The sequence below is a fragment of the Melanerpes formicivorus genome, unplaced genomic scaffold, assembly GCF_026170545.1.
Source record: "Melanerpes formicivorus ecotype bairdi unplaced genomic scaffold, bMelFor1.0.p_v2 SCAF_23, whole genome shotgun sequence".
Lineage (NCBI taxonomy): Eukaryota > Metazoa > Chordata > Aves > Piciformes > Picidae > Melanerpes > Melanerpes formicivorus.
In genome coordinates this window covers 10285349-10425532 of record NW_027142375.1, presented here as the reverse complement: position 1 = coordinate 10425532, position 140184 = coordinate 10285349, and the positions used below count along the sequence as shown (strand labels likewise).

At 41.3% G+C, this 140184-nt stretch overlaps 1 protein-coding gene and 1 non-coding gene across 4 annotated transcripts; one reads left to right on the top strand and one right to left on the bottom strand.

Annotated features, from left to right (window-relative positions):
• Window positions 1-26407: 26407 nt before the first annotated feature.
• CRPPA (CDP-L-ribitol pyrophosphorylase A) lies at window positions 26408-138279 on the bottom strand. 3 transcript variants are annotated; one of them, XM_068152493.1, is made up of 10 exons: window positions 137787-138276; window positions 130464-130743; window positions 112582-112731; window positions 93936-94040; window positions 90505-90550; window positions 79198-79295; window positions 77344-77433; window positions 76580-76672; window positions 73524-73652; window positions 26408-29067 (listed from the first exon to the last, which is right to left on the bottom strand). In XM_068152493.1, the coding sequence occupies exons 1-10, from the start codon at window positions 137948-137950 to the stop codon at window positions 28963-28965; spliced, it is 1260 nt and encodes a 419-aa protein (XP_068008594.1). In that variant the 5' UTR covers window positions 137951-138276; the 3' UTR covers window positions 26408-28962. The 3 variants fall into 3 exon arrangements, with proteins under 3 accessions (XP_068008594.1, XP_068008597.1, XP_068008596.1); XM_068152496.1 differs by having other exon boundaries at window positions 138031-138272; XM_068152495.1 differs by lacking the exon at window positions 112582-112731 and having other exon boundaries at window positions 137787-138279.
• Window positions 90806-90933, top strand: LOC137448256 (U6atac minor spliceosomal RNA). The gene has a single exon (XR_010989024.1). It is a non-coding gene; the product is annotated as a U6atac minor spliceosomal RNA (small nuclear RNA).
• Window positions 138280-140184: the final 1905 nt, after the last annotated feature.

The window sequence follows — 140184 nt, the reverse complement described above, 5'->3', positions numbered from 1 at the left end:
CAAGGCAACCTGAACCAAACATGGACATAAGCAGCCTCAACCCCCAGTGGAGATTCACATCAAGGTCATCTGTCAAAAAAGCAACAGTGAAGTACATGTGCAAACTGTTTCTTGTGACATATGCCCTTTTCTGGCACTAAAAGTAAGGAGTCTTCATCAGACTGTGGGACAATTTGGTTTAAATTGAAGCTAAAATAGATACATTGAATTTAAAGTGATAGGTCAAAACCAGAAAGAAACGTTTTAAGATTTGTAGGTTTAGCACAGTGAAGGATAAAAACAAAGACTCAACCAGCATGTGGAATCACTCACTGAAAGAGACTCAGTAGTTTGTTTGAAATGGTAAGGACTATCTCTCAGCTTCCTGAATTCTAAAGGCGATTCTGTTGCTCTACTCCTCACTGGTGAGGCCTCACCTGGAATACCATGTCGAGCTCTGGAGTCCTCAGCACAAGAAAGACACAGACCTGTTGGAGCAGCTTCAGAGGAGGGCCATGAAGATGATCAGAGGACTAGTACACTGAGAGTTTGAGTTATTCAGTCTGGAGAAGAGAAGGCTTGGGAGAGACTGCTGCAGCATCTTGATATATATAGGGGCCTGTAAGAAAGATGGAGACAGTCTTTTTAGCAGAGCCTGCAGCAAGAAACAATGGGTGATGACTTTAAACTAAAAGAGGGGAGACTTAGACTAGATAGAGGGATGACATTTTTTACACTAAGGGTGATGAAATACTAGAACAGGTTGCCTACAGAGGTGGTAGAAGCCCCATTCCTGGAAACATTAGAAGTCAGGCCGGATGGGGATTCTGAGCAACCTGATCTAGTTAAAGATGGCCCTGCTCACTGCATGACCATCAAAGATTCTTTCTAAGCCAGAGCACTCTATGATTTTCTGATTTTATGCTTCTATCTCACGCTGCTACCAGAAACACAACTTTCCCAGCCCTATAAGAGACACTAAGAAAAAAAAATCTAGCTTTTGTTGTGTTTTGGGTTGGGCTTTGTGTGTTTGTTGGGTTTTTTTCTGTAAAATTGCAATGATACAAACATTAATATTAATATTGACATTTCACAGCTCCTCCTAAATATCCCATTATGAGAAACAGATCCCCAGGACTCTAACCAAGGAAGACTGAGGGAGTTTTTACTTCCTCTAGGAAAAAGTTTGAATAATGAAATATTTTATTATGTCTGTAGAGACATCCTTTTTATAATGCTCTCTCTTAAGACTCTTCCTCCACAAAGAATCCAGGATTTCAAACTAATTAAACATCATTAAACTGATCTTTCAGTTTGTAGCTCACTGGGTTCAGGCTGTGCTGTACAAAACCTTTTAGTAGCTCTCCAAATAAAACAATTACCTCTGTCAGTCAGAGCTATTCAACACTGAAGAAAAAAGTCTGATTACTAAAAATAGGTGTCTACTGACAGCTTAAGCCTAAGTTATCAAAAACATCTGCAGTGCAACAGCCTAGGTAGCTGACATGACATTACCTGAATTGCTCCATATATGCCCAAGATTTCATCCCTACTGGAGATCCTTGAAGGAGACAATTATCCACAATGTATCTGCAACTGATAGTGTACCCAAGACTGTGCAGCCAGCCTTTCTGGGAAGGGTTTGGTTTGTCAACTAAAAATACCTCCAGAAGGCTTGAGGTTCTCCATTGTGAAGCTGCTGGGCCTACATCAGAAAACACTGTAGGAGAAATACTTGGTGTCCTCCAGCACATCCTAACAGTAATGGCCAATGCTGATGGTTTGAAGTAGCCCAGATGACCTTACGCTAGCTATACCCAGAAGCACAAGTAAAGCCTTGCAGAGCTGTATGGACAAGGGTCTTCAGTGACATGCTGGCAACAAACAGCTGGACATAGTACCATCTTACACTAACACAGCTGTCTGCAAACTAAACATCTGCCCACAGGCTAAGTATTCAGCTACACAATAAATGGAACAAAATAGATATGCTTTGGATAATTTCTGTTACCTGTGCAAATCTTAGCAAAGGATGAGAAGTGTGTACCTACCAAACTTTTAATAGACAATAAGCACACAGAAATGCACAAAACCCCAATGATTTAGCCAAATAACAACAGCTGCATTCTTTGTTGAATATTTTAAGACTGTCTTTGAACATGAAATGTTCTCTAGATGGATTTAATAATAAATAATTCTAAAGTGCATTTTTAAAGTAATTTTTAAGCAATTACTCATTAATAATAGCACTTGTTAATAAGATTTCTGTCATCAGAGCAATCTGTACACATCAGCCCTCATGACATCATTGTGAAATGGTTGTTTATGGCAGACTTGGACAAAACTTCCTCCTGGAATACAGGAGATGCCTGGGTTTGTGCTGCTGTGCAGAAGCAGTCACTTCACGTGGCAAAAGGGCATCCTTCTCCCACCACTGTGACTATTCCTATGATGTAAAGGTGCCTTTTCTTTTCTCTCCTGTGATGGCAACAGGACCACAGCTAGAAAGCCTCTGTCCTTCAGGCTCTTACACACCAAATGCAGAATAGTTAAAGCATCCTCAGCCTTTCTGATGAAATCATACCTCCACTAAAAGACTATAAAAGGCATCAGATGTGCTGACTGTATAAATATAATCAATTGCCAGCTCTGTGTTAAATACAATGTTTAATCTTCCTGCCACTGGCAAAATACAGAAAAGCTAACCATATATTAAAGGTGGGAACTAAGCATCAAGACAGATAGTGACATACCTGCAAACCATTCAGAAAAGCAGTGGTGAAGCAAAAGATGACACCAGGATGCCCTGTGTGCTCATCCATTTTCATGTGCATCAAGCTATCCCAGACCAGAAGGCAGAAGGGGGTTTAAGTCCAAAAGCCCAAATTCACAGGACTAGATGGTGCTCCCTGGAGGAAATATACTGATTCCATGATTCTGACTCTCCTTTCCCACTGAGTACAAGGAGCACTTTTTTTACACATTTTTCACCCAGGATAGTATGACAGTGAGGGTGCTACATAGCAGCCATTGTTATGATCATGGCCTGTGCGAGGCTGTTTGTGGACTCCAGGTAGTCTTTCTCAAGAAAGTCTGTTAAGCTCTGATGCAGAACAAGTTCTGTGAATTTTGTCAGGATGTCCCAGTTTTATGCCCCTCACTGGCTCTGTCCCACTGACTCAAGCTGGCAGCAGATCTTTCAGTTGCACCTTCAGCTTGCAGCCTCTTATCACCAACATGGCAGAGCCTTCTGCTTTTCTGGGAAAGGAGCTGCTCAAAACTGCCATTTGGGGTCTATGGAAAATTAGCTCAACTCAATCAGAGAAAGCTGCTGTCAGTGCTCTGCTGTCATCTTCTCCTTTCATTGCTGCCCCTCAGAATGGAGTGCTGTGCTTTGGGAGCTTCTCTGGCTACAAGCTTCCTCCAGAAATATTCAGCTTTTCTCAAAAAATATTCAGTCATCTCCTTCAGTGTTACAGCTGTTTGGTTTTGATTCAAATTACTCCCTGAGTATCCAGAAGGCTGAGACCACCACACAGTTGCTTGTGCAGTTCTGGAAGAAAAAGCTTGCAGTGCGTAGTTTCTCCACTTTGAGTTCCTGTCAAGCTTGACAGGCAGGTATGGGAATAGACCTGAAATCTGAGAGCTCTAGTGGAATTTGCCTTTCTAACCCTGTGAGCATCCACCGAATGTTCAGGCAGCCACTCCACGAAACTTTAATTAAACCATGCAGCAGGTGCCTCCTGCAACAAAATTGCAGCTTTAGCAGTTGGAATCTGCATCCTTAGCTGACCTCCAAGGACAGCCTGGCATGATGGTCAGAATTAGTCCACAAGGTGAAGAGAGAGGAATTACGCTGGACAGTAAAGCAGGATTGGAAGATTTATGTTTGCCAAAACAGTTCTTGGAGACAAGTAACTTTGCTTTCTATGTGAAAAGTAAGGAGAATAATTCCTTTCCCCACAAAATACTGTCACAGGAATACATCATCACGAGTAAGCTTTGTGAGGCACAGCAGGATAGTGATTGGCGATTTCCTATGATAAACGCTGTAAGATTTATTTTTATTAACTATGGCATGAGTGTATATTAAAATGCAAGGTCTATGTCCCCCTTTACTTCTAGTATTATACAATATAGGTATAATAATTTATAACATATAATACATACCTAAGCTGGTCCATTTTCCCTCCCATCCTACTCCTACCTTACCCATGCAGCATAACTGCCTCCAACCCAGAGGCTTCCTACTGCTCATCTTTTTTTCCCTGTTCTGAAAACAGAATGGATAATCAACCTCTTTTAGCATTTCAGAAGACACAAAACCAAAACAAAACAAAATGAAACACCACAAAAATCTCTACAAGTCCCTCTGGAAATATAAGGGACAGAGTAAGGAGGAAGACAGAAGTTAGCTCAAGTTACGCTGTCATCCAGTGCTTCAGGAATTTTACTTTAAATATGATAGACTGACTGACTGGAATGTTAGTAGATAGAGATCAAAAAGTTCAGCTGACGGAGAACAAGTTTCTTTTAAGAAACACACAAATATGGTGGCTCAGCATGTCACACTTTTGCCTTGTTCTGAATTTAGCTCTTGAGAAAAACCAGCAAATTAAGCATTTTTATCACCAGAAAACAATGTTTGTTCCTCAACAACTTTAACCATTGCCTAAGCTTGTTTCCCTCTTTCGCACTTGGATATTATTGATTAACCACAGGAACAGGAGAATCTTTGAGGACCAGCCCAAATTGTCTGAAAGAATTTCTTGGTTCCCCAAGCATGAATTCCACAGCACTTACTATAAATAAAAATATTTACAAGCTGGGTGGTAAGAGACACCTGGGTGGAGTGAAATTGATGGGGGGAATAGAACTCTGACTCAACTGTAGCTAGAGTGAAAAGCTTACCCAGAAAATACAAATGATAACCATTAATAGAAACCATGCTCTTGAGATTCATTCCACAAGTATGATAATACAGCAAGGAAATAGCATCAGCAATGCCAACTGGCAGCAAAATAGAAAAACAAATATCAGCAGGGTACTGGAAACTGATGTGGGAGAAAAAAAATGCCATTTACAGGTAAGATATATTAGGTGAGATTTGTCCTGTGACTGCAGCTCTGTTATACAGGTAAAAGGCCTCAGTAGCAAAAAGAGCCTCTGAAAGCTCCAGATGCAACTAAAGGGGGATTTCCTCTGGCAGCTATGAAGAAGGCTTTTGGCTGTCCCTCTAAAAGTCACCAGTGACCCCAAGCATCAAATAGGCCACCAGTGCAGTTGGGGGCTGCAGAGCCAAACACTACGAGTTTCAGTCACATTGAGCAACGCTGCCACCAGCAGAGCACACAAGACCTCAGGGCTGTGTATATTCTGCAAAACATCTGAAGGCTGCCCCAATGCTTTCAGCAGCCTGGGCTGGAGAATGTGCAGAAGTGGGCTCAAATTACCTTTACTTCTCCCTCCCGTAGGAGTCAGAGGCCTGTGCTCTTGGACAGGTGACCCAGACTGTGACTGCTTATCTTTTCTCACTGACACTGACTCCCACATAGAGTTTTGCCTTTAAAGACAGGCATGTTTTAAGACAAGATGTGAGAATAATACAGCCAGAAGTTGCACCTGGGAAAATGCCTGTGCATATATGTTCTGCTATCCCACAGGAATATCACAGAGCCCACCATGCCTCTCCTTGCATGCCCATAAGAAGCCAAGCACAAGGAACTGCTCCTGTTGGGCCAGGCCTCATCGCACACCTTCTTCCATGTGTGGGGTGCTTCAGCCATCATTGGGACTGTCCAGCCTCACGTGTCTCAGAAAGAAGAGCAACAATTTATACACTACCTTAAAATCTCATGTTTTAAGACTTTATGTCAAGCCACTTCTTGTGACTGTAAAACAAAATGTAAATGGAACAAGGAGAAGGAGAAATAGAGGGATGTTCTTATCTTAGAATCATAGAATTGTTTGGGTTGGAAGGAATCTCCAAAGGTCATCTAGTCCAATCACCCCACAGTCAGCAGGGACATCCTCCATTAGCTCAGGATGCTCAGAGCCCTGTTGAGCCTGGCCTTGAATATCTCCAAGGATGGGGCATCAACTACCTCCCTGGGCAACCTGTTCCAGTGTTCCACTGCCCTCATCTGCTCTTCTCTTATTTGAAACCACTGTCCCTCATCCGATCAGTATAGGCCTTCATAAACAGCCCCTCTCTGGCCTCCTCATAGGCCCTGTTCAGGTAGTAGGCCACAACATGATCTCCCCAGAGCCTTCTCTTCCCCTGAACACCCCCAGCTGCCTCAGCCTGTCCTTGTAGGAGACATGTTCTAGTCCCCTGATCATCTTCATGGCCCTCCTCTGGACCTGCTCCATCAGGTCCATTTCCTTCCTGTGTTGAGAGTTCCAGAGCTGGACACAGTACTCCAGGTGGGGTCTTACCAGAGTAAAGTGGCAGAATCAACTGCTTTGATCTGCTGGACATGCTTCTTTTGATGGCCTTCTTATTCAAATGAAAAAATTAGTAGCACATAAGCCTAAAGGGGCACACAGGGAGAAGCTGTAAGCATTTCTTTGTGGCGACAAGCTGCTTTAGCAGTGAGAGCATCCAGGAGGAGGCTGTCGGTGGCTAAAAAGGAAAAATCCCCAAAGCTGCCACAGTATTCAAGGAAGTGTTCAGGCCTGAGTCAGCTGTTAATTAGGTAGCTTCAAATGGCAGAAACCATTTATAGAAAGCCCTGCTTCTTAAAAAAAGAATCCCATGCACTCCATCTGGCATTATGACAGGCCAGTGAAAGACAGAAGAGAGAGAATGAAATAATGGAGGCCAGGAAAAGTCTTTAACTCTTTATCAGCTTCTCATTAACATCTGTCCTCTCCATCAGTTTGCAGCTTATCTATCTGCTTTTGGCTGGTGGGATGACTCACTTACTGAGATGAATAAACTCTTTTGCAAAAAAAACCCCGAAGATGACAAATAAAATTATTACCTTCATGACCATGAAAATCAATCCCCCAGTATCACAGGGACAGGGCAGAGAATCAGACGCCACAATGGGCAGCTTGGTGGTGTTAACATAATTTTAAACAAAAGTAAGTAGGGACAACAAATTTGCACCTTTTGATTTCAAATGTAATGCTTCTGGTGTGATCTTGTAATTTCAAATTACTTGGTTAGGTAAACAAACTCCCCTAAAATACAGCTGCTTTGACGGGTCTTTGAATTCTGTTGGCTTCTATCTAATTTATTTCATTCTCGTTCAATTTGCAGAGCAGACTCTTTGCAAGAACTTCCCAGTAACTCTTAAATTTCTACAATTGCTGAGATAGTGTCTCAGACAAAGACCTATAGGGATGAAATAAAAATAGTGAAGGGTTCAAGATGACATCATATTTTATGAACACAAGACGTGACCACAAATACCCTACAATAACCTTCAAAATTAGTTTTTTCCTGACTTCATAAAACAATATTTTATTTGGCAGGCCCTTATTGGCAAGCACTTTGAACAGTTCTATTTGTTTTCTGTAACCAGGAAGACACAACCAGTGTTTTCACATAGGTTTCCTCAGTACTGTGGTTTTGCCATTTTCTGCCTCTTTATTACTGCCTGCTGCTGTTGAATATTTTTCTTTGGGATGTTTATTAAGAACAAGGATATGAATTTTAAAAAACCCAAACTTTGATTACAGCAGCACTGCTGAGTTTCTCCCACTGTAATACTACTGTATCAAAAACACAGAAATAGATCATGGTATCTAAAATGATCTTATTGCTTTAAGTCTGAAGTTATGTAATAACATACAGCTGGCTACATGTATATTATGAGAAACTAAAGGAAATCAGCCCATATGTCTTTTGGTGCATTAACCAAGACCAAGGTTTAGAAATCCACCATAACTTGTAACACCATATGAAAAGGAGGAGGAGGCTTATCCAGTCACTGAACAAAATAACAAAATAAAATCCTAGTGCTCCAGTTAAAGTAAATGAGAAATTAACATCATAGAGTGCAATAAATGCTCCTGTTTTTTTCAGTAGACATTACCTGTGATGAGTTGCTGTTTCATTTCACCATCACCAGTTGTCCTGGTTGTGCGAACCACAGCTTGAGAGGTCTATTTTTTGGAGTATCACCTGTAACTAAACAGGATTGCTTTCAGTACATGACGCTGCTCACCTTTTTCGGTGTTTTGAGTTGTGCTGTTGAGGGAAAAAGGACCATTTTCCCATCACATCTATAGGAGTAGTTAAGCTGTTCCCAATGCCTAAAAGACATAATTTGGGGGTTTAAAAAATATTCTTAAAGAAAAATATGTATAAGATTTTCATTTGGTATATTCTAAACTAAGAAACAAATTTAATCTGCAGTCCAAATTGCACCGTTCAGCAAATCCCATCCCCCTCAAACTGTTTGGTTTTTTTGTGTTTGAGCAGCGGCCACGCAATTAAGATGAGCTTTTCGGCTTCTGTACACAGTTTGGACTTCCTAATACTCCCTCCTTCTTCTGTACAGTACGAAGCTTGAGTGAATAAGGAAAGTTCCAATAATTAAACTTGCTCTATTGACCTAACCAAAATTAACTGGCTAAGCAACAATGTAGCTGTCCATGTAAAAACAGGAAGTCAGATTTCCCTAAGTAACCCTTATTCACCATGAGAAAAACAGCTGGTGCTCTCCCTTTACATGCAAGTGTGTGGGGCATGGATAATAGATGTATACTTCTGATATCCTCTCCTTTAAAAGGGTGTGTTTTTTTTTCCAGTGGAAGTTTTCCAACACTCAGTTCCTGAGAGGTAGGGCCCCAAGACAGTCTGGTCAAAATAGTTAGAATCATATCTTTGAAAGGAGAAGTCTGTGAAAATGAACAAAGAAGCCACATTAGTATAACATGAATAATCCTCCCTGACCTCCAAAGAGAAAAATAATAAAGGATTTATTACATGCTTTTTTTCCCCCCTCCCTAAGAAAGAGTAATAAGAAAAGTCCTCCTTACAACAACAATAACCACTGTTTCAGAATCAGAGCTTTTGTGTCCCTGTTTTTCAGTAGTTACGCTACATTTCTCCCAGCGCACTGCTGGGATTTTTGATTTTTTATTTTGCTCCGCATGCTCGCACATCTGCTCCACATGTGTGATCAGCAACTGGATTTTCTGAGCTGAACGTCCTGTTAAATGGACAGAGTGGGCAGATCATTCCTTAGAGAGCAGGGAATCTGCCTCTGGTGGATTGCCGCCAAATGCAGTGGTGTAATAAAGAAAAGAAAGCTGCTCATTCGGATTGCTCTGAAATGAACTGTGTCCTCTCCTAAAATACCATCTGGTTAGGATCCCTGGAGGCACAGCCCAACACACCTAGGTCTGGCAGGCTGTATGTTTGATGGTTGTAAATGTCTCTGCGTAGGTCGGCTGGGGGAAGGCAGGATCATGAAGAATTAGAAGAGATGAAACAATTGTACTCTCATTCCCTTTCACACACCTAGCCAAAATTACACACGAGGGTTGCAGAGGTGACTGTCTTTGGCCGAAGCTGACAGGTAATCTTTACGACAGCTGTCTTAGGCTTGGACTTGTTATCTATTCTCTAAAAGCATTGTTTGTACCTGGTGTAAAACAGCAGCAGTCTGGACTGATGTTCTCTCTTCAGATTTGGCCCTCAGTACATTAATCAAGGCATTTGTAGTAAACAGTATAAAAGAGACTGAACTGAGGCTTGTGGTGTGTGTGCAAGGAAATCCAGCTTCCAAAAATCAAATCACACCAGGGACTGATAACAGATGTACAAAGTACGAGGAGAAATTAACAGATGCTTCCCAGTCTGAGCCATTATCACCAATGAAACCTAACTCATATGGTCTATAGGTCACATTAGGATGCTGCAGATGAATTTTGTTCTTTCCTGATGTGGGCAAAATTAGGATTGCAACTGCACAGTGCTAGAACTGTCCTGAATGCAAGTTGATTTTATGAGGTACTGTGAGTGCTGCTAAAAGTATCCCTCTGTGAGTTTAGCAGTTAGTTCTGCAACCAAACAAATAGTATCACATTGGTTCAATCCATCTCTGTAATGGATGTCCTGTAAAGTAGGAAACATGACAGTTGCATTATGAACAAAACCAATATTTCATTTTAATTTTCTTCTCAGTCTGCATCTCTCCTGGTGAATTGAACAGGGCCTGGGAACATTCCTGGGCACTGGATTATGATCTTCTATGGTGCTAAACAGTTAGCCAAGTCTCTAGAACAGTCAAGGCTGCTGCCAACTACCCTTCAAAACACTCCCAGGCACAAATCAGAAGCAGGGGATTTCCAGAACCATTCCCAATAAGCAATTTCCAAGCAACCACCCAGTTTTGAAGGTTAAGCATTTACTAAAACTGAGCTGCCTGCTCTGTGCTAGTTGGCTTTGGTTCCTGGGAACACTTTGGGATGTCTCAGTGGCCCATCCATAGCCCTGGTCAACTCTCAGCAACAAGACGTTATTTTAAGCAGGGGCAGAGCCTACCATTTTTTGAGGCAAAAGGGTTTTTTTAATGCCTGGGGAGACCATTTTCTTTGTAAACAAGCCCAAATTATAAAACTGGAGTTATTTTCAGGGCTTCCCCCTGCAGCAGCCACTAGGCAGGGTTTTTATTTTGTGATTGGCCTGAAAGCTGTTGGAGCCTCTGCAGCAGCATTAACAGCCTCTAGCTTATGCAATCACACTGCCCCACTGAAACCACCCTAAAAATGCTTTGGTTTGTTTTGTCTTTTTCCAGAGGTGTTTTAAAATAACTAGCTGTTGGTTATATTGTGAGTTCCTATTGTTCTTGTTTATCCATCTGCTTGCAGTTGTGCTGCATTCAGTTCAAGATGATTTTTAACTAACTTGAAATCTTTAATTTGATTATTGCTTACCAACCAGCAAAGAAAGAGCCAAAAAAATAGGATTCTGCCTTTGCAGGACTTTTCAGGAACTCAGATTCAGCTCAGATAGAAATAAATTATTACTTTTCAAATTTCTCTTGAGTTAGATGTTACCAAAAGTATATATTAGAAACAGCATCAGAGAATGTATCTTAAATAAATTACTCCTTTGGCTCAAGCTGATGTTTTAAAAACCATGAAACTGAGAAAAAAACATCACCTCCACTAACAGCTGTGCGGGCTTATTGGGCCTCTGAGCAGGTATTCCATGGAAAGACCCTTGTTTAACTGATACTTTCTGGACTTCCCTGCATGAAGCTGCAACCTGGCAGGAATTTCTGAACTGACCAGCTTCCAGACCCATGGAGGTCTTGGCCTGAGCCCAGTGCTTCCAGGTGCCAAGTAGAAGCGCCTGGGATGCTGGGTGCAAAGAGCAGGACTAAGGACCAGGATTCAAAGGGCTTCCAGACAGTTGGGAGTAAGGCCCAATGCACAAACATGTGAAGTCAGTGGCTTTCCACCCTGACTTTCCACTGCTCAGAGTTTGAAAAATGCCTTTGGTGTTCAGTGTTCTAGAGTCAGTGAACCACCTTTCTTCAACTAGCAGTTTCTGATAGACTGTCCCAGTAGATAATTTCCTGATAGAAATGAGTGTAAAAGACACAGAGTAGAAAACAAAGCAGTGAATGGAGATATTTATTAACTAATCACTATAATTAATGAGTGGCACTTTAAAATGCTGAACTCTAAACCCAGGTGAAGGCTTTTCAGTTTAGCAGTTGGAGATGGCTAAGGAGAGTTAAATGTTTTCAGCCAGAACTTAAATTAGGTTCAGAATAAGGCAGGATGCACCTAAGGAAATCATACTTGCAAAATAACACCATTTAAGTTATATAAATAGTTCTCCCATTGTTTCAAACGCAGATCCTATCATGATCAATGATAGTGTACAAAAAGATGATTTAGCAAGTAGGTAATTAAAATGGGACAGAAGCATTAAGACAAATGCTGAAAAAAATAATAATTAATTATCTAAATCATGATGGCAGGGTAACAACTAATGATGGGGTAAAGCCCTTTAGGTGATGAACTAGATGACTCAGAACCCATCATTTGAAATGAACCCCTTTTGAAGTTTGGTTACGTTAATGAAAAGGTTTTCAGTATTTCTGCTTTTCTTTCTGCCTTTCTGGGTCTCCATTGATGCTCAGCCTTCTCCTCTGCTCCCCACAAGCTCAAATCTCTCTGGCATGCAGTTCCCTTCTTAGTGACCACTCATGTTAGCAGCCTGGCTCTTGCCAGAGCCCAGCTGGGCAAATCCACTCACATGGCCTGCACAAGCAGGGGTCTGCAGTACCTTCTGCAAACTACACTTGTGGATGGTGGCAAGGAATGATTTGGAAGTGTACATGAGAAATACAGAGTTGGTTTGAACAGAAAGGATTCCTTCTTTGAAATTTCCCTTATCAGCTGAGTAAGGCACTTTGTCTTGCATGACAATTATTTTCCTCTCTCTAAGACAAGAGAACTGAAAACCACTGATTGTCTGAACAAACCCACTAAATTTGAGGCTGACCATCTCACCCACCTTGGGAACTTACCTGCTGCCCTTTGAAGACCTGAAAAGTCTTCCTGCTAACTCGGGTGGGGTTTTGGATTGGGTCCCCTTCATAGGTACAGTACAAAGCACATAACCAAGCAAATAAAGCTTCATGGAACCAAGCTATTCCATACTTTTATACTTCCATGTTATTATGTTGCATAAAATAATAATTCAAATCCTAGCCATTTTATATGGTCACATGAATAAATGGAAAGGGATATAGAGGAGGACACAGCGTGGGACACAGAGTCCTGCACAATAAACAGGCTGTTTTAACACACGTGGTGGTACAAAGGCAGAGCTTTTCAGACCTATGCTGTAAGCCATGGCAGCTACCATCTCCCCTTCCTGGCATATGGCCTGTTAGATCTCACAAAGCTTAAGCAAAGGACTCAGTGATACAGTACTGTGCTAAACCACACACCTCATTTCATAAATACTACGACAGCATTATGGACTGGGGAGAGAAAAACAAAATCCTACTGAGGAAAAAATGTTTGCCAACTTTGTCTGTTCAGTGTTGTCAATACAGTTCTTTATTGCCCCAGCAAGTTGTCCTTAGGTGAAAGATAACAGTCTGCCAAGTCTAGAGAGTAAACATTTTGTGTTGGTCCACCCACAAAGCATTTAAATCCGAAACTGGAGCCTATGCAGCATAGCTCAGGTATAACTCTTCAATATTTCAACACAGTTTACTCATCATGGACTTTCCAATCCTGACCTCTTCATGTTTGTTCTCAGCTTTCTGAACCTTCCTGCTTGTTCTTTCATGTTTGACATCTGGCTTAATCAGAATTAGGTTATCATTAAAGTTGTGAACATGTCTGATGAAGGTGCCTCTTTTATTACTCACCTGCAGTCTGGTTTTAAATGTTAACATCTTAAATTTTGATAGGTTTTATTCCAAACAGCATATTGTTTACATGTGTTTCTCCTAGGCACATAACATAGACACTAAAATGCAAACAAAAAGATGTATTTGCATCCATACAACACCCATTTTAAGTAAGTGCATACTATATGTAATGTATGTGATCTCTGAGCATATTTTTTTACTAGGATTTGGCTCTAAATTCAACTATTCAATTATAACAGCACTTATTGGTAGAGCTGTAGGTTTACTTAAAGTTCAGAATGGAATTGTGTCAACATTAAAGCAGTCCAGCAGTTCAGAGCTCCATGTAATTCAGGACCCCTTCCACATGCAGTTGGTAAGTAAGCTGTACTAGGTGAAAGAGAACTATATACAAATAGGAAGAAAATGTTTGTCTCTGACATTATAAGAAAGGAAGGAAGAAAATAAGGGTGCAGATAGTATTATTCTAGGAAATAGAGGAGGGAATTTCCAGAGGAGATTTCTGGTCTCCTGTGGAAATCTGGGTCATTAGATTGTTTTATTTCAAATAACAGAAACAGGTAATAAGAGGTAGGAAAGAGTCCTGTCATGGGAAAAGCACATGTGATGCTCATCAAGGTCTGGGGTTGGAGAGGATAGATTTGAGGCTGACAATAGCTGCTTGCAAAGGAAAGAGGCACTTTACAGCCTGTGTACCAGAAGGGAGTTTGGCCAGCTAGGACACACAACTTGAGGCTGAGAGACCACCTGGAAAGGAAAGCAGCTGACCAGGAGTTGCCAGAACGCTTGCACCATTCTGAGAAGTGTGTGCAGTGATAACTGCTGGCAGAGGGCTCCCCATTTTCTCTCCACCTGATACGTATCCCTGAAGCTATTGTTACATTTTATCCCTGAGCTGTGCACAAATCTCTGGAGTATCAGTCTCCACACTGTGGTAAATCAACCAAAACAATCCATAAGCCTTTATCTTATGACTTCGGGTCTTATAGTAACCTGCTTGGAAACTACTGTAGCTTGTAGATGAGACTTCAGACTTGTTATACATCAGAAGACAAGAGGACAATGTTTTTACTAGCTGCTACTGAGCTATATAGTTTCTTGGTCTTTGTCCCTATTTCTCAAAACTTCTGCTCTTGTTATTCTTTTTCACTTGAGAATCTGACTAAAATTTAAGGGATTTGGACTGTTCCAAAGAGGAGAAACTGGTTCAGAAGTGAATTCTTCTCTCAGATAATTTTGTACATTTACAAGGAATTGACTGACTCTCTTTCCTGGAGAGAAAAGCAAGTTATTCACCACATCAATGTCCTTCTAAGTTACCTCCCCATGAGGAATCTCTCCAGAATTTTTAGGTTTGTGCAACCAGCTTTTTTTTTTTCACATTCTGTTCTTTTTCCTTCTATACCATGCAAAGAAACATTTTGCAGGGGGATCACAACAGAAGCCAGGCTAATAGTAGACCACAGTCATATCAGACCTGTGTTGCACATGAGCTAATAAGATTTGCAGGAGGTAGTGCTTGTAAGTGCAATCCCAGTACAATATGCAAGCTGATAAGGAAGTTCATTTGCTTGGGAGATATTGCTTACAATCTCCAGAAGACAACACCTTGTAGAGTATGTCTGTTCCACTGAGTTACATATGTCTTCTTTTTGCTTCCATTTGTTTCTGTCATATATGCCACCATTAATTTGAACAACACCCATTCCGGTCCTCCACCCAGAGAGCTGAGATGCCTCAGTTAATTTCAATATATCCTTGTGTTAGTGTGGAGACTGGTGGCACTCCATAGCACTACACGTGGTCAAAACCACCAACTTCAGGGGAGCTTCACTGGACTGTCAGTGACTGAAAGTACTGGAAGAAGTCACAACTTCAGCAGCTGTTTTTCTGTGAATAGTGTGTAAAAAGAGATAGCTATACTGTGCAGTGCTTTACTAGCTCTTTCTGGAATAACCTTCTGATCTTTCATGTGGGCATGATGGATTTTAGTTGGAGTACCTAGGATTCAAACTTAGTCATGTTTCTTTTTCAAATGCAACACCTAGCCAAATAATTTTAAATGTCTGGACTGTCAGTCAGTCCTTAGTAGAAAACAGCCAATGAGCTGTTACGGAATGGGGGGGCCACAGGAGCAAATGATTGTGAGGAAAGGTGGTGGCAGAGGCAGTAGCAATTTCAGTGTGTGCTTCTGTCCTGCAGGAGACCTGTAATCGCATTAGCTCACTGCTGAGGCTGTGGATAAATGGAAGCTAAGAAATTATGTCTCTCAGCAAAATAGGAACAGCTCTCCCTAGCTATTACACATTACACATGCTTACTGTCACCTTTAATGAATGTTTATGAAGTACTTGGGGATCTTCCCATGCAAAGTGTTACACATGAACTACTGATAATTAAATGTTTTATTATGGACTTGTTTAAGCCAATGTTAACAGTAACCAGTGGAAAACTTCAGTCTCTATGTCCCAAGAAGGTCAGAATAATTGGAAAGAGCTGACTGTCTGGGTAAAAGGTGTGAAATCTGAAAAAAGCCTGTCTGAAGAGAGTGATGTGTTCTCACAAACAGGTGGAGAAAGCACTTGTAATTAATCTGAGAGACCAAGTAAGCTGACACAGCCAGAGCATTTTTTGTGTAGGTTGCACTGATAGCAGTCAGCCTTTAAACTGACTAAAGTATCTAAATTAATCTGGTATCTAGATGATATTTAAGCATATTCCTTGTAAGCAGTCATTAGACAACTTGAACATTCAGCAAAGGAGTCCAATCAACTTATTAAGAGCTACAAATTTTCCCTGAACTGGGGTGAGGCACTTGTTATCCATGCCTCTAGTACTACTGCTTCAAACAAGTGGATGCAACAAACAGTGCAGAAGAATGAAGAGGTTGGTGACAGCTGAGAATAACACTGACTGGTCCTGTCTTAAACACAGGACCTATGGATTAACATGTGTGCAGGTGCAGCTCTGAATGTGCCTTTGTGCATGTGCACACACATTCAATGTCTGCCAGACAAGAGATCACAGGGAGCTATTGCAGCTCCTTCAATATCTGCCTGGCCCTGGCAGCCGTTGAGGAGCTGGTAATTGTTTCCCTAAAATATGCACCAGGTGCAGCTCTCCTGGCTCTAAACTGTCATTCACAACACTACACAGCACTCAGTTGGGAAGTGCCCACACCTGCAAACACCATTCTAAAAATGAAGAGGAGAACCAGAGAATAAGTACTTTAGTACTCAGTGACCCTTGTTGGCTCTATCTCTAGCCATTAATGTGCAATTGTATGACTTTACTTTTAGAATAATAAATTATCATGACTGTCATTTACCAAAGAATTCTTTGTAGGATTGACTGAACAATGCACTCACTTGTTTCACCACACTTTAAGCTTCATGCAGCTACCTGTGAGCCTGGGACTGACTGATGACATCAGGCAGGGATTTTGGGCTCACATTCCTCAGCTGGAAGTCCACATCCTGAATCTTAGTATGTGCTAGGAAGTTGCCTTTTCTTCCCCCTTCAATGCATTCACTTCATAATATCATAAACGACTTTACATTAGCTAAAGCCATTAACGAACTTTATCATATACAGCATATATATCATACCTAAATAGGGTTAAGTTGCTAAATAGTTCAATAGATGGAAACGTGTGCTTTACAAATGGCACTACTGACTAACGGGTCACACGCGGCGGAGCACCGCAGGAGCCGCTGCGAGCCGCCCTCCGCCCGTCATTTATGGTGTTCTACTCCCTCTGCAGGGAGAGCCGCCCGCGGCAGCCGCCCCGCTCGGCCCCTCTGCTTCTTGCCCGCTTCCCGGCGGCTCTGCTCTCCGTCCCCTGCACTTACCCGCTATTCATCGACATGTTAACCAGAAGAGTGTCCCGCTGAAAAGGCTGTTAAGGAGTAATACTGTATATTTGTCACAGGAACAAGCTCAGTCCCGCCATCGCTTACCTTCTCTCCTGTTGCTCAGACTTCCAGAGCTTCATTTCTCTACGTCTCTCAGGTTCTTCCAGGAGTCCTGTTTTCTCCATTTCTCCCTTTCAACTCCTTGGGGCCCCTCCTTCTGCACCGCTGCCCCCGAGCACACCACTCCATCATGCCCTCTCGCTTCTGTTCTGCAGGACATGTTCTTTCAGTCTCAGGAGGCTCTTTTTGGTGATGTCCACTGACAGGACAAGTGCAAGGTGGAGAATATGAGGTTCCAACTAAACATAAGGAAAAACTTTTCACTGTGAGGGTGAAAGAGCACTGGCTGCCCAGAAAGGTTGTGGAGTCTCCTTCGCCAAAGACATTCAAAACCTGCCTGGATGCCTTCCTGTTGACCTACTCTAGGCATTTCTGCTCTGGCAGGGGTTTGGACTCAATGACAATTCAAGGTCCATTTCAACCCCTAACATTCTGTGACTCTGTGTGAATTCTGACATTTGAATATATTCAAGGGAAATCAAAGCAGAAAAGTGGCATTTGCATGTATTATAGCTATGAATAGAGAAAAAAGGAGAAATTTGGAAACATCTATCGATGCATTTTCAATCAAAGTACAACATAGTTCAGCATGCTCTGTACTGCATTCAGTAAATGCAGCTGGTTTCAAATGCTTTGTTACATTTCCCTGTAAGAGCTTGCTGACTTGTGGAATGAACATTTGGTCACTTAATGATGTGTCTTGCCTATGGAGTGGTCTTTCTGGCCAAACGTCTTTTACAAAGGCACCAGCTGCTTGACGTCCACCCTTCACTTGCACCTTGCTTGAAGAAAGTTTGCACTGTGTTGTGGAAGTTTGCCTCCCTGAGGAACCTGGCCATAGGACAGCTGTGGGAATAGGGATGAGGGCCTGAGCCACTCTCATCTGAAGTCAGCATAGCAATAAAGAAATGCAAGACAGTGGCTTTGGTGAACTGATTTAAACCCACCTGTTTTAAGTCAGCTAAAAACCCCAAAATGTTGATATTTGATTCCATGGATCATTTCAATTTTGTAGACACTGTTTTCTCCCTCAAACTTAATCCAGCTGGAAGATTCCCAAGAGTTTTCCCCTTGTCATCCTACCAAACATTGGCCTTATCCCTGGACAGAGAGCAGGCAGCAGTGAATTGAGATAAGGGAACTGTTCCCTCTGAGGGTCCCTCAGGGGAGCATGGTCCTGAGCTCAGTTGCCATGGCAGCCAGCATTTCATGAGGCCAGGATGTGGCACCTGCCTTGGGATGGGCTGAGCCAGGATCAGGATCAAGCTGTAGGTATAATGTATCTGCAGCACAGCTCATGTGAGGATCAAGAAGAAAGCTTGGCCTGGAAATGGCTGCCAGACAGACACCCAATAGTGATTTATTTCTATTTTTCTACTTTTCTGCTCAAAATCTGTAATTAAATTTTAAAGGCATAGCCTAAAACCACCACAACTATTCCTTCAACTTTCAGGCAGGGAGAGAGCTGGCCCCCAGCATGCCCAATCTTTCATTTAGGCAGTCACAGTGGAGGCCTGCCAAGGTTACCCACCCTCTGAACAGCCTTGCCCCCTAGCACTGAACGTGGAAGGTAGAAGTCCAGTTTCCTCTACAAAATGCTTTCAAAACCTCACAGTGTAGTCATCAGTATAAGTGACAATCTCAGGTTTGTCAAAGAGGGATTTCAGCTCAATTCACATTGCTGATGCAAAACATAAACAGGGATGAGCAATCATAAGTCTATTGTGCAAAATCAAATGAGCCAAGTGAGAAACATGGCTGGATAATTTTAATACACTGATAAATTCTGCAGTCTGAGGTCCTTGCCTGTATTTCAGGTACATGAGTAATACCACCTATTATCTCTAGAGCCACTGAAAAATGAATGCAGGCAAAGAGAGATTTCCATGGTTCAGCTGGTTAATCAAGGCTTCCCTGATACACAGAGTTGTTTTCAGCACTGAAGTATCATCTCAGCAGTAATAAATTTTACAAGACAGCATTTTTAAGCTTTTATGGTTTTCAATTTACAGAGGACTTCATAAATATGAATACAAGCACTGTAACAAATACTGCTGTGAAATAGCCATTATTCATATTACACACCAAGAGACACTAAAGCATAGTGATGTTTACTAACTTGCCAGCATTCATCTTTCCCTGAGCAGGACTACTGCCCATCTCTCCTGACTCTTAAGGAGAGCATGTGTACCATATGCACCTTGCTCTTCAATGGAGATAAAAAAGAGCAGAGAGAGATACAGTGAGGGCCTGAGTGGTCTCTGTGTTCTAGCCTCACAATCCTGGGACCTTGCCTTTCCTCAAGGATTTACTGGGTTCTGGGCTTTCTCCAGTTTTTTTCCAGCATCTGCATCCTGTCTTACTCCCAAGTGTTCTTTATTTAGCTTATGAAGCACTTTGGAGAAAAGCAGTTTCAAAACTGGCTGGCACATATAGAATGGAATGGAATGGAATGGAATGGAATGGAATGGAATGGAATGGAATGGAATGGAATGGAATGGAATGGAATGGACCAGGTTGGAAGAGACCTTCAAGATCATCGCGTGCAACCCATCAACCAATCCAACCCACCTAAACAACTAAACCATGGCACCAAGCACCCCATCAAGTCTCCTCCTGAACACCTCCAATGATGGTGATGCCACTGTCTCAGTAAAGATCAGAAACTCAAAGTAATGCATTGAATTTGTAGTGACACATTAGTTTTATCAGAAATACTTTCGGTAGGCCAGCATCTGAGTCCAAGTGTTGAATCTACCAATGGACATACATGACAGTGACAGCCATAGATCAGAGAGTTTACAGAAGATGTTATTATGATTTTAAGGGTATCTGTATATCTCAAGAGCACATCTCTTGCTATAAACAATACCCTGTGAAAGCACAGGAACATTTTCTCCACTGAAATGCTTGCTAGATGTAAGTAATAAAGGCGACAACCAGCTAAAAAAAGAGTCTCCTGTTGGCAACTCCAAAAAACTGTCAAACAGTACTTACTGCTTTAAAGTTTTCCATTAACCTTCAGTACTATATTCCATAACCAGGAAAACCACAATTCGACTGCACAGGCACCAAGCAGCATTTTGACTGCAGAGGGCGTGAAAGAGCTACTGAACAGCAGCACAGTGTTTTACTCACAAGGCATTTTACTTTCTTCCAGGCTGAGTATTTGCAATACCACATTTTAGTCCTGAAGGATCATCTGAGGATCCATCTGATTGCTTTCATGGGGAAAAATACAAATCTAAAGAACATAAATTACCAGATTCATTCCAGAGGCTATTTCATTACAACAACTATGGAGTAAAAATCACCCTGTTATCCTCACTGAATCTAATGGCTGCCACTTCTTACTGAGATTTTATTTCTAATGTTACTTCATACTCGAAATAAATTCAACAGCTTGTGTGGCATGAGCTGCACTTCATAGTATCATAGTATCATTCAGGGTTGGAAGGGACCACAAGGATCATCTAGTTCCAACCCCCCTGCCATGGGCAGGGACACCCCACACTAGATCAGGCTGGACAGAGCCTCATCCAGCCTGGTCTTAAACACCTCCAGGGACGGGGCCTCAACCACCTCCCTGGACAACCCATTCCAGGGCTTCATCACTCTCATGGTGAAGAACCTCCTCCTCACGTCTAGCCTGAATCTCCCCACCTCCAGCTTCATTCCATTCCCCCTAGTCCTATCACTACCTGACATCCTGAGAAGTCCCTCCCCAGCCTTCTTGTAGGCCCCCTTCAGAAGGCCACAATTAGGTCACCTTGGAGCCTTCTCTTCTGCAGACTGAACAGCCCCAACTCCTTCAGTCTGTCCACTTACCTGTTTCCTATTTAATGCCACCTTGAAACACCTCCCCAGCCATTCATTAATGCTCAGTGAAGTCACTGACCACATCCATCACAGTGCAGTGCAGCTACTTCTAAAACTACTCCGATGCTCATAAAGATTTCAGTACATTTGGCTTAGTATTTTAAAAAATAAATAAAAAAGAAGAGTTGAGATTTTCACTGAAGTATAAATTGTCATTCACAAGAGCAGCTGAAGATTCATAATCTGAATACATTGAACAAGCCTGTTTGTGTTGTATTTAGCATTCTCTGGAAATCTGAACCAAATCTTTCTCAGGGGTGTTTTCAGAGGAATGAAAGAGTTCTGCAGAAACCACTTCCAAGAATCCAGCCTGAGGCAGGTACGTGTTGGCAGGAGCAGTCCCAGCTGATTACAAACGCTTTGCCATCCTCCACCTACACAACCTGATTAGCATGAATTCCCATTTTTCCACTAACTCACATGCTAAGCTGTTTTCCAGCCTCCTCTTCAAGCTAGTCACATCTTTGTTATTCACTTTGTAGGCATGGGGGCTGATGGCTGTAGACTCCACTGTGTTCCATGTTTTTTATCCCACCTCAGTATCTCAGGTTATCACTGCTGGGAATCAGCAAAGAGGGAGAGAAAAATACTGTCCCTTTCTCTACTACCAGCAGTGCTTGGTTAAGTTTGTTTGATAAGTATTAATGGGCACCACCAGAGGGTGCATTGCTGCCACTGTAATGCTCGTTCTCACACTGTAAGGACCCCTAAATAACCATGCTGTGGTGTAACAAAGATTTGGACAAATCCTACACCTTCCATTTCTGTAGAGCTGCCTTCACAAACAAAGCAGGATTAAATACCAAAGTCACTGAAGCCAGTTCCTCTAAAGAAGAAGAGTGGGAAAAAAAAAGGGAAAAAACCACCAGGAGAATTAACATGCCTTCTAAGCTGTGTACTCAAGGCATTCTACAGCTTTGCTTCAAATACCCATGCTAAGAGTACTCCTTTGATCTGTTGCAAGCACTGACTCCCAGAAGAGGTGAGAGACACCTCACTTCCTTTCCTTCCTTCCCTCCGTTTTCAGAGAAGCTTGCATGTCACAACACAAAACTAAAGCTGTACATGACATGAAAGGAGCTGCATACTGCATCTGACCCTCCTGTGCTTCACCTATGTACACACCCTTCCCTGCAGAAGAGGCATAACAGCCTTAGAATAAGAAATACCCATCTTGCCCTCGAGACAGGCAGTACCTGAGACTGCAGAGTTAAGGACTAGTGCCCCATGGTACAGCTGAACAGCAGCTGAGGCTGATCTATGCCTGTATTGCTGCAGCCCTATGTGTCTTCTGCACATCCTTTTCCAACAGAATCATGACACACCTTCTCTCCCAGAGTCATCCCACCTGCTGGCCCTGGTGAAAGCTAAACATTTCTTTCACACTTTGGTTACAGTCAGATTACAGTTTTTTAGTTTTCTCAACTGATTTGCCACACAGGAGCACAACCCTCAATGCTAGCCTACAGGAAAGGACAAAATAGTGCCCAGAAGAGGTCGAGACTTTTTCTAGCCCTACAGTTCAGCTTAAGCCAAGCACAAAATCATTCTTTCAGGTTTATTGTGCTGCTACTGAATCTAGAGTTAGCCTTCAAAGAGAGATCTGAAACTGAACTGCCTTTTAGAAGTGCCCCTATAGCTCCACACATACCACAGGCCTGTGGGTACTTAAGCTGGAGTCACAGCTAAACTCCAAAACATAGCTGGCAATAATCAAGACCATAATGGTGCCCCATCAAATGGCAAGGGAGTTGAGTGCAGCATAAATACACACAGCACAAATAATAATAATAATAATAATAATGGTAATAAAATCCCAGCATAATGAGCATGGTTATGTGTGAGCTAGCTGAAAACCGCTGGAGGGAGGAGATGCCACACATTCTTTAGTGCACTGCAAGGAGCTTTCAGTCCCATTGACTTCAGTGGGACTTCAGTCAGAGGCTGTGTCTCTGCAGTGGAAAGGAACTGCTTAACACAGCATCGTGGGGTTCCTCGGGTTTTGTCTCTGAGCAGCTCCTGGCAACGCCACTGCTTAGTAAGTGAAAACACACTTTTTCCAGTCACCAGGACAGCAAGCCATACCTGGAATTGGCTTCTTTTCTTTCCCTTTTTTTGTTGCTGGGATTCTGATAGATTTGCAAATCTGGCTCCCTGACTAGGCGCTGACTTTACATACCCACGTTCGGCTACTTAAGTGGGGGAAGTGGGGGGCCTGACCTTGGAATGGATTCTTTCCCCTTCAGCGGGACAGCTTGGCTTGCAGCTTGACTCCAGCTAACAAGCGGCATTCAGTGTCAGCCCAGCAGCTGCCATGCAGGAGGTCTGTCCCTTCGGGCAGCTGCTGCTCATCTGCCTGCAGCTGGCAGCGGAAGTGACATCTGTTCTCAGTCCCAGCTGTGAGCGGCGCAGAGGTGCCAAAGCTCAAACGCCTCAGTTCTCGATCCAGGAGTGAGGAAGGGTTTCTGATGCCAGACCACGGCCTGGCTTGCAGGGGAAGGGAGGGGGAGGATCGTCTCCTTCAACCATGGTGGGCTTGGAGGAATGGAAAGAGATGACAAATAGGGAGAGAAAGAACAAGTTACCAAAGTAGGCGAAAGGACAGGAGAAGAGTGCAGGAGAAGGCAGGAATGGCTGAAATGGAAACATGAAATCTGAAGTGACAGAGCCAGTCTGAGGCAAAGAAAAGCAGAGCAATGAAAGAGCTGCAGAAGTAGCAACAAATAACTGTCCAAAGGAGTTATTATCTAAAATGGCTGCTGAACAGAGAAATGCTTTATTGAGCTGCCATCTCAAGGGCTTCTGAGCCTGGAAGGCTTTTCTGCCTATAGCCCTTACTTTATCATGCTACTGAAGGGGTCTTCCCCGTGGATTTTGCCATCTGGAGAAGCTCTGGTATATTGTCTCTTGCCTCCTTGCTTCTCCATCTTATTTAAATTCTCATCACTGTTTCCTTGTCCAAGTCTCTTACTCCATCATTTATCTTTGTAACTGTGTTATAATTCAGTGTTGTGGCATTTTAACCAAATTACAATGTCAGTTTCCGAGACAGGTATATGTCAGGATGAAGGACGAGACCCTTTCCAATCTGAAGATTGAGATGCTTACTTACATTAACCTGGCAAGAACTACATTAAGAAATGCTACTTTGCTCCCTGGGTGGGTGTATGCAAGCCGAGTATGTTCTATCATAAGCATATTTTCACAGTTGGGGCTGTTTCCTCAGCTCAAGCACTGAGATCATGTTTTTTAGATCTCAAAATTTATTTGAGTATTCCTGGAAGAAATAACCAAGAAAAATGTATATTTGACAAGTGCTTTCCAAGCCTGCCAATCAAAATCAGCTTACACTGGGAAAAATGCAGTGTCAGTGACTGCTGCTTTCTCTTGGTGCTTGCCAAAAGCACAAGACAAACTTAATTGTGGTAAACAACTGGGCTGAGCAATGAGCTGATGGAGATAGGCGGCACAAAACCTTTCCACTCTGAAGTTGAAAGTGCAGGCATTAGGGGCACAAAGATTTGAATTCATCTTAATACTCTGCCTCGGTATCTCACCGTAGGGCATTAGTCATCGAACTCGGTGCTGTTACAAATTACCCAAAAGCCATCTTTTGATTGGATTGATTGAGGTGGGCGGAAATAATGAAAGCAGCTGCTTAGTTTCTCAGAATTCAGCTCTTCAAGATCAGCTTTAAATAGTGTAGTTATAGCTGAACCTCTTTTTCCACCACAATTATGTATTTCTATGAGATAAAGATAAGATACATATTTATGGTTTAATATTTCATAATGGATTTCAGCAATGGGAACCCTTAAAGATATTATTCTTTTTACAAGTCTCAGCAGCTCTCCGTTTCAGTGAGAATTACTTGTGGTTTTAATAAGTGATCTTTGAAATAAACAAGAGGAAATTCCTCTGAATACCATTCTTTCACTACCTACACAAAGAGGAAAGTTGACCATCTACTAAACTATGCATCTGGATTAATCTAATCAACTAAACACTTTTTTTTTCTCTTTTGTTTTTTTCTTTCAAGACTAGCACTCTGTCACATGGATGAGAGAGAATAACCAGAAATGTTGAAAATCCTAGGGTTGAGGCACTGCAAATACTCTGAAGGGCTAAATTCATCCATAACACAGCTTTTATACCGCTCAGCCATTTATAGATCCCGATCACCAGACCAGTCACACTGGGACAGGTCAAAGTAGCTCTCACCTAGGATTCTGGCTCCTGCAGGAACTGTGTTAACATGAGGCTATTCCTGAACCTCAAAGCCTTCTTTTACAGGAGCAAAGAAGCATGCATTGTCTGAACATCTTGGTGGATGCTTTATGAGATGAACTAGCAGTTCTCAAATCAAAGTTACAGCTGAAAAGGAAGGAGAAAAGTGATCAAAAAGTGTTTGCCTTCTTCAGGATGTGCTCCTCTTCAGAAATAAAACCTGTACAAAAAGCAGTGACTAGTAGCAAGTGTTCAAACAGGGAGAACAGAGCAAGCAAAATGTGACCCTTCTCTGGTAGGGTGACCTACAGGCAGGAAAAGTTGCTGTATCATCAGAAAGTGATAAGCAGCAATTGAGAACTTTGTGGTTTTGCACACTTCTGTTTGGATGGCACCTAAAACAGCATTATGGAGATGATGAGGCTCTGCTTCAAAACTCCCAGACAGTTTCTGTTCTGCAGCCTACATCAGTTATCAAAATGAACTAAAAGCTTATTTGTGAAGTGGGTTGGTTTCAGTGTACAAATCTAGCTACTCAACTTTGCAGTTACAAAATCCATTTCATAATATCATAGTAGTATCATAGTATCAGTCAGGGTTGGAAGGGACCACAAGGATCATCTAGGTCCAACTCCCCTGCCATAGGCAGGGACATCCCACACTAGATCAGGCTGGCCAGAGCCCCGTCCAGTCTGGGCCTCATCCAGCCATTCACCATTTCTAGGGCCATACCCTCTGGCCTCTTTTCTACCAACACTACCCAAGGAATACTCATTAGAGCACTTGAGGAATAAGGTAAGCAAGGCTGGCAGAGTCTGAGCTTTTATTTACTCTGTGTTATCTCTGTCCAAATGTTCAAAGCAATATGGGTGGCGACTGATTCACTAGTTAAATTCAAAACAGCATGTGTGTACCAAAGGCTGCCAAGTTTCTCATGTATATTGCTGTTTGTGAGAAGCTATGCACAGACAAAAAAACAATCAGCCAGTTTCTTAATTTCATTTTATATCTTTATTCCCATTGTAAGTGTTAACAATAATGCAGAAGACCATTGCAATTTGGTTTGGATACACAATAGCATTAATCACAGTCCAGTTCCCCCCCCTTGTTTTTTTTTCACTGCAGTTCTAATATTTCATGATCTGTTTTAGTAGTTCTGTTGGCCTGTTTGCTTCCAGCAAAAGAGAGATTCCAGTGTTTGTAGATTATTTTAAAAGATTTCTAAGGATAAAAACCATAATGAAATTATTATCAGTACATGAATACAGCTTATTATCTTCTACTTAAGATTAGTACTAAGTATGTCTGATGACCTGAAACTCACTTTTCATCATGCCTTCTCTGTTGGCGCTTCAAAATAATGCTATAAATAACCATAACACAACTTTTCATGACAGCAGTTCACCGCAGTATCATTTTTAATTGGATTTCAATCCATTTAAGAGAATGAGGTAAGTAAAAGAACCCTACCAAGTACAAGGTTCTGTTTAAGAAAATGTTCAGTTAGCAATGCTAAGGCAGTGTCAGAGTGTATGCATTAGAGGCCATTGAAAACAGGAAGGATTTTCTAAATTCACTTGCTTATGATTTGGGGAAAACACATCACACTGTATGGCAGTCTTCAAGTGAAGAAGAATCACTAAATACAACCAAAGAGACATCTTTCATGAGGTCGTCTAAAAGCCTGCGAGACAAATTCCTTCATCAAATTTATTAATGTAAAAGCTAATTCAGAAAACTTCTTTGTGAAAGCTGTCCTGTTACATTATGAACACCAGTAAGAAATTCTTTACTTCCTCATGTATTTGTGTGCTTCGCATATGAACAGGCATGAATATAGATATGAATCAAATATGCTCATTGCAGAGCCAAACACAGAGCTAATATGAATGCTTATGTTGTAAGATGACAAGAAAGGACAATTTAGTAACCTAAGGAGAGAGGAGAAAGAAGCAATGAAGAAAGCAGATGGTACATGAGAACTTTGTTAGTTGTCTTAGGAAGACTTCTGTGTGGAAGAAAATGTGTGCTTTGGATATAGAACAGCCAACTAACAGCTCCCTACTGTATCATGCAATGAAAGGAAGTTTAATCAACAGCAGCCTCTGAAAGGGATTTCAAAAAGGGATATAGATAGTCAGATGAAGGGAAGGAGGAAGGGGAAGGGGACCAAGCACAGATCATGGTATCCTAAGTTTTGAGTGAGTAACAGAGGGAGGGAATGTGGTGGGAATATGGAGAGGAATACTGGTTTCAGAGGTAAACTTGCTGAACTGACAGTGCTCTTGCTGTGACTGACTGGACACTTCTGATGGGCTTACTCCTCTAAGACCTTATTCTAGTTATGGCAGGTAAGATATTAACCCAGCCCCTTCACAAACTGCAGGAGAACTGGAGTTCCTGAGTCTGATATGTAGGGAGGGACAAGTGTTCTTAGGGATTAGCCCACTTCTTGCATTGCTTCTAGTGGTTGTGATAGCTGGAGATACTCTACGCAACAGCCATTCACCATTTCACTTTCCTGTCCCAACTTTCCCCATCTGAGTATCAGTGTAGCACACATTTGAACTCACAACACTCAGTTCTCTTCCTTATTCATTAACATGCACATATCCCAAACAGAGAGAGGTGAAAGTTGTATTCTCATAGACGAGCTAACACAACATTCCTCTTTCTCCATTACCAACAGCTTGGGTTGCAAAACATGTTTTTTGGTGTTAACCCTTTTCCTTTAAGCATGGATAGGCACATGCATACATACACATATATATACACATATACATACACATATACATACACATGCAAACACAGAGTATGTGTAATACAGCACTCACTGGAGCTAGTTCTGAATGATGGCACTAAGGAGAGCTACAGCCAGAGCACATTGCATCTGGAAAACTGGAGTTTAGCACCTTGTTGTCCCTGTGGTTTTTGATTTGAGGTTCCCTCCATTCCGTAAAGGATGGAGACCTGTCCCTTCAAACAGTTCTTGCAGTGTGCATTTCTGTTGATGTCAGGAAGGCTACACTGTATCATGAACTCTGTATTTACTACTAGGTATAGCAACTTTAAACTAATTTCATATAAAGATGAAATGTGGTTTAGGATTATTTAATCTTAAAATTTAATTCATGAAGTCCTAAGGTACAACATAGTTACATGACTTACACACAATTCTGCATGAAAGATAAACTTTCTGGCTTGAAGGGATTTTAAAAGTCATCTAGTCTAACTAGCCTGCAGTGAGCAGGCACAATGCTTTTGTGTCCTCTCTGTACCTCTTCAAATGATCAGTACCTCACAAAAAAGTTCCAGCATCATTCCTTGCAGTGTGTACCCAGTGTATCTCAGAATTATTTGTATTTCATTTTACACTTTCTACATAGTATTGGACTTGCATTTTAAGTATCAAAAATACATTGTTAAAAGATCTTCTCATAAATCTAAAGTTTTCATCAAAGGGTAAAGTGACTCAAGACCTTTGGTGAATGGGATGATGAAAAAGAAACATTTCCAAAGGCTACACATGATTTATGGTCTTATGCTACCAACAGCTGGCCTATCAGTGCCGGATTTCTGTCCTTTATTAATGCCATGATAAGAGCAGCAGCAGAATTTACTGTCTCCTGAAGCAGCAAATGGTCCTGGGGAATTAAAACAAAAATAAGAGAGTGAGAGAAATGAGAGAATGGGGAAAACAATATGTAAACAAAAGCAGGAAAAGGAAGTATTTCAAGTCAATTTTCAAGCATGCAAAACCACCACCCCACCCCCAACATTTATTTGTACTTACTAGAAGAACTTCCAAAACTTGTATTTTTGAGGAGACAATTTCATAGTAATATCTATTTTCCAACCTCCATGATAATTTAAAAAGTAACTTTTTTTATTAATGCCATCTATCCAAAAACCACCAAACCAGAAGATTGATTCTGTCACTTGCCTCCTAATTGATTTTTAGAACCTAAAAAGTAGTCAAACTTTGGGGTTTAAAAACATTGGAATGAAACAGAGGATTTTCACTGACTGCCATTCTGAAAGGCCTGTAACATAAAGCATCCAACAAAGCCCATCTGTAGTCCACAAACTATATAAACTCACAAAGGCATTTAGGCACTGGGAGTTGAGTAGTGTAGGCTGATCTTTGTTACAAATAACTGTAAAAAATAGTCTGGTTTTGATAGGCAAGTATAGAAACCAACACAGAAAGAAGTAATAAAACAAGACTTTGATTCCATGCTTCCAAGTGAGCACTCCAGCTCACATCTGAAAGAGTCCTTTGTCTAATTGCCAAGATTTCTTAATTGTATTGACTATAAAAGGTTGGCCTCTTGCTACCAGTAACATTTTCATTTGCACAGTGGGAAAATATCAATAGATGTATCCAGGCACGGATACATCCCTGTGAGAGGAAACAGGAGGGCTCGATTTCTGTGAAGCGGCAGAGAAAAGTAAAGGTCTAACTCTAGGGAGAATCTAGAAGAGTTTCAAATACAGAAGGGGAGCTACAAAGAGAAAGCAAGAGCTGTTCCCCATATTGAAAGCAACAGGCTTAAGGGAACTTAAACTGGGATATAAGAAGCTAGGAAATTTGTTTTAACAATAAGGACTGGCATACAATGAAACAGATTACTGGACAGCTCAAGCAAACATATCATCAGGGTTCTGTAACACCAGAACCACATACAGGCTGCAAGTACAGTTTTCTGCCTGGGGCAGGAGGGTGGAACAGTTTGGTTTTGTATCTTTTTGAAACTATATTCTTAAGATGCTGCATCAAGGAAGAATTTGTAAAGGATGTTTAAGAAACTTGGGTTAAGGGAAAAAGAATAAACTATCAATGACTTATATAAAACCGTGACCTTAAACCCTGTTTTTCAAGGAGTAAGGCTACTGCTGAAAGGACCTACCTGATTAGATAACACACAGGGGAGCTCAAGACGATCAAGTTTTGCATGAAATTGAAACTAGAAAGGGAAAGGTGTTCCTGGAACACTTTCAATGTTGATGTGGGTCCAGAGGAGGGCCACTAAAATGATCAGAGGGCTGGAACACCTCTCCTATGAGGAAAGGCTGGGAAAGTGTTCAGGGTGTTCAGTCTGGACAGGAAAAGACTCCAGGGAAATCTTATTAAGGCCTTTCAATACTTAAAAGTGGCTCATAAAGAAAGATGAGAACAGACCTTTTAGCAGGGCCTGTATAGATTAGACAAGGGGTGATGGTTTTAAACTAAAAGAAAGTAGACTTAAACCAGATATAAGGAAGAAATGTTTTGCAATGAGAGTGGTGAAACGCTGGTACAGGTTGCCCAGAGAGATGATAGAAGCCACCCCCACCCCCCCCCGGTAACACTTGAGATCAGGCTGTGTGGGGCTCTGAGCAACCTCACCCTGTTAAAGATGTCCTTGCTCACAGCAGGGCAATTTCACTAGGTGAGCATTAAAGGCCCTTTCAACCTGAACTGTTCTGTGAGAACGCTCTTATTAATTTTGTTCTTTATGTAAATGGCGGAAAAGATGCCAGAGAGGTAACTGGATAGAATTAGAAAGAGTTCATTTACACCTGACTCTTTTATCATTCTTCAAAAAAATGTGTTAGTATTTGGCTAGAATTTGTCTTAAAAAATCATCAAGTAAGCAAGCTGTTACAATCTGTAACAACCCAGAAGTTTACACTTCTCACAAACTCATGTTATATACTCTAATATGCAGTAAAATTATTTATTAGTGTCCTAAAAAACTGTAGTAAAAATGTTGACATTTTACAGTTGGTTCTTACTGAGTGACACCTCCCGTTCAGTTGAGTAAGGAGTGCTGAAGCGTACTCAGATTCTGCTCCTCCAGTACCTTTTTGTCACGGACTGAGGATCCAAAGCGGAATCCACTGATTTGGTAGGGGTTCCACTCCCTCATTTCCCATGGGTATAAATTGCTGTCTAATGCAGAAGGACATTGGAAGTCATGTGCATGCAGCCCGCAGCCAGCAAACACCGCAAGCGCTTTCAAGATGCATGAAGCCATTTCTTGCTATTCAGCAATGCCAGCCTCTGTGTGTCCCCCACTGCTTTTTGTTTAATTTGTCTCCAGAAGCACTTCACAGCTACAGATGCAGTTCTCCAAATGGGCTTCCACCCATATCTGAAGCTGGCTGGAGGTCTGCACTTTTTTCCCCATTCCACAAAAAAAAAAGAAAAAGAAATAAAGTACACCTGGCCAGGAATGCTCTTAATGTTTCTCCCAATAAATCTTTCCACATCCTCTGTTGGTTACTGGATTCGGTACACATTCCTTTGCAGCAATAAATCATTTACATTTTTGAACATAAAAGGAAGCAAGAGAAAGAAATTCAACTTTCACAGGAGAGATTGAAAGTGACACCACAAGATTCCTTCAGACTGAAAAAGCTTTTTCTAAAGCTAAGCCTAAAGCTTTAGTTTCCATGTTCTTAAGGAAAGACATGCAAAAAATTGTGTGTAGTATTTTTAACACAGGCAATGGGGCTCAGTAATATGCACAGAAACGTGGTCTGTGAACCACACTGAAGACAACTGGGGAACTGCAGTTTGTTCAAAAAGAGAAACACTAATAAGCAACACAAATTAAAACACATCTGCAAGTTTTACAATTACTTCACTTCCAATAATCTGATTATTAATATTATTATTATCACTCTTCAGGAAAACTTATTGGCTCCTGTGTTTCTTAGAATCAGTCAATGCTGCTGCAGGAATAAGGAACAGTCAGAGCGGCTTGGCCCCTGTCACCCTGCTTTTTAGAAATAGCCAGAAGTGTATCCCTCAAGTGAATTTACATTGCCTTAAGTAAGATGACATACTTGATAGAAAAGATACTCCTCATTTTATACAGCTACAGCTGATGGCTAAATGATATCATGAAGCACATGCTGAAGCTTTCTGCAGGGCTATCTTTTCAAGTATGTATCACAGGGGTTACTGATTATTTAGATTTATGCTGCTGCTCCTTCCAGGTAACACTGTCCCAGTCTGATCTCAGGGTCACCTCTTCCCTGAAAAGCATCCAGCACCTGAGCCCACGAGCCAGATTCCGAGTGCAGGAGAAGTCAGTGCCACAGAGGTCAAGTATGTGCCAGTTTTAACTTGCTTTATTCTCACAGCCACAGTTTTACTGGAAAGAGGTAGCGAATAACACAAAGAAGTGGACTCTTCCAGGAATTTCAAAATCATTGTATATCCTGGATCTTTCTGAGAATCAAAACTGACTCTTATGCTAGGAATTATCGTTGTAGACTCTGACAGTCATCGCCTTTGCACAGTTTATAGCTATTGTTGATCACTTCTAGTCTTTATTATCAGAAAAAAAAAAAGGAGAACAGAAAAAGTGCTTCTAGCAAGTGAAAGAGAACACACTGTTCAAAGTGTAGGTGCAATGATTAAGTTGTATCTTAAGTATTCTTTCCTCTCCTCTGAATCCTGCTGGGAATTTAGTTCACTGTAGGCCATTCCTACACTTGTAAGCAGTTATTTTTAACACACCACAAGGACACTTACTTAGCTTCTTCCAAAGTAGTTCTATGTAGTTTGGATGCCAGCAGCAGTGTTTAGGAAGAGTATTTCAAAGAATTAAAATGACAACATTCTACAGCAAAGAAAAAGAATCTTATGGGTCTTTATGGAAGTTAAACAAGCAAGCACTAAAAGTCCCCTGGCTATACCCTTAAAACACCCATGTTTTTGACACTGGGATGTTATTTCTGGCACCCGTGCTGATTACAGCTGATTGTGCCTACAGGGAGGCTTCAATAAGGATGCCAGGACAAATTTAACCTACCACACCTAACTCCATTGCACATACAGGCCTCCAATCCCCTTTTATATTCTACAGCATAGCACTAAATCTTTCAAAAATCTCATTATTAGTTACAGGAAGTCAAATAATCAAGCAGAACCAGGTCTTCACATGTCTAATTGCCTGACGTGTTTGGGTATATTGTAACCATGATAAAAAACAGGATGCAAGAAGAGAACAATCAATAGAAATCCTGGTGTAGCCCACAAGACCTCTCGCACGTTACTTACTGCCCACCCACTGCTCAGCACTGCACATTCCAAGCAGAGGACAAACTTCAGCACACCAGCCAGGGAGTGCACAGCAGTGCACGAGCTGCGTGGATCAAACACCAACAGCTCCTCTCCTCATCCACAAAACCCTTAAAAAAGACTGTGACCTTTAAATAAGACTGGGAGGCAGTAAGGACTTTAATGGATTAATGACTGAAGTTCCACATGATCAGCTGGTGTGCCATGATCCCCCCCCTAATCCATTGTGATATTCACTGTCTATTCATTTCAGCCAGTTGACTTAAATGAGTCTCTTGTAAAAAAGAAAAACCCCAACCCCCTAACATTTCTTGGCCATTAGTAAATAGAATTTTTTATTGTTTGAACAGATGATTAACTACATTTATAAGCTAAAACCAAAACTTTTACCACTTTATATTTATGTACTTTGGAAAAGAAAGTACTTAGAAACACTGCCAACCTTATAAACCATAAATCCACATAACAGCACTTTGATTCCAAAATAAAATATCCACTTTGTCTGTTATTAAATAGTAAAAATATTCCAACCTAACCATATTGTGTAATAGTTGTAACTCATACTCAGAATTTATTTGATGTAGAGTTACTGACTGTAGGGGTTTTCTGGTCTGGAGAATAAGACTGGGAATGGCTACAGGGACAAAGTTAAAGATGTGTTTGGAATAAGCAATCTGATACTTTACAAATGTGCATTTATTTAAGAAACTGTGAGGCTATCTGAATATTTACTGACATTCCCCTAACAATTCATTTCCTTGCTTCAGTCTGGTTAGGATTTAATTCTCTTCCCCAGCTAGAACTTCACATACATGCATTTCAATTTATATATGTACTAGTTCCGTTTAAGCATAGCCTGAGAAAAACACACACTACCATTTTTTAGCTCCAAAAAAATTCCCTGCCTCTGCAGGTATTACCTCTGCCTTTTACTGCATCCCTCCAAAAGAATAAGGCAGCTGTATTCCATTATTTGCTCTCTGATTTGCTGTAATATAATTTGACTTTCCAGTTGATGCACTTTTAAAAAATGAATAGAATTGTAATGCCATCCCTGATTATGTGGCTGAAGGGGAAACCTGAAAACATGATTTAAAGATGCTGCTAAACTTAGGGAACATCATTATTAATTTGGAATGGAAAGAGGGCCAGGGCATGTGCTGGCATGCCCCTGCCCTTGCTGTTCCATTGTAAGCCCGCTCCCTGGCACAGTTTTGGCTTCTGCCAGCTAACATGTTCTCAGACAATGGCTGGGACAGGCTGAATGAGGCCACCCTCTTTTGGGAAAGGAGATCTTAGCCCCATGCAGCATGCTGTGTCTTTTAGCCCCAGGACAAGAGAACCATCCCTGGTCTGGTTTACTTCTCAGTACAGAAGTAGCCTAAGTATTGCTGGGAAATGACAGCTGTACCTTTCTCTCCTTACCCAAGTGCACCAAGAGTACACAAAACAATGATCAAATAATCCACCCTCCTCCCTGAATGAAGCACAAATCACATGTAGCTACCACTTAAACACAGACATTTAAAAAGGCCTTAATGCTCCATCAACACTTTTCCCACCAAAACAGAGGAGAAAGGAATGAACCTCACTGCATGCCAGCACTTGTGCTGTACTGCACATTCCTGCCACCTTACAGGAAAAGCCTGGAGCCAGCTGAAGGACCTTGTCATGGAGAATGCCCATGGCTCCCTTTCACAGGGTGGGCTTGGATGCATACCAGGCACACCACAAGGCATGAGCGGCAGAGAAAAGGGCTGAAATAACTTGTGTTCTGGCCAGTATCTTGCAAAATGCTACACTGGCAGTACCAGAGGAGCTGCTATTAACTCCACAGGATGCTGCAATTTGCAATAAGGGTATACCACGTGCCTCCGAAACTTGCCTGGTGTCACACATTGATAGTGTTTTATTTGCACTCAGAGAAACTGAGTGAAGAAACTAGCCACAAACCCCTCAATAGTTGAAATTTTCTTCTTCAATTACTATTTTTCATTTCAAATGATGATCTGAAGATGGACTACGACTCAATAGTGTAGCATGGTCTAGTGTTTAATCTTATTCTGAGGAATTCTCTAGTAGATTCCTGAAGAAGCATTTTTTTCCTGCTCAAGATATGTAGTGGCATGCATCTACATATTAAAGTAAACTCCATTTCTGGAACAGTACAAATTATTCCTTTCTTCTTAAAATGCTTCCGTACCACATTTTTAATCCATGTGCCAAAGAATCTATTGATAAGTGACATCTCATACATAATATCACTGAAGCAATTTACCTCAATAAGAAGATATGCAGATCATTCTAAAAGATTAGAAAACTATTTCTCTGAATACTTTCAGCTTTTCTTACAAGTAATACACAATAAAGGCAGCATTTGAGATCAGTTAGGTAGCTGGGTGCAAAATGACTCCAGCAGGTTCACAGCCTTGCCTTCTTTCTCAACAAAGAGAATGCAATCAGTTCTTCAGTACAGGCTGCTCCTCAGGACAGAAATAATTCAGAAATCAGGATACTCTGGATGCAGTGAGGACTGAGAAAACAGATGAGTGGCACTGGAAGAACCAACATTCACTCTGCTAATGTAGCCTAGCAGACCACTTAATTCACATAGCTAGGAGTTACTCCCTGCAGTTAAATGGTTCTATATCCATGCCACAAGCAACCCAAACCCAGATAAATTGTGCACAAACACATGCTACTGAACTAGTCATGGGGTCTGTGTTGATAGGTTGGACTCGATGATCCTCGAGGTCCTTTCCAACCTAAGTGATACTGTGATACTGTCTCTCTCCAGTACCACTGATCAACCATTTCTCTTATAATTTGTCATAAGAAAGCGGAGATCCACCAACATTTAAAACAACTGTGTGAATACACTGAGGAGAGAAGTATTTCTAAATCTTCTGGAGTCCATAATGGTTATGGCCCAAACAGGAATGAATGTTTTGATCTAAGAGCTACAGATTTAAAACTGCTCTTTTGCTAAAACAAAACAAACCCCCCACCACCCTTATCCCCCCAAAAAAAAACAAAACCAAAAAACAATACCACCAAAAAACCCCAAACAGAACTAATTTCTTTCTCTACTATGAATGGTATAGGAAGAATTCTCCTAAACAAGCAGTTTTAAACCAGCTCTGTTGCCTCTATGTCCTGCAGCATGTAGGTGACCAGCAGAACTCAGTTTCTTTCTTTGTGTGAGATGGCTAAGGCGCCCTTCAGCTCACACATTTTTTTGGAATGGGGTATAAAATTCTTGTGGAAGATCACTCATTGTACACAGAGTCACTGTATCACAACAGAAAGATGAGGAGATTCCAGCACAGACACAAGCCCAAATGCCTGGGTAGAAAGTGAAAAGTCTATTCTATCTTTAGCTCCAAAAGGTTGTCCTTTTGCTGTAAAGCAGACAAATGGTGTTTGGAATAGACATGAGCTCAATGCCAGTGCCTCTGTCACCTGCAGACCTAGGCTTTCCCTTGGTTTTTGTCTTCTCCAAGCCCTTTTTTTCTTCTTCTTCTTCTGCTTTCCTCCATTAGAAGAATTGTTAGCATGATCATACGGAACAGTCAATAAAAATTCCTGGACCAAAACACTGCTTGAAGAGTATGTTATAAAGAGCTTTTTCAGCACATTCAGTCTCTGCAGCTTAAGCAAGAGTTTTCATTCAGCACTTCCCACTATCTGATCTAACCTCTTGGCAAGAGTGAGTCTGCCAGTAGTGACAGCACAACTGTCTATCAACTATCTTTGCCTTTAGGTTGTTCAAAAAGCTACCTAATGCTGGTGCTAGCAGCCAATTCTGCCACCTGTATGGGACTGGTACAAAAATATTGGCAGAAATAAGCCACTGAACAGATGTGGTTGCCTGCAAAGGTATATCACATGTCTGAGGTTTCTTAGAGGTGGTCTTTTAATACAGCAAGTTACCAAGTAAGAGTATAATATTAGCATGAATAGATTTCAAATATGTTACTTGAGGTATCAGTCTGGTAACCTTGTAAAACATGACATAAGGGGTTTTAGGGGAAAGGAAAAAATATTTCTTACTCTCCATAAAGGAAAAGTGAAATGCTCCTGCGGTACAGCAGACTTGTTTTCTGACAACCAGCACTGCAAGCACAGCCTAAGACTGGGCTGAACTCAGGGGAAGGTGTGGCCAGTCTTTCCTCTGGTTTCAGAGAGCTCTGAGTCAATCTGATAGCACTAACAAATTCACCTGGGAGTAGGATTTAAGCCTCCCATGCAGCAGTGCATATGTGTGGTGGATCCTCTGCTGCCTGCTCTACACAGAGTCTATAAATACTTTGATGGGCTGCAGCGTTAAGTTTTGCAGGCAGCCAGGAATACATAGCAGACCCACCACACACACACAGAGAGAAAAAAAGGGGTTACGTAGTGCTGGCCTCCTGCAAAACATAACACTGCAATCATGCAAATCATTTCCAGACTGCTGCAGTGCACCAGGCACCAAGTGAGCAGGGCACAGCCATGAATCACAGTTGAATGCATCTGTGACGTGGGGCTAGCAGCAAAGCAAAAGCAGCTCATCACAGTTTAGCTGGTTTTCTCCTATTACAAGCTGAGAAACACAGCACCTTCAGGCTCAGTTGCCCTAGTCAGCAGTAAGTAGAAAGCCAAACATGCATGGAGAGAAGATGGAGAGAAGTGGTGAGAGAACAAACTAGGAGAAAGCATGTTAGGAACAAGTTCTATTCCATGAGGGTAGTGGAACACTGGAACAGGTTGCCCAGGGAGGTGGTTGAAGCCCCATCCCTGGAGGTATTCAAGGTGAGGCTCAACAGGGCTCTGGGTAACCTGATCTAGTTAAGCATGTCCCTGCTTACTGCAGAGGGGACTGGACTGAATGAACTTTGGAGGTCCCTTCTAACCCAGAGCAAAGGGGGAAAGAAAAAATGACAGTGTGTAAAAGATTAAGCACAAAACTATCTAAGTCCTCCAAATAGAAAAAGACATGTCACTGCTAAAGATCAAGAGCAATTATAACCATGCCAAAAGCCCTATCTGATAGGGAAACTGTCATATACTGCTGGGGGGGTGAGGAAGCAGGAACCTTCAAAGAAGAGAGCAGGACCGAATTAGACAGTAGAACTGAGTTAGAGGGTACAACTAACTTAGAGGGTTAGACTGACTTCAAGGATTAGACTGAGTTTCTAGTCAGAGAGATCTGAGGTCATCAGTGCACTTGTAAAATTATAACTCAGTACATATTACATACCTGAACGTTTCTCTTTCCTTTTAGAGCACTATGCCAACCTTACCTAGGATATGACAAAACCTACCTAAAAGGGCCAGAGAAAACAATCCAGCACTCCTTCGTATCAACTTCCAGCAGGAGCAAAAAGGCAGGTATTTGATGGTAAATTTAACAGCCTGTATTTTGCTACTATGGATTTTTCCTTTCTGTCCCAGGATATACTGGTCACATAAATTGGCAGTTGCACTAAAAGATGGAACACAGCAGATCGCAAAGAACTAAGTTGCTCACATGCAGTGCAAGGCATAAAAGCTTTAGCTACCACAGGTTACAGGATTTTGCACAGAAATGTCCAGGAGCTGCTTCATATAATTTCTGATTGAATTTATCAGTGTTCTATTGAGAGACTAGGCAACTTTGAGTCAGTGACTGTAATGAAGTAGGGAAGGTCTTTGGAAAAAAGGAGTGATGCGTTTGAATCTCCTGGGGGTTGCCAAAAATGAGTGCAGAGGAAGTATGAGCATTTTCCCCATTATTTCAGGATAAAGCACACTCCTCTCCCCTCCTACAGGTGCTTCATAGGGAATATTATGCATAATAGACATGCAGCTCTCCAAAATAAGAATAGGCATGCTTCCATCCATTGCAATATAATCATTCTATTCAGTCATTACAACCTTTTACAACTCCTACAGACTGAATACTCTTAAATACATGCACAGGGCTGCAGTAACTAATTAGTGGGAAACATTCCCCTTGATTGCAGATAATTTACTTGAGATGATTCAGAGAAAAAAAAACCCCTGTATAACTCACTAAAAAACATATTTAAAGCTTCTCCTTTGGGGGAGGAAATAAAACCCAACAGATTCTGAGGGGCAAAGTATGTGTATGCATGTTGTGGGCTATTGTTCACATCCCAGTCTTGTGGCTTCCAAGCTTTTAGGATGATAAAATCAGTTCAGTGGGGTAAAGGGCACATTCCAATCTTGGTTAAAGAAATAAAACCCCAAGTAACTACAGTATTATGAGGCCACTTACTTTGCTGTTGCAGAGACTGAAATCCAACGGTAAAACTCTGTATTCTGCTACAGAGTTACAGAGAGGAGATCCAATACCTAACTGATTTTAAACTGTTCTCTCAAAAGCAGTGTCAAAGTAACACAGGTGTCAGTGTTCTGGGCAGTGTGACACAGTGAGAGGGAATGGTTGCCCACAAGCTCATGAAGCATCTGATACCACAGATTTCTCTCACTCTGTACTCTTAATTGAATGTAGCCAGTTGCTTGCAAGTGGCTCTCAAGTTGCATCATTTCATTTTTCTGTGAGAGACTGACTGCAGAATAAATCATAAAATCTAAGTTACACACTGAAATTTGAAAACATTCTTGAATCACACGTTAAGCATTTAAAAACTTATCCATCCTACATCTTCCATCTCATCTCTCAGTTTCTATTTTTCTGGCCACATCTGTGTGATGTTTAGGCAACAATGTATGTCCTATCTCTGACTTACTTTCCAGTCTGGAAAACAAAAACTAGAGAGTCTTTACAATTCCAAGATTTTTATGTAAGGCCAAGCCAGCTTACTTTCTCCCCTAACAAAAAATAAAAGAATACCAGACTGATAAGGAAGCATCCAGAAAAGAAGAGAAAAAGTTACAAGGACGCAAGGTCACATCTCTCCTTGGAGAGTAAGAGGAGAAGATTCAGGAGGGGAAAACCACGTTACCACAGAAGTTATTAATAAAGATTCATTCTCTTTGTCTCTCACACCAATAGGATATTTTAATATATTAATTTTGAGGTAATTCTGATTGTTCTCAACAGCCCTTTACATGGAACATGGATTCATTTGCTACTGCAAAGCAGTTTTCATATGAATGTAGTAAGGAGGATAGGAACAAGCATTTCTTGCAATCAGGAATAGATCTGCAAGCAAAGGAGCTCTAAACATAACTGCACTCAAACGCACTCAAACCACTGCAAACTGTGAATGAAGAAAGTGTATTTGCCTCTGTCTACTGTTTGCTTTCAGGTATGCTGCCTAGACAGTTTTTTAAGCTTAAAACTGGACAGCCTATCTGTGCAGCATCCTAGGACATGAACTGGATGAATCCTTATCCAGCATGCATGAGGAAACAATTTCTAAGAATGCTGATCCAAACTGTCAGTTTTTCTATTCTCTATTTCTTTGTCCTCCTTAGCTCATAGCCTAAAGCCAGTGCAGCTAGAGCATTTCCCCTCATTAAAGTTTTCAGCTAAGCAATGGAGGGAGCATATAAATTCTGAAAAATTAATCCTAGAGGAAATATAGTTCTGGAAATCTGGTATGAAAAGAGGGGCTGGGTTCAGAAAGCAGCAGTAAACAGTCTGTATCCAGTCCAGCAGATGGGGCAGACAAGAATCACAAAAACACATGAAAATCACTGTGGCAGAGTTCTACTCTGGTACCCCTGAATGGCTGAGAGGAATGGCGAGCAGCAGGCACACCATACCTTCCCATGCAAGCATAGATGGCACTAGTGGATGGACAGGGCTGAGGACTAGAGTGCAATTTTTAAAGATGCAGTAGGAACATGGACTACTCACACGTGTACTCAGCTGGTTTTTTTGCATCCCCGTGGTAGCACACGCTGTGATGGCTGTTCTGAGTCTCAGCCCTCACCTGATCATCCCTCAATAGCATCAATCACACGGAGGACATTCTGCCACTAGCTACTGACTAAATCATCACATATGTAGTGGGTTGAGAGAGAAGGCCTAGCCTTCCCTCCCCCACTAAGAAGGAAGAAAACAAAAACCACAGCTAACTCAGCTGGAGAAGCAAAGGGATGTAGCTATATTTACAAGCAATGGGAAAATGCAAGATATGTACACAATATATACAGTATTTACAATATATATACAGAAATATACAGCAAAGACAGATACAGGAACAAGACCCCCACCTCCAGACAGAGGAGGGTTCCCCCCTGTACCCCCTTCTCTCCCCCTACCTCCCTTTTTTCCCAAAGAGGGTTAGAGAGAGAAAAAGGTAGTTATTAAGAAAGAAGAATTTTAGTAGGCCTGTTAGTGCAGGATTAGTGCTTATCTTTATCCAAGGTCAAAACTCTGGCTGCTCAGAAGCAGACAGGCTGGAAAAGCAGGACAGAGAGAAACTGAGAAAAATCCCAACTGAACTCAAAACTTACAGTTGCATTCTACCAATCTACCAATGAAATTAATTTAGAATATCTGATTGTTTTCGTTATTATTCCAAAACATACAGTCAGAGTGTCCCAGCACTGTCCCTTTCTTAAAGGCACAGCCTCAAACGGTCACAACATAGCAGGGGGCAAACAGCCAGTTTAAAAAAAACAGCAAAAAAAAAGTCAACAAAACTAAACCAAACAAAACCCCCAATCAAACAACCCACACAAAACCAAACAAAAACATAACAGAAAAAGCCTTCAAGTATAAGCCCAGTGATAGGAAGGCAGAAGAGGGCCTATCTCTGGCCTTGGAGCTTAAACAAAGCAAAGAAATGAAGCAGTTAGTACCATTCCTAAGGGCTCACCAGTAGACCCTTATCCTTAATCTCCAAATGTATAACCAATACAATTGCAAAGTGCCAGATGTGCTTGCTTTTACATTCTAGTTTCCTTTTATGCTACGGAAGTCCAGATACACCACAAAGACAGAGCTCACAGATGTTCTCTTACATAAAAATCGGGGTTTGCCAAAAGGCTTCTCTTTCTTTTGCCAGTTAATATCAGCCCAAACCATGTAACACAATAGCCTGTCTATATACAAAGGCATCCAAACCAAAAATACATCTCAGTGATATAACTCTTGTAAAACAACCCCCAAAAGTGATTTCTTCTTTTAGAGAAATGGGGATTTGAAAACATTTTCAAAAGACACAGAAAGAAATGGAATAAAAAGGATAAAGAAATACAGGAATGTCTTGCTTTAGCAGATGGACTAATTGTACTCCATAATCAAGATGTTTTATTAAAAATAAAACAGCTGAAATATTTTGCCAGCTATAAACATATCTCTTGTTATGAGATCAGCATTCAGTGTTAAACTTACTCTTCAGGTATGTTGTCGCTTGAGTTGCATAACAGAGGAGTCTGTTTTACAGCCTTTAACACCTTCAATAAAATTGTTACCAAAGCTGCCTTTCAAAGCATACAAAACCCATCTTGTGTCTACTTGCAACTTTAAATATGACTAGGACGATCTGCAAAGAGAAGTTCAGCTTTTCCTAGTATCTTCTTGTAATAGGCATTTGATTAAGAAAGTATTTGTGGCAGTTTCCAAAGGCATGACTAAACATGATGTGCAAGAGTTGGCTACATCACTTACTCCTCGCTTGGAAATTTGGGTCATCCAAAGCAAAATGAAATCACTGGGCTGAGAACAAGTGACCAGGGCTACTTTCACAGTAATGGGCACCAGTCCTTTTCATAAGAAAGGGGATTCCCATTCTTCCAAGACAGTAAGAAAAATGAGGTGATACTAGTGTCTTGTAGATTGCCTGCATGGGGAGTGCTTTTTTTTTCAGCTTTCCCTATAAAAGCTGGATATTTAGCTAAATACTACCATTGCAAGTATTTGGAAGTGATGCAAGAATCATTAGTCTGACTATTGAGTAAATACAAATATCATTCACTTCCACATTTTAAAATATGTTAAGTGGTAATAATACTTAGAAGAAACTCAAGAATCATTTAGAGGACATTAAAATGGTTGGATTATTCCCTGAATATAAGCATCACCGAAAAGCAAGCAGAACATTAAGTAGTTTCCAATTTGATAGTAATTTTGACAGCAATTAATCATTACAGATCATGGCCACAAACTAGATGTGAATTTTTAAATTGAGTGTTAATTTCCTTTTTTGTACAAACTGTAATAGCAACATTTGTGTCTAAGGGAAAGAGTAGCTTAATTTTGCTAGGTTCTGGTCTTGACATCCACAGTTACTAAGGCAATAGCTCCCATGTATAGTTACTCAAGTGAGAACACTGCATGGCACAGATAGGAATCTGAGCACCCACTGTGTGAGCCCAGCTCCTACAGCTTGCAGAGCTGTTCTGCCACAGATTGGTTTGGTTTAAAAGAAAAGAAGCACGGCTCTATTTAAGCCTTCAAAACTAGTGTAGCTTTTGAAAGAAGTCAGGTGTTACTTAAGAGTGAATCTCCTGGAGCTTCAACTAGAAAGCACAACTTTCACTCTTCTTCTTTAACTCACTTCCCCCCACACACACTTCTAGTCTCAGTGTTTGCTTCCAAGTCCACAGCTGCATTTAGAACTGCATGTATCTTTTTACATGGGCAATGATTTCACATTGTTCATCTCCTCAGCCTGTACTGATTAGATGAATGTGTGGTTTGGCTTTTCATGGACATGCTTTAAAAGTTTCTTCCGGACAAAAGAAGTAATCTCAAACTTCCATTTCCACTAATTCCTCTTTTGACTCAGTATCTCTTTTGTCTTCAACAAATGTTATTCCCTTGTGCCTGCTCTTGGCCTCAGCTTTTACCCTGCATGCTCTGCTTCCATAAATCTACTGTCTATGCAGTAAGCAGAACCATGTCTGCAGCAGTCTGTATGTGCCACAGCCTCATCTTTCAACACTCCTAGATGTCCTCAGTCACAATGTCTCCTTCACAGCAACCAGTGAGATTAGCTGTCTATTATTTACTTGAAGCTTACTGTTAGGAACTTTTGCATTGACTTTTGCTGTTGAATACCCTTTTTCATATGCTCAAAGTGAGATTCCATTCTCCCAGTCAAACAAACCTACTCTCAAACAGAGCTGCACATTCCCTTCAAGGTCCATTAACAAAACACAGGCTGTCCTGTGCTCAAGACCGACTGTGGACTTGCTACAGTCCAAAGATGTAACTTAAAAGTCCTTATGCTCTCAGTTACAGCTTTCTGATTGTTTCCCACTGATCTGATTACTTCCACAGATCCTTTCCTTTAACCAGATCTGACATTAGCAGAAAGGATTTCCTGAACTGTTTAGCCTAAACTTCACCTGAAATAATATTCTTGTCTTCATGCCTCAGTTACTCCACTCTTCTTAAAGCGCTGGTGTTGTCAATTATTTTTACATGAAATGTATAGAATAACAAAAATATGCATCAGAAAAAAAGCTTCCTGCCTTCCACTTGCCTGACATTTCTGAAATGGCTTACAATTCTTTGCTTTCTTTACCAATATCCTGGACAAGATAAGCAACAAGTTCAGCTTTGTCCAAGAACCCAAAAGCTATGTTTTCAAGACACTGACCTTGCTTTGATACTGACACTTATTAGGTTCAAACCCACTAATGAAACATTCCATATCAGTAATGAATGTACATAGAATACATAGAATAAACCAGGTTGGAAGAGACCTTCAAGATCATCGCGTCCAACCCATCAACCAATCCAACCCACCTAAACAACTAACCCATGGCACCAAGCACCCCATCAAGTCTCCTGAAAACCTCCAATGAATATACTACATATGACCTCCCAGTACCTGAAGGGGGCCTACAAGGAGGATGGGGAGAAACTGTTTACCGTAGTGATAGGACAAAGGGCAATGGTTTCAAAATAGAGAAGAATAGATTTGGATGTCAGGAACAAGTTCTATACCATGAAGGTGGTGGAGCGCTGGAAGAGGTTACCCAGGGAGGTGGTTGAGAGCCCATCCCTGTTGATACTCGAGGTGAGGCTTGACAGGGCTCTGGGCAACCTGATCTAGTTGACGATGTCCCTACTTACCGCAGAGGAAGCTGGACCAGATAACCTTTGGTGGTCCCTTCCAACCCTAACCAGTCTATAGTTGTATTATTCTTATCGATACTAGAACATCTGGCTTTTATTTCCATCGTTTTCAAATGTTTTCAATGCACTTTATATGATTCTATTAGAAGGATGGAAATTTGAAGTGTCAATGCTACTTTTTCTATATTGTGACCAATCTCAAAGCTTTATAAATAGACACTGGAATTAATTTGTTTAAAAAAACAAACTGAAAAAATAAAGTGGCTGCACAAGATGGTCATAAATATTACTTAGCAGGATTATTAATTGTGCAGTGATGTTTAAGATGGCAAATTGGGAAGGTTTTTCTCTCTAAAATGCAACTAAAATATCAGAAAGAAGATATTTTAAAATGCAGAGTTATTTATAAAATAAAATGTAATTAAGGCAAAATCAACTTTCCCAAAACATTTCTGTGTTCACCCCAGGTCATTAGGATGTATTTAGGGAAGTAATGAATTTAAGCAGCCCTGCAGAGAAATCCTTGTTTCTGCAGCTATCATCATATGGACATTATTGACGCGACAATTAAATTCATATTGGAGTGGGCTGCCCAGGGAGGAGGTGGAGTCACCATCATTGGAAGTGTTTAAGAAGAGACTGGATGAGGCACTTGGTGCCATTGATTAGATGGCGTTGGGCGATAGGTTGGACTTGATGATCTCTATGGTCTTTTCCAACCTGGTTAAATCTATTCTATTCTATTCATATTCTGCATTCAATAAATACCAGGAGCTCTAAAGTCAAATCCCCCAGTAGAAGCAATCTTTCAATATCCTTAATTGACAATGTTCTGAGAAAGGTACCATGGACACTACAATTTTCTAAGCCATAGCATTGGCACTGCGATGTTACTTTCTGCTGTGACTTCAGTATGTGTTTAAAGGAACCAATATTGTATTTACACAATAGATAATACATAAGCTGTAATAAGTCATGACAGGCATTGTATTTCAGGACAATTATAACTTGCCTCTAGTAGCTTTATAAGGCATGAGACTAAATACCTATTGAGTTTTACCACCCAAGAAGTGCTGTTTTGGACTGAAAAGCCTGGATTATATTACTGATAGAAAATAGAAAATAAACCTCAAAATAAGGCTACATACTGATTTGTGAATGATCTCACCACACACCAGCTCCAGAAGATTAATATTATCAAGCACCCTGAGGCTATTTATAATGGCAATTGCTAGCAGTTAATTTTCCATTTCTTAACCTGCTAAGCAAAGAAAAATAGTTCTTATGAACAGTGTTATAAAGCTGAAGCACTGCATGAGTGAGGTTCTACCAGCACCCACTGTTTATAGATCATGCCTGACCAACCTGGTGGCCTTCTATGAGCAGGTGACAAAATGAATAGATGAGGGGCGAGCAACTGATGTCATTTACCTGGACCTGAGCAAAGCCTTCGACACTGTCCCGCACCACATCCTGGTCTCCAAACTGGTGACACATGGGTTTGATGGGTGGACCACTAGATGGATAAGGAACTGGCTTGATGGCCGCACCCAAAGAGTGGCTGTCAATGGCTCCATGTCCCAGTGGAGGCCAGTGACAAGCGGAGTCCCTCAGGGATCAGTCCTGGGACCTGTCTTATTCAACATCTTTGTGGGGGACATGGACAGTGGCATTGAGTGCACCCTCAGCAAGTTTGCTGATGACACCAAGCTGTGTGGTGCAGCAGACACGCTGGAGGGAAGGGAGGCCATCCAGAGGGACCTTGACAGGCTGGAGAGGTGGGCACAAGCCAACCTCATGAAGTTCAATAAGAGGAAGTGCAGGGTCCTGCATCTGGGTCAAGGCAATCCCAGGCACAAATCCAGGCTGGGCAGTGACTGGCTGGAAAGTAGCCCTGAGGAGAGAGACTTGGGGGTGCTGGTGGACAAAAAGCTCAACATGAGCTCTCAATGTGCTCTTGCAGCCCGCAAAGACAATCAGCTCCTGGGCTGCATCAGGAGAAGTGTGGCTAGCAGGTCGAGGGAGGTGATCCTCCCCCTCTACTCAGCCCTGGTGAGACCCCACCTGGAGTACTGTGTCCAGTTCTGGAGCCCCTATTACAAGAGGGATGTGGAGGTGCTGGAACGTGTCCAGAGAAGGGCCACAAGGATGATCAGAGGGCTGGAGCACCTCTCCTATGAGGACAGACTGAAGGAGTTGGGGCTGTTCAGTCTGGAGAAGAGAAGGCTCCGAAGTGACCTAATTGTGGCCTTCCAGTATCTGAAGGGGGCCTACAGGAAGGCTGGGGAAGGACTTCTCAGGATCTCAGGTAGTGACAGGACTAGGGGGAATGGAATGAAGCTGGAGGTGGGGAGATTCAGGCTGGATGTGAGGAGGAGGTTCTTCACCATGAGAGTGGTGAAACTGTGGAATGGGTTGTCCAGGGAGGTGGTCGAGGCCCCGTCCCTGGGGGTGTTTAAGAGCAGGCTGGATGAGGCTCTGTCCAGCCTGATCTAGTGTGGGGTGTCCCTGCCCATGGCAGGGGGGTTGGAACTAGATGATCCTTGTGGTCCCTTCCAACCCTGAATGAAACTATGAAACTATGAAACGATGCACTACTACCTGGTTTGTTACCTTAAAATCTGAAAATAATATTTTTTAGAGTTCAGGTTTACAGAGCTGTGGGATTTCATGGTCAAACTCTCAAAATTTCAAGATTCATTGAAGAAAAACAAACAAAAAACCCCAAGCAAACAAATCCACAACAAAACAGTCCATGAATTCTTCTATCTAACTAATAATCAAATTTCATAAATACAAGTAGGGATCAGATTCCACAACATTAAAAAGTGATAAATCTGTCTCGTATACCAGTCAGGGGAGGGAAAGCACTCCAGCCTCCTGAGGTGCATGTATGAACAGTGATTGCATGACAGCTGAATTTATGGTGAAATATATCAGGTGTATGTGCTTATATATTAAACAGGTTAAGAGATTAATTATAGTAAGAATAAAGTCAACTTTTCACAATTCTCCCCCTCTGCTCCACTCTGGTGAGACCTCACCTGGAGTACTGTGTCCAGTTGTGGAGACCCTATTACAGGAAGGATCTGGAGGTGCTGGAACGTGTTCAGAGAAGGGCCATGAGGATGATTAGAGGGCTGGAGCACCTCTCCTATGAGGACAGACTGGGGGAGTTGGGGATGTTCAGTCTGGAGAAGAGAAGGCTCTGAGGAGACCTAATTGTAGCCTTCCAGTATCTGAAGGGGGCCTACATCAAAGCAGGTGAGGGACATTTTAGGGTGTCAGACAGTGATAGGACTAGGGGGAGTGGGGGAAAAAGTAGAAAAGGGTAGATTCAGATTGGATGTTAGGAATAAATTCTTCACCATGAGTGTGGTGAGACACTGGAACAGGCTGCACAGGGAGGTGGTGGAAGCCACATCCCTGGAGGTTTTTAAGGCCAGGATGGATGTGGCTCTGAGCAACCTGATCTAGTGTGAGGTGTGAGGAGTCCCTGCCCATGGCAGTGGGGTTGGAACTAGATGACCCTTGAGGTCCCTTTCAACCATAACAATTCTATGATTCTATGATTATTTCACAAGGATTCCTTCATTAATATTCATTCCTTATCCGAAACCAGAATTGTTTGCAATAGGAGAGAAGGCAAAAAACTAGACAGTTACATACAAAGGATAAACACTGAGGTGATACAATTTCACAAATTATTCCTAACAAACCCCACATAAGAATTTGACCTGACATACATGTTTAAAATAAAGGGGGTTTAAGTATCCTTTTGTACAACATAAGGAGCTCTCAGCATTTATTGTAATGGGGTTGTTCAGTCTGGAGAAGAGAAGACTGAGGGAGACCTCATTGGTTTCTACAATCACCTAAAGGGAGGTTAGAGCAAGGAAGGGGCCAAACTCTTCTCCTTCGTGGCAAGTGACAGAACCAGAGGAAATGGTTTCAAGCTGTACCAGGGGAGGTTCAGGCTGAACATTGGCAAATATTTCTTCACTGAAAAGGGTTGTCAAACATTGCAATGGCCTGCCCAGGCCAGTGGTGAGGTCACCATCCCTGGAGGTGTTTAAGCAGTGAATAGACCTGGTGCACAGGGACATGATTTAGTGTTGACCCTTCAGTGCTGGGTTGAGGGTTGGGCTGGATAATCTTTGTGGTCTCTTCCAAGCAGATGTTTTCTGTGATTCTGTGCTGAGTAACAGAGTACCAGATTGGCACAATCTACAAGAAACTTAAAATAGTTGCTAAAATTCACCACTACTACATCAGATGAGAGGATCCCAAAATGTATCACATACAGAAATAGACTCACGGAAGGGCTTTATGGGGCTCCAGTATATTTTGATCAGGAAATGGCTGCTCAAATTCAGAAAGGTAACTTTCAAAATCCAGGGACACCCATAAGCCAAATAGTTCATACGTTTCTGACACTATACTCTGCAAACATAAGGAAATTTGAATGCCAGGCTACTTGGTTCCAAAGATGTTTTGGTGTAGCAAAGAAAGTTCTACAACAGGTAGTGATAAATTCAGACACACAGTGGCTTAGTTTATTAAAAATGAGAATTCTTAAGGGGAATGATTATTCTATTGCTTTGTTGTTAGAACTTCCACAGACTACTAATATGTAGAAAATATCATTGAAAGCACTGAACTGACTTCTAACTCAGCAGAATTTGAAATACCTCAATAACAGGATAGAGATAAAACAAATAAAGAACCATGGAACATGCAAAAGTTCCCTTTCCATTCTTCCTTGTGGTCACTGACAGGGATAGCACTGCACATTGCAAGTCTCTGTGTTATTTGCTACACCTCAAGATAGAGAAAATCAATTAAACATCCATATTTAAGAGTCTTAATAACTGATGAAGCATAAGTGAGATGAAAAGAGAAGTTCTGTAAACTGCAGTGACAGTCAACATAAGATTAATCTCATTTGCATTTTAAATGACCAGATTTAACAAGTGGAGGACAGAGCACATTAGAAAAATTAAATAGGTCTGCCAGATCCTGTTGCTTAGTCCATTGGAAGGTATAGAATGAAGGAACAGATGGATGACACACACTGTACATGGCTCACAGATACTGCCAGTTCACTTAAAAGTTAAGAGCTCTAAATGTCAGCTGTGACTGAATGAGTTTATTGAGTCTATTCCCAAGCTGTACCTATCATACTCACTCTCTTAGGCAAATACAATTGTTAATGAAGAAATATTTTCTAGTTCAATCTTCTGAACCCCTGCTACAAATGTGTATTCAGCAGAGTGCTTCAAAGTTGCCTGAAGTAAAGTTTTCAAATTGCATGTATACATGCTGGAGGAAGGAAACTCCACTCCTCCTGTGGCATAGTTTGGCTCCTCATACTTCAAAGTTTGAACCATTTGTCATTTTTGAGTGCATTAAATATACTGCATAAATATTTAAGACAAACCACATTTGAATATTGACTATAAAGTGGAGTAAACCCCAAGTATCAGATTCTTGATTTCTCAGATATAAAACCATACACAGTGTTAATAACTATTTTGATCACAGTTTTGTAAATGCACTCTTTTATAAAAAGGGATGCTTTAAGCAAATTTCTTCAACTAATACATTTTTTTTATCTTTCACTAAAAACCCTACCAAGTGTAAGACTAAAAACTGTATAGAATTCTCCTCTTTGTTTTGTAGCATCTCTGTTTTCCAGCAATTCAAATGTATTTAATGTAGCAACAAACTTTTAGATGCAAGTAACTGTGTGAAGAAGCCCATCACCAATCAGGGAACAGGTTTTACCACCATTTCTTTCTTGGTAATAATTATGGAGGGAACTCATCTATTGATGTTTCTGTGAATTCATATTCTGTTTCCAATTGCAAACCTTCATGCTCTAACATGTTCAGATAGGTGGGACAAGAACAGACACATCCGTCTTTTACCATCCCCAAGAGTTTCTAGTCGGGTTCTGCTCTCTGGTTTGGAATGTGTTAGGATGGAGAATTGACGGAAGAGGACTATCACAAAGTTCACTTCAGGGAGAAATGCAAAGTCCTGCCAGCCCCATCCAGCAGCACAGACTGGGAACTGACTGGAAAGTAGCTTTGTAAATAAGGACTTTCAGGTCCTTGTGGACAAGATGTTGAACAGGAGTCAGCAACATGCCCTCCGAGTAAAGAAGGATGTACAGACCCCTCAGATGAATTAGGCAAAGCATCCCCACAGAGGAGATCCACCCCTGCTGCACAGCACTAGTGAGGCAGTGCTCTCAACAGCAGAATATGTGGGTTCAACTTCAATGATAAAGTTTATGTAGAGATTGACACACTTCTATTACAGCCTTGACCCAAGGAGTGCAATCCCCACCATCATGAGGTTGCAGCAGAACTTTCAACATGATAGAGAGAAATAAAGTTTAAAAGGCACTTATAGAGAAGGTACTTCACAAATGCCTGACAGAATACATTATTCACAGATGAGGCTTATAATTGTTCATCAAATCAGGAAGTCACCAATCATTTGCCTTGTATGCAGTCAGACAGATACTTAAACAAGAAAAAGCTTTAAAAGAAAAGCACATGTTATAAGATGTGAGCATCTCAGCATTACAGTCCACGAACAGACTGCATAAAACTGTACAAAACTGCTAAGCTAACACCCCTTGGCTTTAGCTTTCACTGGATACTGAGATAAGTTTTTCTTTTTTCGCTAAGTGCATTCCCATCACTTCTGGTTTTAAAACATTATCTATTTAATAAGGAAAAATGCTACTTGACAGTAACAATGCCTATTGTCTCCACATCATTTTCATCTTCAGTGAATGAAAAGATTTTTCCATGATAAAATCAGATGACAAAGTCTTATCCTACCAAGAGAAGATCCTTAACTATGTAATTTTTTAATGAAGACTTGAACTTTGTGAATCATTCCCCAACACAATTTGCTTTGTACTCAACTTTAGGCACAGAATACCTTTACTACCTGCAGAGCTGTCCTCCTTGTTACTAAATGTGCAAGCACAACCCCAGATATCTAATCAACTTGGGTCTGTGTAGGCTGCTTGTCTCACTGTATAAGTATGTGAACAGCCCTGAAACAGAGCCATCAGCTCCACTTTGGATCATGCTGCTCTTGGGTTAGCAGAATGGCTCAAATTACCACACATGGTTAGTGGAGAGTGCTTACCGCTGTTTGGGATATGTCAGGAAGTCCTTCTAATTATCAGTACTTAAGCAATACTACCTGTTCGGGCCAGCCTGCTCAGGATATTTTTCTTTTGACAAGGGACATGAACAAAATAACATCTGGAGATCTTTTACAATCTCCACCCTTTTTTTTTTTTCCCTTTTTTTTCTTTTTTAGTTGAAAAAGAAAAAAAGGGAAAGCAAAAAACTACAGAAAAACGATTGTCTGACTTGATGATTTGCTGTTGTAATTCTTCTAGTAACTGGCAACTTTCTGTTGCCAATTATTGCCTGAAGCAATAAAAAGCAATAAAAGAGTCGGCAGTAATTAGTTGTATGACAAAAATCTTGATGCAAAGAGTTCGTCCAATTAGCAAAAGGCTAAATGAGCTAAAAGGTACACTATGCAAAGTGTTTAATGCTGTCTTCATTTAGATTATATTCGTGTTCAAGTCCAATAACAAGTGGTGAGAGTGATCCATTTCGCAGATCCTTCCATCTGGCACAGAATTCCTTGGAAGAGGCACAGGACAGCTCTTCAAGCACCAGATGCTATTGAGGGAGACAGACTACTTCTGTGAGGGGCATGGAGTGCACTGTGTTTTTGATGAGGGCAGTTGAAGAAGCTGAAAGGCTCCAACTGAACCATAGAATCAGCAAGGTTGGAAAAGACCTTCAAGATCATCAAGTCCAACCTATTACCTAACACCATCTAATCAACTAAACCATAGCTTCAAGTGCTACATCCAATCCCCTCTTGAACACCTCCAGGGACGGTGACTCCACCACCTCCCTGGGCAGCACATTCCAATGGCCAATCAGTCTTTCTGTGAAGAACTTTCTCCTAACCTCAAGACTAAACCTCCCCTGGTGCAGCTTGAGACTGTGTCCTCTTGTTCTGGTGCTGGTTCCCTGGGAGAAGAGACCAACCCCTTCCCGGAGGGTTGAGAGAGCAATAAGGTCTCCCCTGAGCCTCCTCTTCTTGAGGCTAAATAACCCCAGCTCCCTCAGCCTCTCCTCACAGGGCCTGTGCTTGAGGCCTTTCACCAGCCTTGTTGCCCTTCTCTGGACACATTCAAGTGTCTCGATGTCCTTCTTAAATTGAAAGGCCCAGAACTGGACACAGTACTCAAGGTGTGGCCTAACCAGTGCTGAGTACAGGGCAGAAAGACTTCCCTGCTCCTGCTGGCCACACTATTCCTGATACAGGCCAGGATGCCGTTGGCCTTCTTGGCCACCTGGGCACACTGCTGGCTCATGTTCGGCCTACTATCAACCAGTACCCCCAGGTCCCTCTCTGCCTGGCTGCTTGCCAGCCACTCTGACCCCAGCCTGTAGCACTGCATGGGGTTGTTGTGGCCAATGTGTAGAACCTGGCACATCTCATGCCCTTGGACTCTGCCCATCTGTCCAGCCTGTCGAGGTCCCTCTACAGAGCTCTCCTACCCTCTAACAGATCAACAACTTCCCCCAGCTTGGCATCATCTGCAAATTTACTGATGATGGACTCAATCCCCTCATCCAGATCATCAATAAATACATTGAACAGGCTGGGGCCCAGCACTGATCCCTGGGGGATACCACTAGTGACTGGCTGCCAGCTGGATGTGGCACCATTCACCACCACTCTCTGGGCTCAGTGCTCCAGCCAGTTCCCCAGTTCCTAACCTAGCACAGAGTGCTGCAGTCCAAGCCACGGGCTCACAGCTTGGCCAGGAGTTTGCTGTGGGGGACAGTGTCAATGGCCTTGCTGAAGTCCAGGTAGACTACATCCACAGCCTTCCCCACATCCACCAGGCGGTCACCTGATCATAGAAGGAGACCAGGTTGGTGTGGCAGCACCTGTCCTTCCTAAATCCATGCTGGCTGGGCCTGATCCCTTGGCCATCCCGCAGGGGTGTTGTGATTGCCCCCATGATGATCTGCTCTATAAGCTTGCCTGGCACTGAGGTCAGGCTAACAGGCCTGGAGTTTGCAGGTTCCTCCATCCAGCCCTTCTTGTGGATGGCCATCACATCGGCCAGCTTCCAGTCATCTGGGACCTCTCCAGTGAGCCAGGACTGGTGGTAAATGACAGAGAGTGGCTTGGCCAGCTCATCTGCCAGCTCTGTCAGTACCCTAGGATAGATCCCATCTGGTTCCCTGGACTTGTAGGGATTCAAGTGGCTCATCAAGTCCCTAATTACTTCCTCATGGATTTCAGAGTGATTATACTGCTCCCTGACTCCATCTACTAGTTCAGGAGGACAGTTATCCTGAAGTCCTCCTGCCTTACTGCTGAAAATGGAGGCAAAGAAAGTATTCAGTACCTCAGCCTTTTCTTCATCTTTAGTTACAATATTCCCCTCCCAGCCCAATAAAGAGTGGAGGCTCTTCTTGCTTTTTATTGTCTTCCACAGAAGTGGCCAGTTTAAGTCCTAACTTGGCTTTTGCCTTTCTAATTTTTCTCCTACATGATCTAACAACATCCTTAAATGTATCACGAGTTGCTTCCCCCCCTTTCCAAAGGTGATACACCCTCTTTTTCCCCCTTATTTCCTTCAAGAGCTGCTTGCCCATCGAGGCCAGTCACCTTCCCCACTGGCTCATCTTTTGGCACATGGGCAGAGCCTGTTCCTGTGCCTTCAAGAGCTTCTGTTTGAAGTAGGTCCAACAGTGCTGGACCCCTTTGTTCTTAAGGGCTGCTACCCAGGGTACTCTCTGAAGTAATTGCTTAAATAAGCTGAAGCTTGCAACTGAAGCCACTAAGTATTTGCTAACTGGATACTGATGTCAGTTCCATGGTGGAGAAAAGCCCAGATCATGCTAGGCTAATTTCAGAAGAATTTTGAAGAGAATATTATATTCTTTCTGAGCTTTAAAATTCCTTTCTAATACTTGAATTCTTACCAGAGCCTGTGACAGTTTTAGGCTATGCCTTTAAAGTTAGATGCAGATCTATGCCTTTAAAGTTAGCTGCAGATTTTCAAGCAGAAGGGCTTTTTTCTCTCTTTGCTTATACTAAAAGTATTGTATCCTAACTTCCTTTCTGCTGTAAGATGCTGACAATCTCTGGTGAGTGGGAAAGATGGAGTAACCAGAGCATAGTCTGCAACACTGGTACTTTTATTTATGTCTGACAGTATGAGCTAAAAAAAGACAGTTTTGCAGTTGCTCCCACTTTACTTCAGTATGCCACAATGAACAGATACCATTAACAATAATAAAATATTTTGTCTGTCTAGGAAGTAGCTGTAATCCACTCAATCCATTTGAAAAACTACACAAACACACCACACTTCTTTGATATAGTGTGCACTTGTAGCTCCTGGTAGGCCATGAGCGTTCCTGCACGCATGAGCATGCGTAGGAATGCCTTGTTTCAAAATAAACAGTAGAATCTTGGGTAATAAATATATAATTATCATCTGGATAAAATCAGATGCCTAAAATCCTATTGCCTCTGAGTATAATTATAGTAATAAAAGTATTGCTGACTGATGAAGAAATGTGCTATTTATGCTGCAGGGATTGCAAATCAACACTTATTTATACTCAGCCAATTAGCAAATCAAGTCTGCATGAAAAGAAATTCATTGGTATATAAAATAATTCACCTCTGGACTGTAGCAATTCTTCTGGCTTTCTCCTCCAGTGTTATCTCTTTCCTATATTATTGTCATGATAACAAATTCATTGAATCAAGATAATATCTTGTCTTTACTGGATGAAACATGTTTATAGAAAATGTGTGTTCATTGTCCTAAATCACATCTTTAAGATATCTTTCATATGTAATAAAACTGTCTCAGTAGATTAGAGCACATGCTTCCAACTATGTCTACAAAGCACAATCCTCAGGAACCTCCTATCTTATTTTAAAATCATGTCTTTAATCTTAGTTTGCTCACTATATCCCTGGAGTGACTATTAAACAGAAGGCCTATTTTACACTCGGCAAGTGGGGATACATCCTTGGAACCGCAGATTTAAATTTAAATGCTTTGGATCTTGTAGAAAAATTAGAAGTGTGAGGAGTGTTTTCATCTATATTTATTAAGTACTTACTGAGAGAGTCTCCAAATTCTGTCAGTAGGGGTAGGACAGCCTTGTTTCACCCAGAGATGATGTGGATAGTGCAATGCCTGTCCTGTTCTCAGTGGAAGAGTTGTGGGCAGTGGTCTACCTTGAACTGAGCCAGCACATAATTTTACAGCAGATTACTTAGAGACAATAGAGGAAAGACACTGTTCACTACATCCATTTTCTATTTTAACTCAGATGTCAGAAGTCAGCTATTTTATCTATGCAGCCTGCTTCAGGATACTTTTGCATAAAGCATTTTAATACTATAGGATTATTGAAATTTTCACCCCACAAGACCTGTAGGGAACAGCCCTGACAAGTGCTGCAAACTACCAGGACTTGTAAAGTGATGGTGGACCCAACTGTGCCACAAAAAGCTTAGTTCATTGCTGCTGCCATGCTCCCAGCCCTTTTCCTTCCCATCTCCTGCAATGTTCATTCCTGTCTTGCCTTAAAATGCCTGTTTACCCCTTACCCTCTCTTCCTGACACCAAGTACCCAGGCTGAGGGGGTCTGTCAACACACAAAATCATTCTACCTCACCTTCACTATTACACGTCATACAGCAGCACCAAATGGGTGCAATGAACTGCAAGGTGTTCCCTGGGCAAAAAATGCTTGTGTAGGATCTATTAAAAGGCTTTGTGGAAGTGACAGCCCTAGGGAAAGCTGGAACCCAGTAACCATGACAGATGAACATCTGCAAAGATCAGTGCTGCAGCTTTCACTGTCATCAGTAGTGTGCCTGCATTACAAGAGAGAATGTTTTTATAGCAGCATCTCTTGGCTAAGCACAGAAGAGGAAAATGTATTCCTGGTATTATGTTGACCCTTCCTATCAAGATGGGATTATCTTCCTCATCAAAGAAAAGTGGGAAAGAACAATTTTGAATATAATGTAATTTACCATATCCTCCAACCCCTGCTTAGCTCACAGCTCAGACTAGTAGGAGTCTCCATCAGCACAGCCTATTAAAGATCCCCAGGAAGTCACAGAAGCTAGGAATCTAGGGCACTTCATAGAAGGTGGTGATAGCCTGATACATAAGAAATCATGCCTAACAAAAAACAAAGGATTTTCTTCACTTTGTTGCAAAGCACAATGTCAGGACAGGCTACAAGCATTTGCCAAGTGAACAAACCACACAGCTCAAATCACACTGCATACAGTAAATCTGCTTTCTGCTAACAGAACTATACAAATAAGAACATTCCCTTCTTAATTGGACAATCATCCTTCTGTAGAGCCAAGAGAGTTATCCCTGATCTTACCCAACAAAAGCATCCTAAGTTTCAGTGAGAAAGCTTTCGGTGAGTTTTACATTCGTCTTTTATTTGCTTTAGTTACCAAATACAATCAAATCCTTGATGTAACATAAATTTAGACTAAACACAATGTGTAAGGGTATCAGCTTGCTTATAGCACTTAATAAAGTTTGTAGAAATAACAATGATGTTGCTGCCAATGATAAAATCATAGGAACAGAAAGAGATCATTGGACCAACACGATAGAGGTGTACTGGCCAAGACTAATTAATACCAAAGAATCCAGTGATAAAGCTATAAATTAGCACTCTTGAGTGTTAAACTATTCTGCCTAATCTTTCTGCTCCAAGTTAATCTGATCTTTCATATCTCTAATTATCCTGGCACGTACTATCTTAAACATAGCTACATTACTTTTAGAAAACACTTCTTACTTACACCTCTTGCCTATGTGGGTAACCACCCCTCATCTTCAGTTTGACAGGCACTCCTACAAGCCATCTTGATAATTTCTTACACATTTTCCAGTATCCACATCAAATATAGAATATTGATAGAGAAGCTCTGGAGGGGGAAACACCACACCACAACCCTGCACTTTGATGGTTCCACCAGTGCTAATGTATTTTTTTGGTATGAAATCTTTATTAAAATACATTTCCTATTTCATTTTCCCTGTGAAGCAGCAGCTTTCTTAGGTCTGCCCTGCTGCTGCACTTTAGTCTGTGATAGCTTTTCATCTGAAGAAAGGGCAAACACCATTTTCAAAAGGCAACATGAAGAAAGATCTTGAGTTAGAAGATACAATATAACTGAATGTTATTGTGATTCTGGTGGACAACTGAAGAGGGAAAATGGTTCCTTTAATAATAACAGTACTGGACATTTCTGTGCTTGAAAAGACATTCCTCATGTCCCACTTAACCAAGAATATGTAGGCGGTAATTAGGCACTGAGCCAGTAGAGCCTCTAAGCAGTTTCTCTTTATGCTGTAAATATTAATTAGTACAAAATATGTCCTTGCTGAATAGAAGGGGAGACTGGCCTAATTAACACCAGAAAAAATTAGAAGACAAAAAATATCCAGAGTTAATTACATAACAGTTTTTGCCAAGCAGTGAAAAGCTGAAATAGATGAGTATACAAAACAAATGCATTTCAGATGGGCTCTGTCAAGGCACCTATGCAAGATGGATAAAGCCAACACAGAACAGAGACAAAGACGAATATTTGCTTAAAACAATAATCTTGCATGTAGAGTGGAGGATGCTGGATGATCTGTCTCTGATTTCTAGCTTTCTATGTACGAAGAAGAAACACTATTAGTCCTTGAGCATTCAAATCCATTTGTTTTAGAAATATACCAGTTCCAAGCTCTTACAGATTTACAAGGAACTGCTGGCACATGAAACTGTACTTTCACTAGCCACAGAAAGGTAGGGAAGAGAGAAAGGTAGGCAGGTAGGCAAGAGAGAAATGTAGAAAGTGGGATGGCAAAGAATCTTGCAGCAGAATTCCAAAGAATGCAGTAAATCACCTCCAAACATTCTGAAGCTTTCTAACTTTTTCTCTTCTAGAGAAATCCTAGTTCAAATTATTTTCATAGGAAGAGTGTAGATGGCATAGGAGCAGTATTGCCATTTCCAGTGTAACTTCTAAACAAGGATTTGGTGTGGCTTTATGAGAATGGGCCTAAAACTTACTCTTGACCTAGGCTGTGTTGTGAGACACATTAGGACAAACTATGTAAGGCACTGGCAAATTTCTCACTTAAATCAGGCATATAACTTCTACCAAGCAGAGATGGCTGTTCAGAAGCAGTAAACTGAGTCACAATTTAGCAGTCAAGTTCTGTTGCAGAAATGTTAGTTTTAAAGTACTTTAAAGCTGCTGAAGGTTTACTCTCAGCAGAAAATGATACTGAGCAGGTATCAGTTACAGCCTGCAACACACTGAGGAAGTACACTAGTTAAAAAGAGGTTACTGTTACTGAAATTTCAGGTTTGCCCATTAACAGCTGAATTGCACACCTATCACAGTGGCAGGGTAACTCTAACTGACCATGTACTTGTATGCACACAGAATATGGCATGGTTTTTAATCACACCAACACTGCCTGGCCAGAGAGGGAACCTGGAACCTGAGTGAGACACAACCTTATGCAGGTTTCCCATGATGACTGACCTAAAACGGCTCCGTTTAGAGCTGCATTTACTTCACACTGTCCTGTGATGAAGATCTCCTCTACCCTCTCCTATGATCTCTTAGGACCACTAGTATACAAATTTACTATGTTACCAATAAAGCATTATTAAGCTGCCTTCCCCACCTTAGGTGTTCCTGAAAACGTGCATGTGATAAAGGCTGGTACCCCAAGCCTCTCCTAAAGATGCGTTTGCAGGACAACACAACAAAATGAACAAGTAGTTGGGAGAAAACACGTCACAAAATCCTTTCCTACCCTAAACCCAGGAAAATACGTGCATGACCAGGAGCCTGCACAAGAAATAGAGCTTCATTCCGACCCAGAAAGGGTGGTCATCGAAAGAAGTAATTTACCCTGTGCAGAAGGAATTAACACCCTCCCTTCCTTCTTATAACAGCAGAATGAAAAGAGGGAAGAAGGCTACTCTTGACTTTAGGGGAAAAGACACATACTGTCCTTCTTGATAACACCAAGAATATTGGTTCACAAACTCCATGAGCTCATAGTTACACCACAATTCCACAGACTACTCTGTGCCTTTGAATACTGCAAGAGGAGAGTATACTTCGCCTATTTAAAAAACTTGTCTGCAAAGTCCCCTGGGTACCAGCCCTCATGAACCAAGGGGTTCAGGAGGGTTGGACCTACTTCAAACAGGAGCTCTTGAAGGCACAGGAATTGGCGGTTCCCATGTGCCGGAAGGCAAGCCGGCGGGGAAGGCGACCAGCCTGGATGAGCAAGCAGCTCCTGGAGGATTTAAGGGGGAAGAGGAGGCTGTATCACCTTTGGAAGGAGGGGAAGGCTTCTCGAGGTATGTTCAAGGAAGCTGTTAGATTATGTAGGAATAAAATTAGGGAGGCTAAGGCCCAGCTGGAACTGAAGCTGGCCACCTCAGTCAAAGATAATAAAAAGCATTTTTATAAATATATTAACAATAAGAAGAAGGGCAGGAAGAACCTGAACTCCCTAGTGGACCTGGAGGGGAACACAGTTACTGAGGATGAGGATAAAGCTGAGGTCCTGAACACCTTCTTTACCTCAATGTTTAACAGCAAGGCAGGAGTTCAGGACGAGTGGTCTCCGGAGCTGGGCGTTGGGGTCGGGGAGCAGAGTAATACCCTGGAAATCCATGAGGAGTTAGTTTGGGACCTGCTGAGCCACTTGGATATCCACAAGTCCATGGGACCAGATGGGATCCATCCTAGGGTGCTGAGAGAGCTGGCGGATGTGCTAGCTAGGCCACTCTCCATCATTTTCCTCCAGTCCTGGCTCACTGGTGAGGTCCCAGATGACTGGAAACTGGCCAACGTGGTCCCCATCCACAAGAAGGGTCGGATGGAGGAACCTGGAAACTACAGGCCAGTCAGCCTGACCTCAGTGCCAGGGAAAGTGATGGAGCAGATTATCCTGGCAGCAATAACTGCGCACCTGAAGGATGGCCAAGGGCTCAGGTCCAGCCAACATGGATTCAGGAAGGGCAGATCCTGCCTCTCCAACCTGATCTCTTTCTATGATCAGGTGACCCGCCTGGTGGATGTGGGGAGGCCTGTGGATGTGGTCTACCTAGACTTCAGCAAGGCCTTTGACACCGTCCCCCACAGCAAACTGCTGACTAAGCTGTCAGCCTGTGGATTGGACCACTACACTCTGTGCTGGGTTAGGAACTGGCTGGAGGGCCGGGCCCAGAGAGTGGTCGTGAACGGTGCCGCATCCAGCTGGAGGCCAGTCACCAGTGGTGTCCCCCAGGGATCAGTGCTGGGCCCTGTCCTCTTCAACATATTCGTTGATGATCTGGATGAAGGGGTAGAGTCAGTCATCAGCAAGTTTGCAGATGACACAAAGTTAGGGGCAGATGTTAGTCAATTAGAGGGGAGAAAGGCTCTGCAGAGGGACCTCGACCGACTGGAAAGATGGGCAGAGTCCAATGGGATGGCTTTCAACAAGTCCAAGTGCCGAGTGCTGCACTTTGGCTATGGCAATCCCATGCAGAGGTATAGGCTGGGGTCGGAGTGGCTGGAGAGCTCCCAGACAGAGAGGGACCTGGGTGTGCTGATCGACAGCCACCTGAATATGAGCCAGCAGTGTGCTCAGGTGGCCAGGAGGGCCAATAGCATTCTGGCCTGCATTAGGAATAGTGTGGCCAGCAGGAGCAGGGAGGTCATAGTGCCCCTGTACTCTGCTCTGGTTAGGCCGCACCTTGAGTACTGTGTCCAGTTCTGGGCTCCTCAGTTTAAGAAGGACATTGAGACACTTGAGCGTGTCCAGAGAAGGGCAACAAGGCTGGTGAGAGGCCTTGAACACAAGCCCTATGAGGAGAGGCTGAGGGAGCTGGGATTGTTTAGCCTGGAGAAGAGGAGGCTCAGGGGTGACCTTATTGCCCTCTACAACTACCTGAAGGGTGGTTGTAGCCAGGAGGGAGTTGGCCTCTTCTCCCAGGCAACCAGCACCAGAACAAGGGGACACAGTCTCAAGCTGCGCCAGGGGAGGTTCAGACTCGAGGTGAGGAGGAAGTTCTTCACCGAGCGAGTCATTCGGCATTGGAATGGGTTGCCCAGGGAGGTGGTTGAGTCATCGACCCTGGAGGCGTTCAAGGGGAGATTGGACGTGGCACTTGGTGCCATGGTCTAGTCATGGGGTCTGCGGTGTCAGGTTGGACTCGATGATCCTCGAGGTCCTTTCCAACCTAAGTGATACTGTGATACTGTGATACTGTGATACTTTGAGGACAAAACTCATCAGCTGAACTATGGACCTGGTATCTAATCTAGTCAAAGAAAAGCTCTGCAGCCATTTTACCTAGTTTTGGATACTGAAAGACCTCACAAGACAGGGAGAAGCTTCTACAACTGCACAGCTCAGGGAATAAGTGGACACAAAAGTTTGTGTGTGGTTAGCCCTAGAGTGTACTTCATTCTACTGCTGTCATTTAAGCAGAGATCATGCATTACCTCTGTCTCTTGCATGTTTTGCTAAAAAATATGCCTACAAAATTCAACCCCCACTTTAGCATATTTAAACACAGAACAGTACAATTAAATACGTAAGTAAGAGATATTTAAGGATGGATCTGCATAAGAATGGAAAAACTGAGTGAGGGAGAAAATGCTGAAGGCAGAGGCTCTGCCAAAAATGAGCATTTCTGCTGCTGCCAGTACCACACAGGTTGAATCAAACTCAAATGTAAACAATCCCATTTTTTAAAAGGTTCTGCTTGGTGGAAACTTCAGAGATCAAAACAGCTGTAAATCAAGAAGATTTATTTAAGCACTCTCTGAAGTAATGGGCTCTGCCTCTCAATAGAAAGTCTGACTCTCCTGCTCGGGTGGGGAATTACACTATAGTGCTCAGAATAGAGTGAAAATATTCTTTAGGTGGATAAATAAAAATAGGTTCAGGAAAACAACTGCTCAATGTTTTAAAATCTAATATAATTAGTTCAAAGTGTGAGTGCTGGGAATTCTAGAATGGTGACATTTACCACCTTTTTTTAATTCAAGCATACAATAGGATAAAAAAAACTTTCTGGAAAGGCTTCACAACAAAATTCAGTTGAAAATCACTATTCATGGAGATTTCCTATGATCTACATGGGTTTTTTTCCAGTACTTACTTAATAAAATATATAAAAATACCTCATTCCACCCCAGTTAATCCTGAATTCATGCATTTTCACGCCTTACAATTTTCACAACACAGTTTAATCTCACTTCAAATGCTGTGCATCTCACAATCTTGAGATATGAACATATCTAAATATGTTTTGGAAGATCTGGGTGTGAAGATGAAAGACAGCAGAAACGTTTAAAGACTTAGCATTACCAGGATGAAGTTGCCAAAAGATTTGTTCCTGTTATCTTTAAATGCTAAAATGATTAAATAGCTCTCAGCAACCAGAAGCAAGAAGCAGGATGCATTCATGAGATTGTTCTGACCTCATCCTTAGTGAAGAGAAACAGCATGTATTTATTGACTGTAAATTCGTTTGCTTGTCTCTTTCTTCGTGGTTGGCTGGGTTAGATTCTGCTTGCAGCAAGGTCTGTGAGCTGCTGCTGTGAATACAGGTAAGCAATGTTGAAGAAGCCAGGGTATATTTGCACCTTTGAACACAGTAACTAAACAGATAGCATCAGGCAAGGTGAGAAACCGTGCTTGACAAAGACATGGAGCGCATCAGTGTATATAACACAAGGTTATGTCAGCGTTGTTAGCTGTATTGAAAGTAATATTCTCAACTAATTGCAGAAATAATGTGTGAAAAGGAAAGCTCTCATTCATCTTACTATCTAAGGATGCAGCATCTTTCATTTAAACCAAAATCTTATTGCAGTCATTTCCGAAAATCCTAAATCAAAAAGACTAGTTGTCATTTGAAGGTAACAGAAAATAGAGTGGAAAAGACTTAAGAGTAGAGGAAGTGGGTTTCTAATTCCCAGCTGTTCTATCAATCATGCAGAGAAAGCAATCTTTCTTTTGAATAAACTACCTAAGTTATTGATTCTCTGAAAATTGTCTGTTATGCTTTATTTCTATCTTCCCAAGGAAATGTTACATTTCTTTGGAACCTAAAGGCTGTGCACAGGCAGAGGAGTAAAGGGCATTTTTAATTTTTCACGTTAGAGGGCTCTTGCCATCCAGAGCAGTATCATGTATTATTTTTACATACTTCAGCAGTGAGTGTGTCTCACGATGGATAACTTTCATACAAACAATCTGATTGAAGCAACAAATTAGATTTAGTGCTTAGTCTCTCAAACGCACAGACTCTCAAGCATTGCTTCCAACCCTGTAAAGAAGTCCCCTGAAAGTCAGCCTGGGGGCTGTATTACTTGACTTTTACTTGTAAACAGCAGGAGGGTGAAAGCAGAAATCAACACTCCCAACAGATTTGAAGACCGTTGCCTCTGCTGCACAATTCTAGGGCCTACTATACCCTGTAGACTGAAGCAAAAAGCACCAAATGGTTTCACTAGCAATGCATAGCTTGACAGGGATTTCTTCTTGTGTTTAAATGGCTGAAGAACTGCTAAAGTTTTCCTGGTCAAAGTGACAAAAATGTGCTACATACAGAGAAAGTTATATGGTTGAAGGAGGAAGGTACATGGCACAAGGCAAAAAACTATTATAGCATAACAAATATCTTTGTCATTGGAAACAAGTGACCTTTGTTAATTTCTTGCTTCAAATGGCAACTAGAAAAAATGGAGCAAAAATTACTGATCTTTGCCTGTAGAAACCCTAAATTCCACAGAAATGTTACATATATTTACTATATGATTAAACACAAAACTTCACAGGCAAAGGCAACAAAGAACACAACTTCCAGAAAAAGAACAAACCCAACACAACTCTACAGTAAAATATTGATCAATATCTGCATTGCCACCTAAGCCAGCATTGACTCTATAAAACCCTAATTTCAGAGTCATTTAATATTCCAACACTAAACTTTGGATTGAGACTGGAAAAGGTTATTTGAACAATTTCAGCCATAATTTTGTCTCAAGCAGTGCATGCAAAACACAAAGGATCATTAGGAAACTAACAGCAACCTGGTAATAGTTTCAAAATGCCTCTTAGGCACACATAATAATTTTAATAGGCTTCTTTTTTTATTGTTGTTTTATGTATTCAGAGCTAAGGCAGAACAAAACAAATGGACACTTCTCCAGAGGGGAGTATTTTGGTTACCTGCTAAGTGATGCTTCTGAGAGATAGCATGGAAGCAAGATGAACAGGCTAATTTTTGATGCCCAGCTCAGACAGTAAAAGACTACAAACATTGCTTTAAGTCAAGAATCGCAGCTATAACAATTCCAAACTGTCCATAAACAGACAAAATGGACTTCACAGGTTTCTGTTAGGCAAGCTATCAATAGAAGAAAAAAAAAAAAAGAGTAAGTTAAAAGCAGTTTGTTTGCAAACAAAATTTTGTGTGAAAATCCTTTCATCTTAGATGTTTGTTTCCACTAAGAGATAGCAGGTCAACATCAAAGCTTTCATAAGATGGAAATAAAAGTCAGAATAACTCATACTGACAGATTTGAAGATGAAACTCAGATCTGATGCTCATGGCATTTGTTTTCACAAATCAGTCCAACTCAATGTTTATTTCTTATCACATTAAATATCTGGCATAATTAATACACACACACTTATCTTAGTCGCTATACGGTTACAACGCATTTTCCTTTCCTCTAGAGAGCTTGGCATTTCACCTGTTTAATCCATGTGTTCCCCAAAATTCCACTTCATACTAGTAAGATATTTTAGAACCACATACTTAATACAATTAAAATATTGACAACATACAACTGGCAACCTTTATTAACATTGCCAGAATGACAAGAACAGGGATATAAATGCAAGCGTAAAGGCCATGGTATGAAGACATGACCTTTAAGGTAAGTCTACATGCCTTAAGCATTTTGGCTGACAAAGTGATGGGAGAACTAAGATTTCTCCAATTATAAGTTCAACAGCTGAAATAAGTCTAAAAAGGTCATGTGTAAAAGGCATAGAACACTAATCGCACCATTTTCTGTGTGCCTTGTTAAGTTCCTAGTAGCTGTAATAGCAAAGACAAATTGAGCAGCTTACAATCTCTCCCTCCTAAAAACCTGTAAGGTTATTTAATGAAACCCCAAAAGGCTACCAATTATCTTTCTAAAAAGCCCATCTTCCTCAGACTGAGAATCTGATACTGCACTGTGAAGTTACCTCGTGGAAATGCTACATTGGAGTGCCTTTACAGCCCGGTTGCAATACATCCATTAATTTATTACCTGTTTTGGTCATGGGAGGAAAGAGGCTTGAGGGAAACAAGGAAAAGCAAGGGAGAAAGAACAACAGAGAGGGAAAGATAAGAAAATGAGCAAATAGAAGAGCATGCATTCAGGCTTCAGGTTATCTACTAACATCAGCAACAGTACAGGCAAGCAGCTCCACTTTCCACAGTGCTGCAAGAGATTTCCAGGCTTTGAGTTAAATAATTTAACACTCAAATGTTTCTGCCCTTTCCTGACTCTAAGCCTCAAGTATAGCCATTATTTCAGTAAACTTGGAGTTACTGTATTTCTTAACTGATGCTACAGAGAAGTGACCTTTGTTAATTTCTTGCTTCAAATGGCAACCAAAAAAACCCAGGGAAGGTGAGTTTGGTCAAACAGATTTCACCTGAAAAAAACCAAACACTTAAGTGTTTTATTATTTCAGTCTGTATTACATGGCAGAAAAAAAAACCCACCCAAAACATTCACATAGAAGTATTTCCTTGGAACTACTCATCTTTCTGTCTTTCATAGAGTAAATTTGGAACTGATGTTCTGCAGTTAAGTAATTGAAGCCTTCTGTCATGGAAATATTTATGAGAATTTCCATGAATTTTGATACCAGTATGTAAAAATTATAGAAATATATTGTGTTAATGGGCAGTCTGCTACAAACAGCATGACTAAGTCTCTACTTAAAATCTGTGCTATTTCCAGAAGTTCCTGTAAGTGTGATTTCATGTGAGCAAGTGACACAACACAATCCCACTGATCAAATTACCCAGATTTTGGGTTCGAACATTTTGAGCAAAGCCTGTTAAGATTTCCACACATTCACACAGTAAAACAAATGAATTAATGATGAGCTATTGGAGGTTTAAAACCACAAAGACAAAAGTGTCAAGGCTAGTCAGAGAATTATCTATAGTTGTTTATGTGTGTGAAAGTTCTGGTGGAGCACAAGCGTTTTTCTCTTGCACGAGTAGAGTCTTTTTCATCAAAGCAAATAAACTTGATACAAGTAATCTTCACCCAACTGCCAAATTCAGATAAGCTACATATGACTGAAATTACAGCAGATCTGAAAACTAATACATGCAAAACATATCAGCTATAAACTTTGTATTCTATTACTATCTTTTGGGAGCAGTAAAACGTGATACGGCCCATTCAGACTATTTTTCCTTTATGAGACAACTCACTATATTTTTATGAGCCATTCCCAATGGGGTACTTCCATGAGTATTGAGTTAACACAGTCCCTAATTCTGCATCTTATTTTCTAAAATCTCCATCAAGATTTACATGTCATTTTAATTTGAAGTCAGCACTGTAAATCTTTTCCATCACTACCTAGTGCAAAATATGCAGTCATGACTGATTACAGACAGTAGTAACTGATTATAAAGATGAAATAATGTGCAGCTCCATAAGTATCAATTTCTAGTTCTACTGATTAATAACTTTCTAGGCCTTTGTATTAACAACCTTAGAGATGCTGATTTCTGTGCCGTTATTCATGTAGAAAGTTTTAAGCTAGATTTGGTTTCCCCCTCTCTCTCACACTGTGCAAGCACCATCACTCATTTGCCCCACAGTATGCAGGACTCAAGCTCATCAGAATTGCAGTTTCTGGCTTTTGAAAGCACTAAACAGGATTTACTTGGCCTTAAATATTCTCTGAATAATGGAAGCTTCCATATTCATTATAATCTCTTAAATCATTGCACCTGACGTAAGAAGTGTAATCTTGAGACGAGAGAAGACTCCTGGCAGCATCCCAATCATTCTAATCAGATTGCAATCAATTGACCAATTCTATGCTGATTATTAAATTAAGAAGCATGTAGGGATCATGTAGAGCATGACTCACTTGTTTTCAACAAGTTGTCATGTCTCTATGTTTTTACTTCATTTGCTCTTTGGGCTCATTATCTCACTGCTGGTTCACAATTGCATTGGGTTGGAATGGATCCTCAAAGGACATTTTGTCCAACCCCCCTGCAGCAAGCAGGGACAACTCCAACTAGACCAGGCTGCCCAGGGCCACATCAAGTCTGATCTTGGATATCTCCAGAGATGGGGCCTCAACCACATCTCTGGCCAGCCTGTTCCAGTATTTTACCACTTTCATTCTAAAGAACTTCTTCCTTATGTCCAACTTAAATCTGCACTGCTCCAGTTTCAAACCATTGCTCCTTGTCTTATCGTAAACAAGTCCTTCTACACAGTCTTTCCCCAGCCTTCCTGTAGACCCCCTTCAGATACTGAAACATAACTATAAAGTCTCCTCAGAGTCTTCTCTTCTGCAGACTGAACAGCCCAAATTCTTTTAGCCTGTCTTGACAGGATAGGTGCTCCAGCCCTCTGATCATGTTTACGGCTGTCCTCTGGACCCACTCCAGCAGGTCCATGTCTCTCTTGTGTTGGGGGCCCCAGACACAGGACACAGTACCCCAGTTGAGGTCTCACCAGAGCAGAGTGGCAGAATCACCTCTCCCAACCTGCTGGCCACACTTCTTTTGATGCAGTCCAGTATCCAATCAGCCTTCTGGGCTGCAAATGCACATTGTTGGCACATGTCCAGCTTCTTGTCAACCAGCATCCCCAAATAATCTTCTGCTTTGTCACTTGGATGATCCCCTGTGGGGCTATAATTCCTGTTCTAAGAGCCACTGCCTTGACATCTACGTACAATACTATTTGTAAAGGATCTGATGGAACAGAAACCATCAATGTTTACCTTTTTGATTGACCAAGCCAGACAGCAAACATATTTGTAGAGCCATCAAGCATACTATAGATGGGCCTCTTCTCTTCAAAAAGTCTTAAAAGACTACAATAAATGTCCAGTATGTTTGCCTAAGAAATCACTCACACTTCAGTTTCCTTTGAGTTTCAAGCAGCTTCATAACAATTATTCTATTGCAACACTTGTCTCTTTTTTGTATGGTCTGTGATTTTTATGGCTGCCAGTGAATAGTTTCATTTCTTACTCAAATAGCAATTTCAGAGGCAAAAGTATTTGGGGTCACCTTTCCCCAGGCACACCTTAGCACATACTTGCTGTTCTGACCCAATATTCTGTCAGTGCTTCCCTGAAGCAGAATTAATTAAAATTAATATAGTTCTGTAACAAAGCTATATTAATATTATGTCAATATTTAAAAGCTTTTTGTGGCTTCCTATATCCATCCATGATGCTTTATTTTGGATAACTGTCCCTTTTATTCTCTGGGAAAAGTACAAGTTCTTTCTCTGAGACCTTCATATCTCCTTCAACACTTTCAAAAAAGTGCTCCTAGGCTTCAAGAGCATTTAGCTTTCAGTTCTAAAACATAACATGCAATTACACATCTCAAAAAACCCTAATCTATATCAAACATTTACTTTTCCAATGCAGAATCTTAAAGAGTGCCCCCATATTATTTTATATCAACATGTCATCACACTCATTTAATCTTTAACCCTACCAAACATAAAAGACTTGCACATATTATCGTGGTCATACATCTCACTCACTGATCTGTCCCTTACAATTTATCCCTGTTTTGGAATTAGTAAAAATGTGTGTATCAACTGTGCATGTCTAGTAGTGATGATATAACCTGTCAGCCAGAGGAAGGCTTCGTGAAGGAATCTGTCATCACTTTTCCTGAAATAAAACTACAGCTTTCAGGGACTTCTCGGAAGCAGATACTGACAGAAGTTATTGCAACAACAGGCTGAGCATCCTGCATTACAACAGCAAGTGCTCTTTGTGTTTTTACTACCTCTGGACCCTCCACCATGTCAGTGTGAAACTCACCGTTCCATCCGCATATACAGAATTCACCTATCAGCTAATGTGTTGTACTGAAGTACCCAGGTGACTCAAATCCTGCCTTGACATTTTAAAAATTAAACAAAAAAAAAAGAATAATAAATGGTTTTAAATGTGTCTTTTCACTTAAAGTGCCTCTCTTGCTCTCCCCAGGGTCAGCAATGAAGTTTGGGTTATGTCACATCTACATACATGTCAAGTCTTTCCATAGGTCCTCACTTGAAACCAATTCTGTTCCTTGTAGATCTGCAGCCACTAGAAAACTTGATGCATATGATCATAAACATACTTTTGATGTGGTGTGGGGTTTGGAACACAAGCCCTATGAGGACAGGCTGAGGGAGCTGGGATTGCTTAGCCTGGAGGAGACTCAGTATCACAGTATCATTTAGGTTGGAAAGGACCTCGACTCAGGAGTGACCTTATTACTCTCTACAACTACCTGAAGGGAGGTTGTAGACAGGCAGATGTTGGTCTCTTCTCCCAGGCAGCCAGTACCAGAACACGAGGACACAGTCTCAGGCTGCACCAGGGGAGGTTTAGGTTGGATGTTAGGAAGAAGTTCTATACAGAGAGAGCGATTGCCCATTGGAATGGGCTGCCCAGGGAGGTGGTGGAGTCACCGTCATTGGAGGTGTTCAGGAGGAGACTTGATGGGGTGCTTGGTGCCATGGGTTAGTTGTTTAGGTGGGTTGGATTGGTTGAAGGGTTGGATGCGATGATCTTGAAGGTCTCTTCCAACCTGGTCTGGTCTATTCTATTCTATTCTAACCTCTTAGTCATCCATGAAAAGACTAACAAGCAGGAACTCAAGACTATATGTCCCATCCTTGTGACTAGGACATGTTTTAAAGCCATTTTAAGCCACAATAGGTAGAAGTAGTTTGCTTTGCAAAGTGTTTTAGTCTATGTAATACCTTTTCCAAGCTAATAAATTACAAGCTAGCCTGCAGTGATCTTACACAACCCTTCTAGCTTTTTATTAGAAAATAAAATAAAAATGGAGGCAGTGTTCTGCTGCAATTCTCTTGCACTAAGAATCAAGAATTTCCTTTCAGATCTCATACTGTTATACATGCTTGTTATTGATAAATGTAACTAATGACATTTAAAAGGAAAATACTGCACCTACAGTAAAATAAGGGAAGTCATTGTGCCTCTGTACTCTGCATTGGTTAGGCCACACCTTGAGTACTGTGTCCAGTTTTGGGCACCTCAGTTTAGGAAGGACACCGAGACACTTGAACATGTCCAGAGAAGGGCAACAAGGCTGGGGAGAGGCCTTGAGCACAAGCCCTAGGAGGAGAGGCTGAGGGAGCTGGGATTGTTTAGCCTGGAGAAGAGGAGGCTCAGGGGTGACCTCATTGCCCTCTACAACTACCTGAAAGGTGGTTGTAGCCAGGAAGGGGTTGGTCTCTTCTCTCTAGCAATCAGCACCAGAACAAGGGGACACAGTCTCAAGCTGCACCAGGGGAAGTTTAGGCTCGAGGTGAGGAGAAAGTTCTTCACTGAGCAAGTCGTTTGTCATTGGAATGGGCTGCCCAGGGAGGTGGTGGAGTCACCATGCCTGGAGGTGTTCAAGAGGGGACTGGACGTTGCACTTGGTGCCATGGTCTAGTCATGAGGTCTGTGGTGACAGGTTGGACTCGATGATCCTTGAGGTCTCTTCCAACCTTAGTGATACTGTGATAATATTTGCAATGCTGCTTTTTACCATGGCAAGGCACTCGCATCACCTTTTAGAGATATGTTTCAACAGTTACTCCAATGACTTTTACCAAAGAAAGCCAGAAAATAGTTGCATACTTTTGTATGAACAAGTGACAAACTAACATTTTATAGGAACATTTTTCATATTCTGTGGGCATCAGAATTTTGTAAAAGCATAAACTGATAGGCACTGATACTGATAGCTCTCAATACAGCTAACAGAACTCAGAGGGAAAAATCAAGGCTTTGGTACATGAGAAAAGGGTGTAACTATAGCCATGTTTAATCAATTAGATACAAACCCAAACACCTAAATTAGCCAAAATTTAAAAAGCAAACAAAAATAAATCAGCTGAGGTTACCTTCATTTTTCTCTATTAACATTTTCACTGAACACCTAACTTGTTTCTTCCTTCACTGTTGTCTAAGAAAGTTAAGCTGCAAAACTGTTATCTGCACTGAAGGCAAGGCACTGTTCAGGTTGGCAGAACATTATTTCCCAGGTAAAAAGGTTTCTTTTAAATAGCTGTTGTGAGTACAAATGAGCCTGGAGTACTAAGTAACCCTTTTTGCCCTCCAGCTGAGGCAATTTGCTGCTATTGCTGACACAGACACTGTTTGTTTCACCACCGGTATGCCATTTCTGCCACCTGAGCACCAAGTACTGTTTTGATGAGGAACACAAAATTATGCAGAACTGCTCAAATGGACTTTTACTATTTTTTACTTTTTTAATGCTGCAAAGAGCAATTTTCAAAGCAGAAAAGCCAAAATAAAAAAGGTCCTGACATTTTCACATGCTTCTAAAAACTGTTTACCATCCGTTTCTCTTTAATCAGAATGCCTACATTTTTGCCTATAACTACAGGCTCTTCTAACTTTTGAGCAAGAAGAGGCAAGAATCTTCCCCCCAAAAAATCTTTTTTTGTCTCATATTTCACTTTGATTTTGTTTTAGATGAAGATTCTCTCATGAATCATATAAATCACAAAGGATAATTTGCACGTAAAGAATGACATACCTTATATTGCATAAGGAGCCCATAAACCAAAATATTCTTCTTTTTCACTTCCCTTGCAAATTTCTTGATCCTAGTTAGTTCTTCCATGCCAATGTTGGAAGAAGCTTCTTCTGAAACATCCAAGTGTACCTGCAAAGGAGCACATAAGAAAAATGCCATCTTTTCCATACTGTGCTATTTTAGTCCATTAGTTTTTACCATCTCATTTTTATGTGTCAATCACACATAAACATCATGGACTAGCTGGAGCTGGAAGGACTTTTAAGAGTCCAACATCCCTACAGTGAGCAGACACATCTTTAACTAGATCAGGCTGCTCAAGAGCCCTGTCCAGCCTGACTTGGAATGTTACCTGGGATGGGGATTTACATCAAAACAACGTGTCCTACAGAAGTTTTCACTAGCAAAGTATTCAGGTTTTATATTTAAGTATATAGTGAAGAATAAATCAGAGGAGAATCCCACTCACGAGCCCTAGTGAAGACGATACCCAACGCTGAATTTATTTAAAGGCTGGTGAAGGAAATTTCCATCTGCCAGTCATACCATCTGTAATGAGTTGTAGGGATCATAAGTTTAAAGGACTGAAATAGTTCCCAGAGATTAATGTAAGACAAGGAATTGTTTAGCTCATTTCATAATACAAGAGATCCTTTCCCATCCTCTTAATTTTCCCTCTTGTACTTCTAAGAGATAGTGTGGTAACTCCACAAAATTTGCAAGTGTAGCACAAAACACCACTGCAGAGCTAGAGTATTTAAATTTTAGGGATGCTTTTAACAAATGTAAATGGGAAAAAGAAGGTCTGTCATTGATTTGATTACCAAAGGCAGAAAGAATGTATCTTTGAAAAGTCAGTGAGATTAAAGCTCTACCCTGAACTTCCTCAGAAACAGGGCCAAGAAACAAAGGTAGTCTAGAAATGAAGTGCTAAATATTGATGTTCACAGAACCAGACTAGCTCATTCCAGGATACCAGATTACAGCAGGTAAGGATGTAACTTCTTTCAATTGTGACAGCAATCAATCTCCATAATACCTCAATTTTTGTTAGATAGATAATGAAATATCACTTCGCTTTCAGATGAAGCCTAAAAATTGAGAAGTAAATGCTCAGTTTTACCTCCAGATCACTATCCTATGCCTTTCAGAAACTATTCAGGGCCCTGTAAAATGTTTATTCTTTTTTCAAGAACTTCATATATGAAGTTATATTTGAAATCACAACATAACTTGTGTTATTGCTGTATAATAAAGGTAGTCCAGAGGCAGACTTCTTGTGGCATTACTGACACTCATTCCACCCAATACTTCCCATCCCCACCTATTAAACCATCAAACATAAGGACAGAATTAATTGGATGTGGTTACAGAGCAAGGAGACTTTCCTGTATCTGGGTCAAAGAATAGAATAGAAAAATAGAATAAACCAGGTTGGAAGAGACCTTCAAGATCATCGCGTCCAACCTATCATCCAACACCACCTAATCAACTAAACCATGCAACCAAGCACCCTGTCAAGTCTCCTCCTGAACACCTCCAGTGATGGCGATTCCACCACCTCCCTGGGCAGCCCATTCCAATGGGCAATCACTCTCTGTGTAAAACTTCCTCCTGACCTCTAGCCTGAACCTCCCCTGGCGCAGCCTAAAACTGTGTCCTCTTGTTCTGGTGCTGGGTCGAGGCAATCCCAGGCACAAATACAGGCTGGGCAGTGACTGGCTGGAAAGCAGCCCTGAGGAGAGAGACTTGGGGGTGCTGGTGGACAAGAAGCTCAACATGAGCTCTCAGTGTGCACTTGCAGCCCGCAAAGCCAATCAGATCCTGGGCTGCATCAGGAAAAGTGTGGCCAGCAGGTCGAGGGAGGTGATTCTCCCCCTCTACTCAGCTCTGGTGAGACCCCACCTGGAGTACTGCATCCACTTCTGGAGCCCCTATTACAAGAGGGATCTGGACGTGCTGGAACGTGTCCAGAGAAGGGCCACAAGGATGAGCAGAGGGCTGGAGCACCTCTCCTGTGAGGACAGACTGAGGGAGTTGGGGCTGTTCAGTCTGCAAAAGAGAAGGCTCCCAGGTGACCTAATTGTGGCCTTCCAGTATCTGAAGGGGGCCTACAGGAAGGCTGGGGAGGGACTTCTCAGGATATCACGTAGCGATAGGACTAGGGGGAATGGAATGAAGCTGGAGGTGGGGAGATTCAGGCTAGATGTGAGGAGGAAGTTCTTCACCATGAGAGTGGTGAAGCCCTGGAATGGGTTGTCCAGGGAGGTGGTTGAGGCCCCATCCCCGGAGGTGTTTAAGACCAGGCAGGACAAGGCTCTGGCCAGCCTGATCTAGTGTGGGGTGTCCCTGCCCATGGCAGGGGGGCTTGGAACTAGATGATCCTTGTGATCCCTTCCAACCCTGACTGATACTATGAAATCTACTCACATTTTCTCCTTTTTAACTGAGTGAAACAGAAGTGGGGTACACTTTCAGGTGCCATCTACAGCTAAATTGTTCTGGCAGCAATATTCAAATAATGAGAATTTCAGCCAAAAATACACTTCAAAACTTATGCCACATACCAGAACAGATTTTTCACTCCTAGACTACCTCAGTAATTAAAGTATGTATTCAAGTTCTATTGCAAAGTACTTCAAAGTGAAATTTAAATACCTGAACCACAAAAGCAACAACAATTTGAAAACTTTGAATAAACCATACAGCAAAGAAAAAAAAATTAAGTCACTTGATTCTGTTCCAGGTGGACATTCAAGCAGAGTGAATCACCTGCTGCATCCCCAACAGAGACGAGCACAAACAGCAGAGGCATTAACAGTTCTACAGGACTGGCCACAATGAGTCTTCCACAGCAATATATGGCTAATAAGTTGTCATTTGCTAGTGTTGGTTTATTTTCTGACAGCATGCAGTACACTTGCTGCAATGCAAATGATGTTTTTCACAGGACAATTTAGAGTTTACATTTACAATTTTGTTCAGTTTCAAACTAGTCTAACATTTTAAAATATTCCATGAGGTGCTTTCTACAGGAACTGTCAGGAGTTACCTACCACAATGAGGACAACTGGATATAAGAGAGGAATATTTCCCTTTTCCAACATATCCACTAGGTGCTGGGCTTCTTCAATGGCATGCTTTTTATCCTAAATGAAAATAAAGTTTTGTAGTTACTGAAAACATCACATTATGATTGCACAGGAAATGAATGCAAAAGACCTGCTATTTATCAAAATAACCAACATATCATTTTAGGGGGTGGGGGTTGAAAGTTTTTGTTTGGTGGGTTAGTTGGTTGGTTTTAATAGACCAAACTCCCTGAAATAATAACATCACCCTTAAGAAGTAAATATGCAATGAACTTAAGGGTCTTGACTGCTCTCAGATAGGGTTCACCTTAAACTTTCTTGGTGTCATACAATGACCCAAATACAGATGCATGTATGTGTCTGCATGCATCCAAAATGAAAACCACTAATTCAGACCACAGTAGCAAGGCACAGTTAGGTGACTACACAGAAGACATATGTGGGACAATTCCCTTCCATACAGCATCTACAAAATGAGATGTTGAACTACTTTCAGTTGCACCCCTCCATCAAGAACTCATGGCTGGTTTAGCAACATAGTGACCGAAGTGCAGAACCAGGAGAGAGAGAGGTCTAGTTTGGTGCACACTAGAAACATCAACCAGCTGAATGGATACACCAAGAGCACAGAACCAACAAACAACTTATTATTCAAATATTCCATTATTATTTACCATCACTAAAAAGTGTTAAGTGCACAACTAAAAGCATGCATTCTTACTACTTACATTTACACAAACAAAATTATAGCACTGTCCTGCAAAGATGCTTTGTAGGTGGCTATCAATTTTGCTTAGAGATACTGATATGGCTTCAACCTGGTAAGATAAAAATGGAATAAAAAAATAATTACTACATCACAAATTTCACTTCAGTCTGACCTATCTGCTAAAGCTTTCCCCACTATGGCTGAGTTTGATCATTTAAATGATTTAAAACTTGCAATTATTATTTCCACCATGAGAATGAAAATCTGCTCAATTTTTAGGTGACTCTACAGTGAAGCATGGTGTTAAATACCCTGTAGTTTTCTGCATGTTTTCACTGAAGCATAATGGTGGAGGGAGCCATTGCTGAAACAGTCCTGAAAGTTTAACAATTGATTATGAAGGAAGACATGAATCAACAAAAGCTAGAAATCATCAACTAAATAAACTGATGTAATAGAGCCACCATAAATCAGTTCCACATTAATAGGAATTCCCTCATTTTATGCCCTCATTACCTTATGTTTGTGGTCATTTTACATATATGTTATTCAATGAACCATAGGTTCAGGTGCCTGACCAATCCAACAACTAACTGATTTTGCAATGAAAAATTGGAAAGATTGCAAATTTCAACTAGCTTTGGTGCCAGTCTTAGGGGCTGCTAAATTTGAAGTCATAACATTGGCTCATCAAACAATGCATTATTTGACTTACTGGCTTGAAAGTGTTTCTAATGCTGTGATGGAAGTGGTTACATGCAAACACTTAAGTACTTTCTTCTTTTCTAATATGGGTAAGTGATGTCTTCCTAGTAATTGTGGAATAGTTTAAATGGAAAGAAGAAAAAGTGATTGATCTAGCCTAAGTGAAATGGAAACATACTTGGGCTCCATTACACAGTTTCAGACAAGAAAAGATCTTACTCTACTCTGCTAATGTTTGCACTTATAAAGTAGTCTGTTTAGACAAACCATGCTTTTCCATACTAAACACTATTACTTCCAAATAAAAAAAGTCAAAGCAATGTCAAATGGCATTTCTAGGCACAAATTAGCTATACAGTTTGCTACAGGAGAGTGTCTTGCTATTAGCTAAGGACCCATGCTGAAGATGAACAGACATGAATAAAAACATCACAGAAGTAACATTATGCAAACCAGGAAACCTGTATTTTTTTTTAACAGCTATTCCCCATCTCATTCTCCAGGTACTAGAAAGATGTGATATCATCACATAAAATATAATTAAGAATGAGCCCAAGAGCAGTCAAGATTTGAACAACTACCAAATGTTAATCACCTCTGGAAAAATTACAAAATGTGATAGTTCTATTAGTAGGAATAATGAGAAAGGAAGAGATGGTTAAGCATTGGTAGAAATTCCATCAATACCCTACAGCAAAGTCTTCAATGAGCATTCACTAGGAGTGAAATGTATCCTATCTCTCTGCAAAAAGGCTGATTAATCTGACTTTGCATTCACAGCTCTTTTGGAATGCAACTTCCTCTTTAACTGGTTCAGACTTCAAATCAGACTTGGGAGTAGCAAATGCATTTCCTCTGTAACATATTTGTAACAATTTGCACTTACTTAAATCATAAAGTCTAAAGGAAATTGCCTCTCTGTCTGGATCTAATTTCTCCTCTAACCTAACATATACATATTAAGATGATTAGCAAGATCACTCTCTGCAGCATAGCTGGGCAGAAGGTGCTTCTTTCTTGGTTACTTCCTCCCCTGGTGCTAATCCCCTGTAACAAATACTACAGTGATACAGGACATCTCAGTTTCTGTATTCACATTATTTACAAGTTGTGACAACCAGAAACTTTAAATTAGTTGTACAGTTTGTAACCATAGCATTATACTTACTTTTATTTGGCTTTGCAGAGATTTGTGGAAGAGAAGACCTACTTGTGCAACAGTCTCCTTCACATTGCTAATAACACAAACTTCTTGTGATAGGTTGTCTGTGATAAAGAAGAAAAACCTTCACTATTTCATGCAAAGATAAATCAAAATTACTAATCTGTTAAACATTACCTTCAATCCATATACTGCTATCTCCTGACAGAACCTTTTCAACAGCTGTACATTTAATTTTAAGATGACTGACTTCAAGGCACAGTTAATACAACCACATAAATTGTATAACTTAGATCTCAAACATATAAAGCACAATACAATGCATATGGGTTTGGACAACATTAAAATATCACATGAGGCCTGTTCCCAGAGCCCACTTAAATAGGGAAGTTCTATAAAAGGTATCTATTCAGGGCCACATTACTAACACTTGGGAGGTAACCAAGAGCACAACTGACTGAAATTTTCAACCACTAAATACAGTGCTAACAATACTAAGAAAAAAAAACCCAAACCAAACAAACACCCCACACACAACTACTACATGACAGCACAAAAGTATTGAAGATTCTGGGCCCCTCAGTTTAAGAAGGACATCGAGACACTTGAACGTGTCCAGAGAAGGGCAACAAGGGTGGGGAGAGGCCTCAAGCACAAGCCCTGTGAGGAGAGGCTGAGGGAGCTGGGATTGTTTAGCCTGGAGAAGAGGAGGCTCAAGGGGAGACCTCATTGCTGTCTACAACTACCTGAAGGGGCGTTGTAGCCAGGAGGGAGTTGGTCTCTTCTCTCTAGCAACCAACACCAGAACAAGAGGACACAGTCTCAAGCTACGCCAGGGGAAGTTTAGGCTCGAAGTGAGGAGAAAGTTCTTCACTGAGAGAGTCATTTGCCATTGGAATGTGCTGCCCAGGGAGGTGGTGGAGTCACCATCCCTGGACATGTTCAAGAAGGGATTGGATGTGGCACTTGGTGCCACGGTCTAGTCATGAGGTCTGTGGTGACAGGTTGGACTTGATGATCTTTGAGGTCTCTTCCAACCTTGGTGATACTGTGATACTTCCCAGGGAAACAGAAAGTATAACCTACTAACAGTAGGGGAAAACAAAAAAACAAACCACACCAAATCAAACCAAACAACAACTAAAAAATTGTGTTGATCCCAAGAATAGTTTCAAGTTATTGCCCCATTTGGTCTATAAAGCAAATTTTCCAAAAAAACAGTATTTCCTCTTTGAAGTTTTAAGATTCAGTGATCATTTTCCTTTCTTTAAGAAAACAAAATAATTAAAGTCCAGAAATCTCTCTGCTAATTCAGGACTTTAGATGTTGAATTAATACACAGACCAACACAAGATTTTAGTGTCTTTAGGGTAGACATTCTGTAAGCAGTTAGAAATTCCATAACTGTAAAGCCTAATTATCTTAAAAGCAGACTTCAATGAATCCTCAGGGACAAAAATACACCAAACACCACCACAAAATAAATTAGTAGTGAAAGACATAAAAGCAATTATAAAAATACGGCCTAACTGCTCTTCAAACAAGTCTGAATGTTAAGATGCATAGTTGCTGCATGTGGAAAGGTTTGTTTTACAATTACTTACCACACCATAAGCTCAACTGGGTGCATTGCTTCAGTACACATTCCACTTTCTATTCTACACTCAAAGACTTCTTTACAAAAATAGAAATACACTCCTGCAAATGAATTTTAAAGCTGTTGCAGAGCTAACATTACAGAATCACAGAATCACCAAGGTTGGAAGAGACCTCAAAGATCATCAAGTCCAACCTGTCACCACAGACCCCATGACTAGACCATGGCACCAAGTGCCACATCCAATCCCCTCTTGGACACTTCCAGGGATGGTGACTCCACCACCTCCCTGGGCAGCACATTCCAATGGCTAACGACTCTCAGCGAAGAACTTCCTCCTCACCTCGAGCCTAAACTTCCCCTGGTGCAGCTTGAGACTGCATCCTCTTGTTCTGGTGCTGGTTGCTTGAGAGAAGATACCAATTCCCTACTGTCTACAACCACCCTTCAGGTAGTTGTAGAGATCAATAAGGTCTCCCCTGATCCTCCTTTTCTTCAGGCTAAACAATCCCAGCTCCCTCAGCCTCTTCTCGTAGGGCTTGTACTCAAGGCTTCTCCCCAGCCTATTTGCCCTTCTCTGGACACGTTTAAGTGTCTCAATTATTGGGAATTGACTTGTGGTATGTAAGTGAATTAACCACTGAGGAAACTATGATGACCATGATTTTATGAATCCTGGCCATTCACTATATCAAATACTTCGAACGTGACAACAATAGCGATAGCAAATGGCTTTTTATTAAGTTAGCAAAAACAGGAAGGCAAGAAGAAAGAGAACAATAAACATCTGCTCATAAACCATCACAACCAGACGAAAGTGAAGATTTAAAAAAATCCAAGGCCAGTTCTCACAGGGCTAGAAATGGGAGAATATCACCACAACTGTGGGAGAAATTACCTTCTCTAGATTCACTGGACAAAAAAAAAATACACAGAACATGCACCAAAGTTGGTGTCTACTCAATATGGGGTAGCTTTACAGTGTAAAATTATGGGTCAGTGGGAAGCCATATTGGATTAATTTGTTATCAGCAGAAAGAAACTGGTGGGTAGATTGAAATCAGAGCAAGAGGCACTTGAGTTTAGTAGTGTACACGGAATGTAGATACACTGCAGACAAAAGATAGATGTACATAATAAACCAGGCTGGCATACCAGATTTCCAGAACTAAAATTCTATTGAACTAAGCAATTCAATGAAGTAGGTCATATTGGAGCTATTACAAAAATCCACATGTGGAAGAAGTCTGGAATCCAAAAAGGCACCATAACTTACACTCAAGAGTATTCCTTTTAAAAAGAAGTCAATTATCAACAGCCAGTGTCAAAGTAACCTCACATGAGGCAGCTCAAAGACTGCAACTCTAAAAACCCATCTGACTCATCTCCCCTTTAAACCTTTATCTTCCTGTAATGCAAACAGGACAGCCAACTACCAGAAGAGTGACTATGATATGCACATTTGATTTAATAAGAAAGCAAAACCAAACAGAGGAGCAGTATAATGTTACAGGAGGAAATTCTATTAATAAAGTATGATAAAATGGATGCAATGATAATGCACACACTGAAAAGATGCTGCATGCTTTTAAATGATCAAGCAAAGTCTATAAAGGAAGCCTAGGAAGCCATCATCATAAAAGCAACAGTTTTGATCTAGCTGACGTTTAAAACTCAATTTCCATTTAAATCCCAACTGTTTCAAGCAGCCAAAAAGAACTTTGGACAGACAAAGTATCTAGCTTCCAACAATCATGAACAGTTTGAAGGTGTTACAATATTTTTCTTGGCATTTGCAAGACATAACTGTATCTACACTAGCACATATTTATTTTGCCCTCACATTTGGCTAAGGATCCACTCTGCAAGTGCATGCTCCTGTGAAAAAGAGAAGAATGGCCCTTAAGAAAAGAAAAAGGAGGAGGAGAGAGAGAGTTTAAGTTACAAACTTCTACTGAGAAACCCCATTTGAAAGTTTACATGTTAGAACTGGAGTTCAAAGATACCTACCCCAAAGGCAGTAGTCCTAATGGAATTTTTTTAGGATGTTTTGTATTAGCCTGATCTTAACTACATTTCTAGGTGAGTCACCCTTATTATAAGACAATGTTTTCTTCCTTTGAGACTATTAAAAACAGGCGTGTGCCACCTTGTCTGCATACTCTGCAAGTTCATACCTGCTTAAGTAAAGGAAAGCATTAAATTTACTGTTTATAAAAAAAAATCATGTTAGGACTCAGACTTTTATAATACAGTTGTAAAAGACTGGAGAAACTACACAAATTAATAAGACAGGTTTTAAGAAAACAGTCTCCAAAGAGAAATAACTCATGAGCCTATTTACATTAGTGAAGTGTTTCTTTGTATTGTCTTCAATAGGAATGATATCTATGTATATACAGCTCTGAAGTATAAAAATGTATGCATGAGTGTCTATTTTTATTACTTCCAAGTGAGTCAAGTTTAGCAAGAAATTTGCCAGTTGTTATGCTTCATGAAATCTAGCTGTTGTTCTATGAAACATTTGGGACTTGTTACTTAGGTAGACTTACATTTAGAACACAGTTGACTAAAGAAACGGTCTCATAATCACATGGCTAATTGTTATTTTTTCAGACATGATGCAATTGCCAAGCATATTAACAGAGTATTTTTTTCTGCATCTAATTTAATTACAGAATTATGTTCTACTATCTAGATAATAGACAAAACTGCAAGAGTACCTCAAAACAATCCATGTTATTTTACTATCATGTTTAACTGAACCACAAGAAACCCATTCCTCTGCAAACCTGTCTAGAGGTGCAAGTGTAACCTTAATACTCTAACATAAAAATAAGTATTTAAAGATCTGTTGAAGTTCATAGTTTAAAGAAAACAAGTTACTGCTTGAAACCAGAAAGGGAGCAGTTGGATGAGTAATTCTCACCAAAATAAATATTTTTTAGTATACTTCAGTGGATTTTCTAAAGAAAACTAACAGGTTTTTTGTTTTTATTAACTCATTCTCTGAAGCTGAAGGAACCCAAGGTTCAGTCACAAATAGAACTGTAGGTGACGTGAAATCAGAATCATAGTCATGAAATTAAATGTGTACACTAACAAGTTCTTTGTCGGTGCTGAATTCAGCTAGAGATAAAATGTGCGTCCAGCAAAGCAAATTGGATCACTCAGTAATAAATAAATCAGCTGTGAAGACAAGAACAGTACTGGGGAGCCCATGTGAGGCCAGTGCCCTTTGCAGCTACAGCCTCCTAGCCCATACAGTTGCCTCCAGGAAATCTCTAGAGAATCTTCACAGCATACAAGGTGACATGCCAAGAGCTGGTACCGTGCAATCCAGCCTTACACTGCCATGCAGGACTTCTCTATTAAGCTGCTCCATATGGCCTGCACATGGAGCCTGAGTCTACCCAAATACGTGATACAGGACTGTACTATCCAGTGTGCAGTGCCGCATTTCATTCCTGTGTCCTCTTCAACAACTTGACACAAAGAACCAAGCACATAGAACACCATCTTATGAATAAATAACACCATTTATACACAAAGTGAAACACAGTGTTAGGAAGAGGCACCCTCCTCTCCATAAAGGTAGGAAAGATTGCTGCCAGGTATGCTCTGCAAGGTTAAGACACACTAGTGGCCACTGCCAAGAGAAAGAGATACAAAAGATAGGAAATTCCATGTGGGAAGACAGTTATTCCTGCCATAAATATGCTTTTTGGGGGTTCCTGGAATCTCATCACCATTCCTAAGAAGAAAAAGGAAAAAGACAAAGCTGGTATCCGGAAAACCTGACCCTGAGAGAAAATCAACAACCATGAAGGTCTTTTGTGAACCATGAATGGCAGCACACAGATATGTTGGGAACTTCCGCTAGGCAAGTCTGCATCTCTATGCAAGTCAGGATTAGCAGAAAGTCCACACTCCAGAGACTGCTACTGAAACCATCAAAAGAAAAACTGCATGCCATTTCATCCCAGAAATGGCTTCTCTGTCACATTTCTGTGACAGCAGCAGGTCCCTAACACAAAAGTTCACAAATAGCAGTGAGTAGCTGTTACACAGTTGACAGCTATCTCAGTAGTGGGAGAAGGCACAAAAGGGCAATAATATGTAGGACCACTTCATATAGTGTCACATAATCAACTCTGGAGAAAAGAAAGCACTGTGATATACTCAATTATTCAGCCAGTAGGAAGGGCCTAACTGAGCATGCCTTGGCTTGTGGGATGGTCACCATTCTGGATGGTAACCTATCCTTGCAAGTCTCCCATAGGCACAGCACAACACACTAGAACATAATAGCTATTAAGATTTCCTTTGTGAAACTATCAATAAGACTGAATGATGTAACATAGGACACAAATATGTTCTCCCTTAAACATGCTTTCCTCTAAGTGTGGCACAAACTGAATAAAATTCTTGCCTACTATTAGTTCACGTACATTAATTGCCCACTACAAAACCAAATTATATCAACCTGAAGATCTGGTATTTAGAGTCTTTTGAAGGGCAGAGAATAGATAAGGCACAACTCTCAAATTGCAAGCTTGGAGTACTAACAGTGTCTATTCAAAATCCCATTAAAGATAATTAATTATGTAAGATAAATCTTTTAGAGGGTGTCCTGATTAGCTATGGAGGACTTGCACCTCTTGAATAAAGAGTAAAGAACATGTACAACTTCCCCTTCTTGAACTCACACAATGCAGCAAAAAGCAAATATAAACCTCGATGAACTTAAAATACAGCTGTAAATAATGACTAGGCACAAAAACTGCTTCCACAGGAACAGAACATTAGAGAACTGAAGATGAAATAAGGCCTTTATCTGATTTACCAGTGTGAAGGCCTTTATTTTTACTTAAAGCCACATAATTTTTTTAATCATAACCAAAAGCTGGAAGAGATTGCATTGGGTTTTAGTAAAAATACAAATGTGAAAACATGACAAAATACATATGTAAAATATGCATCTATGACAAGAATGACTGGGCACTTACAGTATTTTTTTCTGCAGTTACAAATGGCAACATGCTTATGGAATATTCCTTTCACTTGAATAAAGCTGTATCCTTGGTTTCTACTCAAGGAATTTTAAAGAAAGCTTCTCGAAGTGGATCCCATTTTTTTATAGATTACAACTAATCTTTGATGATCAAGGAAATATTTGAAGGCCTTGTGTACACAGGAGCATGGAAGTTTATTTGCATGGAGGTTGCTGTTTTGTTTCAGGGTTCTAATTTTTTTTTTTTAAACAATGTGTATGTGTTCCATAAAATCAGCACTGAATACTATAAAAGCAAAATATTTCAAAATATTATCAACCTACCTGTTTTTCTTATAAGTCACTGATAAAGAAGAAAGGATGGCACTGATTAAGGGAGGTGATTCTCCCCCTCTACTCAGCTCTGGTGAGACCACATCTGGAGTACTGCGTCCAGTTCTGGAGCCCCTATTACAAGAGGGATATGGACGTGCCGGAACATGTCCAGAGAAGGGCCACAAGGATGAGCAGAGGGCTGGAGCACCTCTCCTATGAGGACAGACTGAAGGAGTTGGGGCTGTTCAGGCTCTGAGGTGACCTAACCGCGGCCTTCCAGTATCTGATGGGGGCCTACAGGAAGGCTGGGGAGGGACTTCTCAGGATCTCAGGTAGTGACAGGACTAGGGGGAATGGAATGAAGCTGGAGGTGGGGAGATTCAGGCTAGATGTGAGGAGGAGGTTCTTCACCATGAGAGTGGTGAAGCCCTGGAATGGGTTGTCCAGGGAGGTGGTTGAGGCCCCGTCCCTGGAGGTGTTTAAGCCCAGGCTGGATGAGGCTCTGTCCAGCCTGATCTAGTGTGGGGTGTCCCTGCCCATGGCAGGGGGGCTTGGAACTAGATGATCCTTGTGGTCCCTTCCAACCCTGACTGATACTATGATTAAAAGAATACAAGTCATCTTTATAACTAAGAAAGGGCAGCAGAGGGACATTGACAGTCTCTGCTATGTACACTTAAAATGACAGATAATACTTAGAGGAAATCTGTATTGTAAAACCATGCATGTACTCTATTAGAATTAGGAATTCAGTGAGAATGGGGTAATGGGATCTATATTTAGACCAGGAATAAAAGAACTGCAATTTTTTTACATCATTACTTTTGCACTTCTCAAAACTTGGAAGCTTCATTTTTTTGCCATTGATCAATCATTCAAGGTGAAATGTTAGTTCCAATTGCTATGCATGGGGGAGATAGTTATCACTTCATTTTAATCACACCACATCACAAAATCCTTCTTTTTGCATACTGATTCATTCTATTAACTACTTTTTGTCTATTGAGCCAATTTTACTTGCATGACAACCACAATAATAACATTTGAGCTTTTAAAATTTATATTCAAACTGAATTATTTCATCCAAGGAAAGAGAGCTTAAAATATTGTACAAGAGTACAAGCTCCCAAACAGAGAGGGACCTGGGGGTGCTGATCAACAGCTGCCTAAACATGAGCCAGCAGTGTGCACAGGTGGCCAAGAGGGCCAATAGCATCCTGGCCTGCAGGAATAGTGTGGCCAGCAGGAGCAGGGAAGTTATTGTGCCCCTGTACTCTGCATTGGTTAGGCCACACCTTGAGTACTGTGTCCAGTTCTGGGCTCCTCAGTTTAAGAAGGACATTGAGACACTTGAGCGTGTCCAGAGAAGGGCAACAAGGCTGGTGAGAAGCCTTGAGCACAAGCCCTATGAGGAGAGGCTGAGGGAGCTGGGATTGTTTAGCCTGGAGAAGAGGAGGCTCAGGGGTGACCTCATTGCTCTCTACAACTACCTGAAAGGTGGTTGTAGCCAGGAAGGGGTTGGTCTCTTCTCCCAGGCAACCAGCACCAGAACATGGGGACACAGTCTCAAGGTTTAGACTCGAGGTGTGGATAAAGTTCTTCACCGAGCGAGTCGTTCGTCATTGGAATGTGCTGCCCAGGGAGGTGGTGGAGTCACCATCCCTGGAGGTGTTCAAGAGGAGATTGGACGTGGCACTTGGTGCCATGGTCTAGTCATGAGGTCTGTGGTGACAGGTTGGACTCGATGATCCTCGAGGTCTCTTCCAACCTTGGTGATACTGTAATTTCAGAATTTTTTTTTTAAAATGCTTTGATAATCACTGGGCCAACTCAACAACTCCTCATCTAGATTTTATCTGTGAAAAAAACAAAACCTAATTGACAAAATAAATTGTGTGAGCAGAAAAGTTTGTAAATTTCCATTGACTACCAGAAGCAAGTGCATGAACATGGAAAAATGGCACAAATTTTTTCCAGTATAACTCAGATCACAGCCCCACTTCCAAAGCTTCCCATAAGCTTGAATAAGTTAGAAAGACTGTTCTGAAAATATTAACCCAAGTAATTTCTGAGATGAAATATTCTTTTCAGTAACTCAATAGAAGTTGATGAAAAATGTTATATATAAGCCAAGAGATGCTCCTATTGGCAGCCTCAGCTGAACAAATGATTCCAAGGAAATCAAGAACAGTCTCCCTTCCAATCTCCCTGCTTTGTAATAAAGTATCTGAGAAGCCTAAGAACTTCCAGGCTTTCCAGATGTTCAAATGTCATTATCTGTTTTTCAGTTCATGTCTATTGCCTTTTCTGCTTTTGCTGAAGACCACTGAAGAAGAGTCAGGCTCCATCTTCTGTACTCCACTCCCTCTAGCATCTATACACATGGCTAAGGTCCCTCTGAGCCTTCTCTTCTCTAGGTGTGACAGTCTAGGCTCTCTCAGCATCTCCTCTTCTGACAGATACCTGCATCACTGTCATGACCTTTTGCTTGACTCTCTCCAGTGTAACATACCTCTCCTGCACAGGGGAGACCAGAATCTGATCCAGTGCTCCAGATGCAACATCAGCAGTGCTGAGCAGAAGGAAAGATCACCTCCATAGACCTTCTGGCAATGCCTATAGGGTTGTTTGCCTTCTTTGCTATAAGGACACATTGCAAGATCCTGTACAATTTTGTCCACCAGGACTGCCAGGGCCTTTTCTGCAAAGCTGATTTCCAGCTGGTCAGCTCCCAATCTGTAACAGTACTTCCTAAGTGTGAGGGTTTGCATTTCTCCTTGCCAAATTTCATGAAACTCCTTTCACCCATTTCCATAGCCTGTCAACTACTTGGCCTATCAACTACTCCCAGTTTTATATCCTCTGCAGACTGGTTTTGCCCTATCATTCAGATCATTAGTAAAGATTTCAACCAGCATTAATCCTTAGTGACTGGGCCATAGCTGGAGTTTACTATTATAGCCTGGCAGTTCAGCCAGTTCTTATTTGTCCTCACTGTCCACTCTTCTAGCCTGTACTTCCATCTGTCAATGAGGAAGCCTTGGGAGAAAATGTCAAAAGCCATGCTGAAATCAGGACAAACCACCAGTCTCACCTTGACCTCTAAGCTAGTGATTTCATTATAGAAGGCTATCAGGTTGGTCAGGCATAATCTCCCCTTTGCAAATTCATGCCAACTACTCCTAGTCACCTTCTTGTCTTTCATACACTTGGAAAGCAGCTTGAGATCTAGAGGAGTGTGGAACCTCTAAAAATCCAAATCAAACCAGGATTTTCAAAAATGTCAGGTCTGCAGTTATGGAGATGAGAGCTCATTCCCTGCCAAAAACATAACTTCCAAGGTTTCCCAGCCCTGTCTCCCTGATATGTGCCTGAAAAAATTCAGTCAGGTAGTTCTATTAATGCATACAGTGTGCAACGTTTGCCCACTGTCATAACCAGGAACTTCAAATTGGATGCATTCCTGGAGGTCCTGGAGCAGCATGCAGAATACCACAGTGGTATCTGAGTTCTGTTTTAACTTTCTAGCATGTCTTCAGTGACAGAGCTGATCACAGCATGATCTAATTTATTCAAGCCAGAAGCTAAATCAGCACTGGATCTCTTAACCCAGAGCTACCTAAGTGAAAAACTAGCCAGTTACTCATTATGCCCTAGTAGGACATGGAATTTGCTGCTTTTCTTAAATATAAATCACACACTTTTGTCTGAAAAAATACTTTAAATCCAAAGTGAAGACTCTTTCTTTTCATCAGTTTCTGGGCTTCTATCCATTGTTGTCAACATGGAATTAAGCAAGAGTTCCCTGAATCAATGTCTGTCCATTTACAGTTATACAGTAGGTAGGGGTTGTTCCTTTCTGCATGATTTTTACATTGAGTCAATCCAGACAAAGATTAAATCTAGACTTTAGGAAACCACTGCTACTAGTATAGGAAAAAGTTAGAAAAAACTTCAAAGTATTTATAAATGAATGGAATACCTCAATAGCATAAAACTGCTATATGCATTTAGCTAACGAGCTGCTGTATGCAGAAGCATGAAGAGCCCTAAAGAGTGAACATTTAATTTTTCAGTCTATTCCTTTGATTAGAAAGATGGAACATAAACAGAATGGAACTGCAAATGAAAGAACAAATTGTTTACTCCCTAAAAAGTAATAAAAAATTTATCTAACACACAGCTTTTTCTGAGGTTCTCTATTTTAAGTAAATAAAGGTAAATAATGCATAGTGTAAGTGTTCCCGTGAACGAGCTAAAACAACTTGCCTAAGCACATTTTAGTCAACATAAAACTTTTTGTAAAGACATTTAAAACTACAGCACACAAGACTGTTAATTAGACTCAGGAATATGCAAACTGACAGCCACAAGGACGAGCACATACCCTTAATGATCGATTCAGCTGCATACAAATCCCGCTTGTAGGTCACCTAAAGGACAGACAAGCCTCATTAGATTTAACACAGCAGGAAGGAATGTCAAACCAATAAAACAATGCCCCCAAGGCAATTCTTTAAATTTGAAACACCATAAACAAATGATATTGTCAATTTCTTAATTCTGGTAAAATATCACTGGCAAGTCATGAGAACAGAAGTTGCAGGAATTACCAGGGAGTCTGAAAAAAAATCCTTTTTAAAACACATCTGCTTAGAACTCACCTCAAACCTAGTTGTATGTTGTATGTGTTGTATGAAAGGAGAGAAGGTTAGCACTCCCCTTGATAAGGATGGAAGAGGTCCTTGTGGCTTATACAACATGCATATGGTTAAGGGACTGCCACCTACTTCGTGGTATCTAACCATATTTTTTTGGTCTCTTTTCCCAGGCAACCAGCACCAGAACAAGAGGACACAGTCTCAGGCTGCGCCAGGGGAGGGTTAGGATGGAGGTCAGAAGGAAGTTTTACACAGAGAGAGTGATTGCCCATTGGAATGGGCTGCCCGGGGAGGTGGTGGAGTCACCGTCATTGGAGGTGTTCAGGAGGAGACTTGACAGGGCGCTTGGTTGCATGGTTTAGTTGATTAGGTGGAGTTGGATGATAGGTTGGACACAATGATCTTGAAGGTCTCTTCCAACCTGCTCTATTCTATTCTATTCTATTCTATTCTAGTTTTAACCCTTTGAAAAATCATAAGAATATGACATTGTATCTATTTTCCCCATCCATTCTACTTTACCATTTCATTATGAAATATGAATTTCTGACATACCATGCAATCATACAAATGACAGCTAGGGAGAAACCTCTAATTTTTTTTATTAATACAGGTGTAATTTTTCAGTAACGCAAAAGTGTTATTGTCAATGAAAGTCCAAAGAGAGTCACTGAGGCTGTAAAGGATTAGAAACCATCAGGGTCATCTTGAAGAAATTTATCTTATCAGGTTAGATTAGAATTCTTTTTTAGTTAAGTTTGTGCAAATGCAGTTTTCATCTGCATTGTACACACACATCTATATAGTTACATTCCAATACATGAGACTATACTTTGAGAGGATACTGTCCCACAACGCTTGAAGTCATTTTGGTCAGTCACAAAGAAACTGAAATCACAGTCCTGACAGTGCCATCCTGATCCTAAAAAGAATTTATAAACAGCTGTAGAATAACTACATTTATAATAGAACTGATAAATATTTATAACAGTGAAGTAATTTGAATGTTCCTGCCTGGCTGTTGTCACTACAGAGAATTATTTTAATTTTGCAATTTTTTGCCAGTAAGTAAACAACCTAACTCTTCTTTTAGCTCTGTGTGGTGGGTTGGAAGGCAGAACCTCCTCTGCCTCCCACCAGGGCAAAAAAAACTGAGACTCACACAAATGGACTGCAGAAGTGATGGAAAGTTTCAATGGAAAAGCAGTGAGTATTTTTACAGAGAACCACAAGCACAGTGACAAAGGAGATCCCAAAGCATACCCAGAAGTATCCCAACACTCCCCTCTCCCCACCTGAGGGTACACCCAAAACCCCCAGGGCTCTTTCTTCCCCCCCTCCACCGTTAGGCTAATCTCAGCTGGCCAGATCTGAGATTGCCCTTCCCCCCTTTCCTCTTGGCATTAAGACTAGCCAGGCCTAAAAGGCCTTGAGATAACTCCCCCTCCATTACCAGACAGGGAGCATCTCCCACAAGGGCATCAAGGGAAGAAAGAGGAAGTGTGAGACCTTGTAGATGGATTTATAGGGAGCAGGGCATTATGGGAATGAAATACGCTATTTCCTGTGTCCACCCACTGGGCTGGACACCCCAGGGCACTGAAGGTGTATCTTGTGTGGTAGCACCCGAAGGCACCCAGCCTAAACTACCACACTCTAACAGTCTAAAAGACTACTACTGATACCCAGAATATGAAATAATACCTAACAGCAACCTTCCAGTAACTGATGAGGGCCTATAAGTAGACCAGAGAGGGACTGTTTATAAAGGCCTGCAGTGATAGGACAAGGGGCAATGGTATCAAACTAGAGAAGAACAGATTTAGACTGGATGTTAGGAACAAGCTCTTTACCATGAGGGCAGTGGAACACTGGAACAGGTTGCCCAGGGAGGTGCTTGAGGATCCATCCCTGGAGATATTCAAGGTGAGGCTCGACAGGGCTCTGGGCAACCTGATCTAGTTGAGGGTGTCCTTGCTTACTGCAGAGCGGCTGGACTAGATGACCATTGGGGGTCCCTGCCAATCTGGACTATTCTGTGATTCTATTTAGTAAGAATTTAATAAACATTAAGAAGAGCTAAACGAATGCTATGAGTTTATTTTGTTACCCTTCACCTAAGTACCATGTTTTGCAATGAGAACAATGAAACCATCCAAAACGTGATGTAATGCAACCATGCATGACATAATCAGCCTCTTTGATGACTGGATAGAAAAACAGACTATATACTGTTTCAGAAAGACTATGTCCTCAGAAAGATACTGAAAGAAGTTGCTGTATGCAACCAAAGAAGAAGTTCATTTTGCTGCTAAATTCCACAGGAAATTTGCACTGCAGATTCAGGAAATTACCTTTCTGTGTAAGATTTACTGTCATATTATTAGAAATTATGTCCCATTGGAGGAAATTTGCTGTCAAAGACAGATGAAGTGATTTGAGCTGCTTCCAGATCCTTCAGTGTGGTAATGAAGAAAATGAATTAAAAAAGGAAACATTTGAAAATTGCATGACACAACCGTTCGAGAGAATAATGCCCTAGCAACCCAATCAACGACATGGGATACTTTCAAGCAGCAGGGATGTGTCCTTTGGCATCTGCATACACAACTGCTTTGCCAATTGTCAGGAACCTGCAGATTGTTAGATAAGCTGAATGATGTTTTAGTAAAAAAATTAAAACAGTTTAAAGAGGTTGTAAACATTACAATGTTACTGAGTGAAATTAGCTACTCTAAAAATCAAACTCTTGGTAGTCATGTATGGCACCAAAGTAAAATAGCAACAATAAAAAAAACCACTCAACAAACGAGCAAACAAACCAACCACCCCCAGAAATAGCAGGAGAAAGCTCAACTCATAAAAGAATGCATTTTTTTAGTCATAGAGATTATGGATTTATAGTTTTACAGAGTTCTCAGGTTACTCAGGTACCTACTTGGCTTTCCTACTTCTATATAAACACTGTCTTCAGTAATTATCTCAGGTAACGTCTGCCTAAGTCTGTCGGTAACAATGAGCCCTAAGGAAAGGTCACAATTTTGACACTTGGAAAAGTCTATTGGAATTGAAAAGCTGTGTGATTTTTTACAGTAATAGGCACAATTTTTTTTTTATTTTTAAAGACATGAAAAATACAGATTATTATTGCCTTTACCTTCCAGAGGTCAGCTGGTCCTTCAACAAGTTTGGCATTTGTTTCACAGTATTTCAGAGCCAGATGCAAGCATTCCGTTCCATAGTCCAAGTCGTAGTCTGTGCACTGTCATAATTAAAACAGAATAAATATGCTTCATTAATCTTCAAGAAATCACATCTTTAAGCAATAACAGATTTTCTTTCATTAATTAAACCTCACACCTCAACAGTCCTGTCCAGAACAATACATTAGAATAAACTTTATTAGAATAAACCAAACCAGGTTGGAAGAGACCTTCAAGATCATCGTGTCCAACCCATCAACCAATCCAACCCACCCAAACAGCTAACCCATGGCACCAAGCACCCCATCAGGTCTCCTTCTGAACACCTTCAATGACAGCGACTCCACCACCTCCCCGGGCAACCCATTCCATAGCACAATCACTCTTTCTGTATAGAACTTCTTCCTAACATCCAACCTGAACCTCCCCTGGCGCAGCCTGAGACTGTGTCCTCTTGTTCTGGTGCTGGCTGCCTGGGAGAAGAGACCAACCTCTGCCTGTCTACAACCTCCCTTCAGGTAGTTGTAGAGAGTGATAAGGTCACCCCTGAGTCTCTTCTTCTCCAGGCTGAGCAACGCCAGCTCCCTCAGCCTCTCCTCATAGGGCTTGTGTTCCAAACCCCTCACCAACTTTGTTGCTCTTCTCTGGACTCGTTCCAGCAAGTCAACATCCTTCCTAAACTGAGGGGCCCAGAACTGGACACAGTACTCGAGGTGTGGCCTAACCAGTGCAGTGTACAGGGGCAGAATGACCTCCCTGCTCCTGCTGGCCACACTGCTCTTGATGCAGGCCAGGATCCTGCATTAGGTAGGTAGATTCAAGATGAACCAGAAATAGAAGCCTTCCAAGCAGCTTATGCCAATTTATCCAGCAAAAATTTATAGAAGTTAACAAAACAATTTAATTAGGTGCTGCCAGGATGGAGATGTAAGGGCAAAGTTGGAGAGGGGTTTGGAACACAAGCCCTACGAGAAGAGGCTGAGGGAGCTGGGATTGTTTAGCCTGGAGAAAAGGAGGTTCAGGGGAGACCTTATTGCTCTCTATAACTACCTGAAGGGAGGTTGTAGCCAGAAGGGGGTTGGTCTCTTCTCCCAGGCAACCAGCACCAGAACAAGAGGACAGTCTCAAGCTGCACTAGGGGAGGTTTAGGCTGGAGGTTAGGAAGAAATTCTGCACAGAGAGAGTGATTGTCCATTGGAATGGGCTGCCCAGGGAGGTGGTGGAGTCACTGTCCCTGGAGGTGTTCAAGAGGAGATTGGACATGGCAGATGGTGCCATGGTTTAGTCATGAGGTCTGTGATGACAGGTTGGACTCAATGATCTTTGAGATCTCTTCCAACCTTAGTGATTCTGTGACAGGGTGCTTGGTTGCATGGTTTAGTTGATTGATGATAGGTTGGACGTGATCTCAAAGTTCTCTTCCAACCTGGTTTATTCTATTCTATTCTACCTTCCTACACTTTTATGTGATAACCAATGAGAAGTGACAGGTATACAAATGTTTTTCATGGCGTTGAGGCCCCAACAAAATAAATCATCACCTTTCTAGCCCTCAGCTTTTAGAACATGGGAACAAGTTAATAAATTGTAGATGCACAAATTCTTCAAATGCCTTTTCACTTTTGTGTTTTACAGCTTCAAAAAAAAAAAAAAAAAGGAATGCAATAGCTAAGAGCATTTGAATTTTCCTCACTTATTTCCCCCTTTTCTTCAGGGACCAGCACACAAAAGAGCAAAGTTTTGGACTGCTCTGACACCCTTGCAGATTAATTTTTTTTTTTTTCAAGTCAATACATTTTTTTAAATTAAAACAAACAAAACCAACCAAACACAAAACCACCCCAAAAAGTCTGGCCACTTCAATCATTGAGAAGAGGCATTTTTCTCTCTACACTCCTTGGACGGGAGCACACTGCGATGGGTTAGGAACTGGCTGGAGGGCCGAGCCCAGAGAGTGGTGGTGAATGGTGCCACGTCCAGCTGGCGGCCAGTCAGTAGTGGAGTCCCCCAGGGATGAGTGCTGGGCCCCATCCTCTTTAACATCTTTATTGATGATCTGGATGAGGGCATTGAGTCTATCATCAGTAAATTTGGAGATGACACCAAGCTGGGGGCAGGAGTTGATCTGCTGGAGGGTAGAGAGGCTCTGCAGAGGAACCTCAACAGGCTGGACAGATGGGCAGAGTCCAATGGCATGAGATTTAACACATACAAGTGCTGGGTTCTGCACATCAGCCACAACAACCCCATGCAGAGCTACAGGCTACAGTCAGAGTGGCTGGAGAGCAGCCAGGCAGAGAGGGACCTGGGGATGCTGGTTGATGGTAGGCTGAACATGAGCTTGCAGTGTGCCCAGGCAGCTAGGAGGGCCAATGGCATCCTGGCCTGCATAAGGAACAGTGTGGCCAGCAGGAGCAGGGAGGTCATTCTGCCCCTGTACACTGCACTGGTTAGGCCACACCTCGAGTACTGTGTCCAGGTCTGGGCCCCTCAGTTTAGGAAGGATGTTGACTTGCTGGAGCGTGTCCAGAGAAGGGCAACAAAGTTGGTGAGGAGCTTGGAACACAAGCCCTATGAGGAGAGGCTGAGGGAGCTGGGGCTGCTGAGCCTGGAGAAGAGAAGACTCAGAGGTGACCTTGTTGCTGTCTACAACTACCTTAAGTGGGGGTTGTAGACAGGCAGAGGTTGGTCTCTTCTCCCAGGCAGCCAGCACCAGAACAAGAGGACACAGTCTCAAGCTGCGCCAGGGGAGGTTCAGGCTGGAGGTCAGGAGGAAGTTTTACACAGAGAGAGTGATTGCCCATTGGAATGGGCTGCCCGGGGAGCTGGTGGAATCGCCATCGCTGGAGGTGTTCAGGAGGAGACTTGACAGGGTGCTTGGTTACATGGGTTAGTTGATTAGGTGGTGTGGGATGATAGGTTGGATGTGATGATCTTGAAGGTCTCTTCCAACCTGGTTTATTCTATTCTATTCTCCCTTCCAAGTAGTTTGGCTTCCTATAGTTACAGGCGGTAAGAATCCTATTAACAGAAAATTGAGGAGGGAGCAGAATCACTCAAGCCAAAACATAGGAACAAGAGCAGGAACTAGGAGCTTACCAGACAGAACTATCTCAAGATGAAATGTCTTGATGAAGGTAAGAAAGTTCTAGTGTGTTTTCATAGTCTTAAATTACCATTCCATCCAGAAATTAATTGCAGGTAACAAGGAAAGACAATTTAAAATAGATTTTTTTTGTAAATAATTGATATATTTGACAAGACCAGAGGCCGGCCAGCCCAGAATCCAGTCTTGAGAAGAGGCTGTCAGTGGATCGTCAAGCATAAGCAAATGAGAACAAGGGAATCCTATCTTCCCATTTTCTCAGAATACTCCCTTAGCCTCACATAATCTCTTCTCCTGGCTTCGGAAATCTCTAATTTAAGTGTCTGAGGGAGAACTTTAACAAGTGACTACCTTAACAGTCTTCAGTGAATTAGGAAGCTTGAATCCACCCAATTAATTTTTGAGTAGCAGGATTTTATTAGCACCTAGTATTATTCCAGAAAAGGGAATGCAAAATCACCTTCACAGCCCTCCAGAATGCTCCACCACATATTCTTACATCTTTCCCCTGGTAAAGAGATCAACATCTATTTAGTCTTTTAAGCTACTTCCAAACTCTCACTATTACTGTCCTTTCTATTTATCTGCACTTACTGATCAATTTTATAACAACATCCTTCTACAAACCTTCTTAGTTAGCCTTCATCTCTCTGCTACACAGGAAAAAATTATATCTCACTTCCTGTCCCAAATTGTTTATGAACAAGAAGTAACAGTGACTGGCTGGAAAGCAGCCCTGAGGAGAGAGACTTGGGGGTGCTGGTGGACAAGAAGCTCAACAGGAGCTCTCAGTGTGCTCTTGCAGCCCGCAAAGCCAATCAGATCCTGGGCTGCATCAGGAGAAGTGTGGCTAGCAGGTCGAGGGAGGTGATCCTCCCCCTCTACTCAGCCCTGGTGAGACCCCACCTGGAGTACTGTGTCCAGTTCTGGAGTCCCTATTACAAGAGGGATCTGGAGGTGCTGGAATGTGTCCAGAGAAGGGCCACGAGGATGATCAGAGGGCTGGAGCACCTCTCCTATGAAGGAGTTGGGGCTGTTCAGTCTGCAGAAGAGAAGGCTCTGAGGTGACCTAATTGTGACCTTCCAGTATCTGAAGGGGGCCTACAAGAAGGCTGGGGAGGGACTTCTCAGGTAGTGATAGGACTAGGGGGAATGGAATGAAGCTGGAGGTGGGGAGATACAGGCTGGATGTAAGGAGGAAGTTCTTCACTATTAGAGTGGTGGAGCCCTGGAATGGGTTGTCCAGGGAGGTGGTTGAGGCCCCGTCCCTGGAGGTGTTTAAGCCCAGGCTGAATGAGGCTCTGTCCAGCCTGATCTAGTGTGGGGTGTCCCTGCCCATGGCAGGGGGGTTGGAACTAGATGATCCTTGTGGTCCCTTCCAACCCTGACTGATACTATGATACTGTGAAGAAGAACTGCACAGGTCCCAGCATAGAACTTCACAAACCTCCACTGGTGATTTACTGCCATGAAAACCAGTTACAGACCTTACCTTGTTTCTTATCGTCTAACAAAGAATCTGCTTTGATAAGTCCTTACTGTTATGCCAAATCTGTTTATTTTCCTTAAAAAGCTTTTGTTAAAAGCTTAACTAAAACATTGTGTTATCCAAGCAGGCTGTTACCAGCTTCAGCAACCTCAAGTAAGATGCCAGGTAACTTCTTAAAGAACAACAGTTAGCTCTGGCATGCACAAGCTCCCCATGTAAAAAGCTGAAATAATCCTTCCACTGTATCAATGTATTCAACCATATGTCTGGAAATTCATGTTTCAAATAAAATGTACCCAGAGACCATGCTCAGAAATTCAACCTCCTTCAGGTTTCAAGAATTCAAAATTGTTAGGGAGGCAAAAATCTAAGTGGGTTAAATAAGAGTCAAATAAGAAGGCTGCAACAGAGTTTGTGCATCCCCCCCCCTTCTTTTTTTTTATCATTCCATCAAGAAGTTTGATAAAAAAGATGAAAAGTTTGTTTCTATTCTTGTTTTATAATCCATTAATGAAACTCAAGGAATTCATCAGCATTGTACATCTGAATTGTATTATTAACACATATAGATGGCTTAGAAAAAAAAAAAAATCAGTTATCACTTCTATACTATTTAAATTAGTCATTTTTGTCAGTTTAGTTTGTCATGACTGCAATCAAAAAGATCATTTTATACAGCCCACTTAGAAAAGTTCTGCAGAGAAGAATAACACATCAGGGTTTTAAGCACTTTCAGCAACAAAGCTGGCATAAGAAGATGAGTAACTTAGAAAGACTTAGGTGCTGCAGAATACTAGAGAAAATTGGAATTTCAAAATGACACATCAGTTTAAGAAGGACATTGAGACACTTGAACGTGTCCAGAGAAGGGCAACAAGGCTGGGGAGAGGCCTTGAGCACAGCCCTATGAGGAGAGGCTGAGGGAGCTGGGATTGTTTAGCCTGGAGAAGAGAAGGCTCAGGGGTGACCTCATTGCTCTCTACAACTACCTGAAAGTAGAATTTTCTTCATAAATATCCTACAATTTTTTTATTATAGGCACTCCCTGATAATCTCACTTTCTTTTTTTTTAAGACAATACAGAAGCTTTCACATTCTGCACCTTAAATGTGGATTTGGAGTTTCACTTGTGGAGCTGTTTAGTGTGTGGATAATACATAAATTAAGCAGGTCTTGACCTGATGCTTCCATTTCATTGTTCTCCTTTGACATCAATGTTATCTGGCTTGCAAAAGAGTACAATGTGACAATATCACAGTATCACTGAGGTTGGAAGAGACCTCGAGGATCATCGAGTCCAACCTATCACCACAGACCTCATGACTAGACCATGGCACCAAGTGCCACGTCCAATCCCCACTTGAACACCTCCAGTGATGGTGACTCCACCACCTCCTTGCGCAGCACATTCTAATGACGAACGACTCGCTCGATGAGGAACTTTCTCCTCACCTCGAGTCTAAACCTCCCCTGGCACAGCTTTGAGACTGTGTCCCCTTGTTCTGGTGCTGGTTGCCTGGGAGAAGAGACCAACCCCTTCCTGGCTACAACCACCCCTTCAGGTAGTTGTAGAGGGCAATAAGGTCTCCCCTGAGCCTCCTCTTCTCCAGGCTAAACAATCCCAGCTCCCTCAGCCTCTCCTCATAGGGCTTGTGCTCAAGGCCTCTCCCCAGCCTTGTTGCCCTTCTCTGGACACGTTCAAGTGTTTCAATGTCCTTCTTAAACTGAGGGGTCCAGAACTGGACACAGTACTACTCAAGGTGCAGCCTAACCAATGCGTTTAGGTTTAAACAATTGCAGATAATTAGAGTGGTAAATGTCACGATGTACAAGTGTTAGTGAAATATAGTTTTAATTATTGCTTTGGTTTATGTCAGATTTTATCCCTTGGAACGGATTTAGGGAAATTCTCTACCCCTTCTAATTATCTGTAATTAATACCATGCTAGAAAGTTGGAATTGCTTAGTCTTGCCCTAGTATATTTTGGTACCCACACACTAAAAAACAAACAACAAAAAATTCCAAGAAAAAATGTTTCATAGATACTTCTTTTTCTGAAATTTTCTCTTTCTTTCTGAGGCTAAAAAATAAAATGCATTTTCTTTTTAATCTGTATGTTATTTATAGAGAAAATATTTAGCATCCTTACATAAAATTTTCCTTAAAAAAAACAAATGAAAAAAGGAAACACTTTGGTGACAAATATTTGACATTGGAAGTTACTAGGCCATTTCTAGTTTCATTGGCAGTTTCTCTCTAGACCTCCATTTTACATATTTTGGGTCTGGAATTCCCTATTCCTTTATATTTTGCATTGACTTTTTTGATCTTGATTGTTTAAAGAATATAAATAATTTCTGCTTGATTTGAAACTATTCACAGTATCACCAAGGTTGGAAGAGACCTCAAAGATCATCGAGTCCAACCTGTCACCACAGACCTCATGACTAAACCATGGCACCAAGTGCCACATCCAATTCCCTCTTGAACACCTCCATGGATGGTGACTCCACCACCTCCCCAGGCAGCCCATTCCAATGACAAACAACTCTCTCGGTGAAGAACTTTCTCCTCACCTCCAGCCTAAACTTCCCCTGGCGCAGCCTGAGATTGTGTCCTCTTGTTCTGGTACTGGTTGCCTGGGAGAAGAGACCAACTTCTGCCTGTCTACAACTCCCCTTAAGATAGTTGTAGACAGCAATAAGGTCATTCCCGAGTCTCCTCTTCTCCAGGCTAAGCAACCCCAGCTCCCTCAGCCTCTCTTCATAGGGCTTGTGTTCCAAACCCCTCACCAACTTTGTTGCCCTTCTCTGGACACGCTCCAGCAAGTCAACATCCTTCCTAAACTGAGGAGCCCAGAACTGAACACAGTACTCAAGGTGTGGCCTAACCAGTGCAGTGTACAGGGGCAGGATGACCTCCCTGCTCCTGCTGGCCACACTGTTCTTGATGCAGGCCAGGATGCCATTGGCCCTCCTGGCCACCTGGGCACACTGCAGGCTCATATTCAGCCTACCATCAACCAGCACCCCAGGTCCCTCTCTGCCTGGCTGCTCTCCAGCCACTCTGACCCCAGCCTGTAGCACTGCATGGGGTTGTTGTGGCCAATGTGCAGAACTGCAAGAAAATCTTCAGATTTGCTCCTTTACAGTGGTACTTTTAAAGTCTGTAGAGAGAGTCTTTTATGTTTCTGTAAGCACTGGCTGTGTCATCTTCAATTCTTTTGACATTGTCAATAACTATCTCCATTTCACTCTCCCATATAAACCCATTCCACAACAATATCAGAACGCTTGCAATGAAAATGCATAACTAATTATGCACAGCAGGGCTCTATGATTTTTCCAGATCCTTGCAAATCAAGTGGTCCGTGCTGTAGTACTGGAGTACATCATGAATATCCATCACAAAGAACACTCTGCTAAGTTGAAAAAGAAGCAGACACAAGGTCTTAGTGAACCTGAATTGGACTATTTTATAAAGGTATTTTTCCTGACATGCTCATTACTGCTGAATTTGCAGGGGATTTGCAGCAAGCACCCAGCCTACAGCTAAATGAGAAATAACAGAACCAGCAAATAGGAGGAGGAGACATGAACAAGGAGGCACTGAGATTAATGTGAGTTCAGATAAGCTCATCTCTGAAACCATTTCTCCTGTAATTAATTATTAACATTACTGTGACACACGTCCAGATGCAGCAGTGCTTCACAGTGAAGAGAATACAGATGCAGCAATTCACTCTGTAACAGAATTAAGTAAGACTGGTTTTCTGCATTCCCAATGCCCTTCACTGCAGTGACTACAAGTCCCCTCCATGTATGTCATGATTTTCTTGTATTCAGCAGAAAAATCAACAAAAGCATTGAAGTAGCATAACTAGATAATGAGAAAAGAGACATTATGTTTCCTAGCACGGACCTGAGAATTAAAAAGAAGCTGAATAATGTGAATATTCACAGGACTAAATCCTAGCCTCAGCATCCTTAAGGCTGACTCTGAATGAAAGAAACAAGAATTATTTCGAAAAAAATCTAAGAGCCATCTTTTCTGCTCTTAAACCCATACCTTAAGATACTTGCAGACAACCTACAGGGTTATTATGAGTGCTTGTATCACTGCCTCAAGTGGAACCAGGGGAGGTTTAGGTTGGGTAGTAGGAAAAATGTCTTCACAGAAAGGATTGTAAAGCATTGGAACAGGCTGCCCAGGAAGTTGTTAACTCATCATCTCTGGAGATATTTAAAGACCCTCTAGATGTGGTGCTTAGGGACATGGTTTAGTGGTGGACTTAGTAGTGCTGGATTAACAGTTGGACTTAATGATCTCAAAGGTTTTCTCCAACCTAACTGATCCTACGATTAGAGCCTACTCTTCAAGTCTTCATCTTATTCCAGCTGCTACTGCTTCTATGCATGGGCACCTAGTAAAGCACATAACTTGCAGCATGGACCCAAGGTGTTCAAGCAGCCAGACTGGCAACTGGGATAAATAACACTTCTGATAGCCTCAGTGGAACACATACAACAGAGAAAAAGTAACAGATCAGCAAAAATCAAACCTCAGTCTTCCTCTTGGTGCCACACCAGTAGATAGATGTGATAGCATGAGAGGAAATGGGTTTAACTTGTGCTAGGGGAAGATTAGATTGGATATTGGGAAAAATTTCTTTACTAGAAGAGTGGTGAGGCATGGGAACAGGCTACCCAGCAAGGTGGTAGGGTCGCTATCCCCGGAGATGTTCAAGAAGCATGCAGATGTGCCATTTCAGGATATAGCTTAGTGGTCACGGTAGTTGGGTTTCAGTTTGGCTCAATCTTAAAGGTCTTGTCCAACCTTAATGATTCTATATATTCTTCATGTTACTCTGAAGTGCATGCCAACTAGCATAATGAAAATGAGATTACAAACTAGAGCTAAGTGCAACAGCTAGTAATTAATCAGAGACTTCATAAATCAGCTCTTAAGTAACCATGTGATAGTATTGATTTTTCTCATACCAGACAGGGACATAGGAGTCATTTGAGCATGCAGCTAAATGTGACATTTCAGACCTCATACACAATTTCAACTTTTAAAAAGTTGTCTTTTAGTTAAAATGCTGTCAAATCAGAAAAAGTTAATATTCCATGTGACAATGGTAGTAGTAACAACACTGAGTTACGACTCGCTGGTTACACTTTAGAAAAATCATCTTGTAAATTGGAAAAATACTTGGGAGAAAGTTACATGTACAAAAAGACCAAAAAACAAACTTCTCTCACTGTAGAACACTAAAGATTAGTCAGGATAGTCAAAGAAATATAAAGAAGTGATTGTTCACATTCTCCCAAAAAGGTCTCCAAATATATCAAGTTCTGAAATTAGGCAACCAACAGAGAATTTTAATCAGCCTTAAAAGTAGAGGTGAGTCAAACACAGGTCAAGTTAAAATGCAGGTTTGTTGGAGGGGGGTTTGGTTGTGTTGGTTTGTTGGGGGTTTTGTTTGTTTGGTTTGGTTCTATTGATGTTGTGTTTTTTTAAACAGAGAAGATTGCTCTGTTTTGGAGCAATTTACTTAAGACAACCACTTCTTGAAATTATGCAAGATCATAAATAGTCTTTTTCTTCACCTTTCAATACTGTCAGTAGCTAATAGATTAAAAGGTCTAGCATCATTATCTTGTTTTCATTGCTCTCTCAAGCAGCAGATGACAATTGAGACGAGTAGTCTCCTATATGCTGGGTACAGTGATTTTCAGTCAGTAATCACCCTTTGAGTCCATGCCAAACAGGTGATCCTTGTGGATACAGTACTCTTATCACTGTGAATCCAGCACCAAGACCATACTATCATAACCCAGTCTAACTTGAATGATTGCAATGTGTCTCCCTAACTTACACCCTCCAAATTACATCTGAAGACAAAATGCCTTTCACTGTCACAGACATGCCAGATTTCACTCAGGGTGCAGATGCTGCACCAAACTGCTCCAAGAGCTAATATGTGAATTCATAAAGTGCTTGGAGATCCTACAGGATGAGGAGTGTCATAAAATTGAGGTAATTATCCCATTAGCAACACAATTTTTCATTTTTTTTCTTATGCAAGGCATCAGAATTTCTCTAAACATTCTTGTGGCAGAAATTAACTAGGGCAAGGTGGGGATTCACTCAACATCCTGGCCCTACCATTGTGCCAAAGAACTATAATCAAATGCAGAGCTATCCAAACTAGCAGAGTGTTTTTTTCAGCAGACCACCAATCTAGCTTCAGGTTTTGAACAAATGAAAGCATTATTGGCAGAATTAATTTACCATATTTATCCTGGAATGATTTGGGATACAGAAAAAAAAATATATTCCTTGAAATCCCAGCAAAATGCTGCTACAAAGATGTTAGATGAGGTAACTATAGACTCTGTTTGGCAAAACATCTCAAAACTACAACCCAAAGACTGTATAAATCTGGATATTCCATTAAGTGAGGCTTTCAACCCTGTAATTTAAGCAACCACCTGTATACATCAGCTTGAAGACGAATGGAAAAAGGCAGATCAAAATCCTCTATAAAACTGCATTATTGCTCCATTGCAATTCTGTGTGAAAACCAACAATTTTCCAGTTTTCAGCAGGAATGAAATGGAACCCAACTCATTGTCTAGTGAAGCTCCTAAGAAATAATTTTTGTGACGGGACTAAAGCCAGAGGGAAAATCCAAGCTGAAACAGAGCACACAAGGAAAGGCTGCTGTTAAAGAATCCAAAACCCCTCATATAAAGAGAAATTATATACTAGGCTCTTATTTCAACATCTAGGAGACACACAGAATCCCTTGGCAAAAAAATGAGATGTAAAATCCTAATGATCCATGGACAAATCAGCAGAAATGCTTAATTTGTTAGGTTATTTTATATGCTTAGACTGCATTGAAACACTCAGTCCTCATCTTGAGGAATTAAAATCTGTGTTATTATATCCAAGTAAATGGAATAGGAATTTCAACAAACTGAAATAATCCAGGCTGGACGAGGCTCTGGCCAGCCTGATCTAGTGTGGGGTGTCCCTGCCCACGGCAGGGGGGTTGGAACTAGATGATCCTTGTGGTCCCTTCCAACCCTGACTCCTACTATGAATCCAGGCTACTTTACTGCTCTGCCAAGTAAACTGACCAAGTAACCAAAGAAGTATTTACAGCATAGGCAGATGTGTGTACAGTACCTGTAGGACTCCACATATAAAAGAACAGTGGCTTGTAGTACTGTTCCCTATACAAATAATCTAAGTAGTAGATTACTGTTATTTTAGCTAGCTCTTGCCTAATTCACAAATCACTTCTTCATTCAGTATTTGCAATTACAGTTGATGACAAAGAAGAAAAAGACAAACTGGAGTGCAGAACTAGGGAATACAGGAGAGTAGTTCTGAAGAAAGAGACTTGGGGGGGTTGATTGATGAGATACTCAACAGCTCATGCAGTTCAGAAGGCAAATCCTAGGCTGCATCAAGAGGAGTGTGGCCAGCAGGTCAAGAGAGGTGATTCTTCACTGGGGGAGGAGGGGAGGGGGCAGCAGCAGTAAATCCAACCTACAAGATATATATAGCCTAATTTTTGTCCCATTTTAACAACAGTGATCTATTTTTCAGGCATTTTTACAGTACAAACCCAAACAGTTCTGACCTCACCGATTAATGACTGAATAGCATCTGGCAATCTTTTTCTCCCAAGAGCTGCTGGCAAGAGGTAAATATTAAGCTATTCAACCTTGCCACAAGTTAGATGCCTTGGAACACACAAAGTTTCATATTTGGTGAACGCTGAGAAAGAAGCTGAGGTGCTTGAAGATTCACATAGCTTTTAGGAGGGAGTTGAGCAGTGGTTTGTTTGTAGTTCATTTCAGCATTCAACGCCCAAATTCTGCTTCACATTTTGACCCTTCAGTCCTTTTTCTAAATCTGACCCTTGTTCCTAGAGTCGCCAATGTTTTAGTCGATTTGTAGAACACTGATCATTTAACACTGCACGAAGCAACAGGCAACTAATTTGACAGAGACTGATTTCTTCAACAAAGAATGAACCCACAAGAAAATTCCCAAATAAGTCTAGACATTTTGCCTCAAAGGACTTGCCTGACTTATGCCAAAATATCACTAAACATCTACAGCTGACTCTACTTCCATGCTAGAGAGGATATTTAAGTACTTCATAGGTTTGAAAAAGACTCCCAGCAATGTTGTGCCCTTTCAAAAAGCACTTCAGAAGTTTACTAAATCCACATGGAATACACTCCCTATTATTTACATTCAGAAAAGACAATACTTCAAGCAAATACTTCTACAATGGTCCTAACAATAGCCAATCCCTTTCTTACTCCAAACATTCTCAGGGGTTTGATAGACAAGAACAATTTAAGGATTCCTTTTTCTTCTGCTGAGGACCAGGTTGTACAGTTTGCAGAATATCTCCTCCCCATCTCAAGCCCATCTGGGGACATCTTGTAATGATTTTTGAATGAGTGGAAGAACATCTGCCTCCCAGAACTGACCAAAGTATTTACACGACTCTCCCTGACACACTATTATTTTGAATCGTGTCATTACTGTGCCTATATATAGCAACTCTCTCCTATGTAGGCAGATCCTGTAACATCCCAAAAGAAAATGGGATTGCTTATCATGCAAAAAGTGGGTAATGTTGGCTAGGTATTAATTCAGTGTAGTCCCCAACGAAATACAAATCCTTATATAGTTTCTACACAGATTAGGTAGAGTCCCTAAGGTCAATCCATTCCATGTGGATATCTGCAAGGAGGTTAATAGACATGCATCAGAGAAACATCTCTAAACATGTTGAAGCTCATAGTGCTTCAATGAGCATCCCTGCTTCCTATTCCTATTTACTTCATTTCAGCTTCATCATTCTGATTTGCTAAATATAAACTTCCATAAGCTACAAAAGGTCTACTATCAACAGATGGTTAAACTTGCTACACACGTATCACAAACACCCCCAAAAAGTGGTGTAAATTTGTGGTACATTTGCCCAGGTACAGATCCTGAGGCTAAGCATAAACCAATGTTTAAAAGATAACAAAACAAAAACTAGTGTATCAAAGTGAGTTTCTAAAATTAAAGGCTGTTATAAAGCCATCACTCTAAACAGTGATCAGACATTGCCATGCCACCCACATGGGGAGGATTCCTGCAGAACAGCCCTCCAAAATATATCCCACTCTTTCTTCAGCTGTGTGTAGCTCTTCCTTCTTAGAAGGCCACTGGCTTCAGACTCGTATCACTGAGCAATTCCACTGTATCCCCAGCACTCATGCTGACAACTCTAACCCTTGTATCCTTCCTGGGCTTTTGTTTACATCTCTGACAGAACATGGTCAGGATCTTCTATGCACCACTGCTTTTCTGCTTCCATTTTCAGTTGTTTCTCTGCCATCCCAGTAAAGGCAAAGCTTTTTACCTGTTTCTATCTTCCTTACCTTGGCAGATACTTTTCAAAGATACAATGCTTTCAGTTTGGGTGTTCCAGCTTTTGATACTTTGGTTATGTTACTTGATACAATACCATAACATGACACAACAACATACTTGGTGTTAATGACAAAAGTTTTCCAAGGTCTCTGGGCATCTCACAATATACCAGGTACTGGTATTACAGAAATCAGTCTCAGTTTACTCTGATTAAAGAAAAAAACAGTTTATCTGACTTCCTGATACACGATTTCCTTAAAATATACTGCTTCAGGGGAACACTTGACTTCTAGTAAATGAGGTCTTCCCCTTCCCTCCTCCTCTCAGAATTACAAGATCATGTTCACATTTGCTCCTATTTAATTTTTAAAGCTGAACAGAAACATGAAACTACCCTAAGCAAAAATGAACAAGTCTGGTCTAAGGAACTTATCCTTTATTTGCTACCTTTGGAAAGGGTGGATGTTCAATTAGCATTTACATTTGTCTGATTTCCCTTAGGGTTGGTGAAAATAGAAACGACCATCATTAAAATGAACCTTCTCCTTAACTTTAAAAAAAATAAAGTAATAACAATAAGAAAAGCAACAACAACAAAAACCACACCTGCTGCTTTGGTCCCAGGTAGGCTGAGGTCAGCGATTTTACCACTTTCTCACAGGATTTACTAGCTATTAGAGATTTGCATTTCTAATTTTAGGAAGTTTAACTTGGCCACTACTAACAGTTACTGAAGGTTAGTGTGCAGGCAACAGAACTCAGAGCAGACATGCCATAACTAAGAGCACTGATGCAACATTATGTTTATCCCTTTAACATATTGATACAGCCTTTTACTCAATGTCCCAAGGAAAATCCCTGGCTGAGGTAAAGCCTCCTGCCTGCAAGGCACCACCCACATTATAGATAGTGTTCTTCCACCCGTTGCAGTTGTCTGTACCTGTCCCTTGTCCTCTGCCTGTCAAGCATGCATCACACAACTAAAAGCTGTAACTATTGTAAATTTTATAAATGTGCAACTTCTATAAATTTAACAAATTGTGTTCAGTATCACTAAGGTTGGAAGAGACCTCAAAGATCGAGTCCAACCTGTCACCACAGACCTCATGACTAGAGTAGAGAGGACACTACTGCCCGCTGCAGGCTTGAACTCACGACCTTCCAATTAAGGTATAAATTGAAGGGCATGAAAGCAGTACTGTACTTCCTAAGAGTGAGGTGAAAAGACACATATAGGGTGATGCAGTAACACTCACAGCACATGCAAGGAGACAGTATGATCGGATTTTGGCAGATAGACACACCTAACCCTGTATGCAACACTGCGTAAGGCTTGCTTTCATGTCAGAGAGTTTCCAATGTCACTGAAGACAATGGAGTGCATGCAATTTTTAAGCAGCAAGACTTCAACAGCACTACTATAAAGCTAAGAAGTTCATAGTTATTATGTCAGAAATCTAGACTAATCACAGATAAATCAGAAAGCAATGCATGCCTCAAGAAAGAAAACCTGTTTAAAGTGGGTAGAAAAGGAAGCAAGAGTGAAAACTGAATTGAGATCCAAGACAAATATGAGATGCATCACAATGAAATGCATGCAAACAACCTGGCTGAGTGTCCTCTAATTCTGTGCTGGATTTCTGGGACCAAGTGTAAAGGGAATTCACTGCAGCATACAAATATGTTAAGACACTACTTTAAACCCATCTTTGCCACTTGTATCTACTTCAGTTAATTTTATGTGCAAAACATTTTCCCCCACATCATTACTATCATATTTTTATCAAGCAAGAAATGGAAAACAGTCTTCTAAGGCACTTATTTTTTATTTGATAAAGATCCTACAAAAATACTTTTACAAATGCAATATATAAAATATATTCTAAACACACTGAGAATGGTACTAGGAAAAGGGGCACTAGTCTGTTCTGTAAAGATTGGTACCAGTGAACAAGCGAAAAAAGACTATAGATGGCAAATGGAGGTGGGGAGGTGGGGAGATTCAGGCTGGACATGAGGAAGAAGTTCTTCACTATGAGAGTGGTGAAGCCCTGGAATGGGTTGTCCAGGGAGGTGGTTGAGGCCCCGTCCTTAGATGTGTTTAAGACCAGGCTGGATGAGGCTCTGGCCTGCCTGATCTAGTGTGGGGTGTCCCTGCCCATGGCAGGGGGGTTGGAACTAGATGATCCTTGTGGCTCCTTCCAACCCGGACTGATACTATGATACTAAATGTGGTTCCTTCCAACCCTGACTGATACTATGATACTAAATGTGCAAGGATCAGAGAACTGACCCTTAATTGAATGTTGCAACTCCATGGTCAAGATACTCAGATCTTGCATTCCTGAAAAGTAACATATCTGAAGGTAAAGGATCTAAATCTACCTACTCACATTAGATGTTGCACTTAGAGTTTAAAAGTAGTATTCCACATTAATCACAATGTAACTGAAAAGTCACTTGTAACTGAAAATGTCACTTGAAGCAATAATTCAAATGGACGGTTTCTTTCTAAGGAACACATATTTTACTATTGCTTTTCCCCACATGATCATGATCCTCTCAAGTCAGACAAAATGAATTCCATCCCCAGCTTTCAGAGTGACTTGCAACAAATTATTTTATCTTTTTTTTGTTTGTTTGTTCATTCATCTGAACAATGATACTTGCCTACTGCACCAGGTTGTTGTGGGGACTAACGATGAGTACTTCCAATTCTTGGAACACATCATAAACTGCATCCATTTCTACAAAAATCTGCCCTACAGTAGCTTGACTATGTAGGATTTTCAGGACAAGGATTATCTGTCTTTTTTTTATTGGTTTGTACAGTTCCCAGAACAATAGGGTCTTAATCCTTGACTTGGACAGACAGGCACCATTGAAGCATAAATAATTACCAAACAATATGAGCTGAGAGGTTTAGTGAAGTGTTATCCTTCCCAGAGCTCCAAGGCATAAATGACTAGAATTTAGCCCATGCAAAGGGAACCGGGGACAAGGAACCATAGACTTGGTTGCTTGCTAACAACTTTGGTGGCTTGTTCTTGAGAAAGCAGGGATACAAAAAGGAGATTGATGGAATGCGCTTGTGAGAAGAGAACACTATTCAGAGGAGCATAGGGACTACAAATATAGTTGTCTTTTGAGAAAGGCATTGAGGGCAAAAGCTTTTTATGCCTTTGCCAGCCTGACTATGTCTGCAAACTAAGAGCAAGTAGTAGGAAATGGCAGGGGTTTGGTTTCAGTGAGGGTGGATGGGTTTTCTTGAGAAACAACAGAAACATGCAATTTGCCAAAAGACATACACATCAACAAGAAACAGCTGTATAACCAATGGTATCTGCTATCTCTTGAGATGTCTTCTATGCATGCATATGCTGCCTTTACTGTGAGTATCTCCACTATGTTGATGCTAGAGTCTCACTTAGAAGTATCAGCTGTGTGTTACCATAATATACAACAGGATCATCCCCCTACTTCCCATCAGAATTAGTGGCTGCAGCTAGTCCAATCACTTGAGCAGCTCTTTATCTTGTCCAACCCTTCAGCCTCAGCATCTAAGAATAGCTTCAAGTATCAAGCATAAAGGGGTATGACTTGGAATTTGTGCCAGCATTTTCAAGTAAATTACTGAACAGTTCAGTAATTGTTTCTTCTTCATTGCCTGTCCATGCATTTGTTCTGCTATTGGTGACTTATGTTACACACTCTGGGCTTGCTTACTCCAGAAATGAAAGACTGATAAGAAGCATGACTGTCAACATTACTAGACTGAAAAATAAATCCTTCTAAGTGAAAATGAAGAAATGCACTGCTTCCAGTCAGTCTGGAAGATACCTGGAGGACAGGCATTTCCACAAGGTGATGAATGAAGAGGAAGTAGAATGTTAAGAACAAAGCCTGGAGTGGTTCCAGCAAACTGTGAATGTAGGGTGGGGCAAACAAAAGCAGTCGTCAAGAGGGATAAAAAGCAAAAAGTCAGGTTTTCATATACTACTCACAGTTTTACTTCCTTAAACAAAAAGGACATTAAAGCAATACATTATGGAAAACAAATGGAAAATTACAACAGAGACTATGTAAATATTCTTTTCAGCCACTTAAAAACATGTGCAACACATGAGGAAAGCTAAACATTTACCTAGATTTACCAAGTTAGTATTATCCTAATATTGTTATATAATGTCATTATTTACACTGTCCCCAAAACTCTGATATTCTCAGTCAACAATACATACTTTATAGATGCCTAACTTCCAGCACCTAAACATTTGAGTCTGTTTAAGGTGCAATAAATATTGAAGCAAATCTGTCTTTCCAATAGTTTAAACACCCTCATCCCCTCTTGTACTTGGTAGCTTGATAACTTAAAAACTTGCATAGATCAGATGAATAAAGCACTTCTATCAAAAGGCTAACACACAGTTTGATCTGCTCTGAAATAACTGCCACATCTCTGGTTTTGAAAGGAGAAAAAGGTTGTGATTTTTAAAAGTGAAGTAAATGGAAAAAAAGCCTTAGAAAGTCTCAAAGTCTTACCTGTTGGTATGCTTTATAGATTATATCAAACAAGAAAGCCTGGGGCATTTCACTCGCTCTGTACCTGGCACGTTCCAGTGAGTGGTCTAAACAACCATCTGCAGCAGAGGCAATAACAGTAGAAACTAGAGGACGAATTGCTCCTGCTGCCTGTGGAACAAAACAGGGAGGCCTACATGTTATTAATGTTAGTGTCAGATTAATCAGACAGCTACATTTTTTTTTTTTTAAGAGCTTTAAAAACACATTTTCTACTTGTCTTTTACATACCTCATAATGCACAAGTCATACTGCTTCACATAAGACCTTAAAGATGACTATAGTAAAGGAAGACTGACTGGTGGCCAGTTCACAAAAAAGTCAAGTCCTTCACAAACATCTACTGCAAATATATCTACAGATCTGAGCTATCTGCTTGGCACATTCTCTTCTACGTGCATACTTGGGTGGGTTTTGTTAGGACAGTTCTAGGCCTATTGTGATATCAAACTGCAGCAGATACACCTGAGAATTCTTGTCAATTCACTACATTTATTGCTTTCACAAGATTTCAATTTGGCTGAATTATTCAGAAATAAGCAGTAAGACAAATTTCAGGAAGTCAAACTTATTCCTCTGTCCTGAATTCACCCTGTGAAAACCGAACAACCACACTTACCAGTGAAATCACTGAGACCACAAAATATACATGAGAAAGTATTCAATAACCAGCAGCACTGTACACCAGAACTGGTTATTTTAAATGCTTATATTTCAGTTTGGGTTTTTCTTGGATTTGAAACCAATTAAACATGTAACTTTGATCTTTCCATCCCTATAGTGTATTAAAGATCACGGTATCCCTGAGACAGGGCTTTCAAGCTGGTTTTAGTCATTTTAATACCAGAAAGTTATCCACATTTCATCCATCACTTAAAATGCACTTGCACCAACTTTACATGAAGCTAAAGGCAACTGGGAAAGAGCTGTCCAAGTAATAATGAAGAAATGGCTGCCATGGCAGGATATTGCTTACCAAGTCACAGGACAACAAGGATGCTCCCTAAACATGCTAACCACGGAAAATGGCATCCTTACACTATATTATTATCTATTGGTAAGAATAACAAAAATTAATAATCAACATGTTTCAAAATGTTTGGGATTATCCAACATCTTAAATTGGTATACCTAGAAAACCACCCCTCGTCATGAATTCTGACACTTTTCACTGCAGCCACACATTTTCCAAGCTCTACCAAGTTTGACAGAAAAAATAGGTCTCTTATCACTTAAAATAACAACACTGTTACTGGTGATGTCATTTATCTTGTGTTGGCAATTCCTGTCCCAACAAATTCATTTTTACAAGATTTCTGACCCCAGATAAGCATACAATGGCAGAATGAGATACAAAGTGAGCCCATCTTTTTTCCTCCCAGAAAAGAACTACTTGTCTTCCCTCTTCTCTTCAGACTGCTGAACAATAAAACAAAGAGGAAAGCAGTCAGCCTGTTGAACACTTTGTGAGCTCTAAAATACAGCTTCTTAGTTCATTCTTTACAAGATTAAGAAGAGAATACAAACCAGTTTCTCATGCTCAAAGTTCCAGTATGAATTAGGTACTGGGGCAGTGAGAAGGGAGAAAAAAACGCTACAGAGCAGTAGTATGACAAGAGAAATATCTGAACCACTTTCTCAAAATGGGAAAAGCACTTTTTCTTTCTAATACATGGGAAGAGATATCTTTATAAAACACTACATGGAGCAAGACACTAGCAACACTAGCATTCAAAGGCAACACAGAGAGAAATCACAGAAGAACTATCTGTAAAGGATCTTGAGAAGTCATCTGGCCCATCTTTCTGTCCTAGGCAGGATCAACTTTACTTCCATGACAGAATGGACAAATTGACAGAACTAAGCGCTACTATAATTATAGTAACACATCAACAAATTAAATTAGGAGCACATTTAGCAAACACATTTTTCTTCAAAGTTGTGCATCAGCATAAGTAGAGTGACAAATTTATCTGCAAATTGTGCTCCCTCCATTTCCTGATTCCAGGACATGGATTGTTACTTCTGTATCCCAGCTGCTGGGCATTTGGACTATGCTATTTTGCTCCGCTGTCACATTTTAACTGGTCACAAATACACTCAAAATTAGAAGGCCATGGGAAAATGAGGCAGAGCAGTATGCAAGCCACAGCTTTTCTGTAACTAGTTAAGTCTATTTGAATTTTTTTTTTCCTGAATCAGTTACCATTCCAGAAAACCAGTTAGTAAGAGGAGTTCTTAGGCTGATCCAGTATTTTATTACAGTTTTTAACAATCGTGTCATGTCACATTTTAAGCATAGAACAGGCCAAGAGAATACAATGAAACTTGCATAACCAAATCTCATAAGTGAGACACGCACTCTGAGGAACAAAAACCAAACTCCAATTCCAAATACAATTGAAATGCCCAAAATTATAGTCTTAAAAGCTTTCTGAAACACATTGTTTTCTTGACATCTGGTTTATTGCACAATAAAAAGTCATGAATGTCTGTATCTGCATCTTTGTCACAATACTGCCCTGGTAAGGCCTGGTCCTTTCAAAAGATTCAGGAAGATTTAATTTCTAATAAACCCAAACATTTTTTAACCCCCTCAATTAACTGCTCAAGTAATTGAAAGCTTCATGGCATCTGAAATTTAACAAATGGCATCTTTCCAAACAATTACAGTTTTGCTTTATTCTACCCTAGAACTGAGTCCAGTGTGGCAGGCTGAGAGTTTCTCACCTATCTTCTGTTCATTCCAATGAGAAATGAGAAGTTGGGCAAAATAAATGTCTTCTGCAGCAAGTCCACTCAAATTATACCTGACGCTGACTGATAACAGGAAGTTTAATGCAAAGAATAAGATTTAGCCTGACTTCTAATCTTGCAAAGGACAAAAATTCTTATTAAAAAATAAGAACAACTCAGTCCTTGACTGCTCTATGTTTCAAAACCAGAATGTATCACTCTAGTCATTGAAGTCTGGAAGTTTCTACTGCACAGAAAACCTATGATGATCAGCTGGTGGTCTGAAAGCCCTGAATCAATGGGCTATACCACACTTGAAGGTGCAGCACAGAGCTGAAAGCTTAAAATCTTGAGACAAGATATCATAATTGATTTATTGTTTTGCTCAGTAATGACTCACCTTTCTGCAGGACCTTGGCACACTCACAAAAGCTTCCTCAACCACATGGTGTGACCCAACACCAGGCTTAGTTTACTACCTCAGTGACACAAGAACTACAACTACAGTATCTCCTAAGGCCACTTTTCAGTCTGGGTGAAACCAGGATCAAAAAAAAGGGAAAACACTGGCCTGTGTATGCCTTGTATTGTGTTCACATGGGACAAGAGTTGAGTCTCTGACACAGGAAACCTTGCATCTGCAGTATTCCTGGAGACATTCTCAAACTGGCATACCCTAACACAGTTGCCAAACCCAAGCTGGCTTACAGGGACCTCACCACACATGCTTCTGCTTGCAAAATTGGCTCATGAGCATCTTCATACATGCCAAATGTTATGCTTACACCATGAATGAACATAAGAATTGAGATGTGAATTTTGTTCTCGTATACAGGCTGAAGAAGAGCACCATTAAAGATGAATGTCTCATTCTCTCATTTGATCATACTTTTATTCTGGCAAGAAATTGATTAGATCTATTGAGTCAATACATAATTAAGAGACTAAAACCCAAGTGGCACTGATGAGATTTTATGAAAAAATGAAGTATGAATGTTTAGATCACAGAAGCCTGTACACAACATGGCAACCAGGGTAACACAATGCAGGAGAGGTTATTTTTACTGAATATTCATAAAAATTGAAAGTCCTCATTTAAAATCCCCAAACAACTAAAACCCATTACCATTTCCAAAAGGACCTCAGAGGAGAGAGAGAGATGGCATTTATATCACAAACATTAAATCACAGTATCACAGTATAACTTAGGTTGGAAAGGACCTCGAGGATCATCGAGTCCAACCTGTCACCACAGACCTCATGACTAGACCATGGCACCAAGTGCCACATCCAATCTCCTCTTGAACACCTCCAGGGATGGTGACTCCACCACCTCCCTGCGCAGCACATTCCAATGACGAATGACTCGCTCGGTGAAGAACTTCCTCCTCACCTCGAGTCTAAACCTCCCCTGGTGCAGCTTGAGACTGTGTCCCCCTGTTCTTGTGCTGGTTACCTGGGAGAAGAGACCAACCCCTTCCCGGCCACAACCGCCCCTCAGGTAGTTGCAGAGGGCAATGAGGTCTCCCCTGAGCCTCCTCTTCTCCAGGCTAAACAATCCCAGCTCCCTCAGCCTCTCCTCACAGGGCTTGTGCTCAAGGCCTCTCCCCAGCCTTGTTGCCCTTCTCTGGACACATTCAAGTGTCTCGATGTCCTTCTTGAACTGAGGGGCCCAGAACTGGACACAGTACTCAAGGTGCAGCCTAACCAATGCAGAGTACAGGGGCACAATGACTTCCCTGCTCCTGCTGGCCACACTATTCCTAATGCAGGCCAGGATGCCATTGGCCCTCTTGGCCACCTGGGCACACTGCTGGCTCATATTCAGGTGGCTGTCGATCAGCACCCCCAGGTCCCTCTCTGTTTGGGAGCTCTCCAGCCACTCCGAATGACCCAGCATACAAATTCCCCCAACACACAGTGCATTATTCAGCCGAGACCAACGCTCCATATGTAGAATACAACCTACCAAGAAACAGTTACCAAAAAACTAGAAGCTCCAAAAGACCACAAAAACCAACACACCTACATCAATGACCTGGTCACTTTTGGTTGCCAGAGTTGAAACAGAACACTAAATAGATACAAGTTTAATGATACAAAGTAGGAGGGGGGGGGGGAGAAGAAAAAAAAATGCAGTGGCACAAGATTCTTGCAACAATGCCACAACTACAATTCCTTTTGTTTTACAACAGTGTGGTAACAAGCTCAGATAACCACAGATCTTGCAGGCTGGCATACTAGGAAAACAACTATGCAATGTTTTTGGCAGATGCCTGACCCCAGTAGGCCCCAAGTACTAATGCAGACCCACAATGTTCACTTAAACAGCAAATTTGCAACCTGACCTTCACACAAATGAGAATCACAGCCTGAAACTTTATAGAGTCTATCCCTCTATCATGACTGCCTCCTACTTAAACTACACCAACACTTCACCATTCATAGCCTCAATCTCCCCTGAAATTCATTTTTCCTATGCTTTCTATCTTATTAGCTATCTAGCAGCATTAAGAAAAATGTATATTTTGTATTTCAATCATCCTAACTCACAGAATTACAGAAGAGTAAGGGTTGGAAGGGATCTCTGGAGATCCAGCTAAACCCTCCAGCTAAAGCAGGTTTGCCTAGAACAGGTTGCACAGAAACACATTTCAGCAGGTTTTGAAAGCCTCCAGATTACGAGACTCCACAACCTCCAGCCTGTGCAGGTTGGTTCAGTGCTTTGGTACCCTCCAACTAAAGCAGCTTTTCCTTATATTTAAGTAAAAATTGTGTTATCGTTTTCACACATTTCCCCTTGTCCTGTCACTGGGCACTACTGAAAAGAGCCCAGACCCATTCTCCCTTTATCACATATCGCTAAGGTTGGAAGAGACCTCGAGGATCATTGAGTCCAACCTATCAACACAGACCCCATGACTAGACCATGGCACCAAGTGCCACGTCCAATCCCCTCTTGAACACCTCCAGGGATGGTGACTCCACCACCTCCCCTGGCAGCCCATTCCAATGATGAATGACTCTCAGTGAAGAACTTTCTCCTCACCTCAAGCCTAAACTTCCCCTGGCGCAGCTTGAGACTGTGTCCTCTACCCTTCAAATATTGATCAGCACTGATAAGATCTACTCTTTCTTCTCTTTCCCAGGCTAAAGAGCTCAGGTCTAAGTTCATTAAGACAGATGCTCCAGTCCCTTAATCATCTGTGGCCCTCTGTTGGACTCTCTCCAGTAGTTCCTTGTCTCTCTCGAGCTGAGGAGCACAGAACTAGGCATAATACCCCAGATGTGGTCTTACCAGGGCAAAGTAGAGGGGGAGAAGAACCTCTTTCAACATGCTAGCCACACTCTTCTTAATGCACCTCGAATACTGTTGGCCTTCTTGGCCACAAGGCCACACTGCTGGCTCATGGCAAACTTGTTAACCACCAGAATTCCCAGGTCCTTCTTGGCAGAGCTGTTCCTAACCTGTGCTGGTGCATGGGGTTATTCTTCCCTAGGTGCCTTAATTGAACCTATCAGTTTCAATATGTGCTAAAATTACCTAGGAATAGGCCTGATATCAAATGGATACAAATACAGCTTATGATTGCTATCTCTAAAAGCATGCCCCTACTCTAATGTTTCGACATGTTTCCTCAATATTCCTATTTGCTAATTTTAATTTTTGAGTCAGACTTGTTTCCAACTCCAAGCAAAGTAGTACTTAACCAAGTCATTCTGCTGTAGAAAAAAACCCAGACTTATCTTGCACATATATGCTGGAAATAGAAATACATCAAAATATATTTTCATCAATTCAAATCACCTAACTCCTTTGAAACCATATGCTGGAGATTGTGGGGCTAGTCATACTTAGCAGGACAAATAAATCCATCTTGGAACTCCATTAAAGTCAATTCTGTAGCGGTGAGTCTGGCAAATATATAAATGATTTTATCTCACTTTTCCATGAAGACAAGGATTGCATGAGCACACTCTTCATATGATAACAATGGTAATTTCAACAAATTAGGTACCTGAGAGTTTACAAACACGTCCTGGAATGGTTTTTATTAGGTGAAAGCTTATTTATGTTACCAAACACTACCACCTTCTCAGGATTTCAGCCTAACTGGGTCTGTCTGTGAACCAGTGAAAGCTCAAAACAACTATTATTAATTTCTTCCCATTTGATTCCATCAAATTGTTTCCACATGCTACTATAGGCAAAGTATTTTTGCACAGATCAAACTACTTGCCATGAAGGGCATTCACAGCCAACTGCAGTACAAATATAGAGAAATAAACACAGTATCTATGATGCAAGAAACAGGTAGAAACATGCACTTCCATTCAGACATCTGCACTCAAACTAATTGTATCTACAGTAATTAACATGCTTCAGCCACATTCAGTAATTACTACTTAAGTTAGGACTGAAATAAGATATCTTTCAGTAGAGACAAATTTATCTAACAGCATCTTCAAAGCAAAACTCAAACTCAATTATAAGATTAAAATATTTCACATATTTAGGAGGATGCTGCTTTAAAATATTTTATATCATAAATTTGAAGGGAAGAATGGATAATAAAAGAGTCATCCAACTATCTTTGTAAAATAAAGCAGATGGACAATTTCTTCCAAAGCACATTCAAGGTACAGCACCGAAACACCACATCTTTTTTTCCTTCTGTTTCCTCCTCTGCATTTTTTATCTAGCTGCTGCCAAGCTTACCTCCTCTACAACTACAAGTCACAATCTATGAGAAGTTTTGATTCCACTGCAGAGATAGAAAACTTTAAAAGTGTTTCCCCTTCCAGCCTACAGAAATCCTGGCAAACAATTCTATTTGGATGGAAAAGTTCAGTGCATAGACTAGAATAAACCAGGTTGGAAGAGACCTTCAAGATCATCGCGTCCAACCTATCATCCAACACCACCTAATCAACTAACCCATGCAACCAAGCACCCTGTCAAGTAGAGAAAGTAACAACACAAACTGAGCAATCATTCCATTACAGAAGTAATGGATAAGCTTCAATCTGTCTGTATGTACCAAGCTTTCTAAGGTTAGAAGTGAACACATGCTTATGCACAACGCAGACAAACTTCCAAACTGTGAACTATATGTAGGCTTGGATCAGCTCAGAGTTCATAACCTCATTTTGCATACAGAACCCACTTATTCGCTACACAACCAGGCATGGCAGCAGTCTGGCTGCATAGGTTCAACTCAAACATCACCATCTGACTCATAACTCCTGTTGTGTCCAAGAGACTCTCCCAAACCAGTACCTCGGGTGCACACCCCTCTTGAAGGACCAGTCAAGACTACAGTCAACCAGGATGACTCAGTGAAGATCAGCAGACCACACCATATTCCCATATCATGCAGAAACACCAATGGACAGGACATATCATACTTTCACCCACAAACTCACACATGTAGCACAGACATAATTTGTGTGGCAGTGCTGTGGTGGGGACAGGATTCCTTTTACTTATTCACTCTTCTGACAAGCACCATCTGCAATTTGGGCTGTACATCCATGAGAGATTAAGGCTGAAGAAAAAAGTTACCTTGTTTCTATCAGGTATCTGCCTTGTTTGAAACAAAGAAGTTCCAATCCCCCTGCCATGGGCAGAGACACCCCACACTAGATCAGGCTGGCCAGAGCCTCATCCAGCCTGGGCTTAAACACCTCCAGGGACGGCGCCCCAACCACCTCCCTGGACAACCCATTCCAGGGCTTCACCACTCTCATGGTGAAGAACCTCCTCCTCACATCCAGCCTGAATCTCCCCACCTCCAGCTTCATTCTATCATCTTTGATTCTCATTAATGAGATACAAACTGAAATTTCTTCTTGGTAGGCAGTATCACCAACCAGTCCAATTTCAGCTATCTTGACATATTTGTACTGGCAGCTTTTAATTGCCCAGGGACAGCACTGGTTGAAATGTTAAACAAGCCTGGTGTAACAGATATTAAGCCTAATCATCAGCCAGACAAAAAGAAGGTTAATTAGAACAGATGTAAGGAGTTCTGAACACTAGGAAAAAAGACTTGTATGCTAAACTTCACTCAATTTCCTTAAAGTCTGTTTACCCAGCTGGCTAGGAGCAATAGCTGAACTCACTAAAACTGGGCACACGTTAATCTTAAACCAACACCAGGAAGGAAGAAGATATAATTGTTATAATTGTGTTTATTCCTAGCTGCAAAAGAGAGGATGTTTAATCAGAAATTTAACATACACTTTGATCCAATATTAATGAGCTGACACTATGTTGTACATTGAACTGACTTCAAAGACACAGGATCCCTAAAACAAATGTAATGTATATTTATGACACTGTTTAAGAAAAAGAAAACACTTCTTCTAATGAGGTCACCTTTATCAGAACATACTACCTGAGTAACTAGGGATAGTCCATGTACATCAAGACATGTGAGAGCCTCAAAAGTCAGCTAGAGCAAACAACAGATTACCAGTAACAGAAACATTGCTCGTAAATTAAGACTGCATATGTTCTTTTTTACTTGACATAATTTCTGTTCTTCTGTGTTGAAGGCATTTACCTCTAAGTGTTAGTAAATATACTTTTGATCTAATCAACAACATGCTAAATTCTAAAAGTTTTTCTGAGGAAAAATTAAGATTTCAAACAGAGAACAAAAAAGATTCCACTCCAAAACACATAATAGGTACATACAACAAAAAACATATGAGGTTGAGGAAGAAAGCAGAGCTAGGCCTATCACAGGCTACAGTTTTTCAACACCAACACAACAAGCTCAGGAACATACAGGAAGTGAAAAAGGCAAACCCAAGAACAGACAGTGAGCTGCTTAGAGAAGGAACAGAAGAGACCTTCAAGATCATCACATCCATCCCATCAACCAATCCAACGCACCTAAACAACTAAACCATGGCACCAAGCACCCCATCAAGTCTCCTCCTGAACACCTCCAATGATGGTGATTCCACCACCTCCCCAGGCAGCCCATTCCAGTGGGCAATCACTCTCTCTGTATAGAACTTCTTCCTGACATCCAACCTAAACCTCCCCTGGCACAGCCTGAGACTGTGTCCTCTTGTTCTGGTGCTGGCTGCCTGGGAGAAGAGACCAACTTCTGCCTGTCTACAACCTCCCTTAAGGTAGTTGTAGAGAGCAATAAGGTCACCCCTGAGTCTCCCCTGCTCCAGGCTAAGCAACCCCAGATCTCAGTCTCTCCTCATAGGGCTTGTGTTCCAAACCCCTCACCAACTTTGTTGCCCTTCTCTGGACATGCTCCAGCAAGTCAACATCCTTCCTAAACTGAGGGGCCCAGAACTGGACACAGGACTCGAGGTGTGGCCTAACCAGTGCAGTGTACAGGGGCAGAATGACCTCCCTGCTCCTGCTGGCCACACTGTTCTTGATGCAGGCCAGGATGCCATTGGCCCTCTTGGTTGCCTGGGCACACTGCAGGCTCATGTTCAGCCTACCATCGACCAGTACCCCCAGGTCCCTCTCTACCTGGCCACGCTCCAGCCACTCTGACATATACACTTAAAAGCAAAATGTGATACTGCAAATAACTTATTTATACAAATATTTGATTTCATATTAAAATCAGTGTCTTTTCAAAAAGCAGATTGAAAATAAGAATTTCATTTGTGTTGCTCTTGTATTAGGAATCCCTGCAATAAATCTGGTTAATTCCTTTTAATGAAGAGTAAAATTACAAAAGCTATCAAAATTAAAGTACATTTTTAATGACATCATACAAATTATATGGCATTTCTTGTAGTGCATTCCTTAGGAGAAGGCATACATGATGTTCCCTGAAAGAAATAAGAGAATGGTCAAGGAAGTCTGTGTTTTCCATAAACACAACAGTACTGTATATTCAATGAAATACATTTTATTGTATTATTAGCCAAGTAAAAATCTTATTACCTTAGCTAACATATTTTGTTACTTTTTGTGCAGTGCAATGATTGGTAATGACTGCAATGTTCAACAACTTCTCATTTGTTAAGGTTCTGCTTTCTTCATGATAAGATTATTTTGAAGTACTTCAAAGTTTGCATGAATATGCATAATACCACCAAAGACCCATATTAGTATATGTATAGTACATAATCCAGACCACACATAGCATCTCCCACCTGAAGAGCAGTACATGCTGGTATAGTGCTTCAAAAGACTCTTACAACATATTTAATCTCTTGGGTTGACAGCAATAGGTGTTGTAGGGATTCTGTATCATGTTAAAGTCATTCTAAGCAATTTAAACATTCCAAAGCAAACCATGTAGCCAGTATGCTGTCAGTACTTTTCAGTATTGTCCAAACTGCTTTAAAATTGTATTTACCACTTAATGTTTAGGCACTCAGCATAAAACACCAGTAAGATGAGCCACTGGCACTGTCTTGTTCTACATGGTGCTATACTGCAAATCCAGGTGTCAAAAATTAAACAGACCATTTGCTATAAAAATTAAATGAAGCACAAAATCAAACATTTTGCCTCTAAAATTATCAAGAATATTTATTTTACTTTGACTGCACAGCATGATCTTGCACTAACAAGTAATGAATAATCTCACAGCCAGCAAGCCATCTTTCATACCCTAATTACTGATTTACATCCCAAAAAGCTCTCAGTGAGAGCACCCTGTGCCACTAAGGATTTTGCACATTAGAGTAAGAGAAGCTACCATTTGTATTCAGCGGAGTCGAAATCTTGAAGCTACTGTCATAGGAGTTACAACTACAGTTAAGAAGTCATAGTTTACCTCCTGATAGTCCACATCATTGCAAAATCATGAGTATCATGACGTGAAGGCTACTGATATCACTGTGCATCATTAAACATGATTTGCATCATTACAAAGAAGAAAAAAAAATCTTGAGATGTTGTAGGAGGACTCTTGCACAATTTAATCAACCAAATGCAAAACTGCAGCATTTAATTAATAACTCTTTCCCATACACACAGTTTTGAGCAACCAAAAACCACAGGCACTATCATGTGCTGTAATGCAATTCCCTAAGCAACTCTGCACCTGCTTATCAAATGTGCTTCCCCCTTCTGAATTCACTCAGCTGTTTCTCTTGGAACTGCTTTCTTTGCAGGAATCATTGCACTTAAGGTTGTCTCTCTTACAGCCTGTTAGACTCAAAATTTTAAGTCACCTCTTTAAACAAGCTTCATCTAAGACCTTCTCTGTTATCAAAGGCCTTGTAAAATGGAGTGTTATACTTTACTACGCACATTTGGCTCAAACAGCAACTCTAATACATGTATGTATGAACCTGATACCTGATGAATTCTCTCCTACAAGTTTCAATGCTCCTCAAGGCAGTTTTAGTTCTATCTGCATCACAACCCACTTACTTTCTTGGAAACAGCAGGATAAACACAGAACCAGTCCAGCAAACTATTACACCATATGAAACAGGCCAAGTTGGCTTTCAGAAGCTTCACCAAACCAGCAGGGCTGGTGCTGCCCTTGCCACAAACACTCAGATCACAAACTGCAGCTGAGGGCACTTATGGATGAAAACTCACGAATTCTTTGTACTCAAACATTTGATAAAAAAGGGGGGGGGGGGAAAAAAACATGTGGAAGAGTGTGCAAAACCTAGTCCTTCACCAGAGAAATGTGGCTCAAAATCATGCCTTATAGAAGTGGCTAACACGATCCAAGGCATTTATTCAGCTACTCACACATGATGGACAAGCTGAGATGTCCCTTGTTTTAAGAACTATTCTTTACTCTTTGGAACTGATGCAGGAAGGAGAAACCCAAGTGATTAAATATGCACATTTTTGCTACAGGCTGATTTGTGTTCCAAAGTCATATAGTTTATTCAACCAAAGCACACAAATTAGCCTCAAATCAACAGCAGTGTCATGCATACAGCTTCTCTTAAATCTAAAAGTACATTTCATACACATTAATTACTTCAGCAACCACTTCAGTACAGAAAGCTATGCCCAAAATTTATTTCCAGGAATCCTACCTAAAAACCCAAAATAAACCAAAACCAAAAGAAACCAAACCCAAACAACTAAGGTAAAAATTACTGTATGTGTAAGCTTCCAGAAGCAAAACAATGTGAGAATGTAAGTTAAATTCTGTTTTAAAATAATTTCCTAGTAGTTGTTGTATTGGGTACAACACAAATATGCTGCAAGGAAGACAGGGAGACTATAATTTAAGTTTCTCTCTCTGATTTACTTATTTCAGTTGGTTGAGTTGCATCCTTTCTAATGAATGCAATGAATTATCTAAACTGCTTAAACTGAAACTGGGAACAGAGTTGCTTCTCCCCTTACAAGTGCCTTCCTAACACCAAACACTATCTTGTTAGGACAAAGACTTCAAGTATTTGCTAACAATACATTACTTCTCCATTCAACACAGAAAGTGGCTTGGGTGAGAAGGCTGTAGCTGTCTACGGGATCAATAATAACATAAGAGATGGAAGCATCAGGATTTTTCTGATAGTTGAAAAAGGAATAATGTGTAATCTAATAGCAGAACAAAAAAGAAATCACACTTCATTTCTCCACACATTCAGAGCAGTTCCAGGCTTAGTGAACAGATTATGATCTTCACAACATTGTAGCTCTTCAAGCACTGTCTTCTAAAATTGCTACATAACACCCCTGCAGTTCATTAATATGTATTTTTAGAAGGCTGACTTACATCAATGTAAACTGCAGAACTCATTATTTTTATTCCATCAATGGAATATCAAGATGGCAATATGCCATCAGTTCTTGATTCTGCTTTTGCACCAAGCACCAGTGACAGGACAGCAGGAGCACCCCAAAGTATGAAATGAACACAGAACCTCTGAGAATACAGGTACAGGATGACTTCAGGTGACCCAATATATAAATGAAGGAAAAATGGTCTGCTACTGATGCAGCCTTCATAATTAGCTAAAGTCAGTCTTTGATCACAACAAAAAGGAAAAAAATCACATGCAAAATATTTCATATATAACAAAGACAGAAGAAATAACATAAAAAAATAACTGCTTCTAAGAGAAGAAGAATAAAGGACAGAGGAAGCAGAACCGCTCCAGCAGTGGTGTCCCCATTCAAGTATATTGCCTTGAACATACCAGATGGGCCTATTTACCAACCCAAGTCCTCCTTCACCTTCAGCTGCTAATGCAACTCAGTCATACAGAAAGCATTTTATTTTGCTACCTAACTAAGCAAAAGAACAGCATGTGCACTGGTGCATGTTTTCTGCTCCAGCAAGACTGGTAACCACAGCACGGAGGCTGAGTAAACTCAGGCATGGGCTGAGCATAATATGTATTATTTCCTGTCTAAGGGTATTATTTTGACTGATTATGTATGTGAACAAAGAGTCCATGAAACTGAGTAGCACTGTACATCTGTATTGGCATGTATGCTTTCTTCAGATCCTTGATAAAGTACACAATAAAGTAATTCTGTCAGACAGCTTCCAGAAAACAGATTCTATGAATGCCGTTTTGATTCAGTCTTTTCAGAGAAATAAACTAGATTTGAAAGTACAGCTTTTGCTAGCCACCAAAATTCTTTGAGTGTATGTGTCTTTGTTTTGTTTTTTTTTAAGCTCTCAACAGCAGAACTGACACGTTCCTCCTCGCCTTCCTGATTTCTTTTTCCTGTTGTACGATTTTTTCCTCCTTTTTAGTTCTGTTGTTTAAAATGCTATGTTGCCAACGAAATAATGCTAGAGGCTTTGGACTGCTGCCTTCTGAAGCTTCCACTTTCCCCAGCTTTTACTAGCAATAAAGGATTTGTTTCTAGAAACGTGTCATTTAAATTATAAAATTACCCCCAGAACATAAATGGAATTTAATTGGTTACAAACTAATATTTTCACATAATCAAGGGATTGTTTAGGGGATTTAAGGCATAATTTATTAGTTCTGGATAAGGTGAACATTTTGATTCCTGCAGGCAAATAACAAACTGATTAGTAAGTGTAATAAAATAATTTATTTGTCTAACAATTGGCAGCTAGAAGTGCAATAACTTACTTGATCAATTGCCATGGTAAAGAACATGAAAGTGTCACATAATTATGCTACCTGTATGGTATGCAGATGAACAATACTGCATTAGTCCTATTACGCTAGTGATTTCATACGATGTTTCTGCCAGGGTTTGTACCTTTCTACATAATGCAAGAGGAAGTAATTACTTTTTGTACTGAAAGATTGAAGGAATTACTCCCTTCCAGATATGCAAAGAATTTGGCTATAGGAAGAACTAAAGAGGATAGCTTCTCTTGACCAATTTTTTTCTGATATTCAAACCACGCAAGTAAGTTTTGAGAAACAGTCTTAGTTTTCCAGTCATTTAGTTCTTCACTTGACAGCTACAGAATTCTGAAGAGAGCCACCTCTCTCTGGAAGGAAGCTTTTTCAATTTGTTACATGAAATTAAGTTCCTCTCAAGCTCCTAAATTCAATTACTTTCAGGTAACGCCCACAGCTAACATCTTTTGGAGTCCAGTTGTCTGACAGCCTAACCTCACGGAATTCTGTGGATCTAAGCCAACACTAAGCCAATAAATACCACACACACTTCAGATAGACATTACACAATGTAAAAGACTAAGACAAATGTCTAAGATCACCTTTTTGAGATCAAATTACACTTCACTGATCTAGGTAAGCCAACTTACTAGTCAGTAGATCAGATGAACTAGAGTATGTTACCTTGAGAAGGTCAGTAGTGACTGCCTCGGCTCTCTACTGTTTTACCCAAATAAAAAGAAAACCAGGGAAAAAAAAATACTAACTTCCAAAAAAAGTCAACAAGGTAAAAAAAATTAAACCACAAAGAAAAATGAGATGTGACCTACCATAACACACAAAGACACCTAAACAGAAACAAATTCAGACAACAGCTACTTCTCATTTCAACCAACATCAGCACATTCTTCTACTGTTCTCCAAACTCATTTAAACCAGACTTACAAAGCAGGTACATTTCAAACTCTTTGGCAGAGAATCAGTTCTGTAATGCTATTTTTGTTTTATATGAGACTGGTCAAAGACCTTGTTAAAATTCTAACAGAATTCAAGTTTTAATGACTGCAAGCTTGTGTTCTGTATCACTGAAAACTATAGAGTAGTTGCTATTTATTGCCATTTCTCATTAAGCCTGTCTACAAAAGTACAGGCTGACCAGTAAGAAGCCCAATATATTAAGATTTTCAACAATGTTCTGAGAGACCTAGCACAATTTTATTTTCATAATAAACATTTTAACAAGTAGCACAATCCTAATTTATACTATGAGCTTTCAAAAAAAAGAGTGTAGGAGCTCTAAGGAAATACAAGCTCTAAGCAAACACCTATGGGCTCTTTATTCCATTATCAAAGGTGTGCATTGCCTGCCAGCTAGTTTATATCTTACCTCATTTCTCAAAAAAAAATACAATTAATGGTAAATTTTCCTAGCTTTCTAGTATCCAATCAGTAATGACTTTACTTCAAATCATCTCCTTAAAGAAGGAAAGCATTCTACAGTCTTATCGATGGAGCAGTGAAGTACAAAGTAAAAGATAAATTGCACAAACAAGCCTGTGGATAAGCCATGAATTCTTATGTCTCTGCCTCAGCCAGCCAGTTCATCTACCAGTTCCTCTTGCTGCTAGTGCATGCTTTTAATGCACACCATTTTACTTGCATAACACAACTTTTACCAACTTGCATTGGATTTGTCTAGCAGTGTTTTCGTAGCAGGAGAGGGGTCTACTGGTATGGTTCCTGTAACAATTCAAGTATCTCCCCACCCCCAAGTTGAATTGTCTCTGGCCAAGGCCAAGATGAGAATATTTAGGAGGGGAAAAAAACTTGTTAGGCAAGTTCTTTTGTTTTGGAGAAGAGTGAGACTGGAGAGAGAACCATGTGGATACTGAGGTCAGTGAGGAAGGAGGAAAGAGAGAGGTGCCAGAGCAGCCTTTTAGTTCTGGCCAGTGGTGATATGGCAGGTTGAGCACCTGCAATGCTTTAGAGATCAAGAGTAGGGCAAAATCCCAACTGCAGCCTGCAGAGACCCCATGCTGCAGCAGCAGCAGCGGACTGCTCCCAAAGACCATTGTTAACACAGAGAAGTCTGTGCTGGAGCAATTGCTGTGATAGAGGACTGTCTCCCATGGGAGAGACACTATGTTGCAGCAGGGGGAGACTGTGAGGAATTTTCCCCCTGAGAAGGAAGAAGTGGCAGAAACACAGGAAGGACTGACCACAACCTTCATTCCCTGCCCCCTCCTACCACTGGTGGGGATGAGGTAGAAAACCTAAAAGCTGAGCTCAGGAAAAAGGGAAGGGTGGAGGCAATTACATTTTTTTAAGGTCTGGTTCTTAAAAACAGAGGCCAGTTTCTCATTGTCCTGCTGTGATTCAATTTGTAGAATGGTGGTGCTGGTTCTGTTTAAATTAAATTGATTGTTTCCCCAAGTCAAATCTGTCTTTGCCTGTGACCAAAACACAGAGGAGTGAGCCCTCCCTTGTCCCCTTGAACCTTTTGTGGTATTTTATCCTCCCCATTCCACCTAAGAATGGTAGAAGTGAGCAAGCAGCTGTCAGGTGCTTTGTTGCTAGCTGGGTGGGCTTAAAAGACAACACAATTCTTCCCTCTTTCCCAGCAGTTTGCAATGTTTACAGATTCTAGAAAAAATTATCATTAATACAGAGGTATCTCTCTTGCCACCACTTATTCAGGATTTGCATGCAAGTCTTAGATAAGAACACAAAGTTTGCAAGTCAGCAGTGTAGTAATCCAGCATTAGGGGAGAATTCTACAGGGAAAAATGTAAACTATCATTATGCAATCTACCTTTCAACTAACAAATTGCTGATTAATCTCTTACTGAGTCTCTATGGCAATAATTATTCCCCACAGCAAATAATGTCTGTGGCATTTAAAATTTCTCTCTCCCCAGCTGATCTGTCTGCATAATAGGGGATTCAGAATTTGTTCTAATTAAAAATCAACATACATGAATACAATTGCTTGAAAAATCCTTATTTACCCATCACAACTTTACATTGTGCAGTATGAAGAAGATTGCAGAGTTGTGTTGCTCTGTAGTACCTACCCCATATTCTTTAGCAGCCATGACCACTTTTGCAAGAATATCTTCTTCAACAAATGGCCTCACAGCATCATGGATAATCACTACTTCGGGTTTCTGGAGCAAATGGTTGGGAAGTTCACTCTCTGCAAACACTTTCAGTCCGTTGAAAATTGAGCGATGACGAGTTCTTCCACCTTTTACTACCGTAACTCTCTGGTGGCCATATTTCTCAATGATAGCCTTCATTGTTCCAACATTTTCAGGAGAGACCACCACAATTATGTCAGATATCCAACTTACCCTAGAAGAAACAGCACAAAACCAGAGAAAGTAGACATGAATGACTAGGTAAAAGTATAAGTATCTCCATGAAACAAAGAAATTAATATCAAAACAAATGCAGGCTGGCTAAATAAAACATCTCTCAATGCACTCAAGTCCACATTTTCATGTGTGTATTAGCACATCAGCCAGAAAGAGAGCTACATCGGGAGGATCTCTACTGATACATGGATGTCAACTGAAGTAACTGGAGTTTTGGGAAGGGACTTGCTTCGAATAACCAGTTTGCAGTTGCAAGTTATCCAGCTAGCTCTATAACTGAGGGATGATATGGGGGGAGAATGACCCACAACCCACAATATAAAAGTCAGTCATAAGTGAAGTTGGCTGAAGTCATACTTGTGACAAAGGAATTTAGGAATACAAATTACAGTCACATGTGGCATACTGCACTTCAAAATAACACAAAAGCCATCATTCAAATCCAGTTATTTGTCTTATTTACTAAATGCTATGTAGAGAACAAATGTTCTTAAATTCTTTTATTCCCTTTCTGTCTTCACAGATGACAGGAGTGGCTTCTTGGGTTTGTGTTTGATTTGTCTATTTTTTTAATATGACAGACAAATATATGAGTAGCAACAACTACAAAAATAACTCACTGTTTACTATAATAAAATTAGTCATGTGTAGCCTACACATCCAGCCAGGAAGGGAGATAAGTATGGTACTGCATCCAGTTCTGGAGCCCCTATTACAAGAGGGATATGGACGTGCTGGAACGTGTCCAGAGAAGGGCCACAAGGATGATCAGAGGGCTGGAGAACCTCTCCTACCAGGACAGACTGGAGGAGTTGGGGCTGTTCAGTCTGCAGAAGAGAAGGCTCCCAGGTGACCTAATTGTGGCCTTCCAGTGTCTGAAGGGGGCCTACAGGAAGGCTGGGGAAGGACTTTTCAGGATCACGGGTAGTGATAGGACTAGGGGGAATGGAATGAAGCTGGAGGTGGGGAGATTCAGGCTGGATGTGAGGAGGAAGTTCTTCACCATGAGAGTGGTGAAACCCTGGAATGGGTTGTCCAGGGAGGTGGTTGGGGCGCCTTCCCTGGAGGTGTTTAAGCCCAGGCTGGATGAGGCTCTGGCCAGCCTGATCTAGTGTGGGGTGTCCCTGCCCATGGCAGGGGGGTTGGAACTAGATGATCCTTGTGGTCCCTTCCAACCCTGACTGATACTATGATATTCTCTCAACTAAAACCCGTAGAACTACTGAAACTAAAACTGCAGACATAAGACAGACTAAGGTGCTAAATACTTCCAGTTAGAAATATACAAATAAGACATTTACAGTTCAGATATATAAAGGCTTAAACAATTGGCTTCTGCAATAACAGAAGAAAGCACTGCCTACAAACTACCCTTACTCCAAAAGTGAAGTTGTCTATGGTACAAACCACTCCCCTTGCTTTGTTGTTTCACATAGTTCATCTTCCACCCTGCTTTTGTAAATAATAGAACTCCATAGAGAATTAAATTATTTTTAAGTAAGTATTAAAAATCAACAGAAGTGCTATTAGCATTCTTCAAAAGAAAAATACTTGTTGTTATGTTCATTTTATTATGACCAAAGGCAGAAAATACAGCACTTTTTAATTACTGAAGTTGTTCAAATGTAAAGTCATATGCTTCCAATTTCAGTTCAACCTGTCATTCTCCATGGGTTCATTACAATTTTTTCCAAATCTCTCAGATGGCACAGGCTAGCATAGGCCTACACTTAGCCATAAAATTTAGCACCTCTCCACGACTTCCACTCAGAAGTAGAGTAAACCAACTGATTCATCTCAGTTCCTTCTTTTGAATTTATCAAGAGTCATATAAATAAAGCAAAACTCGAGAAAAGCTATTTCACACTTAAACAAGAACAAGAACTCTGCACTTCTACTTGCAGAAACCAGACAGTATGCACACTCACTGGAGATTGTGTAAGAGGAGCAGCAACACTTCCCATTCTGAAGTTAAACACAACAGATTATGAAGCAAATGGGTAGCACACAGCACTTTCCAATAAGAAGGGAAAAGAGGAGAAGTACTGGTCAGCTTCTGATAAATCTCTGCACGGGGTGAGCGGAATGGCTCAAGGCCTCCAGTGGTACAATACACTGAAAAGTGACAGGATGCGGTCACAGCTCCACCCTGTGTCTGGAGAAACACATTCATCAACTTGAGTATGTCCTCATACTCATTCTGGACTAATGTTCTATAATTAGATCTGACATTTAGAGATGCTTATTCATATATGACTATAAAGGTATCCTCTGTCTTAATTAGATACAGGAAGAGTTTATGCTTTGAAGCCTAACATGTCCCACCAAAACTCATGAAAAGCACTAATTCAGTAAAGTATGTTGCAAATTCTCATGAATGAGAACCATGCACAAGAGAGGTGCTTATTCTTTTAAAGATCTGTTTATGGAAATACTGCAAAGCATTTTAATGAAGTGGAAAGACAACAGTATACACTCAGTCTGGCAGTAAATGGATCCTTTTTTTACCTTTGCAATTTGACACACCCTTTTCTTCATAATGATTTCATACTACAATAGCAAGAAGCTCGGGACTTGATCAAAAACAGTTTTAAAAAGTAAACATCCTTTCCATTCCATAACAGCAGTATTAGATCAAGAAAATGCAAGCTTCAGAGAGATTCAGCACCAGCCATCAAGAAATTCTGAATACTGTGCCCCCACATGCTTCAACAAGCACTAAATACAGAACATAAGCTGTGCTTCCACTGAACAGAAGCTGTAGTTCTAAAGTGGAAATCAGGTGTGATCACATGAAACACAGGTAACAACCCGAGTTATAATCACTTTGTATCTGCCTTGGGAAGACCTCAATACTAGTAGAAAGAATACAATGAAGCAAAAAAGGACTACATGTTGGTTTCCTGCAACAGTTTCTTGTCCTCACCTACAGACTGACTGATCAGCTGCCTTGTCGAAATAGTATTGTTTCATTACAATTCGAACAAAGGTACATACATTTACATTAGCTGAGCCAGAACTCAAAGAAAAGGAGCAACAGATTGAACTACTACATGACTTCCCAACAAACTGCAGAGGAAATTAAATAACCAATTAATTATGCTCTGAGACTCTATCACCTGAATGGTATGTGCTCAGGTACAAACGTGACTGGGGTTTAACCCTCTATCAGTTCACTCACCAACCAGTGCTGAGCCTGAAATCTGAGACAAGGCTTACATAATCACACTTGGTTTCTCCCCAACTCTAAGAGCAGTGACAACTTATTTAACATATAACCTACTGAAATTTGGCAGTTGTCTCAGCAAAAGCCCAAGCATTTGTGAGATGGCTTTTAGTAGTCTAAGATACCATCTTTCACTGCTACAGAGACTCTTCTGATGAACTTATATTCAAGCACCAAATGAGGAAAAGAATTCCCAGGAACATGCAATTTCAGAATGCAAACACGATTTCCTTTCTCCATAACAGCTTTGCTATTACTTTATTGAGGCATGCATGTATATTAACACATATCTATCTTTTATGTTACAAAATAGGAGCTGAAAAGTTTCATAGGTACATTAACTAATTTTTCAGCATCTCATGTACAGAAGCCATTCATTTTTTCCTGAAAGACATTATTCCTGATCAGTCAGGCATGATAATAAAGATAACTTCACAAAGTTAAACAACTGGGTTGTTTGCTATGGTTATTTGTAGCTCATAAGCCATTTCAAGAATAAGGTCAGGACAAAAAGAATTATCACAATAGATACATTTAACAAAACTGTAATTATATGACCTGTAGAGCCAGTATTAGAAGAGAATAGAATAAACCAGGTTGGAAGAGACCTTCAAGATCATCATGTCCAACCCATCAACCAATCCAACCCACCTAATCAACTAAACTATGCAGCCAAGCACACTATCAAGTCTCCTCCTGAACACCTCCAATCATGGTGATTCCACCACCTCCCCGGGCAGCCCATTCCAATGGGCAATCACTCTCTGTGTAGAACTTCATCCTAACATCCAGCCTAAACCTCTGCTGGCACAGCCTGAGACTGTCCTCTTGTTCTGGTGGTGGCTGCCTGGGAGAAGAGACCAACATCCGCCTGTCTACAACCTCCCTTAAGCATGCATCAGCAATTGGGAGAAAATACTTGGCAAATAAACTACACAAGACACTTCCAAAGAGGCAATTCTTTGAAAGCTTCCCCAGGTAATGTTGTTGAGGTGTTTTTTTTTATATCAGGCTACCTGTTTTAAGAGGCTACATTACAGTAAACAAAGCAAACAATGCCATTAGAAAGCTTTACGGAAAAGATTTATTCTGTCAGTAAGCATATTAACTCTGCTTTCTTCTTTCATAATCTTTCACTACACTTTCAACAACTGGTAAAACATGGGCACACCAAGAATAGAAGCAGCTTATTTGCCAGAGAACTACTTTTGAAAGATCAACGTTGACTTTAGTCTGCTTTCCTCTCTATAGCTTTAATAAAATGTGTGCACATGTGCACACAGAACTACAATACCTCCCTGTCTCAGAAAAAGAGACAAACAAATACACAACAACACACAAACAACTAAACCTAGCTAGGACAGAAGCAAAAAGGAGGAATGTCATTCTAGTTATTGAACTTGATGCAAAAGCCTTGCATAGTTTGTCAAAGGCAGAAACAAATGCAATGGGAAAGCCAGCCATCTAAGTTCTCTAACACACTTTTATTGTCAAGGCAAGGCCTGACCTTCCTATCAGCATGACTGTAATGGCAATAAAAAACAACCATTTCTCCTCACTCTATTTTTTCTCACCTCCTCTTCCTAAGGGCATCACCTTTGATGATTATTGGCAGGCCACTGTTCTACATGCAGTCATCCTATGCAACAGGATGTGCTGCTTATTCATTCATGTCTGCTCTTGTCTGCCAGTTTTTTCCACATCAATATTTAAGATGTTTACTACTTGCAGCTGAACAGTGTAAAAAAATTTATCCTTTTCTCCTGTTTTAAAATCACATGCAAAGCAGCTGCAAATTCTTGATTTGCTCATGTATTTCTGTCTGTATGTTGCTACTGTTCTTCCAGCTTAAAAAAACACTCAAATATAGGTGCAGCACCTGAGACAACCAGTTCAATACAAGTCATCACAGGCTAATGAGTCAATGACTCACTCAATTACAGGAGGTTAAAAAAAAAAAAGAAAGAAAGAAAAAGACATCGGAAGAGAGTATCAAGCTGAACACAGAAAACCTGCCACTTCTGGGTGATAGATTAGGTGACAAACTGCAGTTTCTCAACATTACATTTTTTGTGCCTACATTTGCACAAAGTAAGAACAAGGCATCCCCTTTACAGTTTGAAGAGTCAGAAGTGTTGAGGGGAAAATGAAAGCTACTCTGCACTTTGGAGTACATCTGTTCCCAACTCCCCATGCATATACATACCAGCCAACATTCCAGTTCAGTACAGAGATGGCAGAAAGCTCTGTCTGCAAGAGCACTGCCACCAGCTACTGCGCTCCGGAAGTTAAGCTAGGTTGTTACTCTCACAACCGGCTTGGGACCGCACACCTAATCGGACTGTAGAGTAAGAATTCAAAGTTCTAATATTTTTCATCTTTAGGACATAAACATAATACTGTTGCTCAAAGAACTGTTATTTGTTCAGAGCTTACAGGCATAAAAAAAACCAAAACAACTTTCCTATTAATTTCCTTCCCAGACCTCACTCTGTTCTCTTTTCCAGGTCTCTGCTACACTGAGTGAGGATATTATTCTTCTCTGTAGATTCCCATGACATTTTGGCAAAAATTACAGCTGTGACAAACTGGATTGGAGGTTTTGCTTACTGATGTGTTTAGCTTTGTGACTGGCTGCTGTTGAAAGTTAAATAAAGACAACAAGCAATATTTCTTTCATAAATTAACAAGTGACCTGAGGGAAGCCTCTCTGTGTGGGAATGGAAAAATCCCAATATTGATGTTGTACAAGTTTCCATGACTAAAGAACTTTGAGAGACGTTGGCAATTCCATTTCTTTATACCACAATCCATTCCTCTCCATTTATTCTTTCTAAAATCTGGGGTTTCTTCTACTAGCTTCTGAGAAATGTCCAGCACACATCTGACACTCCACTCCTATCTGCAGCTTCAAGTGACACTAGATACAAGACTTACATTATATTAACATTTCACAATAATGGATTAGCTGCCAGTCACATGCCTTGAACTCAACAGACTCACAGAAAGGAAAACCTGCCATCCTGTTACTCACATTCTTTGCTCCAACGAAGAAAAGTTATGCATGCAGCATTACACTATGTGAGCTATCAGTTTCTGGTTCAATAAATATATCTTAAAGGGGACATTCAAGCTTCCTGTCAAAACAGTACATTCCTCCTTGAACTACAATGCATAATGCTGCATTGTAGGCCACAATTATCATGCTATTAAAGGTCAGCCTTTTTTTGGAGGCCTATAGACACTATGAACACTATCTCCAAGCCTGTGGCTGAACAGACCTACTTCCAAGTTCTCTGGATAGCATTATCACTGCCTCCAACAGCTATTGTATGTAGCTCACCAAACCAGCCACGGCTGCTACCGAAACTCTCAAGCTTTGAGGCTGAGGGCCTCTAACACATCTCCAACAGCAGTGGAAAGTGACACAGCTTCAAGGTATTGGCAGCACTGGAGAGAAAGAAGAGCTGCCCGGGATGTCAGTGATAGAGCCAGGTAGGGCCGGGAGACAGCACCCAGCACCTCTCAAATGAGCCCGACCAGTCAGCAGCTCAGAGCGCCCCGGCCCGCACCAGGCCAACGTGCTCCCAGACACCCTGTCACACTTTGATTGGGTGGTGAGGGATCCAGACCCCACCGGAACGCAAAACCAAACCCTCCAAGGGCCGGTGTTGCCAGGGAGACCCAGGGCTTGAGGACAGAGTGGCGAGCTGCTGCCAGAGGTTTCCTAGCGACTGCGGAAGGGAAGGCCCGCAGGGAGCGGACGCGGAGCCGAGCCGCCCCTGCCTCGTTACCTCTCCATCGCCCGCACAGTGTAGCTGACGAGCGGCCTGCCTTGCACAGCGCAGAACTGCTTGGGAGTAGCGCCGCCCAGGCGCTCCCCGCTCCCGCCCGCCGGCAGCACAGCCGCCACCAGCGTAGCGGCGGGCCCATCCCGGCTCCCGCTGCTGGGCTCCATCTGCGCGGGGCACCGCAGCCGCTCCACTCCTTGCCCTCCCCGCGCCCCCAGGAGCGGGAACGCTGCCGGGTCGGCCCAACCTCCCGCCCGCGTGTTTTATTTGCCCGCGACGTCCGCAATCCGAAGAATCCAGCGCCCGCCCGCTGGCCTGCCCTCAGCGCGGACTGGGCCCTGCTTCTCGCCCGCTCCGCGCTAAGGAGGCCCCGCAGAGGAATGCGAGCCTCGGCGCGGCACTGCCGCCCCGCAGCATGCGCCTTAGGCCCCACAAGCTACGCCCGGCTGCCCGGGGCACCGCGATAGGGACACGGCAAGCACACAGCAGCACAAGCGGCGTATTACTACCATTGGCCCTTTAAATGTGAATCCCCACATCGCATGCGCGGCCGGGCTAGGCTGAGCTGGGCTGGTCCGGTCCTACCCGCGGCGAGCCGGGGTGGGTGGTGCTGGCCGCGCCAAGGGAGCGCGGGTCTGGGTCGCTGGGGGCTTCTTAAGCGCTTCTTAGGCGCTGCGGCGGGGCTGGGTCTGGCCGGGCCGCCCTGCCCTGCTCTGAGTTCCCGCGCTGGGAGCGGCGGGAAGCCTCTGCTTCTCAGGGTCTTTTAGTCTGGGCGGGATCCCCTGTCTCGAGAAGGAAATAAATACCTGATGTCGGGAAAGGCGGGCCGGACCAGAGCCCTGCGTCTCCACGCGAGCCCCGGCTGTGCTCGAGTGGCTACGAAGGCAAACAGATTTTGGCTTGCCTCAGGAATAGTGGCCACCGGTTCTAGTGATGTGATTGTCCCTCTCTACTCAGCGCTGATGAGGCCACGCTTTGAGTACTGTGTTCAGTTTTGGTCCCCACACTACAAGAATGACAGTGAGGTACTGGAGTGTACCCAAAGAAGACCTACTATTCTGGCAAAGGACCTTGATGCCAAGTCTTATGAGGAACGTCTGAGGGAACTACATAGAATACATAGAATAAACCAGGTTGGAAGAGACCTTCAAGATCATCGTGTCCAACCCATCAACCAATCCAGCCCACCTAAACAATTAACCCATGGCACCAAGCACCCCATCAAGTCTCCTCCTGAACACCTCCAAACTGGAGTTGTTCAGTCTTAAGAAAGGAGGCTGAGGAGAGACCTCGTTACCCTTTATGACTACCTCAGAGGTTGGGAAGAGGTGGGGGTCAGTTTCTTCTCACTAGCAATAAGTGATAGGACAAGAAGAAACAGCCTCAAGTTGTGCCAGGGGAGGTTCAGGTTGGATATTATGAAAAATTTCTTCACAGAAAGGGTTATCAAGCACTGGAAAGGGCTACCCAGAGCGGTGACAGTCACCAGATATTTGGATGTGGTTCTTGGGGACATGATTTAGTAGTAATGGTTTAGCAGACTCTATGTGAGTGGTTGGACATGGTGATCTCAAAGGTCTTCCCCAACCTCAGCAGTGCTATGATTCTATCCCTGCTGCTCCCCAGGCTGGCTGGGGATGCCTGCCAAAATCTGGTTTCCCTTAATCCTAGGAGGGAGAAGTGGTAATAGCTGTAGTTGATTCACTGAAAGAAGCTAGTATGTTCCAGCTCACCCTCCTGTGTTCCTGTAGGCAATACCTGAGATAGGTTGATGGCAAAATTCATAGGGCTGGTAGCCATCAGTGGCAGAGGAGGCACAGCCTGGGTAAGAGTGGGCTTGCCAAGCAGGGCATTTGTAATCAGCAAATAGGCCCTAGGTTGGTATATCTGGCTTTGCTGGACATCTTAGACTGTAACTGAGTGTATAATACTATTGCTACACTCTATCCTCATCTGGAAGTTTTGGACATCATGCTATAAAGACAGCCTTGCAAATTTGAACTGCTGTGGGCCTATTGCTGCTCATCAGGGAGATATGAGGGCCAGCCACTCCAAAAGGGAAGAGGAGATTGGAATGGAGCATGGAATTAAGGCAGGCATGAACAGATTCACCAACAAGGAGCCAAGATGCTAAGCATGAATCAAGATCAGGGTCAGGCTCCTGGGGTCAAGCATAGTCCGGTGACCACCTGGCATGGTCTCAGTGAGGCAGCAGGTTCCAGGGCAAGCCAAGAAGCCACACCAGTGAGTGCTGCTGAAGGTCAGGGAGGCACCAAACAAGGTGCAGATGTAAGGGGCCAACAATAACACATAAAAGTATCTCCCAAGGGAAAAGGAAGAAAGGAGGGTGAAGCCTTTGCTTCTGGCATTCTACATATCAGCCCTATGGAGCATGTCTCCA

Bases quoted from the DNA above. Each gene is read 5' to 3' on its own strand.
- CRPPA (XM_068152493.1), bottom strand. From the start codon at position 137,950: ATGGAGCCCAGCAGCGGGAGCCGGGATGGGCCCGCCGCTACGCTGGTG. The intron at 77,434-79,197 runs GTAAGTATAATG...TTATCTTACCAG, and splicing joins CTCTGCAAAGCCAAATAAAA to GTTGAAGCCATATCAGTATC. The intron at 73,653-76,579 runs GTAGGTAACTCC...GCTCCTTTGCAG, and splicing joins ATCCAGTTGTCCTCATTGTG to GTACACTTGGATGTTTCAGA.